The 144,179-nt window shown below is 39.5% G+C and overlaps 3 protein-coding genes across 3 annotated transcripts; all 3 read left to right on the top strand.

Moving 5' to 3' along the window:
• Nucleotides 1-58,344: 58,344 nt before the first annotated feature.
• Nucleotides 58,345-88,721, top strand: LOC135713743 (calcyphosin-like protein). The gene is made up of 4 exons (XM_065236973.1): nucleotides 58,345-58,516; nucleotides 87,603-87,880; nucleotides 87,943-88,095; nucleotides 88,160-88,721. The coding sequence occupies exons 2-4, from the start codon at nucleotides 87,603-87,605 to the stop codon at nucleotides 88,374-88,376; spliced, it is 648 nt and encodes a 215-aa protein (XP_065093045.1). The 5' UTR covers nucleotides 58,345-58,516; the 3' UTR covers nucleotides 88,377-88,721.
• Nucleotides 88,722-97,640: 8,919 nt separating this feature from the next.
• Nucleotides 97,641-119,575, top strand: LOC135713737 (27 kDa hemolymph protein-like). The gene is made up of 7 exons (XM_065236961.1): nucleotides 97,641-97,657; nucleotides 102,163-102,417; nucleotides 118,162-118,474; nucleotides 118,536-118,699; nucleotides 118,765-118,918; nucleotides 118,986-119,115; nucleotides 119,180-119,575. Exons 2-7 carry the CDS (start codon nucleotides 102,360-102,362, stop codon nucleotides 119,282-119,284), a joined length of 924 nt encoding a protein of 307 aa, XP_065093033.1. The 5' UTR covers nucleotides 97,641-97,657; nucleotides 102,163-102,359; the 3' UTR covers nucleotides 119,285-119,575.
• A 17,963-nt stretch (nucleotides 119,576-137,538) lies between these two features.
• LOC135713765 (27 kDa hemolymph protein-like) lies at nucleotides 137,539-138,688 on the top strand. The gene is made up of 5 exons (XM_065236997.1): nucleotides 137,539-137,590; nucleotides 137,651-138,103; nucleotides 138,165-138,315; nucleotides 138,381-138,504; nucleotides 138,576-138,688. The coding sequence occupies exons 1-5, from the start codon at nucleotides 137,554-137,556 to the stop codon at nucleotides 138,588-138,590; spliced, it is 780 nt and encodes a 259-aa protein (XP_065093069.1). The 5' UTR covers nucleotides 137,539-137,553; the 3' UTR covers nucleotides 138,591-138,688.
• The last annotated feature ends 5,491 nt before the right edge of the window (nucleotides 138,689-144,179 follow it).

Here is a 144,179-nt window from a genome sequence, read left to right as displayed (position 1 = left end):
ATAAACAAAATATGTTTCCGTAGCTACTAAATGGTGCGAGACTCAATCCCTGCTAAATAAGTCTGTTGATCTTTGATCTGGGGTATTTAGTTTATCGTAAATTTGTTTTGATTGGAAATATCGTGACCACTCGAAGATCTCTTGAAAACTTTCCACTAGAACTAAACAATATAATAAATAGCCATTATATCATCCACGGAAAAGTACCTCAGGGCTAAACAGTTACATCGTATTATTATTATCCCAGTCATCGTGATTGCTGCCGTACATTATCCAATGATACATATTTGCCAACGATTAGCGATGAGATATTTGCAGCTCCCTTTTCTTGACTTCACACCCATGCAGTTGAATTGATCGCCAAATTGATGGGGGAGCGACGACAACGACGAAGACAATTAAAGACGCTAGCCGAGCGATTGTATCATTCAATTATTCAATGGCAGCCGGCTCGTGCTGGAAGCGTGACCACAATGTTTTCACTTTCTAGATAGTTCTATCCGCCTGATGGCGGGTTTGAATGGTGTCAAATGTCTAGAACGACCTGTCTGGTTAGCGAGAGACGAACCCGCCATGATTGGTGTAATCTACCATGCGGGTCAATTTACAGGATGGTGCATAAATTTTGCTTAACTGGCTTATTACCAACGACTCCATTGACGACCGGTTTTTATTAAACATCCTTTAAAGCACTATTGGGAAGATCACCCAGAGAAACTGGTTTTCAAATTCTCAAAGTGGTGGGCACCTATTAATATTAATGAAGGACAGTCTGATGTGACAAATCTTTGAGATTAATTTTTGCGAACCGGTCCACGAGAGGTGTTCGTCGGAGGCACGTGAAGTCATTTTAGTTTTCGTATCAACAAGACGCTCATTTTCTGCCAGAGGTTGTTGGCATTCTAGCACACATCCCCTCCAAAAGTAAATCACATTATTGCTAATTTATTCATCGAGTATTTGTATGAATATCGCGATGATCAGTTCATGAGCTGCTGGATTGGGTCGAAGACACACCTCAAACACAAACGTCAGTGAGGCAATCGAGCTTCAACTTTAAGCCGTATGAATCTATTCGAACCAAGGCGATCGGTGATTTACTGTAGTAGTAGTAAGAACAATCGGCTTACTAATTGCCGCCGGATAAAATTGAGGCACAGTGGACTTGTGCTCGAACAAATCACACTAATTATTTCCTCATGATCATGGAAAATTACATTTGAGCCACTTTTAAAACCTACAACCTACAAGATAGGGCAGACATTTGATGTGATTGGTGAGAATGATAACCGGATTTTGGAAATCGGTGAATCACGATTTTACATGGAAATTTTCCACTTTCTTTAGGTATAAGTAGAAATACTCAGAGGGAGAGATGGACGGAGAAAACAAAATACAATTCGACAGCAGGGTTTTGTTTGTAAATTATCTTGCAACCCCTGCTAGAAGCTAACATTTCACATGACATTTCTTTTCGATTTGATGTACGTGCAAATTGATTGCATTGGGATATTTTGTACATTTCTTTGTGTCATTAATTAACCAACAAAAATGAATTAATCAATAGAGTTATTTTTGGTTCCAAAAACTAGTTGAAGTTGAGAAGCACCCAAAAAATATAGGTGATTGAATTTCTGTTCGATTACAATAATCTCAAATTGTATCTAGTTAGAATAAGAAATCCTCGGAAAAATTCTAATGGGAGTGTTTGATTGACTCAGATTTTCACAGTTCATTTGGCTCAAAATATTATCTCCGCTCATCTCTTCCTCTGTGGAGTTCTAGGTATAACCGATGGCTGTAGAACGGACCTCTTTTCTAATTTACTTTACATGAAATGACTACCAAATGAGAGATCTGTCTTGCAGCCATCGTCTGATTGATGTAGAACGATCTTCAATATAGGAGCTTAGAGCTTAGCATATCAATGATTGCTACTTCGTTAATCAAAATCAAAGAAATTACTGTCCATTATCATTGTACAAGTTTCAATGATTCCATATTTGAAATTTCAATAACGGCGCAGGCCATGTCCTTGTAATCAGGTGGAATATTAGAGTAACCTTTGTTGTTTTGGGGACCATGTTTACCTCTGCATCCTCACAAAGGTCCCACTAGGTTGGATCAGTATTCACCTTGATAATTTTGGTATAATTAACTGTGTTTAGAAATTCAAATGACTAATATTTGCGGTTATTTTTTGAGCGATTGATGTGACCCTATCAACTCAGTAATATCATAGAGGTAACTCTAAGGCCAGAAGGTCCTGAAGAAACGTGCTCAACTTTTTGGCTCAGCTCAGGTAACTCTCTTCGGCCCCAAGCTAATCGATGCACCTCTAGAAAAATAAGAAAATCCTAGAACCCCTCATTTTATCTGTCAAACTTTCATAGCGAATCAAACAACTAGAATTTTGACTAGAATGGGGTACGTTAATCGATTTGCTTAGGACCAATACGCTAGTCAAGTAGTGAGCCAATTTAGAATCGTTAGTTTCCACCGGTTGGTAATATCAAGGGACTTGCAATAAAACCCACGATCTTCTGCTCAGTAAGCAAAAACGGTTGGACTAGACAACCGAACCCCTTATACTACATTACATTACCAACGATAATTATTCATGTCCTGCCGATGTGCCGGATGTGTGGATGTGCCGCATCAAGCATACGTCACATTTTACTGAGAAATCCATTTTTTTTCGCACCGTTTCAACCGAGTTCTATCTCATTACTGATTGTCTGCGTACCGGTGACATTAAAAAACCTCAGCAACCCTAATAAAAAGTGTATGATTATTTAGCTTAATTCGTGTTCCAAACTATCATTTGAATCCAATAGAAACTAAGTGATCTGGTGGTGAAAAGGGGAACCCTCCAAAGAGTGATGAGGCCTAAAACTTTCGCCGTGAAGAATAGGAAGAGGAAAATGTTTTCACCTTTCCTGATTTAAAAAGCTTGAAGTCGTCATCCACGTGGAATATTTTGTTTTCTGCATTCTGCGGTGATCCAGCTGGTGCTCTTCAATCTCCCAAATTTTTAATGTGTGGTTATTTAAATCAGTTCAGATCTGTAGAAAATCGTAAAATATGACCACTCCGGATGAAAATTTTCTGATTGTTTTTTTTTTTATAGGGTATCAAGCTGGAGCTGCGTGACAGCTTAGTTTTCAAGACTTGACCCATTCGAATAAATTTTGCTTCTATCTTTGACAATACAGCAGAAGGACTAGCCTATGTTGGCCGCTTGAACACTGGATTCCGTATGTATTGTTTCAAGATAGTTATAGAAAAAATGTTGTGACGTGTGCGCGTAGATACATCCGCGTAGTAAACCGATTGAATAAGTAAGTCCGTTTCGAACGAAATATCTAAATTATGTAAGTTATGAAAACCGTGCGAATTCCGAAAGCCGTGCGAGACAATCGAAGCGAGAAAAAGGCTTATTATCATTTAAAGAGTGCCACCAAAATAAATGTGATAGCCTATGTTGGCAAGTTGATTAATTTTGGTTTCCTCCCTAGATATTCTACTTATTGACTACTGAGCTTTGTATCAAATTAGTTAATTTAAAGAACGTATCAATCATTTCAAGATTTCGCGACCGCACCCAACAAATTCTATACTACATAAGCTCAAAAGCGTTTGACAAGCTCTACCGAATTGCGTATCACTTCTGCGTAAGCTCCGTAGACGTAGGCGCGTTGAATCCGACAGTCGGCAAAAGTTTAACCTGTACCAACACCGCTTAAGGAACGACCTCGAGTTAGTAAAACCGTTTAGAGCTAAACATCTAAATTACATAAGATACGAAAATCGCGCAAATTGTGAACGCCACGCGAAACAACCGTATAGAAAAAAAACAGCTTATTATCACTTAAAGAGTGCCACCAAAATAAATGTGATAGCCTATGTTGGCAAGTTGATTAATTTTGGTTTCCTCCCTAAATATTCTACTTATTTTACTGTTGAGCTTTGTTTCAATTTAGTTATTTTACCGCACGTATCAATCATTTCAAGATTTCCCGACCGTACCGAACTAATTCTATACTACAGAAACTCAAAAAAAAAACTTTTGGTGAGCTCTACCGCATTGCGAATCACTTCTGCGTAAGCTCCGTAGACGTAGGCGCGTTGATTCCGACAGCCACGAAAAGTTAAACATGCATCAATACCACATAAGGAAAGATCGATTTTGCGTATGGTTTAGTTCATAGATCAACATTGACTGCTGTTTAAAAATGTAAGTACTTGAACACTAAGAAATAAGTTAACTCAAATGCTTTAACCGCATATATGAGAGATTTCGCGTATTGAGAGAATAATATAGTAATCGAGTACAACAAACTCAGGGGAATACAATACCTCCAAAAGTTTAAAAGTTATTAATTGTCACATACCTCTACTTTTACTTATTTCCTAAACTATTCCTCTCCTTGTTAATCTGCTTATTGCTTTATTCTACAACTTTAAAGGTTATTTGCCTCCCTAAGCGGACCCCCCTAATTCTTTTGTTATTCTACTTAATGTCATTAGACTTTCTGAAGTTTCTTATTTAAGTTCATTTGATGGCGGTCTCATAAGTCTCATTAGTCTAATTTAATAAATTATTAAAAGCTCTAATTCACCTAATCAATCATAACCCATGCTTTATTAAGTACCTGCACTTGTGCTTGTAATCTAAAATTAAACGTGTTTTAAGTACTTTTGATTTTTACCTATACCTATTTATTATATCTTAGTTCGACCCAGGTAACACCTTCATGTGACTAAAATGCTTCATTTTGAAGTTAGTTTCCTAGCTGATTTTTAAATTATATAGGGTATATGTTCCAATTACGCTCTCACGTTTCCACTATGTGGCACCACAAAAATACATATGGGTATGTCACAATAGAAGCACACCACAGTGGAAATTCCGAGCCATAGTTCAAACACTTATCCCAAATCAAAATTAAGCACATATAAGATTAGTTACAATACCATGTACAAAAATGATGTTTATGATGATGAAAATGAAAATGACATGAAAACAACAATGAAAGCTTGACACGCAAATAGAAGGAGCACCGTTGGGCACTTTCTGAAATATTTCAATAGTATAATTCCCTTGTCCAAATAAATCTATCTGCGTAAAAATAAATAAAATAAGAGTGATTCGCGGCAAAACCCGCCAGTATAACACCCAACGTCAGTGCCTATACGTAAGCGTACTACGACGCGGCTCTCAATTAAAGGAGTAACAAGTGTGATACTATCACTGCTAGACTAGATCTTTGGCTCTCTCATGCAGTGGTTTATCAGAGAGGGGATGCTTAGTAATCTCCATTGCCTGCCCATGACGCCATTCTATCGCGGCATGAGCCAGCAACGCCGACCATAAACCTACCGTCTCCAACACTCCACTATAAAGCATGAAATTAAGCCCACCCACCAACAGCAAGGTGCAAAAACTAGCCAAGGGGAGGGCGGATGAAAATTTTCTGATTGTGCACTAAAATATGCATTATTTTGAAATTTGAAAAAACGTCATTATGATGTAAAAAAACGGTTTGGATGACATTTCGTCTCAAAATCACCTGCATTGGTGGTACATCGAAAACAGACTATGGTATTTTTTTTATTGGGGAACTAAGGCATACACATACTTTCTTCTTCTTTTGCTTTATTATTAAGACTTCCCGCCTTGAGCTGGGCATACATATAGAATGACCTTCTCGGAAGGCTCAACCATGATTTACGAACATTTTTTCTCCTTCACAATTCACAGGACCGCCGCGACAATCAGCTTTCGCATCATAATCATACAACGTACACGACCTGACCAAGCTTCTAAAAAATCACACAATACCATATAAACCACAAACCTTTGCACAAATGCTATTGGGCTACACATCTTCACCAGCCACCTTTCGCAATTGACTCTGGCAGTTATGTCTTATAAACAGTTAAGTGAACTGCTGGTCGAAAACAAACCCAACCCGACCCACCGTGACAATCGTCAGTTCTCCACATCAGCCCTAACGATCGTGTTAGCAACAATCAATATGAAACTAACGATTTTAAATTGGCTCACTACTTGACTAGCCTATTGGTCCCAAGCAAATTGATTAACGGACCCCATTCTAGTCGAAATTCCAGTACTACACTATGTTTGTTTTGATTCGCTATGAAAGTTTGACAAATAAAATGAGGGGTTAGTGGATTTTCCTATGTTTCGAGGGGTACATCGATTAGCTTGGGACCGAAGATAGCACCAGACCTGGGCCAAAAAGTTGAGCACGTTTCTTCGGGACCTTCTAGTCTTAGAGTTACCTCTATGGTGTTAGGGAGAACGCGTACGCATATGACAACACATCAAAATCTAATCTAATCGTATTGACCGAAAAATACATCACACGCGATCGAGGTTGTCTCACTGAGTAGTAAATTGGTAATTAATAACAATTAAAATACATTTAATTTTTTGACGTAGAACTACGTCTGTGATTTCTATATGGGGGTAAACTTTGTGAATACTGAAAATGGACCATGTAACAAAATTATGAAAGATTTTGAACATTAATAAATCAGCTGCCCCTGGACCAACTTCAATTATTTTATCACCAATCGATCAGAAATATGTCCACGCATCAAAAGCAATTCTTCAGACCGATGATTTTTAACAATAAACTATTGAAAAAGTGGTAAAGTGGTCACTGTTTGCATGAAATAAATGTTCTTTCCGAACCCAGTCGTTATAATCGAGTACCACTTGGTTGCACATCATTCTGCTTTAACCAGAAAAGATATAAAAGAGCGCTGCTGTCTACACAACAAAACATTAATTTTAATATTACATCCACAATACATGCACTTCAACCATTTCGCAAATCTCATGTAATTTTTATGGTCACAAAAATAAACAAATGCAGTAAAAGCAGCGTAATGTCAGTTCATGTATAAATGATAATTTTGTCCTTTTTGGCAAGTAATACAGTATTACACCATATTTTTGACACGTATTATTTTGTTGCTGTAGTCCACTCTTCTACCTAACAAGCAATAATGACTTGGTCGTGACAAAGGAGGTAAAGGTCTTGGTAAAGAAGGCACCAAGCGTCATCGCAAGGTTCTTGGTGATAACCGCCATCCGTTGTCTGGTTCGCCGTGACGGTGTCAAACGTGTCTCCGGTCTGATCTACGAGAAAACACGAGGTGTGCTGAAGGTGTTCCTGGAAAATGTGATCCGTGATGCTGTCACCTACTCTGAACACGCCAAGCGTAAGCGGTTATGGATGTCGACCACACAAAATGTTCTCCAGAGTTGTAATCTTGTAACCAAACTTGGAAGCAGAAGTGCAAGTAATTTTGATCGATTCTCTTCATCTTTCGTTAATAACTCGGTTATTGCCCTTTGCTTTGAAGGATTGACATTGACAAACTACGCAAAGGGAGAGTGTCGCTACTTGATAGCAAACTACTCATGATGGGAGGAGTCTGTTTAGCTTACCGGCGTGTGAAAAGAGAAAGACTGATTGTTTCCCAAACACAGACATCATATTGAAGCACCATCGTGATTATGCATGGTAGCATTCGCTGTATGTTCCAATTGGTACAGTAAGTGCTTCAGTGTTTACACTCATTGGATACGAGTCAATATTCGAAGTGAAACAAGTGTTTATTGAGAAATTCTGTAAAAATCTTCAAAATGTCTCAAAACATGGCTGCAAAATAAGCAGCTTAAATTTCGCAACAACACCCAGTGGGAGCTGAATTTATAATAGACTTAAATCATCGAAATACCCTTTATTTGAGTAACTTTTATTCAACTTGCAAAAATGCAACATTAAGCATTGAACAACCACAAGCTCATACTTATTAATAAGTTTATTTATTATATAATATTATAAAGATAAAGAAATATTTATTTATAATTTATAAAGAAATAATTCCTTGAATTTGAATTAAATTCCCTGAGATTCCCGGATATTCCAGAACCAAACATGAATTCCTTAATATTCGCTGATTTTCGAGGTTTTTTCAGGTAGTCGACACCATGAAATACCGTTGCGCGAATCGCTAGGCCGAGATTTCATTTTCATTTTGATTATTTCGACTGGCTCAACTCCAAGTGATGTTGTTAATTCATCTTTGATGCAGGGATTCACCACTGGGCAGACCTTTCAAGACGACCTTGAACAGACATTAAGTTTTGGTGTCGTAAGTGAAAAATGTGTGTTGCTTCTCTGTAAGATACTTGAGACGACGTTTGTGTTAATCCAATACACGGCATTCACCCAGACGGCGAATTAGAAGTGAATACTTAAATTGAACGAAATTCAAAAGTTCCTTACGAAGAACATGGAAATCGGAAGTGGTTATCACAATAGGGGGACCTTTTTCTTCTTGGCATTAAGCCGGGAAAGTTTTGCTGAATTTTTCCTAGACCCTAGAATGCCCCTGGATCACCCTAATAAACAGGTAGCATATGCTAACGATATCATAAATGGCACGACCATACCACATCAAATTTGGGTGATATCCCGACATGGTGATAGGCGCTTCTTAAGGTTATTGTTTATGCGGGCAACCGTGAGCATATCAATTTGTTTGCTCAAACACATTTCGTCAGAAAGCGGACCATGAGATTGCCCTTTTCTTTTGCATTTAGACGCCATGACGACAGAAGAAAGTTTTTCCAAACCAACTTTAAACTGGCAGATTACTATATGCATCCGCAGGATCTAAGAGGAATTTTCCAAATCGATATTCAAGCAGGATTACTTCGGCTAGGGTCCAAACAAGGATCTAAGAAGAATATGAATCGAACAAGGTTGAAGATTTGCAGATAATATTTGGCTCTGAGAATGCAAATGCAAATCAAAATGCAAATCTGCGTGGAGACGCAGCTATAAACTCAGCTTTCAGAAGGAGAGAAAATGCACCGTAAACGCCTTCTTCTTTCCCAATCGAACAGCCCGACAAGTGCTGGATACTTTGAGGATGATAGCTCAAGCAACGGTTAAAACAAACGGTTAAATTGATTAAATAGCTTCCTTGATTCAAAACACGCCACTTGGTCAGCCAGTACGTCAGTACTCACAATGAAAAGATTGAAAATTTCAAAAAAACAAAAATTGAAAATTGATAAAAAAAGATAGCTGAACCGTTAGAGTAGCCAATCTTATGACCGACCAATTGTATCATTTATGACCAATTCAAATTTAAAATGTTCGATCAAATCAATCTTTGCTTCTTTTTTGTCTGAGCTAACTGCTGATGGACCCCACAAAAGAGTCTGCTCGATGCAAACGTACCTCGACGCACAAACAACCAATTGTATGGGGTGTTAAAATTGACAAAACAGAATACCGTAAATATTAACGATTCTGGCTTGGTGCGATAATTGATTGCCATCATATTGCTGTGCCGTGCCCTGGCAACAGCTTCGATTCTTTCGTATCGGTCATCTGCTTTATTGGCGATCATAAACATGTTGACTACCATATAGCGCATTTGACGGTGATGACGTTTCAATTGTTGAAAGATTGATAATTCGCAAAAAAATTGTATTACATCGCCAACGAGCTGCGACAACAAGGTAACAGGGATCTATATATTCTGTTGATCGGCACTTGGGTCTGGTGATCCATTTGTGGCTTGTGTATGTTATTGTTAGCAGCATCGCACAAAGATGGTCCGGGATGACGCATTTCGATCTGTCTATAAAAGTGTCTTATGGCGAAAATATTTGCTGATATACTACTTATATATCGGGACTGAATTGTGATTAGGGCGTAAACGCGTTTGCAAACAAACATAACCTTCATAACTTTACTTAGTACTTGAGGTAAGCTTCAAGCAGATTTTGTTGATTTTGTGTCCCTACTTGTCCCATTTTCCCCTATATGCTCATGGAGTTAATAAATTTAATATATGCTATAATTTTGCAAGGAATTGCTTTACAGACTTATACCAACAATCAATACGAAACTAACGATTTTAAATTGGCTCACCACTTTAGTAGCCTATTGGTCCCAAGCAAACGATTAACGTACCCTATTCTAGTTGAAATTCTATTACTACACTATGTTTGTTTTGATTCGCTATTAAAGTTTGACAGATAACATCAGGGGTGTGTGGATTCATGCAGAACATGCAGGGGTGAGTGAAATAGCTTGGGACTGCTTGGGACCGTTGTTCTGGTACTGAGTGAGCCAAAAATAATAATGATTTTCTTCGGGACCCAGTGGTCTTAGAGTTACCTCTATGCTTATACCCCGTTCACATTACAGCCTATATAACGTTATATAGGCTGTCTTGCAATGAGCACTCATACATAGGATTTCCAGTGAAAACTAGATGTATGAGTGCTCATTGCAAGGCAGCGTATATCACGTGATATAGGCTGTAATGTGAACGGGGTATTACCAACAATCAATACGAAACTAACGATTTTAAATTGGCTCACCACTTTAGTAGCCTATTGGTCCCAAGCAAACGATTAACGTACCCTGTTCTAGTCGAAATTCTAGTACTATGCAATGTTTGTTTTGATTCGCTATGAAAGTTTGACAGATAAAATGAGGGGTTATTGTTTTTTCCTATGTTTCGAGGGGTGATTCGACTAGCTTGGGACCGAAGATAGTACCAGAGCTGAGCCAAAAAGTTGAGCACGTTATTTCGGGACCTTCTAGTCTTAGAGTTACCTCTATGGTATTACGGTCATGTGTGAAGTTAAGGGAAAATAAAGCTAAATTTGCTGTAACTTCACAAGGAATGATTACATCGATTTATAATCTTGCACAAAAACGTGTGTTTTGACCGTTTTGATAATTCTTTAGAACAACATACTAAGAGGTTATGTATAAGAATCAAAAATATAAGGGAAGTACCATAAAAAATGCTCCATAACTCTGAAAATGCTGGACCTAGAATTTTGACTTGTTTTGTAATTTCCTACAACTTTGCAAAAGCAATACTTCTATATATCCTCAAAGAAAAAAAGTAAGTTTCCGACTAACTTGGCATTTTATTGCGCTGGTTTTCAGTGAACAACATTGCCGAGATTCAGCTGACAAACAGAAATTTTACTGTGATCTCAGTCAAAATAAATACCGATCAGCGGTGCCTATTTTTGCCGAGCTAGATTGAGTGTGCAAGACGTGACTAATTGGTGTTACTTTTCATTAGCGTAGTTCAAAATATCGATTCAAACTCAGATTTTGATAATTCTCTTAAAATTTCAGTTGATTTGGATGACATACTGCACTGGCTCTTTGAAGTTTATATGAGAATAACATATATGGGAAAAGTAAACTTTTTGTTCTCAACGTTCTAGCCCTTCACTGTAGTGATCTACGGGAAAGTTTGCTATCTGCTCTTATGGAAAATGTTATCAACCGTCAATGGATGGCAATCGATGTCCGTCGGTGACTGGCACTAGATTGCGGAACAGAGACCGACGTTAAATAAAGGAAAGAAGAAGAAGAAGAAAAAAAATTACATTGCTTAGACCGACTAATGGAAAAACGTGCTCGTTTTTCGGATGAAAAGAAGTTCAACCTTGATGGACTAGAGTGGTGGCAGTACATAAGTTAACTGTCCACGTTAAATTTCGGATACTTTTATTTCAGTGTAGTTTTTGAAATATTTCACGAACCGCTGAAACGTTTCACTTATATGACAGCTGAAGCTCTCCACTTTATTTCTTGGTACGACCATGGTGGGTATATAAATGGTGATACAGCTTTGTCACTATATAGGCGAGGAGGTCGCGGGGGGGAAAAATGCGGTTTTAGAGCAAATTGTAAACAAACTCGGTCGCTGTCCCATACAAAAATCCAACATGGCTGAATCACGAATTTGACACATTAGAACACCTATATGTAGCCACCTTGGGTACGACATGTTTACATTCTTGTTCAGTTTGGAAACATGGCGTCGAATCAAGTGGAAATACGCAAATGTATTTTGTACGAACGGCAGCAAAATCCAACGTTGCCTGTACGCGATCTCGCCAAAAAGCTTAAACTGCAGAAGAGTACCGTGTTTAGTGTGTGTAGATCGTTTGACCAGCGCTGAACTGTGGATCGAAAGGTTGGAAGCGGAACAAATCGAAAAGTAAGCTATCGAAAAATGGACCAGAAAGTTTTTTTTTTTTTCCTTTGGTTTGTTTTTTCCGTCGATCTTGTTTTCCGTGCTGAGCACCAATGCTACCGACGTGCCAGGAAGGCAGCTCCCACACCTGGACCCTACCTATCGACCCATCAACTCATGAACCGGGGACCAACGGCTTTACTTCCCATCCGAAGGAAGGCGTGATCAGAGATGTTATGCCTCAGAACATCCCGGCGGCGCCGACTGGGATTGAACCCAGGCCTGCTGGGGTGAGAGGTAATCACGGGACCAGAAAGTGGTAGCCATTATTGAGAAACATCCAAACCTTTCCGTTCGTCCTGTGGCTCGCAAAGTTGTAAAATCAAAATCATAAGTACAAAAGGTGAAGCAGAGGCGTACAAAGTGAAAAAGGTGCCAAATCGTAATGATAAGAAAAATTTCACTGGAAAAATGGAGGACGAAACATACGTGCTCAAAGACTTTCAACAGCTTCCGGGTTTGGCTTTTTACACTAAGGCCTGTACTCGAAAAAAATGCACCAGACAAAAGTGTTCGCCAAAAATTTATTTTAAGTCGGATTTGCTTGAAACTTTCAGGGAATGAACTTATACACATGGATTATGTTTCGGCATAATTACTTTATTCGCTTAAGACTTCTAATTACATTTTGTGCAATGGTGGAGCCGACCTTTTTGGTCACTTTCATCCATTCTTTCTTCCACTCCAGCTCGTTCTTAAACACCTTGGACGATTTTCGAACTTTGGCCTTCATTATGGCCCAAAATCTTACCACCGGACGAATCTCTGGTGAATTTTTGGGGGTTGGCGGTTTTTGGCACAAAAACAACGTTATTGTCTCTGTACCAATCCAACGTCGATCGCGCGTAATTGCATGATGCCAGGTCCGGCCAAAATAATGTCTCGCCTCCGTGGGACCGCAGGAAGGGCAACAGACGCTTCTGGAGGCACTCGGTGCGGTAAATTTTGCTGTTGATGGTACCCATTATGATGTACGGTTTACTCAGTTTACCGCATTGGTATATGGCCTGCCAGAGCAAGTATTTTTTGGCGAATTTGTCCACTTTCTTCTTCCTTATGTCTTCCGGAATTTGGAAACGTAGAACTCCAGCCCCGGTATCTGCTTTGCGTCTGCCATGATGTAGGTTTCGTCATCCATAACAACACACATCGGTTTCGTTAACCACTCTCAATACAGCTTCCTTGCGCGGGATTTGACCGCCGTGTTTTGTTGATCACGTCGGTTCGGTGCCTTCCGGACCTTGAATACACGAAGCCCAGCTCGTTTCATGGTTTGCTGAACGAACCAGGCGGAACACTTTTCCTTCAGAGCCACGTCGCGAATCGAAAAGTTCGGATTACGCTTGAAATAATCCAACACCTTCCGGGCCTTCACAGGGTCAGCTGTCTTCGATTTTCTTCCACTTCCAACCCGCCGCTCGATCGTCTGGGACTCCTTAAACGATTTTACCACCCGAGACACAGTTGTATGGGTGATTCCCAGTTGTCTTCCGATCCATCTCATGGTCGCAGTGGGATTTTCCATGACGGCGCGCAAAATTCTCCGGCGATTTTCTTTTTGTTTCGATGACATCTCAATAGCCACTGAACCGATTGTTATGAAATTTTGCACATGTAAACAATTCACTCCAAACTAGTTATACCCAGATTTTTATCAATTTTTACCCACGGATAAAAAAGTTACACACGGATAAAAATAGTGCTTTTGTTTTCGAGTACAAGCCTTACTGAAATGCAAAGGAATGCCATTGTCGAGTGTTTCAGGAAAAGTAAGCGTTCGAAATTGGCCAAAAAGTACTTGGTTTGGCAGGCGATATGTAGTTGCGGTTGAAAATCCAAATGTTTCATCTCTACCGGCACTATCAACAAAGATGTGTACGAGAAAGAATTTTTGCAAATGCGATTGCTACTATTCATCAGAAGCCACAACACTCCAGCTCTGTTTTGGCCTCTTGAAACTATGCTAAATCCATCCTGCACAAGAGGTCAAATACGTGCCAAAAACAACCAACCCGCCAAACTGTCCAGAACTTCACCCAATATAATGGTAGGGTAGAGAACTACTTCGGCCTAATCGCCCAGTTTGGGCCTATCGAGCAGAAAACTTCCAATAAATCCATGATTTCAGAATTAACAAGTCAATTATGCGTTCGGTACGATACTTTAGTTAATAAGCTACGAAGTCAATGAGAACGCGTGATATGAAGGTTTGCACCCATTATTCCCAAAAACGAAAGAAGCGCTCCGACCGAATCAATTTTTATCTTCATCCTATAGGCCGAAGTAAATTCACTGGCGTTTCAATGCGTTAGGCCGAGTTTAGAATCCGTAGGCCGAGTTTGGCGTCACGAAGCAGTGTTAGACTTTTGACAATATCTCAACGATTGGTTTATCTTTATCAAATCTTACGGTACGTACGGAAAAATAAATAAATCTGGAAGCCATCAGTAATAATAACATTCCTTTTGGTGCTAAACTGCGCTAGATTACGAAAGACTAAGTGCGGGTTGTACTTAATAGGGCGGAAATGGGGTAATTAACCCTACTGGACTCTGGTTAAGCGGAAACTATTCAAAACAAAGAGGAAAGCAAATGGCATCACTGATTTCAAGAGGAGATTGAGGCACGCCACCACTAAGGTATCTGAGGATACTGTATGGACCTTGATGGCGGATATCCCACAGAAAGTTCGAGAATTTTACAGACAACAGAATTAACATCCAAATAAGCTACTTTGGCTATCGATATAAGTCTAGTTTACTGAAATAAACAATCGGTTTTGTTGCATTATGTGTAGATTGTTTCCCCCCGACATTATCTTAGTGTCCGAAATTTAACGTGGACAGGCTTTAATCCTCGTTCAGAGCAAATTTGATTAAATCCGAGGATAACATAGAAATGCTGGAGATAAGTTTAATTGAACACAGTGAGTCATTAATGGGTCCAGACTTTGTTTTATAACAAGATAATACTGCCATCTACAACTCAAAACTGACTAAAGCGTGGTTTTCGGATAGAAACTTAAAGGTTCTCGAGTGGCCAGCTTGTTCTTCAGATCTTAATCTAAACCGTTGGTGTAAAACTGATTTTTTGGAATCTTGAAAAACTGATTTTTTCCATGAAATAGCAACTAATTGAAGTGATGTGATGTGAATGGAGCCCACCATCAGTGCAAGGATTACCAATGTCTGCAGATAATTTACCGGTTGTAAAGTTCTGCCTGATGGTTTGTTGCAGCAGGGTGAATCCACCGACAAACCGAAATGAATGATCATACAAATTACAAAGAAATTTCTGATCAAAGCACAAAACTGACATCTACCGCCGTGTTCGCGGAAAATATTTATCCTAACCACGAACACGCGTACAAAATTTATGAGTTGGTTCGTGTCTAATCTATTTCGGACAAATTATTTTTATCTAGATAAAACATTTCTATGGTTTTGACAGATGGAATCGCTGCTCATTTGAATCGGCCGTCATAGATTCTCGATCAAGAGTTAAATTTAAGTTTCATGTCGGTTTGCCGGTAATGAATCAGCTTCATTGAAGACCTTTGGAAGACAAAACGACCAGATGGCCATCTGTAATCACGTGACAAGGGACTGGCAAATCGACAAACCCTCGTCCAGTGAAAAAATCCTTTGATTCCCTTAGGCTGACCCCCCCCCCTCCCCCTCACACTGAATATTCATGGCTGATTTTCTCAGAATTGGGTCGGCCAAATTTTGAAATGAAAGTGGAAGTAGAACCCTTACTCCATTTCCATCGAGATACTTCACAAACATTTGGTTGAAAATTTTAGAATATGCTCTCAATCAATCAAATAGGTATTCAAGTCATCGATCAAAAGTTTGGGGTCAGGACACTTATGATTTGCCGCTGTTGTAAGTTTACTTGGAATTTTATTATAAATAAATGGGAAAATATGATTCGCAACAAGCTACGCTAAACAATCACTTAGGCAATTTTCACATAAAAGGTTTTGAATACTCGATAAACAACCAAAATTTCAAAAATTAACCACAACATTGTGCTTCCCATCAGTGACATGCTATTGCACAATGAATAAACATCCCACTTCTTGGTCGTACCCTTTTTTCTGTAGATAAGACAATATGAGTGTCGATTGTTGACGCATCTTGCATCCCTCATTATCAGTGCATGATAAATTATCAAAATTCTACATAAGCGAATCACTCATAGTGACACTTTACAACCCACCCGAGCTTGCGCTCTTCCGGACGCTAATCACTGGCCAAATTTATTTAAGAGAGTCATTGCTGCGGGTAGACGATGAAAGCGGTTTTATTTGCGGAGTGCAAACAACGTTTTCGCACATCGAAGAGATGGAAACTTACTCAAGAGAACTAATTTTAAAGCCTGGAAATTGATCTTAAAATAATCTGATTTGATAAACCGGAACGTAAACATTTTATCGATAGTGGTGATTACATAACATGTTAGAGAATAATTCATATGTGAAGGAAGAAGGGTACATCCGCAGTTGTAGATTAGTTCTGTTGGATTGTATTATCGTTTTGAAAATGGGACATAGGCATACCGGATTCCTACTGCCAAGGCGTATGAACATTTCTTAAACGCTTCGAGCACATGAAAAAGAACTCGACGCGTTTTTCAAAATGATGTAGGTATCTAGGATTTTGTTTATCCGTTTTCTAACTTTTTATTAATATGATGGTCAAGCTACATGTTTTTGTCATTGCACCGAAAAACCGATTCTTAATTTTTAATTGTTTTTCTGAGGTCAGTACTCTTTCAGTAGGGAAGTTAGAAAATTCAACTTTGCAGCATTCTACTAGATATTTTTATAAGCTTTCAAATAAAAATATGCAAGGATAAATCAATCAGTAACAACTTGCTAAACGGTTTGTCTACCGACTCGATAAAAATTTTAGATCCAAACATGTAATTAACAATCATGACCAATTAAACCATAAGAAAGGGGAACTAATATCCTCACAGATACAAAAATCACAAATCCGATTAAAATTACCGAATTACCGATTGTAATATCAAAAATAGTGAAAAATGTGATTGTGGTTTGGTGCTCAAAGAGCTAATTCCTCTTCCATAATGGAAACATTCCCAGTTCGCCTAGTGATTGAACATTTCGTTCAATGCATACAAATGGTGTGTAATCACTTTATCCAGCCACTCTAACCGAAGAGTGTTATTGTATGTCCAGTCTCAATCTGAATCCAGTCTGTTGTGATCGATCGTTATCGATACCAATGTATCAAACTGTTTTCCTTCTTTTCTATAATCACACATGCCAAGCCGTATAGGAAGGAAAAAGTAATCATCCACCAAAAACCGGTTCCGACTCGATTGTCTACAAAAGCCAAAACAATAACAACGAAAAGTCATCACCAACGAAAAGCTTTCAACCGAGCTGCCGCTTCTGGAGTGAGGTGCGGTGCGTGCAAGCAGTGATGACTCACAGCGAGAGCGCCCGCAACGCAGGCTACGGCAACCGGCTTGTTTATACTGGATATCCACGATCAAAGCCGGCTACGATGGTTCTACAACACTGGTATAAATGATATCTAACAACTGTTGGAGCGAAGAAAAATAGGTGACGAGCTTAGGGGCCAGGCATTAATTATGTCACGCTGAATTGTGGAAAAATCCATTTCGTCACGTTTTTCAGATACTTAATGTATTGCTTCAAATCTAACACCCCCCCCCCTCCTCCCCCTTAGAGAGTGACATAATATATGCATCACCCCTTAGAAACAAAGGCAAACATATATAAACGATATAAACTATAGCCTACAATGCACATCCGCGAGAATGGAGAAAGGTTGAAAAATACAACGTAAAAACTGACAACTTGTGATAAAATCTTTCAAAGACACATCGTTAAGTTCTTCTAGCTCACCCCCCCCCCCCCCAACCATATACCTAATCCCCCTCATTGGGTCACGCTAATGATATCTAGTGTGCCAGGTTTACTGCTCTATAAACGAAGCAAATGCACATGCAGCAAAAGACAAGCCCATTAAAGAGAAGCCGATCAGCTGTGGAGCACGTTGCCATCACGTGTTCCACCGCCAAGTATCCGCTGCACACAGGTCATACTTTAATTTATTTACCGTTTATAAATACATGTAAGCGCAGTCGAGTCGATAGTCCCTCAGTCTATACACTGGACTTGAAAATGATCTTCAGTAGAAGAAGAAGTAGAAACAATCGAGTTTTGCAGCAGCAGTTGGTGAATGTGCTTACAGGCGTCATATCGAACAGCTGACTAGGCGGTTCTCTAGGAGGCGAGAGTAATTTGCAGTATCTGATCTAGCAACCGGTGATTGTGAATCGTGGTGCACACATAAATCAATCAAGTTACTAATCACGAGACGGGTAATCGCTTATGTCAGATTTGCACACCGATACTTTGTTTTACTTAATGCATTACTATCTTTCCAGTTCAACGAACAACATGTGCTCACATTCATCGGTCTTGTAACTGTTGTTTAACACGTTAATTCAATTGAACTCGCGCGCGCGCGCGCCTGGTGCCTGCTAAAATACTGCTATTCGGTGATATTTGGTTCGATCGGTGCTGCTGCCACCTAGATGTGATTGTCGAGCAATACACTACACGGCCGTTGAATGCAACTCATATTTGAGTTCCATTTACTCAAATTCGATAAAACGCGAGACACTTCCTACCGCGGTGTAGACTGAGCACTGGGGGCTCCAAATGGGGCAAGAGGGGCACACCTGTGGTCGATGTCACCGATTTGAGCCAAACTTGGCCAAAACGCTTATTTTGGCATTCTGAACAAACGCCTTTTTTGATTTTACTCTGAAGTGCCTAGATTTTTTTTTAATATCTTTATTAAGGAGACGTGCCTAGATCTCTCTCGGCTACAACCCTGGATTTTCCAGATTTAAAAAAATGTAAACTTTCAGAAGAGATAACTCCACAACCAAATAAGCTATTCGTGATCTTAGAACGTCAATTTGAAGGTTTTTTTAATGTAGATTCTTATAGGTGTACCCATATACTTATTTTGACGTAGAACTACGTCTTTGTCGACTATACTGGGGTGCAAATCAAAAAATATGTGTGGTGAAGGAGTGTTAGGTTTTGAACGCTTGTAACTTTGTCGTTTATAGATGAAATTTAAATCCAAATACGCCAATCGATAGGATATTACATTACGAACCTGCTGAAATAAACATTTTTCCATTTTTTCTGTAATTAAATTTTTGAAAATGTACAAATGATAATTTTATCACTGTTTTCATTAAATAAGCCTTTTTCCCAAACCCAGTCATCATAAACGAACACCACTTGGTTGCACATCATTCTGCTTGAACCTGAAAAGATATAAATCAGCGCTGCTCTCCTACCTCTGCTCATCATTCGCTGCCAGACTGTTGAGCAGTTCAGTCGATTTGAATTCTCTCTAGTTTCGTTCGTTCGTTCGTTCGCAAGTCGAATTAGCTCCGCGTTGTGTAGTGACGCTCTCGCTGACCCAGCCATGGGTAAGAAATCGCGCGGTAACGCGAGTGCCGGTTTACCGGGAAAACAGACTCTCCCAGGAGACGGCGCGACCACCGAGCCAGCCCAGAAGAAGCAGAAGAAAACCCCATTGCCCATCCCGACAGGCGTTGCGGACCCGCAGCCGGGGCCTCCCGGAATTAAACGACCCAGACCTGAAGACAGCAGCGCCACCGTATCAGCAGCAAAAAAGCTGCTGAGCAACAATCCGTTCTCCGCCCTGCAGAACGGAGCCCAGCCGCAGTCGGACCCTGAGACGGTGCCGAAAAAAGTTAAGTTGCCACCCTTCTATGTGAAGGGCTTCCCTCCCGGGCTATGGGAGCAGCTGGATTTCTACATTAAGCAGGGCCTTCGCTGCACCATTCAACGGTGCACGGAAGGCTACAAACTGATGGTCTCGGCCGAAAATCACTACAACGCAGTCCAGGCCCTCTTGGACAGGATGAAGCTGGAGTACTTCTCCCACGACATCGAGGCCACCAAGCCGCTGAAAGTGGTGCTGCGCGGGCTCCACGACATGGACACCACCACCTTAATGGACGAGATTAAGGCGAACGGCCTCAAGCCGGTCGAAGTCCACAAGATGACCCGCAGCAAGGCCATCAAGTATCGTGACCAGCTCTACCTGGTCCATCTGGAGAAGAACTCCACAACCGTGAAGGATCTCCAGACGACACGCACACTGTTCCACATCGTAGTGAAGTGGGAGCGGTATAAACCCACCCACCGTGGCGTCACTCAGTGCTCGAACTGCCTATTGTTCGGGCACGGCACCAGGAATTGCCGCATGGCCAGCCGCTGCATCAAATGCGGCAAAAACCACAAGATCGACAACTGCGACAGCATCGAGGAAGCCACTCCCACATGCGCCAACTGCGGTGCCGCCCACAAGGCCACAAGTAAGGCCTGTCCGAAGCGGGCCGAATACGCCGAGATCCGGAAGAAGGCCTCGTCCAACAGCCAGCCCGGTCGCAAGAAGGTTCCAGAAAACAACGCGCAGAACTTTCCTCCGTTATCACCGGTCCAATCACGGCCAATTCCAGTGTTGCCGCCGCTCCCGCTCAACCAACAGTTGGCTGCCGCTGCAGTTCCCGGTCAAGCCTCCGGGCCATCGACGGATCCCCCTGCTCCGGGATTGGCCGGTACAACCGGTGAAGCTACAGACGATTCTCCGCTGTCAACGGATGAGATCGTCACACTGTTGGCCCAGGCCATCATCATCAAGCGCACCTGCGCAACAAGAACACAACAGCTCCAAGCTATCATCTCCTTTGTCGCTAATTATGGACCGTGAACCCATAAAGATCGCCAACTGGAACGCTCGCTCCGTAGGGGCGAAAAACATTGAGCTTGCAGACTTCCTCCGCAAGCACGACATCGACGTGGGCCTTCTCACCGAGACTCACCTCAAGACCGGTGACAGCTTCTGGCTGCCCGACCACAGCATTGTCCGGCTTGATCGCACCAGCTCCAGGGGGGGCGGTGTCGCGGTCATCATCAAGAAAGGCATCAAGTACTGCACCCTACCCCACTACCGCACTTCCATCATCGAGGCCGTCGGCGTTGAGGTGGAAACATCGACCGGAAACGTCCGGTTCATCGTTGTCTACTGCCCCCGGCAATGTACCGTTAGCAATGGTACAGCACAGCAGTTCAAGAACGACCTTGCCATCATAACCCACACCAATGCCCGCTTTGTAATCGGAGGGGACCTGAACGCCCGGCACGAGGCCTGGCGGAACTACCAGCAGAACCAGAACGGCCGCCTGCTATTCGACCATTCCCAGCATGGTCTCTATTCCGTCTGGTTTCCGGACGAACCAACCTTCACATCACCGACGGGCAACCCATCGACGCTGGACCTGTTCTTGGCAAACACCAGATTAGCCAAGCCGGTTGCCGTCAACGACCTGAGTTCGGACCACCAACCGGTGCTGACCGAGCTGGGCTACAACGTGGCCCCTGCACCGTGCCAGCGGAAGGACTACCATCGAGTCAACTGGGTCCAGTTTCGACGCGTGGTCGACCGCCACATCGACGACAACCCACCGCTCGACACAGTGGATGACATCGACCGGGCCCTGGAGGGTCTCCATCAAGCCATATCCGTGGCTGACGAAGAGTGCGTTCGACGAGTTCCTGTGAGGGGTAAGTTTCAAGCAATTGATTCCCACACCAAACTCTTGATTCGGCTCAGAAATGTTCGTAGACGCCAGTTTCAGCGGACTGGGGATCTGCAGCGTAAATACGAAATGGTCGATCTGAATCGGCAGATCGCTTCCAGAATGGTCTCAATCCGGAACGAGAGTTTCGGGCGGCTCGTTCAGAACCTGGACGACCGTTCCAGACCATTCTGGAAGGTTGCCAAGGTGCTGAAGTCTCACCCCAAGCCCATTCCACCACTTAGAGTCAATGACGAACGGCTTATCACCAACGAAGAGAAGGCCAATGCGATTGGGGAGCACATTGCCCAGTCGCATTTGCTTGGCTCTAAAATCCCAAGTCCACTCGAGAACCAGGTTGCGCAGTGCGTCCTGACGTTAGATGCCTCCCCTTGTGCCGTCCCTCCAGAAGAACGGATTACAGAGGAACAAATTTGCTCAGCGCTGAAATACAGTAAGAACATGAAGGCTCCCGGGTTTGACGGAATATTCAACCTAGCGTTGAAAAATCTCAGCCCGAGGGTGCACTCGCTGCTAGCTGCCACCTTCAACAGATGCTTGGAGCTGCACTACTTTCCAAGCATCTGGAAGGTGGCAAAAATCATCCCGATCCGCAAACCTGGGAAAGACCCTTCACTACCGTCAAGCTATAGACCGATTAGCCTGCTCTCAGCGCTGAGCAAGCTGTTCGAAAAATTGATCCTCAGCCGACTAAACAAGTTTGTGGAGGAACATGACATTCTTCTTCCGGAACAGTTCGGGTTCCGTAAGGGGCATTCCACCAATCATCAGCTAGTGCGGGTGATGAATAACATCCAGAGTAACAAAGCTGTATCCAAGTCCACAGCCATGGCCTTGTTAGACGTCGAAAAGGCGTTTGACAATGTCTGGCACGACGGACTTATATACAAGCTTTGTAACTCCAACTTTCCACCATACCTTGTGAAAATCACCCGTAACTATCTCCAGCAAAGGTCGTTCAGGGTGTCGTTGAATAGTTCCCTTTCGGGACAATTTCCGATCCCAGCAGGTGTTCCGCAAGGGAGTCTGCTGGGACCACTGCTTTACAGCATCTACACGTCGGACATCCCTCCTCTAGGAGACGGTTGCGTGTTCTTTCTGTTTGCAGATGACACCGCGATAGCCGTCAAGGGTAGGATGCCTCGTGAAATTACGAACAAGCTCCAACGATGCCTTGACACCTTTACTGATTATGCCACCACGTGGAAAATCAAAATCAACGCCTCGAAAACCCAAGCGATCATGTTCCTTCACAGACAATCATTAAAACTTAAACCGTCTCCCTCCTGTACCGTAATAATGGATGGTACAAGGGTCGAGTGGTCCACTGATGTTACTTATCTCGGGATGTTGTTCGATGAGAAGCTCCTGTTCCGCTCGCACATAGAGAAAACCCTAGTTAAGTGCTCCGCCTTGGTTAGGTGTTTGTATCCGCTCATTTGCCGCAGATCCCGCCTCTCAAGGCAAAACAAACTGGCTGTTTACAAACAGATCATAGCCCCCGCGATCTTCTATGCCGCCCCGGTGTGGGAATCGTGCGCTCAGACCCACAGGAACAAAATCCAGGTTGCACAGAATAGAGTGTTGAGGATGATCCTAGATCGTCCATTCGACACAAGAATAGCAGACCTCCATCAAGAGGCAGAAATTCCCAAAGTAGATTCCAAAATTGATGATATGACAACTAAATTTATTCAAAAATGCAATCTTTCTGAACATGCTTTAATAAGCAATTTGTACATAGTAGGTTAAGTGTATATAGTAGAGTAGGTTAGTTTTAAGCTGTAAATAGTAGTATTAAGTAGTTTCTCTTCAAATTCTAAAAACAAAACAAACCAATCCCACCAAGGTGGTCGACCGTGTACTAAGTCTAGGACTAATTCTGTAAAACAAATTTTGAATTTTGCCCATACCTAAAGATGAAGAAAGCAATTAAATCACTTAGTAAAAATTTATATGGTAATCGTCCAAGTTAAACTAAAATAAAGATCATTTAAACTAACTACCTCTGCTCATTACCGCTTCGGACGGCGTGGCACTAGGTCCTGCAGCAAGCAGGACCAAGTCAGCTGCCAAAGGTGGATCACGGCGTGTCCACCACAATGAGGAATGAGACTTGAAAAAACGTGCATGTAAAACCCCCTCCCCCTTAACAACCTCTCCCCCTCCCCCCTTAACATAACCCGAAAAAGACATGAACTTTGACGATCATGTTTTTTTTTCCGGGAAATAAATTTTAAGCAAACCACAATAATGTATAAACAATTAATGTTTTACATGCAGAGCCAACATTTTCAAAAAAAAATGCCTAACAGGATACATACACTCGATGAATTACCAACAACTGACTGTAAAGCATATCTGGTACCTCTATACATGAAATTATATTAACATCCAAAGTCCATCCTTTCTTCCATATTCTCCACAAAAGAAACGTTCTGCCCCGCCCCCATTCATAATAAAATGGAGGGAAATCCTGTCAGTTGCGGGGCTTAGAAAGTATGTTTTGTGCAGAATATGTAAAAAAGGAGGGACTTCGGATGTATTTTTTCGGCAAAATATGTAAAAAAGGAGGGACGCATATATCATACATCATAGATAGAGATAGATAGATAGGTTCTACGTCATACTGCGGTCGTGTCTAGGACACAACCTTTTAAATTTTTTTTAAGAACAACAGTAAAGAGGCTGATTACCGGCAGGTATGCAATTATGGCCAATGGCCTATTTTACCATGGGCGGGATTTTTTACTTCTTAATATTTTGGGCTCAAATTTTCACCACACTTTGAAAAACTCTTCTACTTGATGTGTGTTCCAAGGGCAAATGATTTGAACAAATAGTTTATGAAATATGACCAGATGAGTGACTGGTAGTTTTGAGCTTTTCTGGTGGAAAATCAATGAAATTTAATATTTTTTATTTTTTTCTATTCTTAGAAGAAGAACATGACAGTTACATACATTAATGGAAAGTGTGTTTTCAACAAAAAAAAAATAAAGGTTCATCGTTTATTTTTCTAAATTCCACCAGAAAAGCTTCAAAACGACCACTCACTCATCTGGTCATATTTCAAAAACTATTTGTCCAATCATTTGTCCTTGGAAAATCATAAAGTAGAAGAGTTTTCCAAAGTGTGGTGAAAATTTGAGCCCAAAATATTAAGAAGTAAAAAATCCCGCCTATGGTGAATTATATGCCAATAAAAAGTGGATACCTGCCGTTAATCAGCCAGTTTACTGTAGTTCCTAAAACAAAAACAAAATATGGGTACACCTATGTGAATCTAAACTAAAAAAAACCTTTAAATTGACGTTCTAAGATCACGAATAGCTTATTTGGTTGTGGAGTAATCTCTTCTAAAAGTTGGCATTTTTTTAAATCTCGAAAATCCAGCCGAGAGAGATTTAGGCACTTCAGAGTAAAATAAAAAGGCGTTTGTTCAAAATGCCAAAATAAGCGTTTTGGCCAAGTTTGGCTCAAATCGGTGACATCGACCACAACTTTTTTAAATTCTGTACCCAAGCGGTGCCGGTGGTGTAGTGGTAAGCGTGATTGCCTCTAACCCCAACAGGCCTGGGTTCAATCCCAGTCGGCGCCGCCGGGATGTTCTGAGGCATAACATCTCTGATCACGCCTTCCTTCGGAAGGGAAGTAAAGCCGTTGGTCCCCGGTTCATGAGTTGATGGGTCGATAGGTAGGGTCCAGGTGTGGGAGCTGCCTTCCTGGCGTCGGTAGCATTGGTGTGCTCAGCACGGAAAACAAGATCGACAGAAAACAAACTAAAGGAAAAAAAATCTGTACCCACTTGAGTTGAAATAACCCCTATTCGATTAAAAAATCGTATTCTTCTAGATCCCATCCCAGGATTAATTCACTAGGGATTCTCCTTAGAATTGCCTTGAAATCCTTCCTCAAAATTCCATTGAACTTTTTCCGTAAACTTTCTTAAGAAATTAATTTGGATTGTCCTCCATTGTATAGGACGTTATCCTCAAAAGATGATCTTTTTGATATTTTTTTCGGAATTCCGTTGAACTTCTTTTCTGAATCTCCTTTGATATTAACATCAGAGCACCCTTCAAATTATCTTTATAATTCTCTTTGAATTCTCCTTAAAGCCTATTATCCTCCTCAAGATTCAAATGCAAGTTGCTTCAGAATCACCTAGGAATTCAATTCAGAGCTCTCAGAACATTCTGCCTAGAAATACCTTGGAATTCATCTCAGAATCAGTGATGCAAAATATCATGACACTCACGTGACACTCGTCTTCGCATCAACCGACTATCGCTGACAGATCGTTTTGTCACGCAGTGAGAGTTAGAGCCATGGCAAACAACAATCACCAGTAATGGTCGCTGCTCACAAGCAAAACGTTACACTCGCTGCTGATGATGAAAAGCACAACGAAAACAATGAAGACTTCTGAAGTACGATCATGAGAAAAAGCGAAACGACAGAAGAAAATGAAAACAATGCCTACACATTCCAAGTTCGTCTCGGCAGGCGCGGCTGTGTGAGATACAAACAAAGCAGGCAACATGAAACGGAAGCTGTTGGGCTCACTCACCAACACACTCACATAAGCAAGCAAAGCAGCAACTGCTTCAAAACGAGCACAGATGAGTGTCGTGATTGTCGGGAATGACCAGATCGGTGATGGATCACAACAGAAGACGACATTCACCAGTTGCTTTTTACTTCTTTCGTCAACTTGATGGATGGTCATGGAGAGAGCTTCGACGAGCACATTGATAGGTATGTACAAAGCGTTACTATAATCAGCTGTTTGGCGATCGTGATTGTGATAAGTCGCAACTCTGCTCAGAATTTCTTAGGACTATATCTCAAAATTTGGAATTCTGGCCAGTGCTCAGTTAGATTTTTCGCAGGATTTTTGAGAAATCGTCCACAGCATTTCCTTTGAATCAACAGATTAATTCCAGTTAAATCTACCCCAAATTTCTACAGGTTTCCTTAACAACATTCTACATAAAATCTTTAGATTGTTAAATCTGAAAGTTCTTTCAAGTTTTAAAGCCCTGAAGAATTTTCAGGGTGAAGTTTAGGATCATGTTTTTTAAGATCCCACATTTTGAATACTATGCCGGCATCAGTGCTGCATTGGTAAGCGTGACTGCTTTATCACCCCAATTTGAACGAAATAAAGGAAAGGAATTTTGAATATTTGTTTTAATCCCAGATTAAAGAATAAAAAATTCGTCACGAAGATTTTTTTTAAATCTAGGGGGATACCCCTTATCATCCCTCTCCAACTGGGGAGTTTGGTAAAAAGAGATGATCAACCAGATTCGTACCTTCCTCAAAGTTGTCCTTGCTCGCTTTCTACTCTCTATATACAATTTTCACACTGCCGTACTCTAACGGAATTATCAACTCTATACTTTCTTCTCCTTCATCTATAGTATAAAATTACCACGTCTGTTATTTGACGCTTAGCATCTTCAACTGTCTACATAGTTTGAAAACAATCCCTATGGAGTATAATGCAGGAACGGACTGGGCGTCAAAATGATAAAATTGCCTATCACCCAATCGAGGAATGCAATAAGCCATTCACACTACAGCCTATATTACGTGATATAGCGTAACTTGATATCAGAATCCATACATCAAGTTTTCAATGGAAATAATGTGTATGCCGTTTGATATCAAGATACTCTATATCACGTGATATAGACTGTAGCGAGAACGGGGTATAACTGGCAAATTAGCATCTTCAACTATGTAAATCGTTGACTTCACGCAGAAGTAATACTAAACATATAGTCAAAGTACATAACTCTGGATGGGAGCATACTATCAATTACTGCCATTGGTCGAAAGGTACAGTAGCAGTACCTACCCCACCCGTGTCCCCTCGAGATCGTCAAGTCGACGATGACAGGAGCACATATTGTGGTAGGGGTAAACTAGAGTCGGTGTGTAATGAGTCACGCCAAGAGAAAAACAGTTGAACTCGCATCACGGTTTTCGAAGGATTCCCTTTCTTTTCACTTGGCAACAGAGGACTTCTACATTAACTTCAAATGACTTCTAGCTAGAACAAAAAATTGCGGCTGTAGTGAATCATTATATTAGTGATTTCGTCAAATTATCTTATCAAACAATAGTAGAAATTCTCATTACTGATCATTAGCAAACGTATCCCATGACAATTTAATGCTCACTGCGTGTTTATGATCATTTCTTCGATTTTATTTTATATTTTATTGCAATACCTTTCGTGGACCTTTCATAACATCGTAATGTTTGTTTACTTTGCACGATAGGTAGCCGGTTTGACAGTTCAATAGGTAGACTTGGCTTCACTCTTGGCGTGACTCATTATACACCGACTCTAGGGTAAACAATAGCTACAATTTCCAAACCTACGACTGGATGCCTTCCTTCAAATAACAATTGAAGTGCGGTAAAAATCGGTAGAACTGTTTCAAACACATCGTTGGTACTTGAGCGGGTCGGTGTTTATCTCTTTTTGCCAGTGGTGGCGGGGGTGGGACACCCCTCACCATCCCTATCCAAAGGGGGAGTTTGGTTAAGAGAGATGAAAAAACCGATTTGTACCTTCCTTAAAAAGTTGTCCTAGCTCGCTATCTACTATCTATATGCAATTTTCACACTGCCGTACTCTAACGGAACTATCAACTCTAGACTTTCATCTCCTCCATCTATCGTATAAAAATTACCACTTTAGTCTGTTATTTGAAATTAGCATCTTCAACTATGTAAATCGTTGACTTCACGCAGAAGTAATACTAGCCGTTATTCGCATAACAGTCCTACGTCAAAAAGCATGCAGCGGAGAAAAACGCGTTTGTTACCATCTATAAAAAATAAGCATATTGCTAATCGCGCGATAACTTTTACTGAACTTTTCTTTACAAATACACAAATGATAACAAGAATCAATGATTTTTCTTAAAAAAAAATCACAAATAATGATTTTTTTACTAAAAAAAATGCAATGGGACTGTTATGCGAAAATGTTATGCAAGGATCAACTAAATTTTCGGATATCAGTCCTACGTTCAAAAGCGGTATGTCTCATCAACTGGAATCTGTGTATAAGAGTCACGTCAAGAGAAAAACTGAGGAACTCGCATCACGGTTTTCAAAAGATTCCCTTCCCTTTTACTTGGCAACAGAGGATATCTGCATCAACTTCAATGACTTCTAGCGAGAAAATAAATTAGCGGCTGTGGTAAATCATTATATCAGTGATTTTGTCGAATTAAATTAACAACAAATATTCCAAATTCTCATTGCTGATCATCACCAAATGTTTATCACCTTTCGTGGAGCTATCATGGTATCGTAATGTTTGTTCATGTAGCCGGTTTGAAAGTTCAATGGGTAGACTTGGCTTCACTCTTAGCGTGACTCATTATAGACCGACTCTATCATCAAAATTTGACAGGTAATTTTCAGTGTGTTTACCTCTACAGTCGCTGTATTTATAGTCTGGCGGATAGAATCTCGGGAACCTATTGAACTGTCAAATAACGGAACCAATCGAGCATAACAACAACAGAAAAAAGCACATCAGCTTTTGCGAACAAAACTTTGGAAACCCTTTTATCGTGACTCAAGGCTCGCCTACGCATACCAACACCAGCATCGGGTTGAGGAAAGTTTCCTCTATGTAATGATACTGTTAATTTGCGATCGATTGGCGAGAAAAAAAACATTCACAGTTTTGCTTATAAAAGTTGATAGTACCTTTTCGATTGTTGGTCTACAATATAAGGATTTGGTTCCGCTTTTTGATAGCTAGAAATTCTATTCGCCAGACTATAAATATAGCGACTATATTAAATTTATTTCCTGTTGTGAAACATTTCTTTGTTGTAAACAAGTTACTCCCGTATTAAAACAATGTCTGCCCTGGAGTTGCTAAAAGTTTATTGCAGTGAAGAAGACATTTCCGATGAGGAATTCATCGGTTTTAATGAAGATCCAGCTACAGAACAGTTTCCGTTTCAACCTTGATGGCTTAAGAAAAGTACTGATAATCATCATTCACAGCTTCCGGAATCCACTTTGTCACCTCGCCTAGAACCGTGTGAGGAATCTGCTGCAGAATAGCAAAAAAATCCTGTTCCAGATTCTCCGTCGGAGTTGGAGTCTTTCACTGGTTTTGATCATGAATCACGTCCAGAATCTTTCCCGGAACCTTGTTTGGCATCTCAGCAAGATCGTGATGGTAGCTCCATAGTGCAGACAATGACGGAGTGTTCAAATCCAGAGCTTGATTCTGGAAGCGAGACGTTGGATTCGGATGGCAGCTTTTTCGGTGACGAAAAAACTTCACGTAAGCGGAAGAGAACCAAGAAAGAAACTAAGAAGGCGAATGTTGCAAAAGCTCGACGTTTGAGTCATAAGATAGTACTGGAAACATGCGGATGTAGTAAGGATTGCAATGGAGTGATATCGAAAGATCAAAGAGTATCTATTCATGAACAGTTCTGGAAGCTTAAAGCTGAAGAACAACGTGGCTTTATTCGTGAAAACGTCAAGCGTATGACAGTACTGAAACGGCGCAAGAACCGTTTTGCTGATCATGATCCGAGGAAATTCTACACGTACATTTTCAACGTACGTCGGGAAAACGGAGAAAGTCGACAAGTCTGTAAGAAATTCTTTCTGAAAAAGATTGGTTATACTGAAAATTGCGGGTAAGTATTTTGGGATTTTAAATGTTAATTAATTATTAATGAAATTTTTTTTTTTTGTTAGAAATGTTGTGTACAGATTCTTCAACGAAGATTTTGACGGAAATGTTAAACCATCTCGACGAGGAAAATACAAGAGGAGCAGTGCAAAACGGGAAGCTGTCAAAAATCATATCCTGTCATACAATCCGACTGTATCTCATTATCGCCGCCAACATGCACCAAACCGTCTTTACCTTCCATCTGACCTCACCGAAATGGCCATGCACAAGCATTACATGGATTCTGCAAGTTCAGATCTAAAAGTAAGCTACTCTTTTTACAGCAGCGTTATGTCACAAATGCACATATTGCTCGTAAAATTAGGACATGAGGAATGTGAAACTTGTGTCTCTGTATCACTTCATCAAAAACAAACAGGACACTCGGAATCTGGTTGCTCTACGACTCGTTGCTCTATCTGTGACTCACATGCTGAACATATGCGACTAGCCACGCTTTCACGGTCCGAGTACCGGAATGATGCTGATCAAGTTCGTCCAAATGACGTAATCCTGGCCGTTTATCTTCAAAAGGTAATTGTTTACTAGAAATAATATAACTCTAAATATTCATGATGGTTCCTTTTGTTGTTGTAGGTCATTCAACTATCACGGTTGGATGGTTTTAAATCGATTATTTTCAGTCAACGTATACTGGCGTTTAACGAGACCTTTGCACCAGTCGGTGCTTATTCGGCAGCGTTTCCTGTGACAGCTTGTGTCTGGGATGAGACAACGGCTGGGCGATCTTCGAGCGATATTACAAGCTGCTTTCACAAAGTCATCACTCGATACAAGGATATGGACAAAGTTACCTTCTGGCTGGATAATTGCGCCTCACAGAATAAGAACTGGAATTTTTTTCTGCACTTAATTCTTCTCATCAATTCAGAGGAGGTTAATGTAAAGGAACTGACCCTGAAATTTTTCGAAAGTGGTCATACTTTTATGGCTGCTGACAGCTTTCACGCTGCAGTCGAGAAAGCCATGCGTCACGGTCAGCCCACATCAACATTTCCTGACTACAAAAACGTCGTGCAAAGAGCAAAGAAGAATGTAGAAGTTATGGATATGGAAGCAGCCGATTTTTTTGACATGAAATTAACAGTTTCTACGTACACTCTCAATAACTGCAAACCACGTCCTTACATTGACAATATCAGGAAAGTTGTCTTCATGAAAGGTAACTACGAAATGCAGTACAGTAGCTCAGTAGACGAAACGGAAAAGTTGCTGTCATGCAATATCATCTAAAATAAGCATCGTAAGATCATCTTCTCCGACAACTTCACTGTTGAAAGTACCATGACTCATCACAAACGGCCAGTCGGAATAAACCCCGATCGCAAACGTGCCCTTCTGACTTCAATTCTTCCCGTTGTTCCTGATGATCAAAAAGAGTTCTGGAACAATCTTCCCGAACGTAAGGAAACCGCGGAATGATCGCAACTGCTTGTCGACTGGAGTTCCTGCATAGCGGATGGTACAGCAGAAGAGCATCGACGAAAGCTGTTGAAACTGTACTAACTATGGAATTCTTCGAATACAAATAAATGAATAATTCAAAATGGAAACACTGCTTTGTATCGTTTTCGAATCAAATGTTCAGCAAGTATTAGGTGATAAGACTGAAATTTTCATGAAAATCGTTAAACTATTTTTTAGATAGTGAATTTTTATTTAAAATTGAATTAAAAACATTCACCAAATGAAATTATTTGAGTTTGAGAACGTAGGACTGTTATGCAAATAATTTTGACGTAGGACGACAAGAGTGAATTTTTTTTTCGCCGTTTTCAGAAACAAACCCTACTTTTTTTTTTAGTGCTTCAGTGTTTGTTCGATGAACAACTTGCGAGTGTTATGTCTGTTTGTCTGTGGTGATACTCTAAGGAAGCCTTAGCGTGAACCTGCTAAAGCACAAATGTCAGCTTCCACAAAACATACAGCTCTGTAATTGCTACTCTCTGTTTGTTGTAGCGCAGCAACCAACGAGTAGCAATTTCAAGTTTGTATATTTTGTGGAAGCTTTTTTTTAATTATTAAAATTCTGGATCTTTTTCGCAAACTTGAAAGAGCATAAATAGCCAGGGCCTTGTCAATTTTTTTTTCGCCATTCAATCTCATTCTTTTACTTAAAAACAAGGATCCGAAACTTAAATCTTATTTCAAGATCACGGACATGGAAAACATTCTAAGATTCTGTTGGTTAGAATAATTTGAATATCTTGTGTGTAGAAAATTTATTAAGAACTAAAATATTATTAAGAAATTTTGCATGCAGGAACATTTCCAGCTGAAGAATTTTTAGCATATTTTTAATAACAAATCTTTCATCTTTGCACCATGAGCAGATAGTCAAGATCCACCAGGAAACCGAATACTGCCGTTGAAAAATTAACAAACCTAACAAAACTTTCATCTGAAGACATTTCTGGTTTAAGATTTTTCATAACAACTTTTATTTTTTCTTTGAAACATGAGCGAGCGATCTTTTGAAGCATACTGTAACAATAATATTTGACATCTTGGATAAACTGTATATCAACATGATTTGGCCATCATTTTTGTCGCTCATTATCTTCTTAAACCAGAACAATGTAGATGGCGAGTTATGGACAACTATATTTAAATGTTGGCCTAATGGTATTCGACCTAAAGGCATTCGGCCTAATGACCCATCTCCCGATAAGCCCTAACTTCTGATGACTACGACTGTCGATATAGTTTACTTTGCTTTGAGAAGGAAAGCCCATTGGAGTGAAGCTCCTTTCAAGTATCTTGTCTGATAGACTCTCAACCGAAATTTACAAAAGATGCGCTGCATTCCACTGAGCGGGATTACTCGACTAACCCTACAGTGTACATTGTCACGTGTTTTGTTTTGCATATAAAAATCCAATTCTTATCCAATATAAGATAAGATTGGTTCCAAATGATAGCAATATTTATCTACTTTGATTTATTCTTGCGTGTGGACCGGATTGAACCTGGGTAGCTTCATGGAGTTAGTTCCAACCAAATAGCAAGTTATATTAACGGTTCCCTGATGGGCGGTGGAGGGTTAAGAAAGTGTGACTAATTCATTATTTAAAATAATCTATAAGAGATTTCCGTTACTACCAGACCGAGTAGCCAATTGGGGAACTCAATAGCGTGGATTGCAAAACCATATGAAGCTACTGGTTGAAACCGTAGCATAACTTACCAATCAGGCCACGACCTCTGTTGTCTCCACTCTACTCGATCCATGGCGTTCTACTTGATCAACCCACCTTGTCCGCAGCACGGATCTTCTTCTTGTTGCAGCTGGGTCGCTTTCGTGAACCATTTTCACTGGGTCGTCGTCCGGCATTCTAACGACGTGCCCAGCCCATCGTATTCACCCAATTCTTGCAGTGTTGATGTTGGATGGTTGTCCCAGCAGCTGGTTCAATTTGCGGTGCATTCGTCTCCTCTATCATCCGTCTTCCATCTGCACTCAGCCGTAGACGGTCCGCAACGCGTTGAAACCGTAAATGAAGTAAATATATATAAATACTTCTACGGTCTCATTTCTGAAAAATAAATTATAATTTTAAGTCCTGGCCAACTGTCAAGTCTCTCGGACTAGGTTGAACATACAGGTATAATTTTCAAAATGAATTTGATGAGAGTTGAGTTTATTGTTACTCTTATGCAATCAATGAGAAAGAAATTTGAATGTCCTTTCCTAAGCAATTCTGACCGCAACTACAAGAAAATACTAACAAGAACGTCAAAAGAATTCTGACATACATTGCAAGATAATTGTGATAAGAATTCCAGTAGGATCTTAATCTGTAGATAGTTCCAAAGAAATTCAAAGATAGTTTAATTTTGATGTGGAATTTAGTACAAAAGGTTTGAATATTGATAACGAACACTAATTCTGACCAATTTCGTCAAATTACATGTCCTGTAGCAACTTGTCAAAAACCAGACCAAAAACCATCATGTAGTATTGTCAGTAATCAGAATATTCCCCTATAATAAAAATTAATGACGATAATTATTGGTCGTACTGAGCATATTGCTATACTCAGTACCAACCATTTATTTGAGGTGTGTCAAGCGTAAACACTAAAATACATATTGTTATTCCGTTGAGCCAACAGCACTTGAATTGTCTAAATACAACACCGACTCCAGATCACTCACAGAAAACACTTCAAAAGCATAGGGGAATTGGGGGTTAAATTAATAATCAACTTTTTAGCGATTGAATCCTTAGAATTCTGTATCGTAGAAGACACATCGATTAAAAGGCATTGAATGCATTTTTATAATGACACCCCCCCCCCCTCCCATTACATATAAACTTTGAAAACCTACTGTATCAAAAATGTACCCCCACGACCGGTTGGCGTTCTTGGTGCTAGGAACCATAACGAACGCCGTTCAGGCATGATGCTATAAATCAAAACTCACAAAATCACAGAGCCATGAATGCTTAATGCATTCCGGAACGACGGTGTGCCTGCGTGGTTGACATAATGGAACACGGAAGCACCACTTATCGGGCCTTTGATATGATGTTATTGACAGAATTCCGTGCTTGGTAGGTCCGTGAGCCACTGTGCGTCTCCATATTCTTCAAGAAATCATATGAAAATGTGGGTAAGTCAAAACCTAGTAATGTATACAATATCGACCGAAAATCTGTCTCGCCTAAATGCAGTCAACCGTGAACCGGCCGCCCGTAGCCAATCGGTGTTGACAACGGAAATTGACATAATACTGCAGCTGGGTGTGTATAGGCTTGCCTGCTTACTTCTTCTCGACAATACGAAGTTGTAGTAGAAGGCATAAAACGAGAAAACGAACGACCACAATACAACTACATGACGGTCTTTATCGAAAGTAAGGGAGATAGGATTCAGCGTGCCATCAGAAGTTAGGCGCCAGTCAGTCCCTTGGGCAACCGAGCATCATGCAACCCACAAAGTCCGTCCCAAATGAACTGAGAAATAACATGAAATTGTAATTAATCAGATAATGTTTTTCTACTTCATGTACCGGTGCAATTAAAAAATTCCTCCATCCTTGATCTACCCCCAAAACATATTTTGGGCAGATAGAAATTTCCGCTTTGTGGCTATTTATCCGCTTCCAAACTAGCGGCTCTATAGTTACCTATATCTATATGGGATCATTTCGCACAGCTCCAACCCATGAAGCATAAAACACGGTATGCCTATAGAGCAGGCCACACCCCGACTTGAAGCGTCGACAAATTCCATCGTTCCAAGATCCGGGGGATGGGTCGGATAGGCCACATAGAGGAAGAAGCAGAAATTCGTTTCCGAACTTGGTCCTTGCCGTCAGTTTAGTTCGAGCTCTCTGTCCGTGCGTGCCACAAGTTGTCCGGAATTTCGTTTTTGTCCGTCCATGGTTTTTCGGTGTTGAGATAAAAATCATCATCACGTGCTACTGTCTGCATATTTCCACGGAAAAAGGATTCGGAACAAGGTGCTTTAATCGTTCGGTGCATAGCCTGTAACCGTGGTGAACAAGAGCTTATCAGTAGTCTGAGGGAAAATAACATATGGTTCGAGATGGAGGTTAGAGTGATAAGGCACGAAATGGGTTACAGAAGGCCAAAAGTACCACGGGCCTCCATCCAAATTTGATTGTGACATGCGGCAATGCGGTGATATTAAATGGAAAATCGATAGCAATTTGTGCTAGGGACAGGTTATAGTTATATGATTCCGACCTGTTGATACTGAGAAGGTGGCAAGCTAATGTGACCTGATTTCGATAGCATAAATGAGTAGAAATGATATGGAACTGTTTGTTCATATGCGGAGGACAAAATTTTTCGCAGCGTTTGCATCATCAATGAATAATTGACCTCGGAAAAATAAGATTGAAATTTAGCAATTATTTACCGTCAGGAATGAAGAAGATTTTAGAAGATTTTAAATTATACCACAACTAATATTGAATATAAAGAGAGAGAGAGAGAAGGATTAGTAATTTCCATTTAATTCCACTACCTTATTTGCTTATCATTGACAGATATGCGTATTTCGTCTACTACTTGCATACTTCATCAGTGCCAAGTACTCAACACCAGTAGTTGGCACTGATGAAGTCTGCAAGTACTCTAGCAGCACACTTGTCACGGAATACGTTTATCGGTCGGTTCGACAAAATTGAAAGATTATTATTGAATGTTTCTCAATCCCGATAGCTTAATAATGATTAAAGACGAGCAGGTGGCGTGTTCGATTCTCGATTCGATCAAGTAATATTTCGAGTTAAAGCACACACTACATACACTCAACCGAGAAATGTAAGATTCTATTACAGTTTTGCATGAAAAGTATGCAGAATTTGCAATGTTTCGCGACATGAACAGATTCAATAATGTGGTTGCCGGAAAGTTTTTTGAATTGTTTTGTAATTTTTATGTTAGCTTAATTTTTGGTCAAAGTTTGATTCCCAAAATGCATTGCGTGTAAAAAAATCATCTCGTGAAGGTATTATACAAAAATATGGATTTTGGAAAATCAAACATGCTAGATTGTTTGTTGGAGACAACGAATCTGGAATATAATTCCTTGGAAATTTGTTGAAAATATTAAAAGGAGGATTACAGTTAAATCTGAGAATAACTCCAGGACATCTTCAAAGGAATTCGGATAATACATTCAGGAGAGTTTTCCAAACAAATTATGAGAAGAAATCTAAGGAAATTGTGAGGATAATGCCAATGAATTCTTAGGAGACTTTCAATGTGAGTAGAATTCCAAGGGAAGGAATGAGATTCAAAAGGAAATCTAAAATTAATTCAATGAATATTCGGAGATTCTTTAAAAAGGGTTTTTTTATTTTGGAGAATTTTAAGGTAATTCCGATCAAAACTAAAAGAAAATTGAATTCGGAGGATAGCTTCATCGAACTTTTGAGGTATATTTCAATGTAAATCTCCGTTGAATATGAAATGGACCATTATGAGGTCTTCAGAACTACTTGAAAGTTCCCATTTTTTTCCTAAAATTAATGAAACTTCCTTGAAGTTCTTTTGTAGTTTGGGAAACTAGCCTGATGCTCCCAATACTAATTCTTAAACTTCCCTGAACTATATAGGACTTCCTAAAATTTATTCAATTTTTCTAACGATCATCACATCCCCTCTAAAGGTTTAACAATTCGCTGAAAATCTCTAAACAGCTTTAAAATTTATGTGACTTCTCTAATGTTAACGGAACTGATCTGAGGTTCTTTGTTCTTTTCTGAAATTATCAAAACTTCTCTAAAGTTTTTGCAGTTCTCATGAAGCTTGTTGTACTGCGCTGAATTTAATTGAATCGTCCTAAAAAATATTTAAGCTTCCGTCAACTTCCGAACTTATGCGAAGACTTCAATTAACTTTTTAACGTCTCTGAAGTTATCTGAAAATCTGGGAACTGCTATACATTTCCCACTAATTTTCTGAAACAAATGGAACTAGCCTCCCCCTGAAATTCCTCAAATTTTCGGACTTTACTAAACTTCTTTCAAATGCTCCCACATTTTGCTAATATTCATGAAAATTCCTCAAGTTCGCGGATCTCCCCTTAAGCTCCATAGATTTTTATGAATTACTCGAAATGTTTCTGAAGACCACTGTCCTTCTGTGAAGTTTTCGAAATTTATTCTAAATTTGTGGAACTTTTGTGTTCCCGTAATTTTCATGGAAATAGAACGAAATAATTAATATAGGGGAAATGCAGGTAATGTCGGCCTAAGTGTCCCTAATTTGGGCCCATACATAAATTCAGCAATCGCTTAAATTTTCAATAGCAACCAAAAATATCCATTAGTAACGTCACAATAACGCGTTCATCTAGATAAAATTGATAAATAGCAGATTTTTAGCGATGGGCCCAAATTAGGGACATGTAGGCCGACATTACCTACATTTCCCCTAGTTCTATGATTTTCACTGAAGTTCAAGATGTTTCTAAAGTTCATGAAACTTCCCCTAAATTATCGACACTAATTTAAAACTTCTTTAATAGTGTAGAGTTTTCTGGTGGTATTAAAACTGCCTAAATGATTAATTAATTTGCCTTTAAGTTCTCTAGACTGCCCTGAATTTAAGAGTTTTTTTTTAAAGAACCCGCAACTTTACTGAAATTAATGACGTTTCGAGAATCTTCCTTAAGTATTATAACCATTATAAACGCTCACTACTTTTCCCTGAACTTATCTATGCAGCCATTCCATAGCAAAACGATATAGTGGTCAGGGCGTCACAATATCAGCTTCAATCGACCAAATCGATGCGACGAAGAGACTGCTGGCTTTCTTTTTCTGTTAAAGTCGAACAGCTTCGCAGCATTCTAGAACCTCAGTCGGCGTGCACAAACAAATGTTCAATCGCTTGTCTCTCTTTCTCCCGTCGCTCCATTGGTCTTCCTTTCAAGCTTCGTCGAAACGGATGAGCGAAAGAGCGCTCGACTTTGATAGTTTTCTCTTTCATGAAACACATCAACAGAGGTTTCATGACATATATGACGGAAAATGAAATAACACATTTAAAGCATTTCTCACGTCAAAACACTTGAAGATTACACGTCATATTTTTAATTCTTCTTTCATCCATATATTTATCTAAAAAAAATGATCGAAAACGGGACATAACGCATTTTAAACAAATTGAAAGAGCGGTGATAGAGTGTTCGTGAAAGGGGATTGAAAGCCATAATAAGGTTCGTTTAACTAGAAAATCGACGTTAGTTACATTGAAAGCGATGAGCAAAGCAACGACGAGAAGTTCCATACAGCCTTTCCTTCTAAACGTCCTGCTTTTTTATTTTCGTTTTTTTGCTGATAGTCTAGCTAGGCGTTATAGAAATGAAGTGTCGAACACGTATGTATGAGAGAAACAAAACACGAGTTCATTTTAGAGCTTCGAAATTGTAGAGCCCTGATAGTGTTTCTCAGAATTTCGTAACAATTGGCAGTTTTGTTCCTTATCGAAAAATATTATATCCGTATTTTTTTTTTATTTTCTCATTAGGGTGACCATTTTCCTGTTAGGGTGGTCCAAAAAAATAGATTTTTTTTCTATTTTTCCAAAAAAGCCAATTTTTAAAAATCATAACTTTTAAACCATTGAACCGATTTGAATGATCAAAATATGAAATGAAAGGTTATTAAAAATACTTTTCAGGAAAATATATAAACTTTTTTGAATATTGGAGTTTTGTATCGAAGAATTTTGATTGTATTTGTTTTTATGGTTTTCATGGTTTGTAGACAATGGGCGTAACACGTTTTTATATTTTTTTTTAAATTTAGGCTTTTCTACACAACATATCAAAAAATCAGCGATGTATTTGTCTTCGTTTTTGAGTTACGATTTTTTGAAATTATCATGTTTAGAAATTTCGCTCATTACTCCAATACGACTAGATTACCCTGCGTCTCCATTGATACATATCGAATGTAACATGGTTACATTACTTACTTGATAAGACAATCTTATGGTTTCCAACTATGCACATGGCTGGTTTGAAATAGAATTCATTAATTTTTTATTTTTTTTTTATTTGTTGACGAGAACGAGAATCGTTTCACAATAATATAATTTTCATTTTCTGGCCTAAAACTATGATATGACTGTTCCGGAAATTTGTTTGACACGATTATAACGGGTTTTAAGTTTTCTTTCCATCGCTTTATGATCTGCGTCTGAAAAAAAGCCATAGTGCATTTTTGAATCGATTTTAGAAATTGCCCATGTATAAAGCTCTTTAGCTTCTTGCAAATTTCACAAACTAATCTTCGTTGTATATTAACCTTACCATCAACATTTTTTGTCTTATTTCGTCACTGGTATAGAAATCACGCACGAGTGATAAAGTTTCTTCTGCTAGAGACGCCCTGCTCAGCTTTCTTCCTGGTGTCGTCATTATCCCCTTGTCCTCCTGTAGTGTTTTGGTCCGATCCGCCATATATTGAGAAACACCGAGTTTCTTCGTTATTTTATATGCTGACCAGCTTCTAGGTAAAGTCGTGAGAATGCGATACTTCTCATTATTATCATGAGTTTCTAGAATGTTTTCCTTGAGTTGTTGAATGATTTCATCATCGTTTGTAGTAGACACACTGTCAGTACTTCTGATCGATTGTAAACTGGGTGCTTCTAGTGACTCTGAAAATGAAGTTAAAAAACAATACTGTAAACACTACACTACATTCGAGCCTGACGTTACAATGTTTTCAGATTGCTATAATGTGACGTCATGCTCGTATGACTCATGCCTACCAATGTAAATACATTTTTTAAATACAATATTCACCTTGGCTGTTGACAGCAGGAACTCCGGATGGGCGGGCTCTTCGGGTGCGGGTTTATATAGTTTGAGGTAGCAATTTCTGCATATGAAGGAACTGCCATCTAATTTCACTTTTTTCTCCACCGCATGAACTTGAAGAGCTTGGGTAAGATTCCTCTTTAAAGCATTTGAAACCCACAAACAACAACAAGAACACTTAAAATTCATTTTTTATAAAACACTGGCTGTACAGAATATCTTTGGATTAACAGAGCTTTTGTTTCCTTACTGATTATTTCACTTCTAAGTTCATCCTTAAGGGGGTATTCCCAATATTTTGCCTTTTTTCGGCCTGTTTTTCAATTAATTTTTTTTTTCAAGGAAAATGAATAGTAATGTGCCTAACTCTTTGGGATTCTTGTTTATTGAACATTAAAGTTTACAAATAAATTTTTTTCGACATAAAAAAAGACATTATTGACGTCACAAAATGGCGGCAAACAGACCCCTGTTCGCCGCAAACGCCTGGACGGGCAAAGACTTTTCTCTGGAACGGCTTCATCTGAAACAGATTTCGTGATGAAATTAATAATCTGCATAAGATTCTCTGGAGCTTCTCCCGTTGGCAGCAAAAAATCTTGCAAATTAACAAAATGGCGGCCATATGAAAAAACAGGCGATTTTTAGCCCGCTTTTTTTGCAGCTTTAAGGTGCTTCAAACAATGTTAAATGTTAATATTTTTGGCTGAAAGTGGGAGAAGCTCCAAAAAATTTAATAAGGAACAAAATGCGAAAAGATTCAAGTCAATATCTCTTATAGTTTCTGAGAAAAATCTTCGCCCGATAAAAAAATGTGGTTTTGAGAAAAACGCGTTTAAAGTTTTGACTTTAGTTAAAACCATTTTGGGGGTTCTTACCATTAGTCAGCTATGCCTGGACACCGAATTCGCTGATCGGAAAACGGCTTGGGGGGATGAAAGTATATAGTCTAAAGCACACAAAAAACGTGAAAAAAAAATTTGATTTTTTGAAAAAAAAAGATCGGGAGGGGTATTCCCGATCTTTTTTTTTCAAAAAATCAAATTTTTTTTTCACGTTTTTTGTGTGCTTTAGACTATATACTTTCATCCCCCATTTGCATAAGGGGGTACTTAAATATACCACGAACACCTCGCCTACCAAGATTTCCGTATGATTTTAGCATGTGCTCTGCCTAGGTAGCTATTTACTTGGTGAAGTATTCACTTTGAGTAAACAAGCCTATAAATGCAGAAGCAGAAAATTGATATGGATTATGTTACTATGTCAGCTATGTACCAATGGAGACGCAGGGTAATCTAGTCATATTGGAGTAATGAGCGAAATTTCTAAACATGATAATTTCAAAAAATCGTAACTCAAAAACGAAGACAAAAACATCGCTGATTTTTTAATATGTTGTGTAGAAAAGCCTAAATTTTAAAAAAAAAAATATAAAAACGTGTTACGCCCAGTGTCTACAAACCATGAAAACCATAAAAAGCAAATACATCAAAATTCTTCGATACGCAGGCCTGGGTTCAATCCCAGTCGGCGCCGCCGGGATGTTCTGAGGCATAACATCTCTGATCACGCCTTCCTTCGGATGGGAAGTAAAGCCGTTGGTCCCCGGTTCATGAGTTGATGGATCGATAGGTAGGGTCCAGGTGTGGGAGCTGCCTTCCTGGCACGTCGGTAGCATTGGTGCTCAGCACGGAAAACAAGATCGACGGAAAAAAAACCAAAGGAAAAAAAAAAATTCTTCGATACAAAACTTCAATATTCAAAAAAAGTTTATTTTTTTTTTTGAAAAGTTTTTTAATAACCTTTCATTTGATATTTTGATCATTCAAATCAGTTCAATGGTTTAAAAGTTATAATTTAAAAAAATGCCATTTTTGGAAAAAATAGAAAAAAATCGATTTTTTGGACCATCCTAACCGGAAAATGGTCACCCTAATGAGAAAATAAAAAAATACGGGTCTAATATGTTTCGATAAGGAACAAACCTGCCAATTGTTACGAAATTCTGAGAACCACTATATCGTTTTGCTATGGAATGACTGTATGCTTACCTGAAGTACTCTATGTTTTTTTAATTATCCAACATTGATAATCCTCTGACGCTTCTGACATTCATAGAATTCAATCAATCATAAAATTCTTGAAATACCCTATAATTCCACGGAACTCCTTGTAAGTCGCTGAAAATTTGTGGAACTTCACTGAATATCATGAATCTATCTAAAAATATCTAAATCAGGGCTGGTAGTGGGTATGTGATGTAATAGTAGTGACTTTAGTGACTAGAATTACGAAAATAGTGACCAAATAATGACATTTGAACAATTAAAAAGTGACCAATAGTGACATTTATAGATCGAAAAGATACTGTTCCGTTATTTCGGTATTTTTCATGCTTTTTAAAAATAAAACAAAACACATAAATTTGTTATAAAAAAATAAGTACGAATTGAGTAAGCGAGAGCTCGGTCCAATTCTAACCTCCATTTCCTCACTCTGCAGATCATGAATGTGTTATTAGATCGCGAAATTGAGGCACAGAGAAAAATGTTCAAAGTACCAAATTTAGACAAATTACCGATTTTTACAATTTTAGGACAGCAATTTTTGAAGATCTAGGATATACATGAAGCGATGCATTGAACAACATGAAGAACTGCAGTCTAGAATTAAATGTAGAGAAGAGCGCTACTTCGTCGTAATCGCCCATTTCCATTCTACCAAGCAGAAATCAATAATATCAATGATTTCACCATGCACAAAACAATAATACGTCTGTTCCGATTGGTCAGACGTCAGATTGGTAAGCCACAACATGAAGCCTATTACAGCGCATTGTATGAATATTTACACTTATTGTTTTCAAAACAAAAAAAGCGCTCCTAGCGAATCCATTTTTTCTACCATCATCCGTACGACGAAGAAAATCTAATGGCGTTTCAATGCGTTAGGACGGAATTGAAACTCGTAGGACGAATTTAGAATCAACAAGCAGTGTTATATTTTGATAATATCTCAACATTTTTTGACTGTTTATCAAATCCAACGGTACGTATGGAAAGGTGAATAAATTTAGAAGTTATCTTTGATGAAAACATTCCACGTTTTGTTCAAACCCTTTCAAACAAGAGAGGTAAAGTGCGAGATGTGCTTAGTAAGACGGAAATTAGATCAAAAACCCTATATAGATCTAAGTTAGACATGAGTATATTAATGAAAGATCCTTCTTTTCTTTGTAGTTGCTATAACAAACCGGTCGTCTTTTTACTTTGCTCCATTCCTCCCAATAATAGAATCTTCTGTAACACCTCAAACATAGATAAAGAATCATAACTCTGGGATCTAGACAACTTTTCTAGATCGCAGTTTAAGAAAAAAATCTCATTATTATGGCCCAGATGGAATGATCACGGACATAAAACAAAATCGAATGCGTCTACGACTTAAAATCTCGATCGTGAAAAATTAGAGATTTAGGAATACATTTTAGAGTTCTTTAAATTTTTTTTCTACGATCTGAACCTGGATTTTTTGTTTTGTATTACCGGAATATTAGTATGGAAAAAATATAATATAATTTAATGGACTTAAAAAGGAACTCAAGAACCTGTGACATGATTTATTTTCTCAATGTTTGGACAAATACTAAAGCTACCGGGGGTTAAAGATTATTCAAATTTCTGGCTTTTGAACAAATGTCGAGAGCTTGAAAATTTTCCTAGACCATTTTTTTTACATGAACCAACGGAAAAGTATTTTTTTTACCTGAGCATTCAGGTAACCTCTTCAAAATAGAAATTCACACATGAAATGCAATGACATGGTCATGAATTCCACTGGATTCACTGGACCAGTCCACATGTCATGCTGGTGAAGGTTAAGTGAAATTCAAATAAGCTTATCGTGATTTCATGGTATGAACAATTCTAGATAGAGCTGGAATAAGGGCATGACTTCTCTCGATGATTTCTAGGAATTCAAGGCACGCCCACGCAAACCAACATCACCGTCGGGTAGGGGAAGTCTTACCCTTCCTGATGGTGATGTTGATTAGTGTGGGCGAGTCTTGACTTTCAAGACATCATCGAAAGAAGTCAATGTTTACAAAAGCTGTTACGCCCTAATTCCAGCTCTATCTTGAATTTCTTGTCGTATTCGTAATTCAAAAATGGCGATAGAAGAAAGTGCGCTTTCGTCGTAGTTGGAATTACCAGGATTCTTCATGTTTTCAAGCGTATGTTTTATAATTTTTATAAATTAACACTCATTTATAAATTAAAAATGAAATTGCAGAATACGGGAATGGATTGTTCGAGGTACTAAGAATCAACAATTGACAAACTATAAGGGTGCTACTATACGGTTAATGTACTTCAACTTCGAGATCATGTAAATTACTATTTTTTCCTAGAATGCAATCATTTAATGACTCAAATAAATCAAAATATATGTATAATATACCATAATATACCAATTAACTTTACCATTAATACAAAATCCAGTAACATTTAATTGTTAATTCCCGAAACTTTTAAGTGATGCCAACATCGGAAAGTCCGATAAAATTTTCGTGAATATCATTTGATTTCTATGTGAATCACTCAAATGTCATCTCTCCCCCAATACACGTATTATTCACCTTTTTTTGCCGTAGGCTTGGAAAACTTTCAAGATCTCAATGTAAAATTTATGATAGGTTTATGCCAATATCAAGATAAAAAAAAATCAAAACATTAGATTCCGTAAACAGTTAACGTTTCCATATGTTCGCAACTCTTCTTGTCAGACTTTACTCTAAGTTTTTAAAGTCAAATTTATTACTCCCAACATTGGTCGTAAAAAAGTGACTTTAATGACTAAATTTTAAGGAATAGTGACTTTAGTAACTTTTTGATGAAAAAAGTGACTTTTTAGTAACTGACTTGAAAATAGTGACCAAGTCACTAAAAAGTGACCTGCTACCAGCCCTGCTAAATTTATTAGAAGTTCTCTGGAATTTCTTGAAGATATCGCTGCCTGCTAAAAGTTCTAGCATTTTTTTATTAATGGAACTTCGTTGATGTTCTCTAATCAAATTAGTTAATTTTTAGATTTTTTTTTAAGTTCTTGAAATCTCCATGATATAGCACTCTTAAAATACTCTCACGTTTTCGGGGTGTTTATATAATTTTTATCCCGTTCCATAAATTCTCTCGGAGCTTTGCTGAAGTTTCCGGAAGTTCCCTGAGTTTCTCGAAACTTCTTTAAGGTTTCTAAAACTTCCTTGAAATTATTTGAACTGCCCTTTGATTCTCTGATCTGTCTTGATGTTGTCGAAGCTTCCCTAAAGATCTCGGTTCTGCTCGGAAATAAATGGAATTCCCGTAAACACTTCTAAATTTCCCTGAAATTCTCTGGACTTCTGTGAAGTTCCTGAAATATTTCTGAAGTTTTGATAAATTCTCTGAAGGTCTCTGTATTACCCTAAAATGCTCGGAACATGTTAAGGGTTCTAGATTTTTTTTTACAGCACATCGTGGATCGTGAATTTTTCTAAATTTACGATTATAAAGGGTGAACACGAAATTATTGCGACACCGAAAATGTCATGCCAATTTTTTTATAATGTTTAGAATCAAACCAAAGTTTTAGGGTAGTTTTATACATATATTTACTTCAAAAATCAAAAGAAAAGTTAATCGATGGAGCCTTGAGTGTAAAATTGAATGCATTTTCGCTTGATGCCCTCCATCAAAGTTTTTACAGTGTCATCCGGTACCAGTTTCTCAATTTTTTTTTTTTCCATTTTCTTAACATGTCCTTCTCGTCTTTGACTGTCTTCTTGCTCTTCCGAAGTTCCCGCTTCATTATTGCCCAGTACTGCTCCACCGGGCGCAGCTCCGGACAGTTTGGTGGATTCATGTCCTTTGGAACAAAATGGACAGAATTGGCCTCATACCACTCCAGGACACTTTTAGAATAGTGGCATGATGCCAAATCTGGCCAAAATAGCAGAGCTTCGTCGTGCTGCTGCAAGAACGGCAAAAGGCGCTTCTCGAGGCACTCAGATTTGTAGATCTCGCCATTTACTGTGCCCTTTGTCACGAAAGGCTCACTCCTCAGTCCGCAAGAGCAGATGGCCTGCCAAATGAGATATTTGGAGGCGAACTTCGACATTTTCTTCTTCTTAAATTTGTCGTCCACATCGAACTTGCTCTTGCCGGTGAAAAACTCCAACCCCGGAATTTGCTTAAAATCGGCTTTTATATACGTTTCGTCGTCCATCACACAGCAGCCATATTTTGTCAGCATCTTCTCGTAGAGCTTCCGTGCCCGAGTTTTAGCCATCGATTGTTGCCGCTCATCGCGGTTTGGGAAGTTCTGTACCTTGTATGTATGTAGTCCAGCTCTCTTCTTTGCATTCTCGACGTAGCTCTGCGACATGCCGATCTTTTTAGCCAAATCACGGCTTGAGACGTTGGGATTTGCTTTAATTATCCGCTTCACTTTTCCCTCCGTCTTTTTGTTCTCCGGTCCCGGTTTTCTTCCAGCTCCTTTGCCGTGGTCCAACGTCAACCGCTTCTGGAACCGCTTCAACACTCTGGAGACGGTTGAATGGTGAATGTTCAACATTTTTCCCAACTGCCGGTACGACAGGTCAGGAAATTCCAGGTGTTTGGAAAGAATTTGTTCTCTCAACTCGCGTTGGTTCACCTCCATTTTCGTTGAATCGAAAAACACGACTTCGAGTTTGACAGCATGTACACAATACACATCAATGAGAAAGTGTGCAAAATTTGGTTGATTTTTACCCAATGGCAAAAAAGTTATGCCCTGTTGAATGTGTCGCAATAATTTCGTGTTCGCCCTTTAGATGATCAAACTGCTCCAAAAGTCTGGACTAAAGTTACGGGAACTGCTCTCAAGATCTGAAATTCCCCAAAAAGTTTGCTTGATCCCTGTGAAGTTCTCTGAAATTCTAGGAAGTTCATAAAAGTTCCTGAAAATTTTCGGAAGCTAAAAGAACCGCTTTCAGGTTCTTAAAGATTCCAGCAAGTTTCCATATCAGCGTGTTAACTTCGCTTATGTTCCCGCAGTATGTTTCAGTTGTACTGAAATTCCAGCATTTCCTTTCATCCCTCAGAACTTCTCCAATCTTGCTACAATTACTGTGAAGTTAATGGGACTGCAATGAAGATCTCTAATCGTTCATAAAATTAATTACTTGAAATAATTTTTTTCCTAATTCTTGCACTTTGAAAATTTTCCATATCTTGAACTTGTACATGAAATACGAAACTTCAAGACATTGAATATTTTTAGATCTTGAACTTACTCAAATTAAGTAAGTTTTTTTTTAACTTTACTAAACAGCAGTTCCATTTCAAATGACGAATTTTTATAAATTTTTTGATCGACCTTTTACGATTATGTTGAAACTTTGCACAGTTGTTTGTTATTGTCCAACATGCCATTTTACATATTTGGTTCCCTAGTTTTGTATACGACTAAAACTTGAAAAGGGCTTATACAAAAATGATACGCATCAATAGAAAAACATATAACTTGCGAACGATTTGTTTGATTGAGATGGTGTCTTAGAAGAAGTTGTGGACAAGTATTGTGCCTTCCAAGAAAAATATAAACTGTTAAAAATTATATTTTTTTTGTACAAAAAAAAATCAAAATTATCAAAAAAAAATTAAAATTACTCAAATTGCATTTTTTTTTATTTTTTTTATATTTATTTGGTAGATTAGATTAAGTTATACATACTGACACTGTGCATTTGCTGGACAAATCATAAACAAAAAAATTATGAATTATTGAAAAAATAAGCATTTTCCAAAATACCACCTACAGTTATCGAATATCTTTAAAATAGTGTTAATATTGAAACACATCAAATTTACAACAAAAAAGCTCATAATGCTTAAATTGCCCAAAGTTGTTACTTTCGAGATACTCGTAGGTTAATTTGAGCAATTTTCGCTATTTTGAGATGTTATTCGTGAGTGTTCAATCTTGAAAATATTTTTAACAAAAAGCCCAATTAATTTCCTTAAACTTTGCTATTCACAGTTTTTCAATCATACGCATGAGTTAAGATATAATTAATTATGAGTAAGAGACGGTATGGGAAAAGTGTATTTTTCTGTTTGGCCCACACACTTAGAAATAACTCATTTTACACGTGACGGAATCCATCGTTGACATAAAGGATGAGACGTAAACAAACATAATATTAAGTGGTTGGTTGGAAATGCTAACATGAAGCTTTAGTGTGATGATTTATTAGCTAGAGAATGATCTTTAGAAGAGGGTAGGTGGATAGTTCCGTTAGAGTACGGCAGTATGAAAATTGAATAGAAGTTGAAAATGAGCGAAGGGCCATTAATGCGACAGTGTTTCGAGATAGACGCACACTTTTGCCTAACCCGTACGATGTACGCGGGGACTTGAAGTATGTCTCCAAGTCCACAGGCAAAAATGTGCGTCCCTCTTTTTGCTCATAAACTGACTGCGGCTGTGGAATAGTTCTAGCAACGTTTTCATCACTACCTAAAGCCCCACGTTGCGAGAGCATTTCCAGTCGATGGTGTGTTATAATGCAGTTCTTCTTTACCCAACTATTGTGTTGCTCCTCTCGTCATGACCAACGTGATCATCTCAGAGAGAAAGCAGTACACCCAGTACCCACCCTACTGCTTTCTCTCTGAGATGATCACGTTGGTCTCTCTGAGATGATCACGTTGGTCATCATACTGCCGTACTCTAACGGAACTATCCACCTACCCTCTTCTAAAGATCATTCTCTAGCTAATAAATCATCACACTAAAGCTTCATGTTAGCATTTCCAACCAACTCTGAAAATCGTTAACTTCGCGTATGAAGTAACATAAAAACACTTTGAATATAATATTAAGTGCTCCGAGACTGAAAAATTCGTTGCTCGACGAAAAGTACGTTTGATTGAGCTATATTTCACGTCTGTTATGGCTCAAATTTATGTAAAAATGGACGCTCGTATATGTCACTCTCAGAGCACCTAAATTTACATGAATTTTTCTAATTGTGCATATACGGCTAGCTAGTTTAGCTAATTAATTATATCTTAACTTAAAAAACTGTGAACAGCAAAGTTTAAGGAAATTAATTGGGCTTTTTGTTAAAAATACTTTCAATATTGAACACTCACGAATAACATCTCAAAAGAGCGAAAATTGCTCAAATTATGCGATAAGTGAATTTTAACCTACGAGTATCTCGAAAATAACAACTTTGGGCAATTTAAGCATTATGAGCTTTTTTGTTGTAAATTTAATGTGTTTTAATATTAACACTATTTCAAAGATATTCGATAACTGTAGGTGGTATTTTGGAAAATGCTTACTTTTTCAATAATTCATAACTTTTTTGTTTATGATTTGCCCAGCAAATGCACAGTGTCAGTAGGTATTACTTTATCTAAACTACAAAATAAATATAAAAAAATATTTTTAAAAATAAATATGCAATTTGAGTAATTTTTATTTTTTTTTTAATAATTTGGATTTTTTTTAACAAAAGCTATAATTTTTTACAGTGTATATTTTTTTTTTTTGAATGCTCAATACTTGTCCGCAACTTCTTTTAAGACACCACCTCGATCAAACAAATCGTTCACGAGATAAATATTTCTCTATTGATGCGTATCATTTTCGCATAAGCCCTTTTCAAGTGTTAGTCGTGTGCAAAATTAGGGAACCATATATGTAAAATGGCATGTTGGGCAATAACAATCAACTGTGCAAAGCTTCATCATAATCGTAAAAGGTCGATCCGAAACGATTTGCGAATCTGTGTGGAACTGCTGTAAAGTGAAAAATTAAGTAAGTGAAAAACTTTAACATTCAATGGATTTGATTGTAACGTTGTTTCTTTAAAACTGATTGCCATGTCTTAAAAACGTTTGGGTTAATTGCTGCAAACAAAGTGATTATTTTTACGCATTAAAAAATAGCTTGCCTGGAATATATCCGTTAAAGTTCTGGAAAAACCTAGAAAACTCAGGTAATTTAATTTAGAAAAATGAGTAGACACCCTGTAGATAGGGAAAGACGATAAAACATCACAAAGCAAAGAATGTTCAATCTTGAAATAAATTCACGCTAAAAAGAGAACTTCCAGATGTATTCGAAAAACAAATAGGGGAAATGACGGCTTCGGCATGACAGACTATTTTCGGCAACACAAATTGAAACACTATTTTCACTTGATTTTCTTACGAAAACACTTCGCTGAATGCATGCAAACGATTCTTTATGCTTTCAGCTTCACTTTGACTATATTTTTACCACTTAGAAAAAGCAATCTAGCAAGGTTTTCTTGAAATGCAACACACGCACTACAAATTGTAGCTGATTTCGAGTTGCCGATAATAGAACAGCAGATTTACATGCAGTTCAAATGAAACGGTTGCCGAAGAAAAACTGGTTGCCGACAATACTCGTTTCAAAACAGTTTTTGACAATTCTTTCGGCTGAAATTGTTAGAGCAGCTGGCAGCAAAAGATTGTAAACAAACCAATACTGCATATTTGTGCGTTCCTTAGAGAAAAAGGCTATAGAAAGAACGTCGCTGCTTAGGTTGCCGAGAATACGTAAATTCCCCTATGCGAGATTTCGAAAAAAAAGGCTTCCGTAAGTTGGAAAAGATTACTGAGGAAGAAGGAAGCTAGAAAAAAATTCCTGGGATAGATCAGAGAAAATTTCTGTAGAATGTCGGAAAACGTTGCAACGTACGCCAGAAGAGTTTCAAGATGCAGTTTGTAAAACAATAACTTTCTAATGAATGAAAACAGAATTCTGAGAGATTTCGGCAGAAATTAAGGAAACAATCGCTAGAATATTCTAGGGGAATTCAGTTGAAAATTTCGGACGAAGTTTTAAGAAACTAGCGAGAAATGATTTGTAATGATGTCGGAAATACTTTCCAGTAGAAACCAGAAGAACATCTGGAGAAATTACTGAGGGAAATAATCAGAAGTAAAAATACATCCGGAGTAAGATTCAGGGAGAAAAGGAGAAACTTCCGGGCACAAGAAACTTCTGAAAAAGGATTCAGATTCCTGGGAAGAGCCACCTAATGTTTCCTGATTCCCAGGTAACCACCAAAAAAAAAGGCCGGGAAATGGAAACACTACTCATAATTCAATACTCTCAAAATTGCCTTGGAAATTTCATTAGAAATTCTTCTCAGAGCTTATTTAGAATATTCATTCGAAATGGCCTTGAATCCTCATCGTTTCCCCCAGAACTACCTAAAATATCTACTTTGAACTCACACAATTGACTTGGAATTCTAATGATGATGATTTCAAGGTCCATAATCTTATTTTTCCGAAGAGAGGACGAAGTATATTTTTCCCGATTTGTCATCAAAATTCACGGGCTTTTCACGATTTTTTCCCGGTGATACCAAATTGCCGGCTTTTTCCCGGTTTTCCTTTTTTTTTTAACTCTTTATTTGTTCCAAATTCAAAATAAATTACATTTCATTTTTAACCTAGGTGCTCCAGTTACTGCAGTAACGTACCAGCCTTAATTGTTATGATATATATCTAAGTGTTTTTACATTGTTCATGTCTTGGCAATTAAGTATTTTAAACAGGTTTTTTAACCTGCATGTCAGTATAACAATTGATATCTTAAAACTAAAAACTAAAACTAAATCTTATCTAAGTATAAAGGGAATTAATCGTTGCAATTGAGGATTGCAACGACTTTTGCCTGAAATTATTAATTATTTTGTTGGGCATTTGTGCTAAAGTCTCAACATTCGAAATTCTATGTACCTCGGTAGTACTGTACCAGGGAGGCAACTTCAAAATCATTTTCAGAACTTTGTTCTGAATCCTTTGAAGTGCTTTTTTCCTGGTAGTGCAACAACAAGACCATATTGGCACAGCGTAAAGCATGGCCGGTCTAAAAACTTGTTTAAATATTAGAAGTTTATTCGTCAGGCAAAGTTTGGATTTCCTGTTTATAAGAGGATACAAACATTTAATATATTTGTTACATTTAGCTTGAATGCCCTCAATGTGATCTTTAAAAGTTAATTTTTGGTCAAGTATTAATCCAAGATATTTCACTTGGTTTAACCAGGAAATTGGAACTCCGTTCATAGTGACTATGTGACTACTACTAGGTTTCAAAAACGAAGCTCTAGGCTTGTGTGGAAATATTATAAGTTGAGTTTTGGAAGCGTTGGGAGAAATCTTCCATTTTTGTAAATAAGAAGAGAAAATATCTAAACTTTTCTGCAGTCTGCTGCAAATAATACGAAGACTTCTTCCTTTAGCGGAAATGCCTGTGTCATCAGCGAAAAAAGATTTGTGGCAACCCTGAGGCAAATCAGGGAGGTCCGAAGTGAAAATGTTATACAATATAGGCCCAAGAATGCTACCCTGAGGAACTCCTGCTCTAACAGGTAGTCGATTAGATTTGGAATTTTGGTAATTTACCTGCAGAGTTCTGTCAGTTAAATAATTCTGAACTAATTTCATAATATAAAGGAGAAAATTAAACTTTTTCAATTTAGCAATCAAACCTTCATGCCAAACACTATCGAATGCTTTTTCTATGTCTAGAAGAGCAACTCAAGTTGAGTGGCCTTCAGATTTGTTTGAACGAATTAAATTGGTAACTCTTAAGAGTTGATGAGTAGTTGAATGCCCATGGCGAAATCCACACTGCTCATCTGCAAAAATTGAGTTCGTATTGATGTGAAGCATCATTCTATTCAAAATTAACTTTTCAAAAAGTTTACTTATTGAAGAAAGCAAACTTATTGGGCGGTAGCTAGAAGCTTCAGCTGGATTTTTATCCGGCTTCAAAATTGGAACAACTTTTGCATTTTTCAATTTATCAGGAAAGTATGCCAAATGGAAACATCTGTTAAATAATTTTACCAAGAAAGACAAGGTACTCTCTGGGAGTTTTTTGATGAGGATATAGAAAATTCCATCATCACCTGGAGCTTTCATATTTTGAAACTTTTTAGTTATAGACCTTACTTCGTCCAAATCAGTCCCCCAGGAATCATCAAAAATATTTTCCCGCGAGAGAAAATATTCCGATAATCCCGAGCAACCTGATCCTCAATAGGACTAGTAAGACCCAAACTGAAATTATGGGAACTCTCGAATTGCTTAGCAAGTTTCTGAGCTTTTTCCAAATTTGTGATCAAAATTTTACCACCTTCTTTAAGCGCTGGAATAGGCTTTTGAGGTTTTTTCAAAATTTTTGTGAGTTTCCAGAAGGGTTTGGAACTCGGGTCTAATTTAGAAATATTATTTTCAAAAGTTTTGTTCCTCAGAATCGCTTTTTAATTTGTTTTTGCAAATCCCGCCAGATAACCTTCATGGCAGGATCGCGTGTTCTTGATATTGTCTCCTACGGACATTTTTAAGACGGATCAAGATCGTCGTCTATTATAATTGAATCGAATTTAACCTCGCATTTTGGTACCGAGGCAGCTCTTGCTGCAACTATAGAAGTAGTCAGAGATTCAAAAGCATAATTAATTTCATCTTTGGTTTGCAAAGGAATGTTTGGATCGAAGTTATATTCCATAAATGTTCAATACTGCTCCCAATCAGCTCTATGGTAATTGAAAGTAGAGCTGTTGGGATTACAAATTATTTCTTGGGATATTTCAAAAGTTACTGGAAGGTGATCAGAACCGAAGTCAGCATGGGTAACCAGTTGGCTACAAAGTTGACATGAATCAGTTAAGACCAAATCAATAGTGGAGGGATTTCTTGCAGAAGAAAAGCATGTTGGGCTGTTTGGATATTGAATAGTGTAATAACCTGCAGAACAATCATCAAACAGAATATTACCATTGGAATTGCTTTGAGCATTATTCCATGAGCGGTGTTTTGCATTAAAATCACCAATAATGAAGAATTTAGACCTATGACGGGTAAGTTTCTGGAGGTCACCCTTGAGAAAATTCTTTTGCTGGCCTACGCATTGGAATGGCAAATAGGCAGCTATAAACGTAAGTTGTCCAAATTTTGTTTCAACAGAAACTCCCAAAGTTTCAAAAACTTTGGTTTCAAATGAAGAAAGAATTTTATGTTTGATTCGTCTATGAATAATGATGGCAACGCCACCACAGGGTCCATCAAGACGATCATTTCTATAAATCAAGTAATTTGCGTCCTTCTTAACCTTATGGGCAGGTTTAAGGAACGTTTCAGTTATAACGGCAATATGCACGTTATGAACTCTCAAAAAGTTAAATAGCTCGTCTTCATTATCTTTAAGAGATCGAGCATTCCAATTAACAATATTTAATGCTTTAAAATCCATTACTGAATTTTAAAGTCATGACAATATTATTTGCAAATTTTACTCCAGTTTGAATAGCATCAAACATGGAGTTAGATTTAAGCATATCAGAAATCATGTCAATTAATGAATTCTGTAAAAATTCCATTTTGGGGGCAGTAATGCTTCCTAAGTCAAAATTGTCAAAATTTCCGTTAGAACGTTGGTTAGTATTTTGATTTCTACCCGCTGCAATAGCAGCATAGGTAGCTCCATTAACTCGCTGAACATTGTTAGCAGCGAGGGGAGTAGGTACAGATGAAACATTTGAAGCAGGGGTGATATTTGTACCTACGGGTACGAATGTAGAATTTGTTCCTTGCTGACCGTTGTTAACAGCAGAGGAATTTGTACCTGGTCGGAAACGTGGAGCGTTTCTTACCTGTCGGTTAGAACGAGATTGTAGGATCGCTTTGCGAGTCTTACATTCCCAAAAATTGGATTTGTGGTTTTCATCACAATTTGAACATTTAAATTTCTTAGGATCTTCCTTCACAGGACAGTCGTCCTTTGCGTGAGAGGAATCACCACAATTCATGCATTTAGCTGGCATGTAGCAATTTTTAGTTCCGTGACCCCATCCCTGGCACTTACGGCACTGAGTGAGGTTTTGGATATTTCCTCCAGTCTTCCTGAAGTGTTCCCACTTCACTCGGACATGGAGCATAAGGCTAGCTTTTTCTAAGGCCTTAAGGTTGTTTAGTTCACTAGACTTGAAGTGAACTAAATAAAAATCATTAGAAATACCGTTGCGCGAATCGCCAGGACGGGATTTCATTTTCATTTTGATTACTTGGAGTGGCACAACTCCAAGTAATTTTGCCAGTTCATCTTTGATCTGATCCAGGGATGACAACCTTGAACACACGTTCAGTTTTGGTGTCGTAAGTAAAAAAATTGTGATACTTGAGAAGACATTTAAATCCGTCCAAGGTTTCAGCCAATACACGGCATTCACCCCGACGTCCAATTTGTAGAGAAAACTTAACTTTCACGAAGTTCAAAAGTTCCATGCGAAGAGCATGGAAATCGGAAGTGGTTATCACAATAGGGGGAATCTTTTCCTTCTTGGCATTAAGCCGGTAAAGTTTACTAGAATTTTTCTTGGATGATGGATCATTCTCATCATCCGTGAGCAAATCAAATTGATTACTCAAATTAATTTTTTCAGAAGGGGGGTCAAGAGTTTGCCCCTTTCTTTTGCGTTTAGGCGCCATGGCGGCAGTAAATTTTTATCCAAATCGACTTCCAAGCAGATTACTATAAGAATCAGAACTAAGACTAAAATGTAAATGATCAATCTTGATATGCTACATTATGAGAAACTTGATCGAAAAAAAGCTACCTATCCAGCAACAATTCGTTCGCATCTTATATTATCGACCAACCCTAAACGAGGTTTATGTTTCCTGTCAAATGAAACGATTAAACTACTATCGTTCATTTTTTTTCCACTCCTCGCAAAGGTGATGATGACGAAACAAAATGCAGGACTTATTAGACTCACGTCACTTCCTTTCAGCTAACCAAATCGGTCACGCCATCTTAGTGCCAATCGCTTCTGCATGCCCACAGTAATAGGTATCAACAATTAATTTTCAACTCGTTAAAAGCACACCCAATGACAAAGGTAGCATATCAAGCTTGGATAACATTGTATCACATTTGATGAACATTATAATGCACTTAGCGATTGGAACCTTACAAATGCACTTCAAAGTCGATGGCAAAGATTAATGAAAATTTCAAACTTCGACTGACGTTGCATTTATCAAACAGAATGTTATCTATCTACCATGTCAGTTGGATAGGAAGCAAAAAATCGATGAAAGCGAAATGATGGTCTACGAACATGCATTACATTTCGTGGTAGACACGTAGGTCATCAATAATAGATTATTCTTGGAGAAAGCACTAATATTCTATGATTGCAGTAAACGGGGATAAGCTACGCACGGGACGGGACTCGATATACATATTGTGTCATTCGATTGCTATCATGGGTAATGTTTTGCAGGGCTATTATCCGGATTTGAAAGTTGTTGTGTTATTGTGAAAGCTCAGCATGCAATTATATCCACCTTTCTATGTGGCCAAGGACGAATCAATGTTCTGGTGACATACATACTTAGGAATATTCCGTCCGAGGTCGCCTTACGTTCAACCAACAAAGGGAAATTCAATAACTTTGTTGTCGGTGGGAACAAAGAGAAGTAAAGTTAATTTATTATTTGCCTCGTTATAGAGCGACACGCCATTGATTCGGTCAATTTCAAATACGACCAAAATGAGTCCCATAATCTGCTTAATCAATCTTGGATTTAGTCGAAAACAAAATCTTCAAACTAGTAGTACTGAAAGTTGTTCATCTGTTCACCATTGTGTCTGTGCCATCGGTTGCATTTGTGTATGAATCAGAAACAGCATCAGCCCCAAGCAGAGAGCGAGAGAGCCAAAAGGTGATATCCAAAGAATAATATCTACCGTGGTGTTGCTTGCATTGCCCATATGGACGTTTTGTTGTTGTTGCATTTGTTGCTACCACCATCGCATCTGCCGGTGGTGTGCTGTAGCGTGGAAGAGCAGTTCCACGCCAAATGACGAATCGGAAAAACTCGTCCTTCTCCGATCTGCATAAAACTTTGAATAATTGTGTGTTATGGGCAATCATTCACTTTTTTGCAAAAAAATCTGCCATTTTGGATCTTATAAATTTTCAATCAAAAACGACATTAGCGTGCATCAATTTTCATTAAAAAATGTCAAAGACGCCATTTTGAAAAAATAGAAGATCCAAAATGGCCGAATTATTCATAACAAACAATTACGCAAAATTGCATGCAAATCCGAGAAGATCGAGTAAAACATTTTTTTTTTTGCTATTAGGCCTGGAACTGCCCGGAAACGAAGCACACACTCACGTGACGCGCGCCCGGCTTTCTGAGTTGTTGTAACGGAGTGGTGGCTAAGAAAACTAGTTCTCATTCACGATCTACGCTTTCGGCGGTTCGGTCTAGTTTTTTTTTCTCATCAAGTGTTCACAGTTAAAGTATTTCGGAAGTAAACGGTGTTAATCGAGTGCATTAGTGCTGCTAACAGGTGTTCCCTCTGGAAAGCGACGGTGACGTGTAGTCGGTGAAAAACTTTGATAAAGAACAATCCGTTCGTTTTTTTCTTGATCACAAGCGAAAACAAGGAGCCATTTTTCATCTGTGGGGCGTACCATTGTGTAAATATCTTTATATTACTCATAAAACTAGTTTCCTTTAATTTGTGTTAAACAGTGGAATTTAACAGAGTTACAACAGCGCAAGCAAGTCACCGATTCATCTGAATAGCTCGCTAAGTGACCTTGATACGCGCGAAGTGATTCACGGCATGTCGTCAACTGCTTACTGAACTCCATGCATCATTCGCCGCAATGTACGGGCACGACAAGCAAATGGCAATTCCAAACAGAAAATTTTATTTTCCATTTTGGGTTTCTCTTCAAGCCAAATGAGCAACACAGCTGGGTTTTGCACGCTTCAATCTTGGTGCAAGATTGAAAGTCGCACATTTTCGTTCCAGAAGGGGTAGAATAAAAAGATAAATCGCATATCAAATACCTTGTGCTAAATTAGCTTTGATCGGATAATTAAACAAACAACGTGTCGAAGAACTTCCTATGCGTTGTCGACTCTACAAGGCTTCTTCTTGTTACCGATATCGGCATCGTAGAGGAAGATTGAAAACCCAGAGCGATTCGGTTCGGTTGATGGAACAAAATTTATTTCGCGCTTGGCCGGTTTTACCCTTTTGTACTGATTCATCCGGCAGCTATCAGACTGGTATACTTACGAAAAGTTCCAGTGGAAGATCGCGCTTAGAGTGCTTGCTGTGTGTTGAAATAAATAGATCTTAATCAACGTCGAAAAGCTTTTGAAAATTGTTCAACTCTTACGAAACGGATTGTACATCTGCGACAAGCATTCTGTGTAAAAATGGGCGACTGACATACTGCTGATGAAATTTAATTTTGCTCTAGATTTTACAGTTTGATCCTGGCTTTGAAAGCTTAGTTTATGATTTTTTGCTCCCTGAAACCTGTCACTTAGCTATCAATTTGACGAATTGGTTTCGAGTCCTATACTGAGGCAAAATAAAAACTTATGAGCTGGACAGTTTTAATTCTAATCTAATCCAACACCAGCACAGCCAGTTCTTGAAAGCATCCTCCATATACCTCCATCATTTGTCTTGTCTATTTGATACATGTTACACATTAGAAATAAGCAACACATATTAAAACGGCCAGACCCACTGAGCGGCATTTAAGGGGCAAGATGATTCAGAAACATCGGGCCTGTTTGAATCTAAGATTTGAACACGATGCTTCAGAATCCAATAAATGGATGAAATGTGGACATCTCGTACCGTACGTTTCGTTGTTATGTAATTTATAAATGGTTGGACGTTGGGAGCAGCTAGTCTAAAAAGGTTAAGTAATGCTCCACTTCTTCTGGTGGATGGGACATGAGTACTAACTCTTATCCTAGCCCTATATGGCATATAGCGCCAATACTCGCTTTCTGAAAGGAGAAGGAAAGACATAAATTAAGAAAGCTACGTTGTGGATTTGCATACACATTGTCTAGATCTCAACACACAGCTTGTTATCAAATATAAATTTAAATTGGCCACAAAATATGGAATGATCTCACCGATCTATCAAAAATGGCAAGCTGCAAATACAGAAGAGCAGCTCCTTCTTTCTCAGCTCGGAAACAGAAATACGCCTGCACTGCTGCTGGTTTTCGAATCTTCAGCTTACCGCTGTTCCGAACATCCAGAGGCAACCAAAATCATAAAAGCACCATTACATACCACAACCCGTCAATTTTCCTCTCGAACCGCGCACTGAACACTGAATCCTAATTTATATCCTTTCGCATTAAAACAAGACTATTTCAAAAAAGCTCAAAATCTATTTAAAATACGTCGAGTATCGGAAATGATCGACAAAATACGACCGGTCAAACAAACACATCCAGCCTTATAAGCTGGACAATTTTGATTTCATAAAACGCTTATGAATTCCATAAGTACGATTTATACACTGCCCTTTTCAGCATAGCAAGCTGAGAAACCGCTGTTTTAGTTTATTTGTCGCCTTGAGCACTTATGGATAGGTCAACATAGTGATGGTACTTGACAATCGATTCTACGGTATAACTAAAAACGCACAGAACAGTCATGACTTATACATTCCATGAGCGCGACCTATAGATGATTATTATACTACGAACTACTACGATTTGTTTATAGACCTGAGTACAGTTCCGTACGCTACAATCTGAACACTGAAAGTTAAATTCCAGATTATTGAATTTCATAGAACCGTAAACCGGAGGCAAATTTATCACTGTTTAATGTAAATAATGAATTAAATTTCTACAAAAAAAGAACATTTACTAACTAATGGTATTAAAAGCAGTAGCTATGAGGACCAGCGTTGCCAGATATACCGATTTATCGGTATTTATACCGATTTCCGAACCAGATACCGATATACATTGCCTGCCCGCACTTAAATTTCAGAGAAAATTTTTGTGAGAAACTTGTATCTTTTTCAATACCTCAAAATTCTAAACAATCATCTCTAAAGATGCCTTATTAGACTGATGCATAATTTGACTTTTTGGTTTCAAATCGGGTCACGATTAGCCTCCCAAAGTTACAACTCATTTGGTTAGAAACAGACATCGCACAAGCCATTTGAAGTTTACATGTAAATTACTATGAGAAATCTCAACTTTTTGTTCATTGCCTTCTAGTCTTTTTCCATATTGAGCTACGAAATAGTTCGATAGCCATTCTTATAGAAAATTTTCTCAGCTATAACTTTGCTGAAGATCGTTTCTATGGAAAACGAGACAGGAAAAAGTTATTAATTATTTAAGAGAATGGTAAACTTATGACATGATCAAGCAGCTGCTCTGTACGCAACACTGTATTTTTCAGTGTGACATAGTAGCCATGATTTTTGTGTCCTATTAAACGCCTCAGAGACACCAATGTTGCCTGCTGAGCAGTTGATTGAGCATGATCATAAGACATCAGCGCATTGAACCATTGATAACATTCGATCCTTGCATTTAATCAAAAAGTGGTCTTGAGTAAAGTTGTAGCTGGGAAAATTTCCTACAAGTACAGTTGAAAGCTTTTGAAGCAGACCGATATGGTGAATTATTAGATAGACATGAACAAAAATCTTGGTTTTACCATAGTAATTCCCGTACAAACTTTAAATGGTTTGTGCCATCTCAGTTTCTCACCAAATGGGTTCAAATTTTGAGAGGTTAGTCAGGATCCGATTTGGAATCGTTTAAGTATTGTGGAGCGAAAATTTCAAATTTTGCATCACTCTAATGCCTTATGCTTGATACTCTTTCGACTAATGTTAGCATTTCCTCACCGTTTTTGGCTACCCATCAATCGAGCAAATAGTCGATGGCTCGTTTCGGTAATTCCTAGGGAATCGCGAAATATTGTATAAACATTATTTAACTCACGGAAGTTTTTATTCATTTTTAAACTTCCTAAAATTTCATCCAACTTTCCCTGGAATTTTCTTCCACCTTACCTTGGAAGCTTCTTCAGCCTTCGCTCGAATGGTTCTTTCATCTTCTCCCGCCAGTTTTTTTCAATTTTCCTGGAACTTCAAGGATGCTATCAGATTTTTATTGCGGATCCACACTAGCTGCAGGAACATTTAAGAAGTTCTGAAACTTCAGAAAAGTCCAGGCTTTTGTGTAAGTTTTGATAAATTTAAGACAGTTTCCATTAACTTCTGTTAAAATTCGAAAACCCGGAAATTTCAGAAAAGTCCAGCGAACTCTAGTGAACTTAGGGAAACAACATAAATATTTTGGAAACTTCACAAGTCCAAAGAACTTCAGGGAAATTTAATGGTTTTCAGGAACTATAGTGAAGCTCAGAGAACATCATGACAGATCAATTAATTTCAATGAAATTGCTGAAATTATAAAGGAGTTCCGAGAAACTCAGACAATTTCCGAAAACTTCAGCAATGTCCTGAGGGGCTCATGCAAATTTAGGAAACGTAAGGGAAGTTACATGAACATTAGAACATTGTGATAACATTTTTTGGGAAGTTCTTTCCTTTTTTTAATGCCAAGGTCGATAACTTTTAAAAATTAAAAAATTGGGAAGTTCAGAAAACTTCAATGCTGATGTTACAATAAATTCAAGAAAATTGTGACAGCGCTTAAGAGATTTCGTAATCTTCAAGAAAGTCCAGAGACCTTCAAAGATGATATTTCATTTATCAAAGGCTCATTATAATCAGGGAAATTCCAAGCGCTTCGAGGTTGACCAGAGAACTCCAAAACAGCCACTAATTTTAGGAAAATTACAAGAACTTTTAAGGAATTTCTAGGAATTATGCAATTCAGGAATGTTCCGAAAACTTCAGGGAAATTGCGGAGCCTTCAGGGATGTTTTATGAATTATGACCTTGTTTCTTTCAACTGTTCCGTAAGCGCTCTGGCTTCCGACTTTCTTCAGATGTTTCTTCCAATCTACCTTAGGAAGTTTCTGCCAGCGTCTCCAGGAAGTTTCTTTCGTATTCTCCAGGAAGTTCAATTAATTCTCCCAGAAATTTCTTTCGTCTTCTTCTGGAAGTTTGACCATAAGCCAAAGGTTTTTTTGTTCGACTTCTATTGGAAGGTTTTCCGAGCTTCTTCTGACTTTCCCTGGAAATGGCTACTTCAGAAAATTTTCGTCCGATTTCCAAAACTTTCTGGCTTCCTTTGTATGTGACATCCGTTGTTTTTTCCGATGGTTTATTTAAATGTTCGCCACAAGTTTCTCAATTCGTGCCTTGGAAGTTTCCCGGATGTTTTTCCAACTTTTCTTAGAACATTCCTCGAACTTCATCCAGGAGAGCTTCTTTCGTCTTTCCCTGGAAATTTTTTTCAGCTTCGTTCAGAAGCTAATTCAAACATTCCCCGGAATTTTCCGATCAAAGTTCAAAAGCTAAAATTTTGCTTTGATTAACGGCTTTCTCAGTCTTAAAACACTGCAGCAACTACGATGTAATCTGCAAGACATTTTGGTCATGGGTTGTCGCCTTTTTCAAAAGAAAATACTGTTTCGTCGTTGTTGTGGCTGATTTTCCATATTTTTGTTCATTTAATCATATTAAATTTAAAAAAAAAACTACTTCATCACAATTTTGATCACCACTTGAGGACAACGGTAATTTAAAAAAATAATAAACAAATAGTGTTTTAAGATTGAGAAAGCCATTAAATAAAGTAATTCCTCTCAAGTCCCAGTCGTCACCATCGTTAAAAGTTTCGCTTTCAAAAACGCCTAAAATATAAAATTAATTAAATAGTAAATACCGATAAATACCGATTTTTTAATATCTTCGATACCGATAAGCATTCACACAATCTGGCAACGCTGATGAGGACTCTATCGTTCTACATGATTACTTATCTCACTACTATTGGTTGATTTGGTTAATTATAGAAAAAAAAGTAACGGGTTGTATCCAGCACAATACCGTAGATTCGGCTTAGGATTCCGTGCTCGGTATCAATATTCGGCGACTGTGTTAGGGAAACCATTTTTTCCCATCCCGGAAACGCCTAATTTTCTGATGACAAAATTACGCATTTTCGTGCACAAAACCCACGGAATTTTTGGTTTATTCAATAGATAATATCAAAAGCGAAAATTGATTAAAGGCATTTCTTGCTAAAATTTTCCAGTCGCGAGATATTCGTGATCAATCATGTAAATGAGATTATTTTGCTTTTTTCTGGCGTCCTGGAGAAAACCTTACTTTATTTCGAAGAGTTTTTGGTTAATTGACAAGGTCATGTGGTATTCGGTCATTGCCAGAATTTGTATGTACCACTTCAATACTGTTACGCATTTGACCACAAACGTTTTTGTTGCTGTGTACATGATCAAACAGCTTTGGGGGTGATGTGTGGCTGACAGCCAGGCGAGCGAACGTTCAATGAAAATTAACTCTTAAACAACAACAGTTTATGGTGGTCCTGAAAAGGACCGTTTTGTCGTGATGATTAAGTAATGCTTGAGACGCACTTGGCATAGATGGCCCACGACGAGCTACTGAATCCGATCAGTAGCGGTGTGGCTTCTTCCTCCTTCTTCAGTAAATCGAGGGCTCTTGATGGCAGCCTTGATAGTTAGCTGCTTGAGGGGAGCCTTTCGTTGTGTTCTGGAGAAAAATGTTCAACGCCACGCGCCGAAAGCACTGCTGCTACTGCTGCTGGTGATGACGACCTACCGGACACCAGCACACAACACACGGTGATTGAATAAGGACCTTTCGTCGGGACCGGATGGAATTCGATTTTGAAATCTGTGTTAGGGAAAGCGCTTTTTGCAGGCAATCGGTGATAATTTTGATCAGCATTACAACAGTTGACATTTGTGTTATTTTCAATAGTAACCTATTGAAAATTGATAAAGTGATTCGTAGAAAAATTTCCAATCGATTGGCTTGTTTAGAATTAAAATCCATCCGCTATTGACAGTCAGGGTCAAAATTGAAATTGCACCCCCAATTTGTTGCCGAAAGTCGTAATCCTACGTCAAAAATTAAATCTCAAATTTGGAATCGTCAATATGGGGTGAAATTGATCAACCCTTCAAATAGCTTCCCAGTGCATTTATCGCAAAAATGCATAAATTGATTACTTCAAACATACAGCTGCGCCCAGGCATGAAAAATCATTTACAGTCTTATGAAGAGCTGTGAGTGTGCTGGTTTATTTCCTTTTAATTCCGTTATCTTTTGACAGATACGCGTATTTCGTCTACTACTTGCAGACTTCATCAGTGCCAAGTACTCAACACCACTTTACATTCATTTCAACTTTGCGAAATTGTTTGTTACGGGCAATGATTCACAGTTTTGCTAAAATTTGGCCATTTTGGATCATTGCCCATAACAAACAATTATGCAAAGTTTCATGCATGTTTCGTGCGTGTCCGACCATTTGGCCGAATGCCGTTTGGCCGAATACTTGAAAAGAGGTTTACAATTTTTGAAAACTACTAGATTCCTAAATGACAGCCCTGTGGACTTTTCTTTTTACTTTCCACGATTCTGGTTTTTCGACATTATGAATATGGGATTTTTTGTTAAATTGTTTATTGAATAAAACTGATATTGTCGATGGATTAATTATTCGTTTAAAGATAAGCTTTTAGTTATGTAATTGGTATTTTTAGTCACCCTTTTTTACATGAGCAGTTCTTTGGAGTTTTGATGATCTTATTATTTTTTTGCATAGTAAACGCAGATTGTCATAAATTTAAAACAAATCAGAATTTTAAAAAAATAGAAGATTTTTCCTTTTTTCAAACATGAGCAGTTCTTTGCATTTTTGTTGTTCGGCATTCGGCCAAATGACTCGGAACCGTTTCGTGAGCGAGCTATAAGTTTCGATAAATTGGCGATAAATGGCAAAGCCATTGTTTGCAAAAGTGCCTACGTCGATATGAATATTTGCACGAGAATTAGTTTACTGCAAGTACTATCATTAACATTATAAATACTTACAAAATTATTAAAAAAAATTAGATGAACACGACAACGTTGTATATTTTTGGGTATAGATTTCAAAGAATTTCAACTTTGAAACTTATCTAAGTTGTCGAACTTTTAAGGATTACATGATCCTATTTTTGAAAACAGAAATCAAAGGTTGGGCCCTGAAAGCACAAACGAAGTGACAGACGGAGCGGCTCGAAAACTTTGGTGACTAACCTGCTATTTCAATTTTTCAGTGTACCACATGGCAACACCACTACTACTGGATTGTACCACATGGCAACACTACTACTGAATTGAACTAGCATTTTCACCAAATGTACTAGAATGTTTTTGTTCTATCTCTTTCACTCTACTCAAAACTGAAATGCATAAAAAAAATGACAAAATGATACGCACTCTTTGCACACTGTCAAAGAATCATTGTACACTAAATCAACTTTGTGCAAAACCAAAACAAAAATACTATCCCATCTGGTGGATGATGGCAAAAGCTTCTAAGAAAATTCTATTACAGCGAACCACATTATTTTAATTGATTTCTTCGCCAGTTAGTCGTCTGTCACTTCGTTTGTGCGGAAAGGCTCTTGGACTTGGATTGGAGTAATTTCAAGAGTACTCTGAAGAGAATTCTGGAATGCAATATTTAGGAATTTTGGGGAAAGCTCCATGTCTCATGGACGAAAGAGTTTCATTTGCGAGGAGAAATTAAGCTGAATCCTCTGGAGAATTACAAAAGAGAATAAGGCATAATGACGTGATAATTCTGAGGGAAATCAATGTGGAAAAAATCTCCAAAAGAATGAAGTAATGAAATTGGGTTGTTAGTGGATAGCTCAAAAACAGTTAAGAACACAATTTCATTACTTTATTTGATGGCTACTAAGTAGTTGGGAATTTTCCGTATTGAAGGGTTTTTCTTCTTCACTTTACTTAATTCTTTGGTTATTAGTTAGGTAGGTTCCGATTCTGCACGTTGTAGCTTCATTTTTATACCTGTTGTCAAGATCTCCTAGGCGATGAGTAATTAAGTGAGTTAGAAGTCTTTATTGGGAATGACACTGATGAAGACTGCATATTGTAGTCGAAATACGTATCTGTCATGGATAACAAAATTAAGTAAGGAAGGAATTCAATGTAAGATAACCTTTTAATGTAACATAACCATAACATAACATTTTAATGTAAAATCAGACAAGAATTTCAAGGGGATCGGAAGATAGTTCCAAAGGAATCCTAAGGTGAACTACCCAAGTAACAAAATGAATTTTATGGTACACTTGAAGAAGTTTTCAAGACAAGTTCTATAAAACTGAACATAAAACTAATTATTCTACAAAGCTACTCTAAAACAGCCATAAAACCTTCATAAGACGAAGGAGGCCCATACTAAAGAAGGTTCTCAAGACTAGTTTTTAAGGTTCGCTTGAAACTTGACATTTCTATCGATACATGCTTATAATGGCATTCAAGATCTCTTTAAACCTCTTATAAAACTACGACAAGTACCCACTGTGTTATGTTTTTTCTCTTCAAGAGTGCTTCCAGTACGTGATAAGTTTGTTTCACAGGTTCCAGTTTTTGCTAGATAGGCAGCTTGTTTCTAGATGGAAAATCTGTTCGAGTTATAAATTCTTCGATTATTTGGTATTCCTTTACCTATAACGATGTGAATAAAAATTGGTCATGGACATATTAACAAAGACGATCATTTCGAGATTGTAGTTCAGCGATTTTCCATGCTATATTTATTTTGCCGTCGTTAGGCAATACAAAAGTTCGAAAAATCTAACGCACCTCGACGATATTTCTTAAATATTGATTTATTTAAAAATAAAAATCTTATTGGCAAAGTGGTAAATTTGAAACAGGCAGATTTTTTATGATTTTGAAAGGGATTTTACAGATTCCTTTGTCAAATCCAGAACCTTATTAGGAACGGTAATAATCAGTTGGGATAACTGAAATCGAATGATTACTATTGTCATTTATGTGTTAATGGCTACATTCCGAGAATGTCAAAAGCAATCGCCATTATTTTCAATGGTTTGAAATAAACCTCTGACAAGATTCTGTTAAGACTAATCTTTCTTGCACAGAACTATGGAGGAGCGTGATAAGTTCAATTAACCTTGTTGTTTTCTTGAATAAGATCAGTTGGGCTTGAATAAAATTAGTGATTGATATTCAAGACAGATAAGTTTTATGTAAGATCGCCAGAAGTTCAGTGCTTCATTCACAAAAACATTGCAAATGTTAACGTTCAAATGAAAAGATCTTATAATCAATTGTTGTTGCTAATTCATATTCCATCTTGATTTTATTAATTATTCTAAACAACACAACTTAGTAGAACTGTACAATGAAAACATCGCGGTGTAATTAAATGTAAGTATTGAGAAGCAAAGTGATTTGCAATGAATAATTTAATTTGGAATATTTCTTATACCGCTTAGAACCTTTTGGTATGTAAATCGCAGTAGACTAGAAAAAAGCTCGTCATCGAGTTTGTCATTTGAGCATTGGAAGGAATGTTCTCCGGCTTTGTTTCCTTGTGTCTTTGTATACCTATTCGTACCTGTTCGTCTTGTTTTGAAGTCGATGCTTGCTGAGATGAAGGCATGTTAATATATTGGATAGGTTTTTACTCAATTTCCGTTTGTAAGATCCACTATTTTTCATTTTTTTTCACCTGTTGGCATCCATTAGTTGGGACAGTTTGTTTATGTATTTTAGGAAAGTCTTTCTCAAGAGTTTTTACTCTCGGTTAAAACATTTTTGTTTTAAGAAAGTTTTATGACACATTAAATTTATAGAAGAATGCCATAAACCTTTTTCAAAACCGTTCTCATGTTTTATGAAAGCTTAAAAAGAAGGCTTGAAAGGGAGTTGAAGTGTCTCTTAAAACTGTTCATAAGATCAATCACACTTACAAAAGATGGAGTTTTATGTAGGCTTCTACAAGTGTTCTTGAAGCACTCTTCAGAAATATCAATGATATGAGACTAAGTTTACTTGAAAAAAGCAATGATAAAACCACATAGACTCAGTCATGCTTTGATAAAACCACCATAAACATGAATAAAAGCAAATAAACATTTGGATTGTTACTTGGGTAAGGATAGCTTCAGGCGAATTACGTGGGGATTCCAAGGGAATTAGAAATAGAATATCAATAAACATCTGAGAGCATTCAAAGGGAGTTATAACTTTTCCGTCACTGGGAGGAGAGATTATTTAAGGAATGCTGAGAATTCATGGGGAATAACAGAAATATTTATGAGTAGATTTCCATGGTGATTATGAGGAAAATTTAAATGAGAATGCCAACATAATTTTCAGACAAATTTCAACGGAATTTTGAGTAAATCGAACTGAGTTCTTTAGATATTTTAGTTGAGCTAAAATCAAAGAAATTTTGGAAATAATTTTACGGAAATGTTTTTTGAGTATTTCATTGGAACTCTGTCAATAAACCCTCAAAACTCAAAGGGAATTTGGAGGATAGCTCCAAGGGAATTCTAATTTACTGCAATGTCCGAAAATGTTGTTCGTCTCCTTGATTTGTTATCCGTCAATCTTGGTTTTCCGTGCTAAGCACCAATGCTACCGACGCCAGAGAGGCAGCTCCCAAACCTGGGATTGAACCCAGACCCGCTGGCGTGAGAGGTAATCACGCTTACCACTACACCACCGGCGCCGCTGACTATGCTCGTCAAATGTTAAATAATGTTTGTGACTGAAGATTTAGCTGCGCATGCAGTTGCACTACTTTATTTGTTAATGAAAAGAATTCCATGTTTCGAATAGCACCGCCACCTATCATCTAATAGCACCATTTCTACAACATTCAACAAACCCGCTTTCCGCAGCTCCCTTCTTTCGATCGCCATTAGTCACGGAAAGCCGAAACGAATCCAATCTAATCAGCTATTTCCGTTCTCTCTCACGCTCATTTGCACGGCCGTAGAATCTAACTCAAATTCGAGTTCTGTTTACTCAGCTTCACAAAAATCACGCTTACTCATAGACAGAGAAAAATATTGCTCAAATTTGAGTAATATTCGAGAAAAATTTGATCAAATTCGAACCGATTATTACTTACTCAGTCTTCACGGTCAATGAGAACTCGACTCAAAATTCAAAAAATAGGGTTACTCAATGAGTGAATACATTTATCCTCAAATTTCCAGGAAAAACTTCTTGAATGTGAGGGAAATCGAGAAATATTTCACTGAGTCTATTAATATACTCCTAGACTGAGTAAAATGTAGGTCGATTTTCAGCATATTCAAGCAGGAAAAAAATTAGCCGTGTACACGGCCGATGAAAGTAATTGAGTATCTGAGTCGAATTAAACTCAAAATAGCAAAAAATGGGGTTACTCAGTGAGTGAGTAAAATGTTCCACACTGTTTCGCTTGAATGTGAGGAAAATCGACCAAAATTTACTCAGTCTAGAAGTATACTAATACGCGGCCAATCAGAACATTTTCTTACCATATGAAATTTACTGATATTTGGGAAAACCTGTAGGAACTCATAGCTAATGAGTAACTACAGGTTTTCCCAAATAAATGCTCTGAGTCAATTGAATTCAGTCACTGAGTCTAGTCTGATTTGCCGTGTAGACTGAGTGAAACATCTCTAGATTTTCCGCGTATTTAAGAAGTTTCGCTCTTGGGGTTAATTTTGGGTTACGCTCATCAGCCGTGTATGAGTAACCGTGGTTTTAGCGGCATCGGAACGGAGTAAAAGAAAGTCCAATTTGAGCCAGATTCAACGGTCGCGCACTGACTCGGCCAACCTTTGAAAGAGAAAGTTCTGTGCTGCATGCTTTTATTATTTCATTTCCATTTCTAGGACTCTCATTCGCCTGCTGTGTTGCTTCGTGTGTTGTCGTGTGAAAAATAATAGAAAAGCAGACAATGGCAAAATGTTTACACCGTCACGAAAACACGCTCGCACGCAGAAACCGTTTCCTTGGTGTTAACCGGTATAAACAAACCGCCTACTGCCCAGTCAGAAAGGGGGTCGTCGATTGGTTCCCACCCACACCCGCAAAATCACTTTTCGCACAAACGAAACTGGAATATGTGCGAGCGAGCGTGGGTGGGTGTCGAAATTCCATTATTAATTCAAAACTGACTGCTTGCACTAATTTGACAATCCATTTTTTTCTGATCAAGCTAGTACCGGTTGCTTCAATTATTCAATTTACCCATAACGCCACTGAAGACGAGGAATTGGGGACGATCGATCGATTCTGGCTCCGATTTGGGAATGATGCTTCTGATGAGTGATTCAAGCTCATGACCACAGTTGAAAATGGGGTGTTTTCCAGCACAATGCAGTCACGTTAGTTGATGGAATGGGAATGTAGGTTATGGTGTGTCGGGGAAATTACAGCACATGATTGTTGACAAACGTTGTCCATGATGGACGTATCGATTTTTGCATGTTTACTCTGCTGAAATTAGCAGTACATGCTATTTCAAAACTACCCAAATTTGAGTAGCATCCACCCAGATTCTTCAAAACGGAACCTACACAAAAGTCGGTAAACTAAGTTTGGGGGTGACAAGTCGACACATGGACAACATCGACCGAAATAAGACCGATGATGTTAATTTATCTACTTGTCACTCCCAACTTAGTTTACCCATCTTTCTACTCAAATTTGGGGAGCTTTGAAATAACGTGCAGTCAATCATGTTTAATCATTTACCTAATATTATGACAAGCAGTTTACCCATGTGAAAAAGTGAATGTTCTAAGGATAAGCTCAACACCACATGAATGCAAATAGGAGCTGATTAAATCCGCTTGTCACAACGTCACAAGTCCTGTCGAACACCTTGCGTCGTATAGCGTTGTTCGCACAATAGCATTCCTTCATTATTAATCAGTTGATTTTTTTTTCTTCTACCTACTCTTTCGTTCGTCCTTTGCTCCCATCTTACTCATTTCGTCGGGTGCTGATTCGCCTACTTTTCATCTACTAACAACCCCCGGTTAACAGTTCTATAGAGGTATACTATCGACACTAGTCGTTTTCCCCGTTTTCGAGCCTTTCGCCTACTACGACTCTCGGCTTGTGACCAGAACCAGTCTGTGCCGTGCCTTAACCGAGAAAGCATTTCCATTCAATCGCGGACGAGTGCTTCAACCGTTTAAGAATATATCTCTGCTAAAACTCTAGTGATTATCAATCGGATTTAAACATAATCCCCCACCAAAACCGGAATATGAGAGAAAACGAAACGTGTTTCGAGCATTCTTCAACGGGAGACTTCAAGTGAAGCTACGTCATTGCGAACAAAGTGGACACACAAATTACCGCAGTGCTCCTAAATCTACCTCAATCCATCGAAAGGATTCTTTACCGTATTTTACACCCGCTTTTTGGGTTCGTCTCCTAGAGGATATTTTTTACGGATACCACCTCCTACTGAAAAAGTGTCCACCATGAGAGCAATCAATAGGTTCACTCACAGAATCACACTGAAGGTAAATCGACCTATTTTTCATCACTCAACCGTACGCTCCTTGCTGACCAATCGATGAAACTCAGATCCTTCGACACAAACACACAGAAAGTCATCGAAGGAGGCAGTCCATCCGAAACATTCTTGATACTGATTCTGTTCAAGGTTCCGTCGGCATCTTGGATCCCGCCCCTCTCCCACAAAGAAACACCTTGAAGCCGCCCTCGTTTAACACTTCTGCTCGTAGCAGTGAAGTCGAGCCCAACCCGGGGGGGATAGGAAATTGAGGTCACCGCTGTAATAATTATTATCGCAACGGCTGCTTGAATTCCCTCTCCTGTAAAGGAGACGCATGGTCGTGGTCGAACGCGGTTCACACGAACCGGGCCATGACTCTGGGGAATTGGAAAATTACATGCGAAATCGTCCTTTCCACGCTCGTGCGGAACCAATTGAAAGTTCAATTACCCCACTGATGTCGATGACGATGATGGGAAATTTTATTAGAAAAGCGTTTTCCCTTTGTGATGGACAAAATGACGAATTAGGTGCCGCCGATTAATAGATTTATATGATATGGAAGCGAACCGGCCGCTGCGTGGGTCAACAGTCTTTGGTAAATGTTTGTCACTGAAAGCACTTGTGTAGAACTTGATGAAGGCGGAAAGTAAATTTATACTAACACTAGGCTGAATGATGGCTACTCAATAATTCATCTGATCCGAGTTTTTTTTTTATTTATTGGAAATGGTTGGAAATGGAGAGAGCCTTGACCTGACCAGATAAGGCAATCGAAAACATGTGGCTCGGGAACACTGAAGCTTATTCTGTAAATAGTAGCAGTAAACGAGCGTACTTAAAATAATCACGGTTACATTTAGCACCTTGCTTTAGGAGCGGCATCCCCTGTCGTTAATTCGATACTCATTAAACCGACATCTTACAACCCTTTCGGGACGAATGAGTTAAATATGTCCACCAGGGGACTTTATTCTGTGAAAAGTATTTGCAATCATTAAGTTTTCATTTTCAAATTCCCGGTTTTTCCAGGTTGTACCGTTTATAATCTCGAAAAAATTTCGGTTGGTAATTTTCAGCAAGAAACGAATTTTTTTTTACGTAATCAAATACAAGTTTTGCCAAAAGGATTTGTGGGAAAACTATCAGTAGCAAAAATATAAACATTTTTTAAAGCAGAAAGTTTTATTCAACTAAATGGGTCGCTTGATTTATTAAAAACCAAACCATAAAACTGTATGATAATGTTTTGATTCATTCTATAGTTAAGTCAACTGGAAGAGATCATTAACTTTAGAGTGATTTAATTAAAAGATACAAAAAGTAAATGTTATTTTCAAAATACAGTCAACTCTCCTTTACTCGACATTCAAGAGACCATCGACTAAAGAGGTATCGAGTTACAGAACATCAAAAATAAAAATCAAAATTATTAAATTCAAAAATAATTTTTATGTGAAATTGGAAATTATATTTGAAATGTGAATTATTTATTAAGATTTATTACTAAAGGGTGTCCACGATGAAATTGCCACACTATGAAATTGCTCTAACTTTTTAACCGTTGGGTAGAATTTAATGAAAATTTGGGTGGATTTAGTTCATAGTGCATTATTTACATCCTGCAAGTTTTAAAGTCCTGTGATCAAAACTCGCGGAAATGGAGTCTAAAGAACAGCTCGTGCGTGATAAAATCTTGCGCATTCATCACGAGAACAAGGATCTCTCGCATCGTTCCATCGCTAAAACGTTGGGAATCGCGAATTCCACGGTGTCGCGAGTGATTAAGCGGTTCGAGGAACGGTTGACCACCGATCGGAAGCCCAGAAGTGAAGGAAAAAGTATTCCGTACAACACCAAAAATCACAACCGCGTAGTTGGGGCCTTCAACCGAAATCCGAACGCCTCCGTTAGGGATGTGGCTAAGAAGCTGCACCTAAGCCGAAGTTTTGTCCAGAAGGCCAAAACTAAGGCTGGGCTTCGAACGTTCAAGGTACAAAAGGCCCCTAATCGCGACGAGAAGCAGAACAAGTCCGCTAAAACCCGTGCCAGGAAGTTGTACCTCAACATGCTGACGAAAGTTGAATGCTGCATCATGGACGACGAAACATATGTGAAGGCCGACTTCAAACAGATCCCCGGCAACCTGTTTTTCACGGCCAAGGATAAGTTCAGCGTTCCGGAGCATGTCCGCACTCAGAAGATGTCCAAATTTGCGAAGAAATTCCTGGTTTGGCAAGCCATCTGCACGTGCGGGAAGCGGAGTGCACCTTTCGTGACCCAGGACACGATGAACGGACAGGTGTACATAAAAGAGTGCCTCCAGAAGCGGCTGCTTCCTCTCCTGAAGGCCCACAACGTCCCAACAATCTTCTGGCCGGATTTGGCCTCATGCCACTACTCCAAGGACGTGCTGAAGTGGTATGCGGACAATAAGGTCAATTTCGTGCCGAAAATGTTCAACCCTCCCAACACTCCGGAGCTCCGCCCCATCGAGAAGTACTGGGCGATTATGAAGCAGCACCTTCTTAAACGACCTAAGGTAGTGAAGACAGTCGAGGAACTGAAGAAAGTATGGGTTTACATGCAAAAAACGGTTGATTCACAGGTTGTGCAGAATCTTATGGCCGGGGTTAAGGCCAAGGTGCGGGCATTTGTGTATGGACTGTAAATAAAATACGAGTAAAATGGTAAAATGAAGTTTAATAGTTATTTCTCAATCCCTGAAAATTTGATGGCAATCGGATAAAAACTCGAATTTTGCGAATCAATTTTGTGTGTGGCAATTTCATCGTGGACACCCTTTAAAAAGTTTACATTTTTTTAATATTTCTTCTAGATCACAATTAAACCCTATTTTGAATCTCAATGATCAATTTCACTGCAACGGCTTTATCTAAAAAAATATATCGGAGCTACAGAATGTCAAGTAAGGGAGAGTTAACTGTACTCAGAAAAATTAATCGCTCGACACCTCTTATGTTTTCAAAGCCCCAGAATATACGGATGGATTTTTGTAATGTCACTATCGGGCTGAACAAGTCATTAGACTGAATTGTGAAAAATGAGAGATTGAATACAGAAATTGTTTTAGAAATCTTGTGCATGATTTAAATGAGATTTAGGGAAAAAAGTTGAATAGGAGCAAGAAAACGTTTTAACATTCAGTAGTCTGTACTAACTAAATTTAAAAAAAAATGGGCATTAAGAAACATTCTTTGATTCTGATGCATTGACATTTGTTTAGTGTCTAAGACGATGATTTTTTTTTTCGAGATTTGTGACTTATAAAACATTTCGTGATCCTACATTTTGAAAAAAGGGAGTAGGGGAAATGGTTCTAATGTTGGCCTATGGATCTAAGATTGGGCCCATCGTTAAAAATCTGCTATTTATAAATTTTATCTAGATGAACGCGTCATTGGGACGGTACTAATGGATATTTTTATCGCTATTGAAAATTTAGTCGGTTGCTGAATTTATGTATGGGCCCAAATTAGGGGCAATTAGACCGACATTACATTCATTTCCCCTAGTACATTTTTTCATCATTTTTGGAATGACAAAAATACTCAAAATGAGGGATTAAAAAAAAAAACCATGATCCTTGATTTGAACAAAACAAAAACGATTGAACTTAACCCTCCGTTACTCGCACCAACTTTTGTAACACGAGTACCCGCGCGTTGTACTTTGTACAACAGTGTGAGTTTTCCATTGCCATTTTGCAGCCGAGCTACCAATCGATATGAAACCAACGGGTATTCATTAGAAAACTTGTTTTTAACTAAACAAGCTAAACTTTTATCGCAGTTAACCCCCAAAAAATGCGGATAATAGTGAAAATGTGAATGGAAACCGCGTAAACGGTTGGTTACAACATGGAATATATCGATATCCTGACCAGATAGAAAGTTACTGTCTTGGGCAAAGTTGTTCTACAGATCATAATATTTTCGCTGGTGGAGAGTAGTTCAGAATTTTCTCACTACGTAGCGCTAGAATACATGTGAAATTATCGCATGTGATATATCTCGAGATCATGACCAGATAGAAAGTTACTGTCGTCGACAAAGTTGGTCAGAAGATCAAGGCCTTTTCGTTGGTGGACAGTAGTTCATAGATTTTTCAATTCTCGCATATATATAAAATACCTCTAGATCCTTACCATATAAAAAGTTACTGTCTGCGGCAAAGTTTTTCAGGAAGGCAAGATCTTTTCGTTCGTGGAGCAGTTCAGAAAATTCTCACTACGTGGCGCTAGTATATACGTGCAATTTTTGCATATGCAATAGCTCGAGATCCTGAGCAGATAGAAGTTACTGTATTCGGCAAACTTCGGTGTCAAGTATTTTTGGCTGGTGGGCAGTAGTTCAGAATTTTCTCACTACACGGCGCTAGTATAAATGTGAAATTCTCATGTAAAATATCTCTAGATCCTGACCAGATAGAAAGTTACTGTCTTAGGCAAAGCTGTTCAGGAGATCATAGCCTTTATGCTGATTAACAGCAGTTCAGAATCTTCTCACTATTGGAGGCGATCCATCCCCAGGCTGAAAGCCTCCCTAATAAAGATAAATTAATTAATTAATCTTCTCACTAGGTAGTGCTCGTATACATGTTAAGTTCTCGCATGTGATACATCAGTAGATCCTGACCAGATAAAGAGTAAATGTCTTTGGCAAAGTTTTTCAGGAAGTCAAGATCTTTTCGTTGGTGGACAGCTGTTCAAAATTTTCTCCCTACTCGGTGCTAGTATGCACATGCAATTCTCGCACATACATCGCATCTCGAGATCCTGAACAGATAGAAAGTTACTGTTTTCGGCAAACTTGTTCAGGGGGTCAAGACTTTTTGGCTGGTGGACAGTAGCCTAGGAATTTTTCACCACATGGCGCTAGTAAACGTGTACAATTCTCGCGTATGCTAAGCTCGAGATTCTGAACTGGTAGAAAATTACTGTCTTCGAAAAAGTTGTTCATGAGGTCAATACCTATTGCTTGGTGCACAATAGTGCACAATTTTCACACTACGTGGCGTTAGTATACACGTAAAATATCGCGAGATTCTGATCAGATAGATTTCGCTAGTGGACAGTAGTTCAAAATTTTCGCACTACGTAGCGCTGGAATACACGTGAAATTCTCGCATGTGGTTAGTTTCGAGATCCTGACCAGATAGAAAATTACTGTCTTCGACAAAGTTGTTTAGGAGGTCAAAGCCTTTCTGGCTTGTAAACAGTAGTTAAGAATTTTCTCACCTCGTGGCGTTAGTATAGATGTACACTTCTCGCATATGCTATATCTCGAGATCCTAATCAGATAGAAAGTTACTGTCAACTTGAAAGTTACTGTTACAACAAAGTTGTTCAGGAGGTCAAGGTCTTTTGGCTGGTGAATAATAGTTTAGAATTTTCTCATAAGCTCTAGGCTTTAACCTCCGGAACAACTTTGTTCAAGAGAGTAACTTTCTATCTGGTCAGGATCTCGAGATATATCACAGGCGAGAATTTCACATTTCACGTGCACTACTAGTGAGAAAATTTTGAACAACTGTCCACGAGCAAAAATTTTGTGATATCCTGAACAACTTTGCCGGCGACAGTAATTTTCTACCTGGTCAAGAACGTGAGATATTTTATATGCGAGAATTTCACATGTATACTAGCACCATGAAGTGAGAAAATTCTGAACTACTGTCCACCAGCCAAAAGACCTTGACCTCCTGAACAACTTTGTCGTACACAGTAACTTTTTATCTGATCAGGATCTCGAGATATAGCATATGTGAGAAGTGTACATGTATACTAACGCCACGTGGTGAGAAAATGATTAACTACTGTTTACCAGCCAAAAATTCTTGACCCCCTAAACTACTTTGCCGAAGGCAGCAACTTTCTAGCTGATCAAGATCTCGAGCTATTGAATATGCGAGAAAGGCACGTATATACTAGCACCGCATAGTGAAAAAATTCTGAACTATTGTCATCCTACAAAAAGATCTTGACTTCTTGAAAAACTTTGCCGAATACATTTACTTTCTATCCGGTCAGGATCTAGAGATATTTTATATGCAAAAGTTTCACATCTATAGTAGCGCCGCAAAGTGAGAAAATACTGAACTACTGTCCACCTGCGAAAAAGCCTTGACCTCCTGAACAACTATGCCGAAGACAGTACCTTTGTATCTGGTTGAGAACTCGAGATATTTTATATGAGAATTTCACATGTATGCTAGCGTCGCGTAGTGAGCAAATTCTGAACTATTGAGCACCAAGCAATAGGCTTTGACCTCCTGAAAAACTTTGTGAAAAACAGTAACTTTCTATCTGGTCAGGATCTCGAGATATATCACATGCGAGAATTTCACATGTATACTAGCGCTACGTAGTGAGAAAATTCTGATCTACTGTCCACCAGCGACAAGGCTATGATCTCCTGAACAACTTTGTCAGAGACAGTAACTTTCTATCTGGTCAGGATTTTCGATATATTCCATAAGACTGATGCAAATTTTGACTTTTTCGCTCCACAGTGCTTAAATGGTTTCAAATTGGGTCCTGATTTGCCTCCCAAAGTTACAACTCATTTGGTTAGAAACAGACTTCGCACAAGTCATTTGCAGTTTGCATGTAAATTACTATGGGAAATCTCAACTTTTTGTTCATTGCCTTCTAGTCTTTTTCCATATTGAGCTGCGAAACAGTTCGATAGCCATTCTTATAGAAAATTTTTTCAGCTATAACTTTGCTGAAAATTGTTTCTATGTAAAACGAGACAGGAAAAAGTTATTAATTATTTAAGAGATTGGTAAACTTATGACATGATCAAGCAGCTGCTCTGTAGGCAACACTGTATTTTGCAGTGTGACATAGTAGCCATGATTTTTGTGTCCTATTCAACGCCCCAGAAACACCAATGTTGCCTGCTGAGCAGTTGATTGAGCATGATCATAAGACATCAGCGCATTGAACCATTGATAACTTTCGATCCTTGCATTTAATCAAAAAGTGATCTTCAGCAAAGTTGTAGCTGGGAAAATTTCCTACAAGTATAGTTGAAAGCTTTTGAAGCAGACCGATACGGTGAATTATTAGATAGACATGAACAAAAATCTTGGTTTTACCATAGTAATTCCCATACAAACTTCAAATGGTTTGTGCGATCTCAGTTTCTCACCAAATGGGTTCAAATTTTGAGAGGTTAGTCAGGATCCGATTTGGAATCGTTTAAATATTGTGGAGCGAAAATTTCAAATTTTGCATCACTCTAATATTCCATGTTGTAATCAATTAACTCAAATCCCACGTAGTATGAGGTCACAGTTTTCATTTACATTTTCCCTATTATCCGCATTTTTTAGTTGTTTACTGTAATCAAAGTTTAGCTTGTTTAGATCAAAACAAGTTTTTTTTTGAGGAATACTCGTTGGTTTCAGATCGATTGGTAACACAGCAACAAAATGGCAATGGAAAACTCATGTGAGGCATTCCACGAAGGTTCGCAAATCGATCCTGACCGATCATTTCCAATTACGCTGAACAGTTGTTCCTTTTTAGTAAAGGCGCCATTTTGTGCTCTCAGTTTTTCATATTGAATTACGACTACTTTTTGAAAAGGGCCTGTGTAAAAATAGTACTAATGAGTTTAAAAATATATATTGCCGAAACGCTTTGTTCGATTGATTTGGTGTCTAGAGCAAAGTTGTAGATATTATTTTGGCAATTGTGTAAAAAATATACACTGTAAAAAATTTCGTTTGTATCAATGAAAAAAAATTATATTTATTATTAAAAAAAGTTAATTTCTCAAAAAAGTACATTTTTGAAAATTTTCGTTTTAAGCCTCATTGAAGCTCATAATGTTTGCTACTAACTGGCAAGGCAAAAAGTTATGGTTTTTTGAATATTTCACGATTTTTACATTTTCATTAAAAACACATTTTTTTAACCGTGTATATTTTTTCAAGAATTGCATTTTAATTTTGCACAACTTTTCCGAAGACACCATAGCAATCAAGCAATCCGTTTTTGCAATGTATTAAAATGTTTATTTTATAAGCGCTTTTCTACACAGGCCCTATCGGAAAAGTAGTCGGGGTTCGCTATTACAATTATTGCCCAATTATAAAGCTCTCTTGCATTTTTTATTGGATGTTCACGTTCTTTGGCCAAACTTGCTCTAGTAGCCATACGTTTTATTGTACCTCCAATAGCGTCACAAGGATCTTTCCCATGTGATGTTGCAAAGAAATGCCATTCGGCTTCAATTCCATACTTTGATTTAAATTTACAAAGGCTAGCAAAATTTTTCCGGTTCTTGTACTGTGACGCGGCTTCATCGGACATAAAATAAATCTTGTTGATATTTTTACTTTGGTTAATGCGTAAAAAACTTATCATTTTAGAAATAAATAAGTTAACAGCCACTGAGTCATGCCTTAACTCTTCAGAAATTATAATAAAACTTAAATGTTTAACTTGCATATTTTCTCTAAAATATATAACAAATGGATGAATGGTAGCTTGTTGGACATTCCAGTGATGAGACTGAACTTCATCCTGTAACACAAAGCTGTAGTTTTCGGAAAAATCGCAAGTAACTAAAAATTCACCTTCTTGCAAATTATTTCGTGTAGTTTTCAAAAAATTAGATTGCTGTGTTTTTATGAAATCATGTGGTATCAAACTTGTCAATTTCAAGCAGAAAAATGAAACAAACTCGTCTGCAGGCTTTACAATAGTTTCTAAATCACATCTATCCGTGGTCACCCACTGTTCAAATGAAAGCTGATCAATGCATTTTTCCTCTAATTGTTTTAATAAAATGTTTTCTAATGCGGAAGAGTCTGGACAATCTTCACAACACCGTAGATAGCAATATGTTGTCTTGTTTTCACAAAGTAGGCTGTCAGTGAACGTTTTTACATCATTTAAATGGTAAAGTTTTTTCTAACTGTGTAAAATTAGATTGATGTTTTCATGCGTTGTGCACACGCAAACATTGTGGGTTCCAGAGCTGGTTAAAAGTTTACATTGCTTAGGGCGGAGTTTTGCAAATGAAGAGAATCCAATTTTTACATTGCAGTGAATTTCATTGAATCGTTTATAAGCTTCTCTCAAAGTCATCATTAGTAATCTTTTTTGAATGGCTTGTCGTTTTCCTTCTTTCTGCACAGACACATAATCTTTTTGACCAAGCATTGCCCGACTTATATCATCATCTTCAAAAAAATTATGACTGCCAATTTTGTTTCATCACTTAAGGCTGTGCCATATTTTGCGGTTTTTGACGAATGACCTTCCTTTATCAACTTAGCCTCTGTTGCAATATATCTACTAGTATTAAATTGATCCATAACTTTTTGTGTTGACCATGAATAAGACAATAACGATAAAATTAATAATTTTTCACTTCTTGCAGTGGATGCATTGGAAAACTTTTCCTTCATGTTTTCTAAAACTTCTTTGAGTTCATTCACTTCGTCAGCCTCAGGCTCGAAGTTGAAAAGATTCTTTCTAATACCTTCGTTGATTTCACGGTGCTTCTTCTCGGGGTAGTGGATGTAGTTGAGTTTTCCCACGTCTATCGGTGATACCTGGATTCCTGCAATGCCTCGGTTGAATATCTCGATGTTGACTGGTTGAGTAAATTCTTGGTACGATTGAACTGAAGTAACTGATGTCATTGATGGTACAGTTGTAAGGCTTTCACAGCTCGGTACGACAGGTACTATCACTGTAGTTGGCATCTTTGAGCTTCCGGCAACATGCTGTTCCTCGTTTGAGATGAAAAGAGCTTGTTTATCAACACGAAGACGACAGGAGGTGCAAATGCGAAAACCAGTATTCAATCCTGATGCTTCAGAATATCCAATCGATTGTAATTTCTGGATGGTAATATTCGAAATATTCCTCAGCTCTTTCGAGCACTTGACTTCCTCGAACGGCCGAATGCACCTGATAAAACATGCTCGTTCACTCATGTTGCTTCCTGTATTAAAAAATTTAAAAATAATAATCTTTAAAAATGATTTCATTGAAATACAACTGAACGTTATGCTTACCTTTTAACCAAATGGTGTTACACTTATTTCCTATGATAACTTTTTAAGATGTATGCGGTAAAAAGCAATCTTTGTGATCAACTGCTTGTTTTCACCATTCAAACTCATTTAAGTATCAGATCGATAGGTATAATTTCTACATTAGGTACAGACAGATGTTTTTGGTGTTCACTACTACAGTGTTGAGTATTTGACTTATTACCGTTAAGATCACTGATACAACTATGCAAAATTGAAGACAATGAATAAAAAAGAAAATTAATCGCTAGTTTGAGCATCATTTCACTTTTATTTAGTTCTAGCTCAATATTCATCAAATGAATTTTTTAGTTTTGTTAGTAACGATACCTTTTCATGGTATCAAAAATTATGAGAAATTAATTTTTTTAAAAAGAAATATATTTTTTTTTTCATTGAAACAAACGAATTTTTTTACAGTGTATATTTTTAACATTATTGCCAAAATAATATCTACAACTTTGCTCAAGACACCAAATTAATCGAACAAAGCGTTTCAGCAATATAAATTTTTTAACTCATTAGTACTATTTTTACACAGGCCCTGTTAGAAAAGTAGTCGTGATTCAATGTGATGAACTGATAACACAAATTGGCATCTTTACTAAAAAAGAACAACTGTCCAAATTTTCATCAAAATCGGAGACGACAAATTAAAAAAAAAAATTAAAAAATTCGTCAATCTGTAGAGAATTGCTCATGTGTGTTGTACAAAGTACAACAGCGCGAGTAACGGAGGGTTAAAGGAAAATTCCAAGGAAAAACTGATGAGAATTTTATGGAGATCTTGAGAAGAACAGCAGGTTTATTTTAATAAGATTTCTGAAGAGAATGAGGTGAGTTCATAAAAAGTTTTGAGGAGAAATTCAAAGGGATCGAATACTCAGGATCGTTTGAAAGGAATTCTAAGGAGGATTCCGTGGAAGTCCTTAGGATAAGGGAATTCCAATTTTTCTGTTTAAAATTTTAACAAGAATTTCATGGAAATTCTGGACAGAATTCTGGTATTAAAAGCATGGGAAATCTAACAAGAATTGTATGGGGATTATTTATTTGAAACCGAAAAAAATGAATCCCGAATTTTTGTTTAGTGAGTTTAGGTTTTCACACGTATATTTTTTATCAAAGTCCGGCATCTTCAATATTTTACTAGCGACGAACAATTTGCAATATTGTTGAGTAAATAAAATAAGACGAATAACTTATGATAATTATGCAGCAAATGAGCAAATTGGTAAAGACTACCCAAGTAACAATTTTGGTTTCATGAGGGTTCTGTAGATCATGATTTAGACTTGTAGAATGCTATAAAACCTCGATAAAACCTGCAATGTTACTTGAGTAGAGAGGGTCTAGTATAAGAGAGGAGCTGACTGGCTGATTTTGAGCCAAACGAACTGTCAAAGCCAGTCCTAAGTAAATGTTGGACTAACATACCTTTCCTATCCCTACCAGTTGTAAGGACGTGGCCAGGACAATCCTTAACTGTTGGAGCGGGATATGCCTTTATCTGGGAGATAGTAATTATTTCCTACTTACTATCTGTCCAGTAATAGATATCCGTCTGGCTCTTAACAGTTTTGAATTCGTACCACCTACGAAATTGTGCAACTTGTTCGATGCTAATGCTAACGAACTGTCAAAGCCAGAGCCAATCGAGCAGTGCCTATCTTGATTGCATTAGCAGTGTTGCTAGAAATCGCCTAGGCATAGGTTGCCATGGCAGTTTGTTTTGAATCCGCTTCTCTCTTATACTAGACCCTCTCTAGTAAAGACTGGCTCTTGCTCTCTAACTGATTCTGGCCGTAAGCAAGGTTGCAAAGACTCATTTCAGCTAAAATAATGTTTTTTCGGAATAATAAAACCAAAAGATGGTATGATGGCATGTTTTACTTGTAACTTACAAGAAGAGGTTACAAAGTATGCGCTGGAAACATAAAACCTGTAAATTTTGCTTTCTATGAGTCACAATCAGCGATTTGCTGATCGCTGAGTGAGTGAGTGAGTGAGTGAGTGAGTGAGTTTGTGAAAAATCGCTGATTGTGACTCTCATGAAGTGAAATTAACAGGTTTAATATGTCAAACACATTCTTTGCAACCTCTTCTTGTATCTTACCTATTCAAAATATGATCATTGCATCTAATTATTTCATAATTTAAAAAACACATTGTTTTAGCTGAAATAAGTATTTGCAACCTTTGCCGTAAGTTCAAAATTATAGATATTTCCCGGTTTTCCGGTCGAGTCTCCGGCTACTTTTCAAATCCCCGATTACTTCCCAGTTTTCCGAGTTTTCCCAGTTCGCTGGCCATCCTGTTTCATAACCCCAAAACATGAGTCTTTGCAAAAATGGTAAACATGGATTATAGTTTAGAGGTCTCGCAAACGGTTTGAACTTTGTGTGGGATTAGTTCTTGATGACCAAAATGGTCAAAGTAGAATATGTGGTTGCTATGACAATGACCAACAACCCTGTTTTTGTTGTGAAAAAAAACGGAAACATAGGGTAGAGGAACGAGGGCTAATACGCGCCCCCTAATGAAATAATGGACTACCAGTTCTTATTGATTAAACATATACGTTCTATTTTAGTGAAATTATTAGTCTGATGAATTTTCGTGATGATACTGTAAACGTCATATTCAGCCCAATCGGACATGATTAAGGGGTAGCGCAAAACCGTCACAGTTGGGTTTTTTTTAAACCAAAAAATCACCCAATACAAGCAGGAATGAATATCTCGATACTTTAAATTGAAATGGATTAGCCTAAAGCCTGTTTTGATATGTCGGAAAAAGCATATATCAATACCTGAGCAGGAGAAAAGCACTTTTAAAACATTAACTAGGGGAAATGGATGTAATGTCGGCCTAAATGCCCCTAATTTGGGCCCATACATAAATTCAGCAATCGAATAAATTTTCAATAGCGACCAGGAATACCCATCAGTACCGTCCCAATGACGTGTACACATACAATTGATAAATAGCAGATTTTTAGCGATGGGCCTAATCTTAGATCCATAGGCCAACATTAGAGCCATATCCCCTATTTTGTTTGTATTACTTCTGGGTGAAGTTAACGATTTACTTAGGAGAAATGTCGGCTTCGGCAATACCTTAACCTATTATCGTCAGGGGGTAAACAAAGTCCTAGAGTACTCAAACTTGGCCAATAGATGCTCTGAAACACAATGTATCCATATGCCAAAATTGAGCTCTCAAGGACGTTGTTTACCCCCTGACGATAATAGGTTAAGGTATTACCGAAGCGGACATTTTCCCTACTTGAAGATGCTAATTTCAAATAACAGATTAAAGTGGTAATTTTTATACGATAGTTCAGGAGATGAAAGTAGGGAAAATGTCTCTAATGTTGGCCTATGGATCTAAGATTGAAACTTTAGTCGATTGCTGAATTTATGTATGGGCCCAAATTAGGGACACTTAGGCCGACATTACCTGCATTTCCCCTATATAGGGGAAATGTTGGCTTCGGCAATACCTCAACCTATTATCGTCAGGGGGTAAACAACGTCCTTGAGAGCTCAATTTTGGCATGTGGATACATTATGTTTCAGAGCATCTATTGGCCAAATTTGAGAGCTCTAGGACTTTGCTTACCCCCTAACGATAATAGGTTAAGGTATTGCCGAAGTCAACATTTCCCCTAGTTGATAGTTCCGTTTGGGAGTTTGGTAAAGAGAGATGATCAACCCGATTCGTACCTACCTCAAAGCTGTCCTTGTTCGTTTTCTACTCTCTATATGCAATTTTCACACTGCCGTACTATAACGGAACTATCAATTCTATACTATACTATAATATATTATTGTATAAAAATTACCACTTTAGTCTGTTATTTGAAATTTGCATCTTCAACTATGTAAATCCTTCACGCAGAAGTAATATAAACAAAATAGTTAAAGTACATAACTCTAGATGGGAGATTACCATCATTTACTGTCATAGGTCGAAAGGAACAGTAGCAACACCTCCCCTACCCATGGCTCCTCGATATCGTCAAGTCGACGATGACAGGAGCACATACCGTGGTAGAGGTAACAATAGCTGCAATTTCCAAACCTACGACTAGATGCCTACGACCAGATAACAACATGAGTACGGTACAATCGGTTTTAAACACATCCCAACAAACAATTAGAGTTGATTAAATGCTGAACAAGCTAGTTTTTAGCTAAATAAGCTATTTTTTGTCTGAATTAGGCCTTATTCAGCTTTCAATGTTCATTGGGATCGACGGTACATGAGCAAATCGGTGATCATCTCTTTTTGCCAGTGGTGGCGGGGGAGGGGGGGTTGGGCAACCCCTCACCATCCCTCTTCAACTGGGGAGTTTGGTAAAGAGAGATGATCAACCCGATTCGTACCTTCCTCAAAGTTGTGCACGTTTGATTAGGTATTATCGCATTAATGACCCTTCGCTCAATTTCAACTTCTATGCAATTTTCTCACTGCTGTACTCTAAAACCACAGACAAACAGACATAACACATTGAATATTTCTCACTGTAAAACATCGTCGCTAAAACATTACCGCCATCTGTTGAGTACACTGTGGTGGGTAGTACGCTGAACAGATGACGGTAGTGTGTAAACGTCAAACGCTAGGGAACTGTCTATGCGCGCCACAGGTGGAGGTACTACCAACTACGATACTTTTAAATTGACCGTTAAATGCCTTTTCGATGAACAACTCGCGAGTTTTATGTCTGTTTGTCTGTGCTAAAACCATTGTTTTATACGAAATCTTTAATTTTTACGAAATTTGGATTCAACGACTCAAAATTAAGTAAAATAAGTAATTACACGGAACACAGCACCAGCATTAATGCTGATTTTGATAAGATTTATGGGAACAGTTTAAAGTTGCATATTTTATCACTTCAACCAAATTGTGCGTTTAGAGTGGTAGAATGCGTCGTTTGTTAGCGAAAACGTTTCAAAAGTACTACTTAATGAAATGCTATACAAATTATCTTATAACAATATCATAAAAAAGGATTGTTGAAAAACGAAAATTGATCTCAACTTCACCCCGTTTTACGGTACCCACTACTCCTTACTGAATTTATCATCCGTTTCTTCTTCTTTTGTTTCCCAGATGGCACATCGTCCCGTCAGTGCAATGTCGCGTCAAGAATCGGAAATGATCAACCGCAGCCGTCGGGCTCTGTCGTCGGGCACGCTTACGGACTCGATCGAGAAGCTTCGTCACATGTGCCTTGCTCGGGGTGCGTCGGGGATCCTGGGCTTGGGTCGGTGCTTCCGCCGCATGGACGACGACGGCAGCAAGGCGCTCTCGCTGGAAGAGTTCATCAAGGGTTTGCTCGACACCGGACTGGACGTCACCAACGAGGAAGCAACTGAGATGTTCAACAAGTAAGAACCGTCTGAAGATTGCCGTTAAGATCGATCACCCAAAAGGTTAATCTTTTTTTAAGGTTCGACACCGACGGAAGCGGTTCGATCAACATGACCGAGTTTCTGATTGCTATTCGGCCAAATATGTCCGAATCCAGGAAGAACATCGTCAGTCAAGCGTTCGTTAAATTGGACAAGACCGGAGATGGAACCATTACCGTTGATGATTTAAAGTAATGTTACCCTTCAGTGGAAATATGTACAATTAATACTAACTGATTCGCACATTACTTGCAGGAACGTTTACTCGGTCAAGAACCACCCGCTGTACATTAGCGGTGAGGAGACGGAGGACGTCATCCTGCGGAAGTTTTTGGCCAATTTCGAAGAGAACGGCAACGTCGATGGGACCGTCACCAAGGAGGAGTTCCTGAACTACTATGCAGGCCTTAGCGCTTCGATCGATTCGGATGCCTATTTTGATCTGATGGTTCGCCAGGCTTACAAGCTGTAAGCGGTGAATATTATCATGAACAACCCGCAGCGCTGGTTACCAGCCGCGATTCTCTAAAGTATTTTAAGTCGTTACAAAATGCAACAATATTATTATTTATTGTTTTATTACTAAATATGTTGTGCAGCATACTACCAAAAAAAGCAAACAATGATAAAGGTCGCTTGACAAGCGAGAGTGCAAGTTTATTTGATTATTCTGCAAACTGCCTTTGTCGATTTGAACAAGTAGTGTTTTTAAAATGTCGTTTAAACATTCCCTAAGTTAACTGAGAAAAAAAAATGTTTTTTAAATTTTGACAATTGATCCACACGATCTGTGACAATGCAAGAGTAAAATTAATGTTCTGGAAAATGGTTGATGAGTTTTACTTCGGAAAGAAAGTTCTCCACGTCTGGACATTTATATCTGCTGAAATACCATCATTAAAAAAATAGATTAACTAACAAGGCTCACCGTCAACAGCGTACTTTGAGAGAGCAGCCCATTAGATTAAAGGCAAAATTATCAGGATAATTAACATGAAGCGTTCTTGATAGCTTCTTAATGTTTCGCCTCGACTTCTTTAAACCTGATTTTTTGTGAACTACAATAAAACAAACTAATCATAAAATGTGTTTTTTTTTTTCCCTTGATGTGTTTTCCGTTGATCTTGTTTTCCATGCTGAGCACCAATGCTACCGACGCGAGGGAGACAGCTCTCACACCTGGACCCTACCTATCGACCCATCAACTCATGAACCGGGGACCAACGGCTTTAATTCCCTCTGGCGTGATCAGAGATGTTATGCCTCAGAACATCCCGGCGGCGCCGACTGGGATTGAACCCAGGCCTGCTGGGGTGAAAGGTCGCTAGTATCCAATCTACGAAGTATAATAACAACGCTAACGCTAACAAATGAGCAAAAGTTATACCAGTTTGTTTAATTGTGTTCAAGAATAATCGCTATTCACACACAATTTTTTCCGCCCCAAAAAAGTTGGAACCCCCTTGTTTATGTTAATACCGTGAGGTACTGTAAGAAGTTTGCTCGCTCTGAAAAAAGTTAATTTTTTGATTTATTTTTATTATTATTAGGGTGGGTCAAGTTTGTATAGTGGATTATAAGCCCCTGTTCCCCACTGCTCTGTATGTGTATTGAGGTCCCCAAAACGGTGCCAAATTTGAACGAATTTGGTTATGATCTGGATTTGCGACAGAATTTTATCTTTTGTATGGGAAACGAAACGAACTTATTTATTTGCTTGCCAATACAATACAATTATTGTTCAAATTTCACCAAATCTCGGGTATACTATGCAGAACAACTTTGTTGAAGACTGACTTCTGAGAAAAAGTTATTTTTATATTCATTTAGACCTATTGCTCCGCGCATACCTTCAGGCGTATATATGATTTTGTAAGACGTGAAATAAGTTTAGTTTAGTTTTCTTTATTAACGAGTCTTTCAGCCTTGGTGTGGGGTGTGGTTCGTCTCGTAGTGAAATAAGTGTCTAAAGTGAAATATTTGTAACTTTTTGTACAAATATCAAATCGATGTGCAGTCTTCAACAAAGTTGCTTAGTACAGTATTCTTAATCTAAATCCGATATTTGGTAAAATTTGAGTAATATTTGGAATAGGATCGTTCCGTTTCCCATACATTTTCACATACAAAATTAAAAATTCTCAACCAAATCGAGATTAAAACCAACTACGATCAAATTTTGCACAGTTTTTGGAGACCTCGATACGCATTGAAAGAGCAGTGGGGGACAGGAGGTTGTAAAGTTGATCCACCCCAACCTGCATGCTTTCGGACTTGTTTCGTGTGACCTTCGCCGAGTCAGTAGAGTACTACCGGACTACTTCGCGATTGGGATGATCCGACTACCTGTGCGCTTGCTTGTACAAAGGGTAAGGAACTGCAAGCAACCAAGGCACATTGCAGCCTTCTACTGCAACAAGCCATGCTGCGATCTACACAGAAAAAAAATCTGAATTTTAACTATCGTGTAAAATCTCCCCTCGTTTAATTTTGAGCTACAATTGGCATAAACAACGAAATCGTTTACAAGCTTGCATACAATATTTCTAATTTATGCGATATTGCGCTTAAATTTACACGAAATATCGTGTAAATTTATGCCAATTCTAGCGTTGATGTGATGTGAATTTTTCAAACAGTGTATGTGGGGGAGAAGCATACGCAGGGTTCATGCACCGTTCGAAAAATTCATGTAAATTTATGCGAGATATAGCGCACATAAAATTAACGCTAGATTTGGCATAAATTTACGCGATATTTCGTGTAAATTTAAGCGCAATATCGCATAAATTAGAAATATTGTATGCAAGCTTGTAAGCGATTTCGCTGTTTATGTCAAGTATAGCTCAAAATTAAACGAAGGGAGATTTTACACGATAGTTAAAATTCAGAATTTTTTCTGTGTGTAGTAGGGTGTCCCAAAATTGCACTATGTCTGGAAATCTGGGGGCTCAACCTCCAAATGATAGCTAAGGGTGTTACAAACATACTTTTGTATGGCGGCAACTCTGGGAAATGTTGTTTAGAGGTCGCCTCGACGAGATTTTTGAATAAAGTCAATTTTTCATAGCTATTATCCAATAAATATTTTTAGTTCTTTAAATTTCAGTGAAATCTCACCCTTTAAATGTTTTGCAGATTCCCAAGGGTCAAAACTATAAGAGAAAAAATTGCTACGGCATGTTCTGTGTCCAATTTGTTACTTACAATTTTTCAAATTCTCTAAAATGATGTTTTTTGTTGTACATCACTGCATTCAATCATCAAAAGTGGGTATCAAATATAGCGCTATTATCAATCAAATGCAGCAGAAATAATGAGAAATTTTATAAGCAAAAACTTTGCCCAGACACTTTAACCTCATTTTTAACCGTTAAAAAGTTATTCGTGATTTACTGTGGAAAGAAAAGTTCAGAATTTCAATACTTGCAGTATGTCCACCAGCAAATCAAACTTTCATTGAAATCGATAAATACAAATCACCTACTTTGTTGCAAATCACTTGATAAAATTTGTTTCGAAGGTTCTAGAATTCAATAAAAGGATATATGAGTGGAGAGGGATCACACAATTTATTAGTTTCCATTTGATTGCCGTAGCAAGCAGAACCAAAAAAGAAAATCATGTCACCAAAAACCAAGCTCAACTCGGATCTCATCACCGGTATTGCGAGGAAGCATTTGCCCAGAAACCGTTTGCCGTCGGAAGTGGCCGTCATCAGGTACTTTCGACAAGGGGCCTCATAGCCTAGTCAGTAAAGGCACGGTATTACCAAGCCGGAGGCGGCGGGTTCGATTCCCGGTCCGGTCGAGGGAATCTTTCGGGTTGCAAATTTTCTCGACTTCCCTGGGCATAGAGTATCATTGTGCTTGCCACACAATATACAAATTCATGCATTGGTATTGGCATCGAAACCTCTCAATTAATAACTGTGGACGTGCATTTAGAACACTAAGTTGAGAGCACGCAAAAAGCTAATATGCACTAAGCAATAAGCTTGAAATGCGAATAAGAAGAAGAAGAAGGTACTTTCGATTCAAGCATAAAACCCACCAACTTTCAATCGGAAGAAGCATTCAAGTTGTGGCTACCGAAACTGCTTGCATATCAATGGTACACTGCTTGAGAAGTTTTTCGGAAACTCAACCGGAACTTTGTTTGTCACCTGCTGGCTCCATAATTCTGCACGGACAGTATCGTTTCGTAGCTTTTCATCGATGTGGTTCACGCTTATGCTGAAGAAGTAACTCAACCGCATCCTACACATCTTCAAAGCTGGCAATAGCTCTGATTTTTCTTCTTGAAGGAGGGGGCGACCCCAGCGTAGTGGTTAACATCTATACCTCTCACGCCAAAGTCACGAGTTCAAATCTCACCTCCGGACAAGTCACGAATGACCCAAGAGTGTTAAAGTGACTATAATAAAAAAAAAGAAAAAAAAAAAAGTCTTCTTGAAGGCCTTACTTTGGCGTTGCCATGTCACAACGAGCTTGGCAACCCTCCTATCAACGTTCCGCTTGAGCTGGTGCGAAAGTCCGGCTTGATTCCAAATCTTCACAGCTTCGGTAGCCACAACTTGAATGCTATTCCCATTGAATGTTGTTGGGTTTCATGCTTGAATCGAAAGTACCTGATGATGTCCAACTCCGACGACAAACGGTTTCTGGGCAAATGCTTCCTCGCAATACCGGTGATGAGATCCGACTTGAGCTTGGTTTTTGATGACATGATTTTGTTTTTTGATTCTGCTTGCTACGGCAATCAAATGGAAACTAGTAAATTGTGTGATCCCTCTCCGCTCATATATCCTCCTATTGAATTCTAGAACCTTCGAAACAAATTTTATCAAGTGATTTGCAACAAAGTAGATGATTTGTATTTATAGATTTCAATGAAAGTTTGATTTGCTGGTGGACATACTGCAAGTATTGAAATTCTGAACTTTTCTTTCCACAGTAAATCACGAATAACTTTTTAACGGTTAAAAATGAGGTTAAGTGTCTGGGGCAAAGTTTTTACTTATAAAATGTCCCATATTTCTGCTGCATTTGATTGATAATGACGCTATGTTTGATACCCACTTTTGATGATTGAATGCAGTGATGCACAACAAAAAACATCATTTTAGAGAATTTGAAAAATTGTAAGTAACAAATTGGACACAGAACATGCCGTAGCAATTTTTTCTCTTATAGTTTTGACCCTTGGGAATCTGCGAAAAATATAAAAGGGTGAGATTTCACCGAAATTTAAAGATATAAAAATATTTATTGAATAATAGCTATGAAAAATGGATTTTTTACAAAAATCTCGTCGGGGCGACCTCTAAACAACATTTCCCAGAGTTGCTGCCATACAAAAGTTTGTTTGTAACACCCTTAGCTATCATTTGGAGGTTGAGCCCCCGGATTTCCAGACATAGTGCAATTTTTGGACACTCTAGTGTGTAGTGCTCTTCCAAAACGTGTTTATTGTTTGGGAAATCCGCATGCTCTCGCTTATGGGTCATGGGTTTGCTGTCAGTTTTTATCTCACCACTACTGACAACATGGCGCCACCATCCTATGGACAAAAAGTTAACCGGAAAAGTAATGTATGGTGATTTGAACATTTTTCCAAAACTATCGATTTTGGAAGCGAAAACAGAAAAACAAATTTGATAGGGGTGTGCGTAAAAAAATTACTCAGCACTAAAAAAAAATCCCTAAAAAGGTCAAAATTTCGTTAAAATCAAAATGTCCAGGTTTTCTACATATTTAATTAATTGCCGTATTTTTTTTTACTAGCGACATCTGTTGCAAAAATAAACCATGCTTTTAATCCATTGTCCAACTACAAACAGCAGAGAGCCAGTGTTGCCAGATTGTTTTCCAGCTTACCGTCGCAGACTTCAAGCTTTTGTCTCAGATATTTTATTTATTTTAAGTTAGAAATTAAAAAGTCCGGCATTTCGATTATTGGAATCCCAGAGTCTTGATGACACTTTCTGTTGCTATGATCTTGATAGCGGCGCCGGTGGTGTAGTGGTAAATGTGATTGCCTCTCACCCCAAAAGGCCTGGGTTCAATCCCAGTCGGAGCCACCGGGATTTTCTGAGGCATAAAATCTCTGATCACGGAAGGGAAGGAAAGCCGTTGATGCTTCACATCAATACGAACTCGATTTTTGTACACTGAGGCAAATAGACCTAAGAATTTCATAAGGCTCGACTTATGAACAACATATATGAATTTCATAAGCGTGACTTATGAATGATTTTCGGGTAACATGAGGTAGCTCTTATATGCCTTTAACCATTTCATTTTCCCAAGCGTTGAAAGACGAGTGGTCACCCCCTAACCTCAACCTCCATTTTCCGGTTCCAGTCTACTCCGATTTATTATTTTTTTGTCAACATTATTTTTCATAAGGCAAATCAATGAAATTCACACTCATTTCTTAAGGCTAAAATTCATAAGGGTTTCTTATGGAATTTTTACGTTCTTTTGGCAGCGTGTAAATGAGCAGTATGGATTTCGCCATGGGCATTCAACTACTCATTAACTCCTAAGAGTTAACAATTTAATTCGTCCAAACAAATCTGAAGGCTGCCAACTGGAGTTGCTCTTCAAGACATAGAAAAAAGCATTCGACAGTGTTTGGCATGAAGGTTTGGTTGCTAAATTAAAAAGGTTAATTTTCCACTCTATATTATGAAATTATTTAACTGGCAGAACTCTACAGGTAAATATCAAAATTTCAAATCTAAACTACTACCTGTTAAAGCTGGAGTTCTCAAGGGTAGCATTTTTGGGCCTATATTGTATAACACTTTCCCTTCAGACCTCCCTGATTTGCCTCAGGGTTGTCACAAATCTTTGTTCGCTGATATGCAGTTGTGTGTGTGTGTGTGTGTGTGTGTGTGTGTGTGTGTGTGTGTGTGTGTGTGTGTGTGTGCGCGTATGTGTGTGTTTGTGTGTGTGTGTGTGTGTGTGTGTGTGTGTGTGTGTGTGTGTGTGTGTGTGTGTCTGTGTGTGTGTGTGTGTGTGTGTGTGTGTGTGTGTGTGTGTGTGTGTGTGTGTGTGTGTGTGTGTGTGTGTGTGTGTGTGTGTGTGTGTGTGTGTGTGTGTGTGTGTGTGTGTGTGTGTGTGTGTGTGTGTGTGTGTGTTTGTGTGTGGGTGTGTGTGTGGGTGTGTGTGTGTGTGTGTGTGTGTGTTCCCTCTAAGTCACTCTGGCCGGGAGTGTTATTGTGGCAGAACTCTCTCTACAATGCCGCATTTACTCTGGGAGTTAGAAGGTGATAGCTCTATTGCAGATCCAGCAGCCCATTTCAGAATGTCTGTAGAGTCACGCCCATTCCAAGGTTATTTTCACTTACAATAAGCCCCTCATGTATGCATCAATTGGATATTAGTATTACACACTTCCAGTTTCAAAATGTTCTTTTGAATCCTGGCACGTATTTAATTTATGCTTTTTTTAAGTATTTGGACTGGTCTCACCATGTTAATTTGATCCTTCAAACAAATGTTCTTGCATTGCCATTAGACTGATGCAAAATTTGAAATTTTTGCTCCACAGTGTTCAAACGGTTTAAAATCAGGTCCTGATTAGCCTCCGAATGTTTAAACTCATTTGATAAGAAACTGACTTGGCACAACCATTTGAAGTTTATATGGAAATTACTATGGGAAAACAAAACTTTTTGTTCATTGTCTTTTAGTCTTTTTACATATTGCACTGTTAACAAATTCTATTGCTATTATTATGGGAATTTTTATCAGCTACATCTTTGCAGAAAATCGTTTTGCAGTCAAACGTCAAATTAAATAGTTATTAATTGTTTAAGAGATTGATAATCTTATGGCATGATTAAGCAACTGTATTGTGTTCAACACTGCATTCTGCAGTGTGACATAGTAGCCATGATTTTTGTCCTCTATTATACGCGCCATAAACACCAATGTTGCCTGCTGAACAGTTGATTGAGCATAATCATTAGACATCAGTGACTTGAATCATTAATAATTTTTGTTCCTTACATTTGATCGAAAAGTGGTCTTCAACAAAGTTGTAACTGAGAAAATTTTCAACAAGCTCAGCATTTTTTAAAGTAGAGTGAACTGGTGAATTTTGAGATAGATATGAACCGAAATTATGGTTTCTCCATAGTAATTCCCATATAAACTTCAAATGGTTTGTGCCAAGTCAGTTTCTCACTAAATGAGTTCAAATTTTGAGAGGCTAATCAGGGCCCAATTTGGAACCGTTTGAGCACTGTGGAGCGAAAACTTCAAATTTTGCATCAGTCCAATTGCCATGGTCATCTGGGAGGAGGTTCGCGTCCAGTGATTTTCCCAGGAACTGTTCGCGGCCACCAGCTACCACCCGTCCTGTCTTGAGCGTTTCCAGCGAGACATCTTTCAGATTGCTCGTAATCTCCGACACCAACGAGAGACCAGCAGACGAGATCTTTTGCAAGCGGAAAACTTGCTGGTTCACGGCAACGTCGGCTACCAAATCACCACCAAAACTAGCGACAGACACATTATCAGTACGTTCCCGGGCTAATACACCAAACGGACCGGGATTTATCTCGCCCACGGTGACGAATCTCTCAACAGAACTACACGCCAAAAGTGCGGCATCCGAACTCAGAGAATCGGGCTCCCGGGAGGCAATGAAAACTGACATCGAACAATGGAACTGAAGCAACGTCGTAGATTTTGGAGGTTAAAACTAGATATATAACTAAATGATAACTTTATGAACACTTGAAACTAAATTTCAGCACACAAATTAACAAATTTAAAGTAAAAAATGTTTAATTCGCTAACGAAAAATGCGCAGCAAAAGAAAAACACATCAGCTTTCAAGCCCGGCCTACTGCGATCAGTCAATTCCGCAAAGGCGATTTTCGCAGTTTTTCGTAAACCATGACTTTTGTTGGAAATTAAACACCAGATCAATCTTCAGCGGACACAAATCAAATATACATGCTAACTTCTGAATATTGCGTTGCATAAAAAACCTGCATGATCAACTTCAACCCGGAATTCGTAATTTGCATTTTTAATCTAATTTTAGTTCTAGAAAATAATCCAAGCAGATATTGATTGAATAATACATAAAGATTCATTCATTTTTCTCATTCATTTCAGCATTGGTTGCATTCCTACAAGAATAATTAATCGCAGTTATGAGTAGGCACTTGAGTCACGCGATCGATTTATATAGAATAGCGGATACAAAATTCAATTCATATCTCACTATCAAACTGATATAACATCTTATCTAATCTACTTCCTTATAGAATTTCAACGTAAACGTAAACAATCTGCGTACTTCCTAAAGGCAATCTGAACACAAATTCACCAACACATGCATTTTGCACCGAAACTCAGGTAAACACAACTTCCATTCCAGTCCGTTCATCCATGTTGCTTTCGCATCCATTTCATTCTGCATTATTCATTCTTCTACCACACACTTCTTCGTCTGACCTTCACGTCTTCATTTCAAGGCAGCACACCCTGCCTCTCCGCAGCCAACTAACAACCATACACCACACCGCATCCACCATCGAAACTAAGCTTCTGCATCGGTTCAGTTCAGTCCGTGTTCATCGCTCGAACTAATCGGATCGGTTGGTGTATTTTTTTAGCTTACTAATTATCATTACGTTTTTTTTTTTGGCAAATTACTTTTCCAAAGTAAGTAATTAAGTGTATAACTGTGAGCTGGACTGTGATATAATGGGCCAAGTGTTCTAAGGTCAGTTTGCAAAGTATGCTAGGCTAATCGACGGGGCTATTGCTCGTTACCTACTTCCAAGCGGTGTGATATAAGCGATTCGAACGCGAAATCTGGTACGGAAGGTGCGGGAACGTAATAATCGCAAAATTACACAAAAAGTGTTTACCCCCAAGTTCTCGGTCCAGGGTCGCCATATTACACTTTTATTGCGCTTTTTGTTTGACCATGGTATTTCGTACCGGTGCGCCGAGTAGGATGAGTGGCAATTTTCTGCCGAACTGGTATGGGTTTTTGTGCATGTTTTTTTTTCGGTTATGTCTGCTTCTGTCCAATGTTTATCAGTGTTCTATGTATGGCGACTGTGGAGGATACAGAACATCGGAACATTCCAAGACACAAGCGTACAAATTGGTCGTCAAGAGTTCAAAGTGGCAAGACGTTTACGATAATGAATTGATTGAATTACGGAACACATGTTTCGAGTGCAGCAGAGTCGGTGCTTACTCGCATACAACAAAAAAAACTGTATACCACGGTGTTCCTAGACCGGAGTGTAGAACCCAAACTGCATGGCTGCAATTTTGAATAACATAGTGTCGCCTGCCTAAAAGCGATTACGCGCACACATTCCCAAACATCATATCGACAGATGCACGATTTTCGCTGAAGCCGGGACCACTAGTTGCACGAGGTGAGATATTGTCTGTTAAAACAAAAACCGTAATGCTTCGTTAGTAAAATGCTGTAAATAAGTCAATACTAGCAAACTGCGATTTTGTGCTTCAGCGAATATATCTGTCCTTCTGCCCGGAGTCTCGAGAGTCAAGTGTCAGATACCTACCACTTGAACCAAGCTTGAACTTTTTTCCTCCTCATTTCTGGTTTTTTACGGGAGCACTTTGCCTGCTTTCAGCGTGGTGTTCTTTGGAACAATCATACTTTATGGTAGTCTTTGGAAAATCCCACTCCAAGAGCTGCTAAGATTCAAAACGATTGTGATTGATGTCAATCACTCGTTTTGTTTGGATAGAGGCATGCAATTAATCATGACGTATGAATAAAACACTAAAATTCACCGTTCCAACGATGGGAAACGTAAACAAATCCGCTGCAGAGAGAGTGAATCAAATCTAACTTCCTACTGTTTTTTTATGTATTGACCACAGTGGCAGCATATCCTTGCTAAAACTCTACACTGAACCCCTTTTATTTGTAAATATTGCTTCTATGAGCACACAGACGTTCCTAGGCTATGGTGCCCGTTTTGTCACTGTTGGTTTTATGTTGATCCGAATAGTTTTGATAATATAGTTGTGCATTCCCGCTGTTATGATAAAAATAGTAATATCAATGATAGGGTAATATCGAACATAACAAATCAAGAAGACTGGCAACTCTTCCATTTCCTCATACGAACGCTATGAGACAGGTACTATCGCGTCATCTGCCGCTCAAAGGTAAATGCTTCGAACGAATTTGATAGCAAAGATTACATCCTCAGAAGAAAGGTTTGTGTATTTGCTCATTTTTCTATGCATTGCTTCCACCTTCACTCAAGCGCAGCGCTATTGTATCTGTCGCTATCAGTAGTACGCTTTTTTGAATGTGTATAAGGTTCCCAATTGTGCGAAGTTTTCCTGATTTTTCACAATGCATCGTGAATTTCTTCTAAATTCTCCACACGCAGTTTTCCTTAATATTAAATTTCCTGAATTTTTACGATGTTCCCTGAACATTTACGAAGTCCTTGAACTTTTAAAAAGTCTAAATAAATTTTTAAAAAATCCCAGAACTTCAAAAAAATTCCCCGAATTTCTACGAAATTCGTTACATGTATAGAAAGTTCGCCAATTTTCAACAAAGTTCTACAAAGTTCTCCGAACTTCCACAAAAATTGCTGTTTTTTGCTAAAATACTCTGATGTTTTATGCAACTCATTGAGCTTCTACAAAGTTTGATTATTTTCGAGATTTACTGAACCAGATTAAAAGTTACTACACTTCTTGAATGTTTCCACACACTTAGAAATAATTACCAATGTCGGTAATTTTTAACCGAACTTTCAACAGCTGAACAGTTCGGTAAAACTTTGCACCTCAGTTCAAAAGCTGATCCACTAAATTTTAATTTCAAAACACTGTCAACCTTGTTTAAATAATCGAGTCTTGCAATTGAGCAAGGCGAATGAGAACGACCCAAATTTGAGTTTAGTTCACTCATAATCGCCGAAAGTGCAGGAACTCAGCGATGAGTAAAATTTGTCTCATGGTTTCCTGTGGAAAACCTAAAAAATCTGCCGGAAAATGAGGAAATTTACGAAAATTTTATTCAGTCCTGAGTCAATCCTGAGTGAATCCAATCTTTACTTTTCTCAAATTCGGGAATTTTTCCCTGGAAAATTCTGGAAAAACTTGGGTTCTGCACTTTTGGCGATTATGAGTGAACTAAACTCTAATTTGGGTCGTTCTCATTCGCCGTGTGGTAATGAATTAAAATGCCTGATATTTACCGAACAGTTCAGCTATTGAAAATTCGGTAAAAATCACTGAAGTCGGTAGTCATTTCTACACACTTAATCTAGCTCGGTAAAATCTCCAATAGCCGATTACCTCGGCATTTACTTTTGCTGATATCTCTGCAAAATATCTGTTTGTTAGCTGATATCTCAGCAAAATGTTATTTGTTAGCTGAGTCTCGGCAATTGTTTTACTGAATCTCAGCAAAATAAATTGCAGAATTACTCGGCTGTTGGAATCTCGGTGAAAAAATTTAAGTGTGTTAGTGTGCAGATCTTCTACCCGGTTCAATGAATGTTAACGAAGTTTTCGAAAGTTCTTCGATGTTTCTAGAAAAAGTTCCTTGAAATTCTTCAACGTTTCCTTTACTTTTTAGAAATTCTCCAAGCTTCTACGAAATTCCCTGTAGTCTAATGATGTTCTCTTAACTTCTAGAAATTGCCCTTGATTTCTAAAAAGGTCCCTGAGCTTCTAGGAAGACTTAGTTTTTTTTTTCCTTGATTTGTTTTCCGTTGATCTTGTTTTCCGTGCTGAGCACCAATGCTACCGACGTGCCAGGAAGGCAGCTCCCACACCTGGACCGTACCTATCGACCCATCATCTCATGAACCGGCGACCAACGGCTCGTGATCAGAGATATTATGCCTCAGAACATCCCGGCGGCGCCGACTGGGATTGAACCCAGGCCTGCTGGGGTGAGAGGTAATCACTACACCACCGGCGCCGCTACTTAGTTTTAGAAATCTGAAATATTGGACACCTTCCCCCGCTTTTACCATTAAAGGGTAGATCAACTATTATTGAAAATGGGAGAAATTTTACCCATAAATGGGTATTTGATTTTAACCGTGTGAGAGTTATTTATGTTTTGGTTATTAGATGTTTTCGAAACATACACTTCAAAAATCAAATATAACTTTAGTTTTCTTTGGCCACCTTTCCACAGCTTTTATAGGTGACTATTAGTTTTAGTTTAGTTAGTTATTAGATTTCGTACCTTAGGGTTCATGAATATATATGAGGGAGGAGGGGGGTCTAAGATTTTGTGACAAGCAATGCATTAGGTATAGGAAAAACGTCACGATAGGGGAGGGGAGGGGGTAATTTAGCGTGACATAATTAATGCATGCGAAGATAAAAAAGTAATCATGCTGTGTAAAACAAAAAAGTCATCCAAAGACTTAAGCATTTTTGCGGGGTGCCAAAGTCTTATTGAAAAAATCAAAGTTGACAGTTCGCAGGGTTTTGTATCCGCCAGACTACAAATAAAGTGACTATAGTGACAATTTGTTGCGATATCTCTTTCTCGCTACCCTTATCGAATTTGAGGAGAGCATCGTAAAAGTGAACACGGAGAAAAAATACTACCCAAAATTAGAGTTCTTTTTACTTAATATTGAGTTCATCCTCTCACTTGCACTCTTTATTGATGTCAAAAAAGGAACGAGAGATTCGAACTAACGATATAGTTCAGCCCAATAAGTTACTTTTGAGTAAATTGCATCTTCTCAAATCTACGTGAATTAAACTTAATTTTGGGTAGAATATACCTAAAAGTAAGTATTTTTTTAACTGGTGTTAAATAGAAACTACTATAAGCGATTTACTCAAATTTGGGTTATTGGGCTGAACCCCAGAATTGAGGGAAAAGTACTTAATTTTGGGTAGTTTTTCTTCTCCGTGAAAAAGTTACGGAGAGGGGCGCAAAAATGAGAGTCTGTCACCTAAACAAGAATCCTGAGTACGGCTCTGGTCTGAGAACCCTGATGAGGCACACTAGTTACTAGATGTAATTTTGATAACATTGGTAACTTGTGTTAAGTACATAGCCAAATCATAACGAACTTGCTTCAAACAAATGCAAAGACCTCGTCCAATTGGTGGCCCGGCTTTAGCGAGAATGTCTCAACCAGTGCATCAGGCAGCCGATGTAGACAATTCTATCAAACTCAAAGCGTTTCATTATCATTTTCTGTTGTTTAAATCTATATATGTGTGTACTTTCAGCAGGTGCTTAGATTGAGACAAAAGAGCTCAATGAAGAAATGAGGGTTTGATTGATAACGGCAGTACGAAGCCATTGTGCACGGCGGCAGTGATTAGTCCCAGTTGAGGCGTGAGAAGTTTCGGTTCGTTCGGTGGCTGAAAGAAGAGAGACGTTTCCAGAGGATTACAACGTTTCGTAACAAGGAGAAAGAATTACCATGCATCGGATACGGAATCATGTCACCGCAGGGCTGCTGCTCGTAACGTTCCTATTAGGTAAGCATATGATAAGTTTAATAAGTGATGTCCTGAACATAAAGAACCATCGGTGAACAGTGAAAAGAAAGGGATTTACTAGTCTAGTAGGCGAATAACCTTTTAGGTGAGGGCGACAGAACTAAATCGAATGGCATCATAAATCATAATGTTTACTCAATGATTAACGTGCACCGAAAACATCCAAAAGTTCAACCCTTGAATTGCCTAGGGCGTTACTACTGAAAAGACTTCAGCAGCGCAAAGTGCCTACTCTTATCGCGTTCGATGTCGTTGAGTAGATAAGGCTAGGGAAGGAGTAAAGTTCAAAACCGTAGCTACGTCAGAATTTGACGATTCTAATCCATCACCACTATGTTTCTGATTTGCCGGCTGGGAACGATATGCTGTTATCGGATTTTTTGGGAAGGCCATAACACGTATCCGATGAACGCACATAAAGAATTAGTAATGAGTAATGGTAAAGACAATTCATTAGCTCGTGGAATTCTCTTGGTTTAATATCGGGTTTGTTTGGTGCTGATAGCCAAACATCAAGAATGCGCAATTTAGGCATTCATTGTTTGCAGAACAGTGAAGTATTGTCAGGTGAATATGTGACAATATCTAGTGAATCAAGGAAATCTAGCTACACTGGCACTGCCCAAACTGTATACCAACTTCAACTCATCAGATCAGCAAAATAACGAATCGGCAATAATCTGGTTTACAAGTCATACGGCAGAATGACTATCCAAATACCCGATAAGCATTAAAACGTTGCCCTGATTAAATATATGAAAGAGAAGCCAACTAGGAACCTATGCCATTCGAATAGATTCAAGGGCTTGTTCGTGTTGAAAAATTGTTGAACAATAACTGTCTCACTATTGACTACTTTCCCTTAGACAATGCTGCTTGCCATCAGCACCAAGACCAAAAGTAAATGGGAAAAATGATAAGTGAGCAATTCTTTATCACGTGCAAGTGCCTTTTCTATCCAATTTCATACCTTGTTTATGGATTATATTCTGTGATGGGAATTATTCAAATTACCTTTGACCTTTGAGACTCGATCCGAGACATTCAGAAACAACAAAGCCAGTGATTCTCAACCTAAGGTACGCGTACCCCCCCTGAATGAAAAGTACATCAAAAGAAGCGATGTTGAGCGAGCTTGGCCTCACGGTGGGTGAACGTTGAGAATCGATGCCCTAGGCAATAGATGATAGGATAATTGTTTTGAAAATTGGCTATTTAAGCACACGATTGGCGCAAGCAGTGCCGGATTTAGGATCCGGGGGCCGGGGCTACTATCCCATATTATCTGCATTTGAAGTTTGAATTTCAAATGCGCGATAGTATTTTTCTTCCTACCATCTTGATATGAAAACTAGATAAATTTATTTTAAAAATTCAGAAGAAAATCGAATAAAGAAATGGAATCTACATTTCACCAATCTGGCCATCTGGATCACCAGGGTAAACTTGGTTGGTTGGGAATATCAAGAGAAATAATGATAGCATTTCATTATGGGACTCCAAAGATAGCTTTGACGTTTAGATTTTTCAACATAATTTTCAATTTTATTTAATTGACGTTCAACAGCATTCAACATCAGTTTTCAAACTTACGAATCATAGAGTTGGAACAATTGTTGTCCTTTAATAATCAATGATATAAAAAATGCATACATTTACACTCAATATGATAAGTAATCATGTTGAACGATAGCATCATCATAGCCTATTCATTTTAATACCATAAATTTGTCAACTTTATTTAATGTAAGGATTGATTCCCGTAGCTACGATTTATGTGATCAATTTCCCCCTGAATTACGGTATTCAATTTAGAGTTGCGTTTATTTTATTTGTTTCAATGCTACATAAAAACAATACAAATCAGTAAAAATAATTTAAACATCCATGGAGCTGATGATGTCTACATTTAGCTTCAATGTAGACGACAACCTTCTTAAGGTGAAAATGGATCGATTTAGAATGACTCACTTCATCGATTTTTTACAAAATAGCGCAACGCTCAATCGTAAAAACTCTTCCGTGCAAAACTAAAGATCTAAAATTGCTAGCTCTAGCAATTTTATCAAGACTGATTTATAGTTTAAATTTTCAGAAAACCATGTTCTAAGTTCAGCAGCAAAACATATCTGGATATTTTTAAAGATAATTATATGAATTGAAATATTTTAGAAATCACCCACCTTTGCCATTACTAAATGAAATATTTTTTTAATTCAAAGGTTCAACAGTTTTCAAAAGTATTTCAGAATATTCTGTGAATATTTCAGCCTACTTGATGGATGTGCTCTGATATATCTGGATATTTTTAAAGATAATTAGATGAATTGAACTATTTTAGAAATCATCCACCGTTGCCATTGATAAATAAAATATTTTTTTTAAACCAAACTGATCTCCAATTTTCACAAGTTGTTTCACTAGCATTCGAAGGTATTCTGTGAAAGTTTCAGCCTATTTGATGGAGATAATCTGATATATCTGGATCAGGGCGTCACAACATCAGCTTTAATCGACCAAATCGATGCGACGAAGAGACTGCTGACTTTCTTTTAAAGCTTTAAAGTCGAACAGCTTCGCAACATTCTAGAACCTCAGTCGGCGTCCACAAACAAAATGTCCAATCGCTTGTTTCTCTTTCTCCCGTCGCTGCATTGCTCTTTCTTTCAAGCATCGGTGAAACGGACGGGCGAAAGAGCGCTCGACTTCCATAGTTTCGTCTTTCATGAAACACATTAACTGAGGTTTCATGACGTATATAACGGAAAATGAAAATATATATTGAAAGCATTTCTAACGTGAAAACACTTGTGTGTGTGTGTGTGTGTGTGTGTGTGTGTGTGTGTGTGTGTGTGTGTGTGTGTGTGTGTGTGTGTGTGTGTGTGTGTGTGTGTGTGTGTGTGTGTTTTTTTTTTTTTTTTTTTATAGTAAGGTTTAGGAAAGCTTCAAGAAGCCTGGCCTGTAGTGAAGGTGGCACGGTGTGGTATCCACTAGTTGCCTAGTGCAGCTCCACTAAAACCCATTCCTTACTCTCTCCTCTGCCTGGATCCCCCCGGGACCACTGTGAAGCGACTACTTCGGGGGGTGGCTGTGCTCATGCACTTGTCGTACTCTCAGCGCTAGCTGGCGTTGCTAGATCGCTGCTCTTCTCTCCATTTACGCTGCAGCTCTGACATAATCTGTGTGACTGCCCTGCTGACGGCATTCCAAGAGTCCTCCTCTCGACACATTTCATCGACGACATTCTCCACGTTAAGGACGGGCATCTCCGTTCGCACTGCCTCGAACCTTGGACAGTCAAAGACCACATGCTCCGGCGTTTCATCGACGTTGCCACACTCCGGACAGAGGGGTGACGCTGCGTGTCCGAACCGATGCAGGTATTTCCTGAAGCAGCCGTGGCCAGACAGGAACTGCGTTAGGTGGAAATTGACTTCTCCGTGTTTTCTGTTCACCCAGGTCGAAAGAATCGGTATTAGTCTATGTGTCCATCTACCGTTCTCCGTCGTGTTCCACTCCTGTTGCCACTTAGCCAATGACTCCACTCTCACAACTTTCCGTACTCTTCCGGCTTCTCTCTGCCTGTAGCACTCACTGTCCTCCGCCAGGGTGATGCCGATAGGGATCATACCGGCGATAACGCATACTGCTTCCGACGAGATGGTTCTGTACGCACTCACGACTCGCATGGCCATAAGCCGGAACGTACTGCTCAGTTTCCTTTGGTTCTGCTTCGTTTCCAGCGCTGGAACCCAGGCTGGACCTCCATATCTCAGTATCGATGATGACACGCTGGCCAGAAGACGCCTCTTGCTACTGCTGGGACCAGCGTTGTTCGGCATGATTCTAGCTATCGCGTTGATGGCCTTCGAAGCCTTCTCACAGGCATATTCGACGTGGCTGTTGAAGTTTAGCCGGTCATCGATCATCACTCCCAGGTATTTTAACACACGCTTCGAGGCTATGGTGTGCTCCCCGACGGTGATTTCCGCCCGCTGTACCGCTTTACAGTTACTGACCAATAACACTTCCGTTTTGTGGTGGGCTATTTGCAGCTTCGCTCCTTTCATCCAGTTACCAATCATGTCGATTGCCTCGGTTGACAACACTTCCACCTCTTCCAGCGTCTCGCCTGTTACCGTCAAGACGACGTCGTCCGCAAAGCCAACGATCTCAACTCCTTTGGGCAGTTTCAGCGTTAGCACGCCGTTGTACATCCCGTTCCAGAGCGTTGGACCAAGGATGGAGCCTTGTGGAACTCCCGCTGTGATCCTAATCGATCTCTGTCCCATGTCTGTCTCGTAGACCAGAACCCGGTTCTGGAAATAACTCCTCAGGATCCTGCACAGGTAGTCAGGGACCCTCATTCTATGCAGTGCATCGGCGATGGCCTCCCAGCTGGCGCTGTTGAACGCATTCTTGACGTCGATCGTTATGACGGCGCAATATCGATCCCCTCTCCGCTTCTGTTTGGACGCCTTTTCAGCTCTCTCGACCACTGTCCGAATTGCATCCACCGTCGATCTCCCTTTCCGGAATCCGAACTGCCTCTCCGACAATCCGTGCTCACTCTCCGTGTATTTCGTCAGCCTGTTTAGGATGATCCTCTCCAAGAGTTTTCCGAGTGTATCCAGCAGGCATATAGGCCTGTATGATGCTGGATCCCCCGGCGGTTTTCCTGGTTTCGGCAGCAACACTAGCTTCTGTATCTTCCACCTGTCAGGGAAGTGACCCTCGTTCAGGCATTTCTGCAGCACTATCCTGAACATGTCCGGGGATGACTGGATCGCCGCTTTCAACGCTACGTTGGGGATTCCATCCAGACCGGGAGCTTTCTTCACCTTCAATCCTTTCGCCACTACTACGAGCTCCTCGTTGGTGATTTCGACGTTATCTCCCTCTCCTTCTCCGTACGGTGTAGGTGGCCAGGTTGTTGGGTCGTGCTTCGGGAAAAGTCCTTCCACGATGACTTTCAGCTTCTCTGGGCACATTTCAGCGGGCATCGTTGGACCTCTGATCTTCGCCATCACGACTCGGTATGCGTCGCCCCAGGGGTTGGCATCAGCGTCTCGACACAGCTCCTTAAAACAGTTCGACTTGCTCTGCTTAATCACTCGTTTAAAAGCGGCCCTGGCCGCTCGAAACACTTCTCTTCGTTCCTCTCTGTCTGCTTCCGTTCTTGCTCTCTGAACACGTCTTCTGGCTCTGAGACAACTAGCGCGGAGAGTACTAAGTGCCTCGTTCCACCAGTAGACTGGACGCCGTCTGTTATTTGGCTCCAGTTTCCTCGGCATGGTCGTGTCACATGCTCTCACTAACGTTTCTGTCAGCTCGTCCGCATTTAGATCTACGGGACTCCCGTCCACACGAAGTGCCTCAACGAACAAATCCTTGTCGAAAGCTTTCGTCTTCCACTTTCGGTCACAAGTTCTCGTCCTCCGTACTGCCACAGTATTCCGTTGACCGATGCCATATCGTATCGCCTGATGGTCGCTATGGGTATATCCTTCGCACACTCTCCAATCCATGTTTGCCATCAGCGACGGACTGCAGAAAGTAACGTCGATAATGGATTCTCGGCCATCTCTGCGAAAAGTGCTGCTGGTGCCTTTATTGGCCAGCATAACTTCCAGTTTTGCCAGAGCTTCCAGCAGACTGTGCCCTCTTGCATTGGAACACCTGCTTCCCCACTCCACTGCCCAAGCATTGAAGTCTCCTCCGATGACTACCGGTCGTCGTCCGACCAGCTCTTCGGTAAGTCCATCAAGCATCTCGTGGAACTTCTCCATCGTCCATCTGGGGGGTGCGTAACAACTACACATGAAGATTCCGTTGATTTTGGCGATCACAAAGCCTTCGTATGAGCTCGCAACCACTTCTTGAATGGGGTATCTGCCCATAACTTGTATAGCTGCCATCCCAGCTCTATCCGCAACCCAGTTACCGTTATCGGGAGGGACTCGATACGGTTCCGCAATGATTGCAACGTCGCACTTTGTTTCTGTTGTCGACTGCCACAACAGTTGCTGAGCAATGTCGCAATGATTGAGGTTTATTTGGGTTACCTCCATTACTGTTGGCCTGCCATCGCCTTTTTGTATGCTAGGCATTTGAAGCCTCCCGTCGTATGATCGTTACCGTCCTCTTTTTTGCAGAGCATACACCTCGGATGCTTCGTGCAGCCTCTTGCAATATGGCCTTTCTCTCCGCATTTCCTGCACAGATCAGATCTGTCAGGGCCATTGCAGTTCCTCGCCTGGTGACCGAATCCCATGCACTTGAAGCATCGCTCCAATTGCTTGGTAACCCGAGGAGTGGCTTTCAGCGAGCACAATGACCAGCCAACCTTGACCTTGCCCGTCTCCAACAGCTTATTCGCTGCAGCTGTCGAAAGCCGTATAACCGCCGTTTGCATGCCGCCGTACGCCTTCCTCATACGGATTGACATCGGGACATCTCCCAGATCGCAGTGCACTCTCAACGCACTTCTTAGCTCCTCTTCTGTGGTGATCTCGTCCAGGTTCCTGCACTCGACCACTGTCTCCTGGGATAGAGCTCTTACGCTCGCCCCTTCGCCAAGAGACTTTTCGACGAGCTCCTTGAAGGCTGAGCTCTTGATAGCAGGATCCTTCTTCAGCTCAAAGAGGATCTCGCCTTTCTGGGTTCGCCTGGTTTTCACCACGTTCTCTCCTAGTTGCTTCAACTCCGGATCCTCTCGTACCTTCCGGAGGAGTGCTGCATACGACGTTTTGTCCTTAGCTTCGACGATCAGAGCATCGCCCTTACTTCGCTCCCGACGAGTCCTGGGTATCACCTTCTTCTGTTCAGCTTTCTTCTTCATGTCTTTTTCCTTCCGTTTTTTCCACTTCTCCTTTGGCTTCTCGACGGTACGCCAGCCTTCCTCCTTGTTGTCTTCTTTGTCGTTCTTGACTTTTTTCAACTCCTCTTCCTCTCCTGGAGTTTCCCTTTTCCTCTTCTCCGAGCGTGGATTTCGAGGTCCCTTTGGCGTCTCCTGTATTTCAGCTGCTGCTTTCTCCTTGGCCTCGATCAGTGCCCTTTCGGCAGTTACGGACCTCGTCCTCAGCGCATCCTGTTCACGTTTGTGTGTGTGTGTGTGTGTGTGTGTGTGTGTGTGTGTGTGTGTGTGTTCCATCTAACCCCCACTGGCCAGCAGTGGTATTATGGAAGAACTCTCCCTACAATGTCGCATTTATGGTCATTGTAGACAGCTTTAGTCCGGGAGTTAGAAGGTGATAGCTCTATTGCAGATCCAGCAACCCATTTCAGAATGTCTGGAGAGTCACGCCCATTCCGAGGTTACTTTCACTTACAATAAGCCCCGCATGTATGCATCACCGTTATCAAATGGATATTGGTATTACATACACGCTTCCAGGTTCGAAAACATATTTTTTCAAACCTGGCATGTATTTAGTTTAATTTTGATGTATATTTTTTTTAATAATTGGAAAGCTCTTCACCAGCAATTTCCTTCCGTAGATCGTCCTTGGTTGGTTCTAATATGATTACGCCTTTTTTGGTCGGTTTCATTGAATTGAAATGAATTGCCATGGTGATCTGGGACGAGGCTCACATCCAAACTCGCTGTTCTACCGAGCGCTCCGTGTGCGAAAAGAAAATCACTTGAAGATCACACGTAATATGTTTATTCATCTAAAGAAAAATAACGGAAACGGGACATAACGCATATTAAACAAATTGAAAGAGCGGCGATATAGGTTCGTGAAAAGTATTGAAAGCCATACTGAGGTCTCGTTCAACTAGAAAATCGACGTTACTTACATTGAAAGCGATGAGCAAAGCAAGGACAAGAAGATACACAGCCAGCCTTTCCTTATAAGCGTGCTTCTTTTTCATTTTTGTTTCTTGCTGATGGTCTAGCTAGGCGTTATAGAAATGAGGGATTGAACTATTTTAGAAATCACTCATCTTTGCCATTGCTTAATGAAATTATTTGAAATCAAAAGGATCCGCAATTTTCACCAGTTGTTTCACAAGTATTTGAGGATATTCTGTGAAAACTTAAAATATTACACTTAGGATGATCGACTTTTGCATAAAAGTCCCGACATCTTGAAACCACTATTTTGAAATTCATCCGCCTTCTTGGATCCACCATTATTTAAATTAACCGTCATTTTGAATCCACCATTTTGAAATTCATCCTCTATCTTGCAATTGTAATTGTTATATCATTATTGGAATATTGGAAGATCGACTATTTTCTCGAAGACCCACCATCGTTAATCAAAGATTTTGCAAATCATCCAACATTTTGGAATTGAAATTTCCAATTTTAATAGCATGCAACCGTATTATGTTTAGAATGATCGAACATTTTATCAAAGACTTACCATTTTTATTCCACCATTTTGAAAATTATTCGCCATCTTCGATCCACCATTGTTAAAATAAACCAACATTTAAGAATTGAAATGGTAGGACTTCCCTGAACTTCAGCAGAACTTCCCTGAACTTCGGCAGGACTTCCCTGAACTACGGCAGGACTTCCCTGAACTACGGCAGGACTCCTCTGAACTTCGGCAGGCCTTCCCTGAACTTCTGCAGGACTTCCCTGAACTACGGCAGGGCTTCCCTGAACTTTGGCAGGACTTTCCCGAAGTTCGGCAGGCCTTCCCTGAACATTGGCAGGACTTCTTTGAAGTTCGGAAATACTTCCCTGAATTTTGACAGGACTTCCCTGAACTTCGGCAGGCCTTCCCTGAACTTTGGAAGGACTTCCCTGAACTTTGGCACTACATTCCTGAAATTCGGCAGAACTTTCGGCAGGACTTCCCTGAAGTTCGGCAGGCCTTCCCTGAACTACGACAAGGCTCCCCTGAACTTCAGGAGGATTTCCTTGTCTTTCGGCAGGCCTTCCCTGAACTTGGAATTGAAGTTGTTATTTCAGTAGTAGAATTATTATAATTCTACAAAATTGTAATATTGCATTTACGAATGTGGTCAAAATTTCAATACTTCCCATTTTACTTTCTACTTAAGAACATTACTTACTTACTATTAAGAACATTAATTTCAAAGTTCAGCAAACAAAAAGAACTCAGTCATTCATCAGTTATCGAACACCTCAATGACCATAATTTTCAATTAATGGAAGTAAATATGATGAAAGATCTTTTACCTCGACTCAACAATTGGTGACTAACAAACTCAGATATATTGGCAGACCAACGTATAAAAAAATCAGAAATTCAGAATTAAACTTTATGATTAAACGTTAAATGAAAATTATTTGCCTTAGCAGAAAAAAAAAGATAAATTAAAAAAACACAACATATATTTGCTCATCCGCCATGGCCGGGTGGCCCCTGTATCCAGCCCTGGACAACTGCCCTAAAATCTAGCCCTGCTACTAGTACTATACAAATTAGACCATCCTCAAATATTTCAATTTCGACTAACGCTCCGTAAACCCGGAATATCTTTGGTATCCGATGACATGAATATTTTAAACTATAATAATTTTACAGTCGATGGTTTTAGCCGCATCCAAATCGGACAATATTCGACGATGTTAAGAAACTCCAAAATTGGTCGAAAATTTACCAAAACAGTTTCCAGTTATTTTTTTTTTTTTTTTTTTTTGTAATTACTTTATTTGTACAGGCTCAATCGAATAAACTTTACAGAGCCGAGTTATCCTTTGCGTTATACATTGTTACTGTCTTATATTTAAAGTTAAAGGAACTGGACCGAGTACTCGCGGTCGTCTCGAGGTTAGTGGAGATTTACAATTTTTTGGATGGGAAAAGGGAAGAAGGAGGTTTTAAATGTGGTTTACGATATAACTATTTAATTAATCCTAAAGCATGAAATTATTTCTATTCATCTTGAAAACAAACATTGAGAAAAAAAAAACCCCCAGACGTACAAAACACAAACTAAACACAAGGTTAATCAAACTTACAATCTAAGGTTAATATCCTTAAAGTAAACATATATGAGTTTCATAAACTCCAGATCGCGTCTAGCCAAAATATCCCGAACTGGAACATTAGGTTGTCTACCTCGAGCCCGAAGGGAATCATAAAAATGTGATCTGACTCCACGATACTCCACACAAGACCAAAGGATGTGATCAGCGTCCTGGTAACCTTGTCCACATTCACAGAGATTGCTGTCTCCCAACCCCACACGGAACAAGTGAGCGTTTAGACAATAGTGATTGGACATGAGACGAGACATCACGCGTATGAAGTCTCGACTCAAGTCCAACCCTTTGAACCATGCAAACTTCGACACCTTAGGGATAATTGAATGTAGCCATCGTCCCAAGCTCCCTTCACTCCATTGATGTTGCCAGCTAACGAGCGACTGCTGACGATAAATAGAGAAAAATTCACTATAGGCGATCTGTCGATCATAAATGTCGCCTTCCATAGCGCCCACCTTCGCAAGTGAATCCGCCTTCTCATTGCCCAAAATTGAGCAATGCGAAGGGACCCACGCGAAGGTGATGATGAAAGAGCGCACGGATAAAGCACTAAGCAGTTCTCGTATTTTCAAGAGAAAATACGAGAAGTGCTTTACCGGCGTAATGGAACGGATAGCCTCGACAGAACTGAGACTATCCGTAAAAATAAAGTAGTGGTCTGGAAGAAGTGAAGCAATAGTTTCCAAAGTGTAGTGAATTGCTGCCAGTTCAGCCACATACACAGAACAAGGAGCTTCAAGTTTTCGAGAGGCGCTATGAAATTCATTAAATACACCAAGACCAGCGGACTCCTCTATTAGAGATCCATCTGTGAAAAACGTTCTTGCAGAATCAACATGGCCAAACTTTGCAGCGTATAATGACGGAGCAATCATAGGACGATGATGCTCTGGAATTCCGCGGATTTCCTGCGTCATAGATAAATCAAAATTCACTGAATTGCCGAAATCGCAGAAGACTACACGATTGGGAATATTTCTTGAAGGGCTGACATCCTGTGTTAAATATAGGTAGTACAAAGTCATAAAACATGTTTGAGGATTTAGCTCCAGAAGCTTCTCAAAATTTGCAATCACCAGTGGGTTCATTACTTCGCAACGGGTGAGGAGCCTCAGAGATAACTCTGAAAAACGGACGGATAGTGGCAACATGCCCGCCAGCACTTCGAGACTCATCGTATGAGTCGAGTGCATGCATCCTAACGCGATACGAAGACAACGATACTGGATCCGTTCCAGCTTGATGATGTGCGTTTTAGCTGCCGACTGGAAGCAAAAACTGCCGTACTCTAAAACCGATAAAATCGTTGTCCGGTACAACGTCAGAAGATCTTGTGGATGGGCTCCCCACCACGTTCCGGTAATTGATCGAAGGAAATTGATCCTTAGTTGGCATTTTCTTCTCAGATACTCAATGTGGGATCTCCAGGTGCATTTGGAATCGAACCAGACCCCGAGATATTTAAAAGACATGGAATGAGTGATCGGTTTACCCAAAAGTTGAAGCTTCGGTTGTGCTGGGTGGGCTATGCTTCCTAGAAAAAACGACCAACTCAGTTTTCTCCGTGGAGAATTCGATACCTAGCTGAATAGCCCAAGTAGACAAATTGTCCAAGGTATCCTGTAAGGGTCCTTGCAGGTCAACCTCTTTTGGCCCTGTGATAGACACTACGCCATCATCTGCAAGTTGTCTCAACGTGCAATTGTCACTAAGACAATTGTCAATTTCTCTAACGTAGAAATTGTACAAAAGGGGGCTTAAACATGAGCCTTGGGGGAGACCCATGTAGCTAAATCGAAAAGCTGTAGAGTTTCCATGAGAAAAGCTCATATGTTTTTCTGACAGCAAATTGTACAAAAAATTATTCATTAATGGAGACAATCCACAAGCGTGGAGTTTCTCTGAAAGAACTTCAACGGATACTGAATCAAAAGCCCCCTTGATATCCAAGAACACAGAAGCCATTTGCTCTTTCTTAGCAAAAGCTAACTGGATTTCTGTGGAAAACAACGCGAGACAGTCGTTCGTTCCCTTACCCCTACGGAAACCAAATTGAGTATCTGAAAGAAGGTGGTTCGTCTCAACCCATTTGTCGAGGCGAAAAAGGATCATTTTCTCCATCAATTTCCGAATACACGACAGCATCGCGATGGGCCGATACGAATTGTGATCCGACGCGGGTTTATCAGGCTTTTTAATGGCTATCACCCTCACTCGTCTCCAATCGTCGGGAACAATATTGAGCTCCAAGAACTGATTGTACAAGTTCAACATGCGCCTCTTAGCGACGTCTGGGAGGTTTTTCAGCAAGTTGAACTTGATTCTATCAGATCCCGGGGCAGAATTACCACACGAAAGGAGAGCGAGTGAAAGTTCGACCATTGAAAAAGGCTGACTGATTTCGTGTACCGAATTCGCGGTTTCGCGAGGAATCAACTGCGACGGCACGGAATCCGGACACACTTTTCGCGCGAATTTAAGAATCCATTGATCCGAGCATTCCTCGCTTTCGTTGTTAGTGGACCGGTTACGCATTCTTCGCGCCGTACTCCAAAGCGTATTCATAGACGTTTCGCGCGACAATCCGTCTACAAACTGCCGCCAGTAACCCCGTTTTTTGGCCTTGATGAGGCTCTTGAGTTCGCGTTCAAGAGATGTGTATGCGTCGAAATGCTCGCGTGTTCCGCGTTTCCGAAAAAGTTTAAACGCGTCGGACTTTTTACGGTAAACCTCCGTGCATTGTTGATCCCACCAGAGCGACGGTGTTTTCTTACGAATTGACGATCGCGGCACCGGTCGTGTTTGAGCTTGAAGTGCGCTGTCGACGATGAGATTAGAGAGGAAATTATATTCCTCCAACGGCGGAAGCTCTTCCACTGACGATACTGTATCGTCTATCGCGGATTGGAACTTAGTCCAATCGATGTTACGGGTTAGATCATACGCGACGTTAACGGATTCTGACGAGTTGAACCCACTGGCAATCGAAATTTTGATCGGCAAATGATCACTACCGTGCGGATCCTGGATTACATGCCAAGTGCAATCCAACGATAGTGAATTGGAGCAAAAGGTGAGGTCTAATCTGCTACCATTCGAGGATGGACCAGCCAAACGTGTTACTTCTCCATTGTTAAGGATTGTCATGTTGAAGTTGTCGCAGAGATCATAAATCAAAGTAGAACGGTTATCATCGTACAGCTCCCCCCAGCCTGTACCGTGGGAGTTAAAATCTCCCATGATCAACCATGGAGCGGGAAGTACCGCACATATGTCGAAAAGTTGTTTGCGATTAACAGAGACTCTAGGAGCAATATATACAGAAGCAATACAAAGGCTCTTACCTTTAATGGTAGCCTGACATGCGACAACTTCAATACCGGGGAATTCGGGAAGATTCACTCTATAGAAGGAATGGCACTTTTTGATCCCCAAAAGTACCCCTCCTCCACGTGAATCCTCACGATCCAATCGAATAATGTTAAAATCGTAAAAAGGGAGATCAATTTCTGAAGAGAGCCATGTTTCACAGAGGGCAAATGCATCGCAATTATTGTTATGGACTAAATACTTGAACGAATCTAATTTCGGAATAAGACTTCGACAATTCCACTGTAGAACAGTGATCAAATCCCCGACCTCGTTTGGAAAATTATCCATCGAAGGAGATGATAGCTGCAAGAAGGGGCCATTTTGAAGTCAATTGCTTCAAGAAGGATTTCACAGTGGGAAGCAATGTGAGGACAATGCTTTTCAGAGGATCAGAAATGTTGAGGTATTTGAGAATACCGTCCACAATGTCATCAAATGAGAACAACCCAGATGAAGAAGGGGTTTCTGTTCTTAAAATTGGGGCATCAGGGGTTTTGGATGTCCCCGGAAGTGGTGGAAAATCCTGGGTATAGTCAGTTCTGCGGAATCCAGGAGGAGTAGAAGTCTCCTTTTTTCCACCACTCCTTGATTTAGGCAAGCTGATTTGGGGTTCTTTATTTGCAACAATCCGCGAACGGATGCGCTTTCGTTTCCGTGCAGAACCTTCCGGAAAACTGAAAGAAGTTCCCTCCTCAGCCAAGTCAGAGTCAGTCTCGTCATCTGACAAAAGAGAAAAGGGATTTTTGTCATTGGTCGATGGCGTGGCTGTCTTAAGCATTTCTGCAAAAGACCGCCTGGAACGCTCCTTAAGGGAGCGTTTCATTTTGTCCCCGAGCTGTTTGTACGCCGGGCACGACGAGAGAGCATGAGGAGGAGTTCCGTTGCAGTACACGCATTTTGGTGCAGTAGCTGCGCAGGCGCCATCCTCATGCTTCTCCCCGCATTTGGAGCAGCGTGCCTTGTTGCCGCAGTGGGAGGCCGTATGTCCCAACCGCTTACAATGCTGGCAGTTCATGACCCGAGGTACAAACAACCGCACAGGAAGACGAAGTTTTCCCAGCTCGATGTATTGAGGAAGGGCAGATCCAGAAAAGGTCACCCGAAACGAGTCTGTGGGGGTAAAACTCTTTTTACCCTCGCTGAGCGATACTGACTTCATTCTATGAACGGCCAGTATCTTTACCGGAGGAAGCAAGGGGTTCTTGAATCGGCCAACCGCTTGCTTCTCCAGTATCTCGGGGTTCAGGCTCGCCTCAGTGACCACGCCTTCGATCTCCACATCAGAGGCTGGAATGTACACCCTATATTCCAGTGTGAAAAACTGGGAAACAGCAATTTCATTAGCCTGTTTCAAGTTAGCGACGGTCACACGAAGTTTGTTGTGCCTAACCTTCGTTATTTCGATCACGGCAGAGAATCGCTTTGTCAGATCATCAGATATCTGAACAACATTCAAGGGTTTGTTTTTGGGCTGAAAATAGACAACCCATGGGCCAGTCGAGTCATTCGGGTAGGCCCGCAATCTGGAGCTTTTCTCAGCCTGCCCATTGTCAGACTGAGACGACGAACCAGGGATGACATCATCATTCTTCTGAGATGAATGGTCATCCATGTCGTCTTCTGACAAAACATCCATTTTGTTCAACTAGTGGGAGCGCAAAACGCTCTCCCACTGAACGCACAGACACAATACACAGAAAACACTACAAACACAGAAATACAAAATGAAAATTTAACTAATGGGGGAGTAAAAGAAACAAGAAAAAAACAAAAACTTATCTGATAATCCTATACTACTACCACCGAGCGTTATATGTGTAGGCGTTTACACAGATGGCTGGGAAGCGACGCGCAGCGTGGATGACCTTCGCTGTGGTGCACTTGATCGAGGCGCGGCACTCAGCGCACACAGGCGCACGATGAATGATGAACGATATAGATGTAGAAACGGGTGCTCACACTCGATGATGATGATACGTGAGCGGGTATGCGTAAGCGCGTATGCGTGACCACGCAACGATGATGCCCAAATTTGTTTGCGAATTTTCAATAGCACGGATTAATCTTTCCGAAAATGGCACTTTCTACTAAAAAAACTCACTTTTCGATCAATTTACCGGGAACTATACCAGGAGTCACTTAGTGAGAAAAAAACTGATAAATTATATCAAGCGAATACCGAAAAAACTTCCAAAACAACGGAGCGCGAAACAAGTCGACCGTACTTCTTGCTAGGACGCAGTGGGATGAGTTTCCAGTTATGTTGTCCATAAATCTTGTTCGAGTCCTAAAAACATAAAAATAACACTCGCTGGGCTAGACTAATGAAGTCACAACCGAAGGCATGAAATTCACCTCTATCAAACTCGTTTCAGTTCCTTCCATTCGTGCCGACGAGCTTCCAAAGGACATCAAAGAACTGGACATCGACAAACTCCGAGAGCAGCTCCCAGAGGGTCTCATCCCGCCAGAGTTCCAAAACGTCTCCCTACCCAGTCTGGAGGACATCCAACGGATCGTGAAGGACAAATGCTCACGGGTTGCCGGTAGCGATGCCGCCTACGAGCAAGCCCAACAGTCCGGCCAAAAGCTGAACGAATGCCTCCAAGGACTGATCGACTTTAGCGACTTGCAGAGTGAAATCAAGGAAGCGAAGCCAACGGGCGATCTGGATACCGTATTTAATAAGTACGATTCAGGAGTACATTTTCTGTTTGCAGAATCCTAACGGATGGGATATTACTTTTAGGTACTGCCGAAGACGATCCATCGCTATCGAGTGCATCAACACGTTCTCCAATGATGTGGATGTTTGCCTGGAAAGCGACGAAAAGGAAAGTAAACGGATCCTGGTCAACATTGTCCATGGTCTGCTGAACTTTGTCTGTCACAAGGATGGTGATCAGATTGCACGTAAGACGACCGGTTGTTGAAATACCCCTGCAATATTTACTTTATTTTTTTTCCCATGGTTGCAGTATTCATCGCCGAAGAAGGTCCCGAGTGCTTCGAGGAACAGAAGCAACCACTGATCGACTGCTTCAACAGTACTATGCGAGGATATTTGGACGAACCGAGCCCACAGGCTTCCGAGGGCATTCCAAAGCTGGTCATGGGAAAGAAGCAGTGCGAGTAAGTTGCCTTTCGCATTATTTGTGATGATCGAACTTTCTTCTAAATATTACCTTTAATCCATCAGCGACATGGACAACCTACGGGACTGCTTCGTCCGAGTGCTGGAAGATTGCAAGGAATCCACTCCGGCCAACTTGGTGGAATCACTGTTCAAGTTTGTCCGACGGGAAACCCCATGTGCCAATTTTACAACGGTAAAATCATAGACAGTGAAATTCATTTAAAGAGTATTTTTGCCAAAATTTTAACTTCTTACAGCCCGAAACTAGTCGACGGAATTCCGGTGATGTCAACCGAGCATCGTTCCATGTGATTCTAGCGACCTGGTTGCTGGCGCTGATAGCCAAATTTATCGTCCAATAATTTCCAGTTGTGATACGACTTTTATGGTGACATCTTCAGGGACTAGGTGTATTTATGAGCTAACTCATATTGATGATATTGATGAATTCGATGGGTCGGAAGGAAACAAATTGGAATCGACCTAAACTCGCTCTTTTGCTAGTAAATTTTCTGTATTTAGTTAAATATCGTTATGTGTCAAACTAGTTATGAAAGAACATAAAACGGATTCAGGTAATAGTTTTCAAATTATTTGAAAAAGATGACAATTGTATGATATTTTTAAAGAATGTGAATAAATTTAACTCAAAACAAAGCAACGTGAATTCGATTTATTTAGTGCTCTTTTTAACATTCTTGAGCGTCCTACATTTAAGGTGAAAGTGACCTAGATATGAAATGAAAATGTCAAAATCGCTTCCACTTAAAGCATAATAAAAATAAAACATCGACAAGAACTTTTAGCAATCTGAAGTGATGTCTCTGAGAAAAAATTTTTTTAAATTTTTATATAGGAGAAACGGCTCTAATGTTGGCCTATGGATCTAAGATTGGACCCATCGCTAAAAATCTGCTATTTTTCAATGTTATCTAGATGAACACGTTATAAGGACGGAACTAATACATATTTGTGGTCGCTATTGAAAATTTAGTCCATTGCTGAATTCATGTATGGGTCCAAATTAGGGGCATTTAGGCCGACATTACATCCATTTCCCCTACTCACTAGGTCATTTTCACCTTGATAGATCTTGCTCCACTTGGTCTAACCACCTAGCTCGCCGCGCTCCTCTTTGTCTTGTACTGGCCGGACCCGAGACAAACACCATTTTTTGCGGAATTGTTGTCCGGTATTTTTACAATGTGCACCGCCTAGACCTGTGCGCCGCCGCCGGTGTTCGATGTCCAGGACCGGGAATTTGAATTGAATCATACAATAACATTAACATGTGATAACAAAATTCGATATTTTGAATATTTCTTCAAACACGAAATTCATAATGAGAGAGAGAGAGAAGGATTAGTAAGTTCCATTTAATTCCACTACCTTATTTGCTTATCCTTGACAGATACGCGTATTTCGTCTACAATGTGCAGACTTCTTCAGTGTCTTGTACTAATACTCGACTTAGTATTCTTAGTCTTAGTCGAGTATTAGTACAATACACTGAAGAAGTCTGCACATTGTAGACGAAATACGCGTATCTGTCAAGGATAAAGGGTGTCCACGATGAAATTGCCACACACAAAATTGATTCGCAAAATTCGAGTTTTCATCCGATTGCCAGCAAATTTTCAGGGATTGAGAAATAACTATTAAACTTCATTTTACCATTTTAAGCGTATTTTATTTACAGTCCATACGCAAATGCCCGCACCTTGGCCTTAACCCCGGCCGTAAGATTCTGCACAACCTGTGAATCAACCGTTTTTTGCATGTAAACCCATACTTTCTTCAGTTCCTCGACTGTCTTCACTACCTTAGGTCGTTTAAGAAGGTGCTGCTTCATAATCGCCCAGTACTTCTCGATGGGGCGGAGCTCCGGAGTGTTGGGAGGGTTGAACATTTTCGGCACGAAATTGACCTTATTGTCCGCATACCACTTCAGCACGTCCTTGGAGTAGTGGCATGAGGCCAAATCCGGCCAGAAGATTGTTGGGACGTTGTGGGCCTTCAGGAGAGGAAGCAGCCGCTTCTGGAGGCACTCTTTTATGTACACCTGTCCGTTCATCGTGTCCTGGGTCACGAAAGGTGCACTCCGCTTCCCGCACGTGCAGATGGCTTGCCAAACCAGGAATTTCTTCGCAAATTTGGACATCTTCTGAGTGCGGACATGCTCCGGAACGCTGAACTTATCCTTGGCCGTGAAAAACAGGTTGCCGGAGATCTGTTTGAAGTCGGCCTTCACATATGTTTCGTCGTCCATGATGCAGCATTCAACTTTCGTCAGCATGTTGAGGTACAACTTCCTGGCACGGGTTTTGGCGGACTTGTTCTGCTTCTCGTCGTGATTAGGGGCCTTTTGTACCTTGAACGTTCGAAGCCCAGTCTTAGTTTTGGCCTACTGGACAAAACTTCGGCTTAGGTGCAGCTTCTTAGCCACATCCCTAACGGAGGCGTTCGGATTTCGGTTGAAGGCCCCAACTACGCGGTTGTGATTTTTGGTGTTGTACGGAATACTTTTTCCTTCACTTCTGGGCTTCCGATCGGTGGTCAACCGTTCCTCGAACCGCTTAATCACTCGCGACACCGTGGAATTCGCGATTCCCAACGTTTTAGCGATGGAACGATGCGAGAGATCCTTGTTCTCGTGATGAATGCGCAAGATTTTATCACGCACGAGCTGTTCTTTCGACTCCATTTCCGCGAGTTTTGATCACAGGACTTTAAAACTTGCAGTAAATAATGCACTATGAACTAAATCCACCCAAATTTTCATTAAATTCTACCCAACGGTTAAAAAGTTAGAGCAATTTCATAGTGTGGCAATTTCATCGTGGACACCCTTTAAGCAAATAAGGTAGTGGAATTAAATGGAAATTACTAATCCTTCTCTCTCTCATTATACAGGTATTCCACTAAGACGCCCACATTCATCAGGACGAAATTCATAACTTTCCCTTAGCACGAAACACTAATCGTGAAATCTACACAAAATAGGAATGTCCCAGAGTTTCATAAAATTGTCAACCAAAGACCTTGTCAATTTTTCTAAAAGATTGCAGTGAGAATTCTTCCAACCCTCGGACATTTGAGTTTTGGTTAACTTCGATATCTCAAATGCGTTTTGATGATGTCCTATGGCATAAATTTGACTGTTTTAGAACCTTGAGAACTATAGCATGTCACAGAATCTAGAAAATGTATCTATTCTTTAACTTTGAATTCTCCTCAGAATTCCATAAAAGTTTACCTCAGAATTTTATTGAAATTCTTGTCATAATGATCTAGGAAATATTCTCAGGATTCTCCTGCTCTTGGAATTCACTCGAGATTGTAGTATTGTGCTAAAATTATCTTGGAATGCATATCAGAATTCTCTTGAAATTCTTCTTAAAATGCCTTGAGAGAATCTCTTAGAATTTTCTTGGAACTATTCTGCGAATCCAATTCCTTTAGAATTCTCCTCGAAATTCTCTTGGAACATTCTTCTGATTCTTCCTGGAATGCTACTGGGAATTCTTTGGAAATTTGCCCAAAAACCCCTTTGATTTTCCTGAAATTCTCCTCACAATCCCCGTAACAGTCTCTTCAGAACTACCTGGGAATTTATCTTGCAATTTTCTTGAAATGTTTCTTAAAATTACCCGGAACTTCTCCTCAGAATTTATTTAAAATTATCTCTGGAATATCTTATAATTTTGTCCAATCGTTGATTTATTTTAAATCTGAAATCTTGAAAATTGGTTTGGCTATACGTCTGTTTAAACTGTTCCCCTGGTAGAGGAGAATTAAGTTCATTCGAGACGTCCTCCTATGGTGGTACCAATTATAGCGTATGGGAATTCCACGGGCTATAATTGGAATTCACACATAATAGGAACGCATAGATGGTCCTGTGCGGGACCATTAGACTGATGCAAAATTTTAAATTTTTGCTTCGAATGGTTTCAAATCGGATCCTGATTAGCATCCCAAAATTTAAACTCATTTTTTAAGAAACTTACTTTACACAAACCATTTGAAATTTATGTGGAAATTACTATAGGAAAAACAAACATTTTATTCATTGTCTTCTAGCCTTTTTCCATATTGCACTGTCAAAATGTTCTATTACTATTTTATGGGAAATTTTCTCAGCTACAACTTTGTGGAAGATCGTTTTTCAGGCAAACGTCAAATTAAATAATTATTAATTGTTTAAGAGATTAATAGTATTATGGCCTGACCAAGCACCTGTTTTGTGGAAAACATTGTATTCTGCAGTGCCACGATTTTTGTGCTCTATTCTACGCGCCAGAAACACTAATGTTGCCTACTGAAAAGTTGATTGAGCATAATCATAAGACACCACCGACTTGAATCATTACTAACTTTAGTTGATGCAATACTTACTTAAAGAGAGGCCAACGACTTAGCGACACCCTCATAAGTGCTACGGGTTGGGGTTCGGGAAGGGTATTCGGTTAGGATTCGCCTCAAGTTGACGATGCAACCAAAAGTATCCTTTGGTTTGTTTTTCCGTCGATCTTGTTCACCAATGCTACCGACGCCAGGGAGGCAGCTCCCACACCTGGACCCTGCCTATCGACCCATCAACTCATGAACCAAGGACTAACGGCTTTACTTCCCTTCCCAACCAAGGCGTGATTAGAGATGTTATGCCTCAGAACATCCAGTTGGAGGCGAACCAGCCTCAGACTGAAAGCCTCCTTAATAAAGATAAATCAATCAATCAATCAGAACATCTCGGCGGCGCCGACTGGGATTAAACCCAGGCCTGCTGGGGTGAGAGGTAATCACGCTTACCACTACACCACCGGCTCCGCTACAATAAAAAGTATATATTGTTTATGTGTTGCTCATATAATCTCTCGATAGCCGACTATCGAATAAAAAATATTAATTTTGTTTAGTGATCATGCATTTTAAGATTCATGATGGAGAGCTTGGGATTAAACCCATGCTTTTCTGCTCTGTAAGCAAAAACGATCCCTCCCATCAGGCATCACACAATCCACAGCGCTTCGCGTCAAAGTACGATTAAGTACTCTTTAAGGTATTTAAAGAACGATTAAGGTACGCGATCATTCATGTATTTTCTACGGTCGATGATTAATTTAAAATATACGAATAGTACTGCCAACGACGACGATAAACGCGCTTTTCGAACTTGCCTTTTAACTAGGATAAAACACCTTGGCACCTCCTCTGGATCCTCATGTGCATCTAGTTTCAATTCTTGTTCTTTGTTTTGCGCTAAAACCAGATTGTTCTAATCAATCGTTCTAAAACTCCTAGTCTGTACAGGTTCTGCCTAGGTCGTATCGACAATGAATTGTCAAGGCTAGTTTGATGCAATTTCCTGACGGATACTTGTTGTTTATTGATCGAACTCACTTCGGAAAGTATGAAATTAACCGAGGGGTGTTCAACTCTGTGCCGAATACTTTATCTGTGCCAAAAGCTGTGTCAAGCGTTGTGCCGAACGTGCCGAAGTGTAGCAATCAAGTCTTCAATCTCAGTATCCCATGAGTTTGGCAACCCTGCAGTTTTGACTTTTAAGATCGTTTGTTTACAATTTCAAGCTTTCATGGACGGTTTATTGAAAAAAGTTGTAAACATAAATTCCAATATTAAACGACCTATTTGAGTACCTATGGAATACGAGTGCCTGTCCTGTTGAAAGTAAAATGGGCATAAAATAACACGCATGAGTCATTCCTTTCTCTTGGTTCAGATGCCAAACGAGTGTTTCATGAAGGAACGAGAAATTCGATCACAGCAGAAAATACAGCAAAGATTACGAGGTCAAGTACCATCATCACAAGCATAGATTCTGATTTTTGATTCATCTCGGAAAAGGTAGAAGTAGAAAAATTGTCATTCTGCTCCGGTAAAAAACACGAAAGAAGATGCCACTTATTTCAAGATTTTTAGGCTATTAGTACGGCCTCCAGAACTGAACTAAGCCAGACTAGAAAGTGCGAACCCAAATCAAGCCATGGAAGAAAAAATCAAGACAGGGAGAACACCTAATTATACACACCAAATTTTTATCGCTAAAAATCAGCAATTTTTTGCTGAATTTTGCTGAGCTGAAATTTCAGTAATCATTTCAGCAAAACAAAATTACTAAAATTTTCAGCAATGTGAAATGTCATTATGCTTGACAGAGGTTTACTGAATTATCAGCATATTTAATAGATTTGTTGAAAATTCAGCTAATTCGGCAATCGCATAATTTTACAGTACTTTGCTGATCGAATTCAGCAATATTTATCATTGCTGATCGAATTCAGCAATATTTATACTGGTTTATTCAAACAAAATTTATTTCGGTTTATTTGAATCATTTTGATTTAAATAAACAAATTCAATTTAATTTCCATGCAAACTTTCGATTGAAGTGTCACTTAGTACCTCATCAACTAGATTTCCGGTTCGAGCTCCCATAATGAGTGCGATGTTCTCCTTAGTGAAACTGGAATTGTCTGGCTGCAACTGATCGAATTGTTAGTGGTATTGTTTATGCTGCTGTTGGTGGTGGAAATCTGGTGCCCTTATCGGATGCTTTTTGATGATATGAAGCTTCAGTCTACTGAACTTCCGGTAGCTTATCCTGCAACCTTTTTTAGTGCATGTGAAGTGCACAAGCTCATTATCAAAATGATGTTTATTCTCGTGCTCTTTTAAGGTGTCGTCGAAGTCCATCAATATATCTCTCAACCAACTGATGGCAGTAGAAACACTTCAGGGTGTCTGCCATTGCTCTCGAGGCTGAAGAAAACACAAGATTGTATTTAACTATTTTACTTACCAAACAACTCCTCCACGTCACAACGGTCAGCTTTCAGATTCAACAGAGCTTCCTGAACTTACGTATCCATTACGAAATTAATTTGTTGCAGAATAATTAATCAAAAACCACACGCGCACTGCACTCAGCGTAGTCAAAAAACAAAAACATAGGCGATTTTTTTTGACGTTGGATAACGTCTTTCGGCAACATACGGGGGTACAAAATTGAAAACAGTCATTTTGGATGCGTTACGAAAAATTAAAAGATTTTGAACGATAATAACTCAACCGTCTCTCGATAGATTTACGAGATAATGGCATCAATCGATTGGAAATATTTCTAGCAATTTGCTGAATGTTTCAATATTATTGATTTCATTCTGTAAACTATTGAAAAATGGTTAAACGCAAACCATTGTCTAAAGATGGTGAAAATCGATTGATTTTTTTTATATTCTTATACTTTCTCCAACCGAGACATCAGATGCCAATATCTGACACCTCTGATATTTTCTGTTCTACTATATAAGCGTCCAACAAGGTCGCCCGTTCCATCATTGTTAACAACATCAGCCCAACAAAACGGCCCTTTTCAGGGCCACCAAACTTTCGCAAAAGAGTTATTAAGGAATATTCCTAAAATATAATATACACAATTAAGTACAACACATAACAGACGTTATCCAACGCCAACTCTGCGGTCGTATCTAGTATACAACCCTTCCAACTTTTTCTTCTTATTTTGACAGAGTGAAAACGATACGTTGAAATATACTGAATTTTCAGCAATCTTGTCAAGTTGCTGGTTTTCAGTTAAAACGATCCAAATTGCTGATTTTCAGTAAAATCGTAGATTGCTGATTGCTTTTCAGTAAACCATTTTGCTGAAATCTTTGCTCAATTTTTGGTGTGTAATGACATTTCACATTGCTGAAAATTTTAGTAATTTTGTATTGCTGAAATGATTACTGAAATTTCAGCTCAGCAAAATTCAGCAAAAAATTGCTGATTTTCAGCGATAAAAATTTGGTGTGTACTATTAATATGCTAAAAAATATAAGTATTAAAAACATAACAATACTTGTGGGATGCATGCGTTATATAGTACACTGTAAATCGAGCAGGCTTTACACTTTCCCTTACAGGAACTCGAGCTCGGGGCTGCTTAGCATTCAAAGTTCCATACAGTTCATGGAGCGGATCTCCACCTTCAGCTGCTGCTCGATGTAAATAGTGGTCAGCCATACGTCGCATATCCTCAGCAATTTTACCTATTAAGTCTCCTCGTTAGGTTTTTCAGGGACTGCAGGTAAAATTTCATACTCTAACTCCGACTCGTTTCCAAAAATGCGCAATAAAATTATAGTTTGTATATTATTTTTCGTTTTTTCTTTAATTTAGTAGCACTTTTGACATCATTATTTTAAATTCTAATAAAAATCACTGTGTCTTATTGACTAGAGATGGGCAAAATGGATCCCTTAGGTAAACGGCTCAGAACCGGTTCATCCATATAGACGATCCGGATCTTTTCAATGGTTCATCGGATCACGCAACGCTTGTTAATTTTGGACTTCTGTAAAGGATCTTTCTTTACAATATTTTTCACATCCACATAACATTTGCATGTTGCAATGCATATGTTGTTGCTGATGTAGATATTCATGCAAATGGAAATATTATTTACAGATTCGGTATTCCTCATCTGACTGCGTACAATTAATTGAATAATGATTTATTCTAAATCCTTACTATTTCCTTACAGAGCGAAAGACCGATGATGCGATTCCTATAAACATATAGCTGTACATTATTCACTCTCCATCTCTAGTATTAACCTTTATTGAAGGATTTTTTTTCAGTTGGGAGCAAACAACAAACGATTAGAAAAAACTTCATCTCTCAACAGTGTTGCCGTTTTATATAATATTATTCGTGACATACTTGTCAACGTGTTCCGAAACGTGCCGAACAGTGTACCATGCTTAATTTGGCACAGTTTGCAGAGTTAATTACCCCTTGGAATTAACTCACTTCGAAATCTATTGAATTACTTCAAAGGTGTTTGAACTAAATGCTGAATCACTTTAGAAACGTATGGATTAGCTTACAAAATATTTAATCAGCTCGAATTCTAAATTTAAGTGGTACGTTGCTTGAAACTCGTTAGATATACAGGGCGAGTGGTAATTCCTGTCAGTGTTTTTTTAAACGAGGCCTCCCTAAGCTCAGTCGGTAAAGGTACAGCTACAAAGCAAGACCATGCTGGAGGTGGCTGGGTTCGATTCCCGGTCTGGCCTAGGATTTTTACGGGTTGCAAAACTCTCTCGACTTACCTGGGCATAGAGTATGATTGTACTTGCCACACAATTATACTAATGCAAAAATGGTACAGCCATCGAAAGCTCTCAATTAATAATTGTGGAAGTGCATCTAGAACACTAAGTTGAGAGCACGCAATACGCTAATATGCGATAAGCAATAAGCTTGGAATGGGAAGAAGAAGAAGAAGTTTTTTTTAAACGTTTGTAGTTTCGGTTGGGTTAATCAAATACATGTCTGCATATGTTTCTCTTAGAGTGTATTCAAATGTCAACACGGCTTGCAAGTTCGTTTTTAATTTTCATTCGTTTGAGAAACGTAGTAATCTTGGATGCGAGAAGGGAACTCGTGATAAGCCTGTTTTCGGGACGGTGACTGTGAAATTCTGTTTTTGGACGAGAAAATTATCCTGCTACTGGATCGCTACAACCAGCCAAATGATCGGGAATATGTAGCATATCATTCTGATATTCCTCGTGACAAACCGGTTGTTCAAAGGTTCCAGAATGTTTCCAGGGTGAAGGTTTGGGGATGTTTCTCCAAAACTTGTGTTAAAATCAACAGTAAATATTACACCGATAATGTTCTGAAGAACCATTTACTTCCCTTTGTCTTGAAACACTACAAGAATGCACCATATACTGCTTCCATCCAGACTCTGCACCGTCCCACCAAGCAAAAGCTACGCAGGCTTTGTGAGAGGTAAATTTTCCGGGTTTTATTTCGTCTAAAAAGTAGCGATTTTAATCCTCTCGACCAGTACAGCAAAATCTCGACAATACACGGCGATATTCAAATTCTGCTTTTGTCACTCATTTGAGCTAACAGTCGTGGTTAAGGCAAACCATGTTAATTGCCATTGACAATGCTGTCAGTGACGAACATGTACCAAATTTGTATTAGCTCAATTTGAAACAACATTAAATGACTTGAGCAAAACAATTACATGGAGCCGTTAAAGTGAACAAGCATCTTCGTCCTGAACTGCGTGGATAACAACAATGTGAATCAGAATGCACGAAGTTACACGTTGTGTTACCAGGTGAATCTTTGTCATTGAATGAGACTTTGACATAAGTTTTTTTTTTGGGATTAACTCTACCAGTGACTATGTGAAAACAATGTTGTGAATATCGCGCAAAAGTCTTTCAATGACATTGACAAATCTCAGAACTGCACTGGACTACTATGCATGGAGCTACAAGCTAGTCGTGCGTGTCAGCTGTACCAACAATCAATACGAAACTAACGATTTTAAATTGGCTCACCACTTTAGTAGCCTATTGGTCCCAAGCAAACGATTAACGTACCCTATTCTAGTCGAAATTCTAGTACTACGCAATGTTTGTTTTGATTCGCTTTGAAAGTTTGACAGATAAAATGAGGGGTTATTGGTTTTTCCTATGTTTCGAGGGGTGAATCGATTAGCTTGGGACCGAAGAGAGTACCAGAGCTGAGCCAAAAAGTTGAGCACGTTATTTCGGGACCTTCTAGTCTTAGAGTTACCTCTATGGCTGTACCGCGTTTTAAAGACGAATGCAGCTGGTAATTAAGGCAAAGGGCGAAAGATTTGAAATGGACTAAGTCAAGACAGTTTATATTAATAGATATACCAAACAGTTCCCACTGAAAATTAAAATGTATACCAGCTTTTCATTAGTATGGCCATATACTTTAATAACTCACCCTGTACACTAAATTCTGTTTTTGCGTGATTTTTTTTTTCGTCATTAGCACTAACAAAAATTGCACTAGAGACTAGATAAAAAATGTTTTGATAAAATTGTTCATGTAACTATATTACAAGGACTAGAAATAGTTTGAAGAATTCGTTTACAGTATCCAATAAAAAAAATAGCTAGTGCAAATGACGTGTTGGCGTTTGAAATACTTGTTCACGTCTTTTTCGAGGATTTGTTAAGGAACATTGCTAATTCACTGTCTAAACTAGCATTTCTGCAGCATGATGAATCCACGAAAATATATTGAAATGTATTCATCTTACCCTATATGTATCTCTGGTCTAATAGAATCATTACAGCGTAACTTGCTAGTACAAAGACATTGGCATATAGCAATTATTGAACTGCGCACAATTACTGTGCGTTATCCTAGTTTGCTCCAAATGCCATGTCGGAAAAGTTCACAGCATCAAATTGATGTCATAATCCGCGTTCAATGAATTCCAAGTCGCTATCTAGTCGCTTCAGATCTCTAGGCAGCAAATACACCACACCGACTAATATCGGTTAGTGCTCGTGAACTTTTACAGAACGATCATCCAATTCAATTCCTTTTCATGGGTGCAGCGCTCTACAGGCAACAACAACAACAACAACAACAACAACAGCACCGCATGATCAAAACTTCCGCTTCACTTTAACCGTCCTCGGTCGCGTTCAGTAGCAGAATCATATCTCGTTTGATGAGTGTCTTGTAGATGCGCGACCCGACTTGAAACGGCAACGACAAAACGACGAGATCACGCTACAGGGATCGATGGACGTTTGTTTCAGAGTCGGGTCAACTAGAAATCGTATTACGTTAAAACTGATGATGATGATGATGATGAGTGATGTTTATTCGAATTAAAGGGTGTATTCGATAAAAATGACACACACACACACATTTGCTCACCAAAATTAAACCGACTGTCGGATTTTCTTGAAATTTTCAGGGAATGAAAAACTACTAATGAGTTATGATTTATAACATTTGTTTCATTCAATTTCGTATTAAATCCAAAATGCCCGCACCTTCCTGTTCACTTCACACATCAAACTTTGTACAACCAATTTTCCAGGTGTTTTTGTTGTTTTCACAAAAAAATATCAACTCCAACTCTGTTTTCAAATGTTTGGGATGTTTGCAAAGTTCCGTCTTCATAGTTGCCCAGAATTTTTCAATTGGGCGATGTTCCGATGAATTTGGTGGGTTCATGTCTTTTGGCACAAAATTGACTCCGTTGGCTCGGTACCACTCCAACACGTTTCGAGCGTAGTGGCAGGATGCTAGATCAGGCCAAAACAGAGTTGATCCTTTGTGCTTCCTTATGAATGACAAGAGACGCTTCTTAAGGTAAATCGCACCGTTGATTGTTCCGGAAGTGATGAAGGGAGCGCTTATTTCACCACATCCGCAAATCGCCTGCCAGATCAGCCAGGAATTCTTTTCGAATTTCGATAATTTCTTCTTTCGAACATCCTCCGGAACATCGAACTTGGCAATGCAATATTCTTGCTCAGGAAGTTGACGCAAGTTGACCTTGACGTAAGTTGCGTCATCCATCACGATGTAACACGATTTGGTTAGCAACTTTATGTAAAGTTTCCGGACGCAGTGATGTTTTGCTTTTCATTCCGATTTGGGGCTTTTTGCACCTTGTAAAAATGTAACTCAGCACGCTTCATGGTTTTCTGCACAAAACCGACTGACACCTTGGACTTTTTAGCGACATCCCTAATTGACATTTTTGGACGATTCTTTAACTGTTGCACCACTTTCCTGGCACTCAGATGCTCCTCGTAGGTTCTTATCATACGAGACACAGTTGAATTTGCAATTCCAAGCTTTTCAGCGATCCAGCGGTGGAACGCCTCTGGATTTTGATTGTAAGTGCACACAATTTGTTCACGGACAATTTCTTGTCTCGACGACATGACTGGAACTACTGGATGAATAACTATGAAACTTGACAGATGTAAACAATACACTATGAATAAGATTTACAAATTTTCAGGTTTCTTTACTCATACGGTTCAAAAGTTACAGACGATTTTTGGTGTGCCATTTTTATCGAATACACCCTTTAATATTTTGGGCTGAAAATTTTCGAAAATAAAGCTGAAATGTTGCTTAATAAACATACTGAAAACCCGAAGTGATTGAATTTATTCTAATGTTCTAAAAAATAACAAAAAACACCCTTTTTTAGATATCTTACCCTTAAAATTACTATAAGAAAAAAAATAAAAAATAAGAAATAAAAATTTAAACAACTAAAAAACATAGGGGCCTCCCTTAGCTCAGTCGGTAAAGGCGCAGCTACAAAGCAAGACCATGCTGGAGGTGGCTGGGTTCAATTCCCGGTCCAGTCTAGGAATTTTTCGGGTTGGAAAATTTCTCGACTTCCCTGGGCATAGAAGTATGATTGGACTTACCACACAATTATACCAATGCAAAAATGGTACAGGCATCGAAAGCTCTCAATTAATAACTGTGGAAGTGCATCTAGAACACTAAGTCAGAGAGAGCACGCAATAAGCTAATATGCGATATGCAATAAGCAGAGCACGCAATAAGCTAATATGCGATATGCTATAAGCTTGAAATTCGAAGAAGAAGAAGAAGAAGAAGAAGAAGAAGCATTTATTTACTTTAAAACGCCAAAATGGCCTTCAAAACTTTTAAGCTGCTTTAAATTCTTCAAAATTCTTTAAACAATACCAAAAGGGCCAGATTAGATTAAACCCATGATGTTCTGCTCAGTAACCAAAAACGGTCGCTCCAAAGACACCGAGTCCCTTAAATCACATCCAGGATGACGAATGAATTTAAATTTGGAAATTCCCGGTTTTCCGGTACTAATCTAATAAAAAATCCCGGTTTACAATATTCAATAAAAAACGAAAGCAGTCAATGATTTTTTCTAAATGTGACCAGTTCAAAACATCGATTTTGCTCCACCAAGCCTAATCGATTTTAAACTAGGTCCAGGAGATACTCCCAAAATTTGAGCAAAATTGCGAACTCATACTGCACTGGCCCTATGAAGTTTATATCGGAATTACTATCGGAAAAATGAACTTTATGCTCTCAACGCCCTAGAACTTCGCCATAATAATTTACGTAAAAGCTTGCGTCAATCCGAATGAGTAAGGCGTACGGCGGCATGCAAACGGCGGTGATACGGCTTTCGACAGTAGCAGCGAACAAGCTGTTGGAGACGGGCATGGTCAAGGTTGGGTGGTCAGTATGCCAATCCTCGGGTTACCAAGCAACTGGAGCGATGCTTCAAGTGCATGGGTTTCGGTCACCAGGCGAGGAACTGCAATGGCCCTGACAGATCTGATCTGCGCAACAAAGTACGGCGTTGTAATCTTTGCGGAACCGTATCGAGTCCCTCCCGATAACGGTAACTGGGTGGCGGATAGAGCTGGGATGGCTGCTATACAAGTTATGGGAAGATACCCCATTCAAGAAGTGACTGCGAACTGATACGAAGGTTTCGTGATCGCCAATATTAACGGAATTTGCATATGCAGTTGTTACGCACCTCCGAGATGGACGATGGAGCAGTTCCACGAGATGCTGGATGGACTTACCGAACAGCTGATCGGACGAAGACCGGTAGTCATCGGAGGAGACATCAATACTTGGGGGAAGGAGATGTATCAATGCAAGAGGGCACAGTCTGCTGAAAGCTCTGGCAAAGCTTGAAGTTATGTTGTCTAACGAAGGCATCAGCAGCACTTTTCGCAGAGATGGTCGGGAATCCATTATTGCCGTAACTTTCTGCAGTCCGTCACTAGTGGCAAACATGAATTGGAGTGTGCGACTATCAGGCGATCCGATATGGCATCAGCCAACCGAATACTGTGGTAGTACAAGAACTTGCGACCGAAAGTGGAAGAAGAAGGCTTTCGACAAGGATATTTTCATTGAAGCACTCCGTGTAGACAGGGGCCCAGCGGATCTGAACGCGGACGAGCTGACAGAAACGTTAGTGAGACCATGTGACACGACCATGCCGAGGAAACTGGAGCCAAATAACAGACGGCGTCCAGCTTACTGGTAGAACGAGTCACTTAGCACACTCCGCGCTAGTTGTTTCAGAGCCAGAAGACAAGTTCTGAGAGCAAGAACAGAAGCAGACAGAGAGAGGAACGAAGAAGAGTGTTTCGAACGGTCAGAGACGTACTTAAACGAGAGATAAAGCAGAGCAAGTCAAACTGTTTTAAGGAGCTGTGTCGAGACGCTGATGCCAACCCCTGGGGCGACGCATACTGAGTCGTGGTGGCGAAGACCAGAGGACCAACGATGTCCAGAGAAGCTGAAAGTCATCGAAGCATGACCCAATGATCTGGCCACCTACACCGTACGGAGAGGGAAAGGGAGATAACGTCGAAGTCAGCAACGCGGAACTCGTAGCAGTGGCGAAAGGATTGAAGATGATGAAAACTCCCGGTCCGGATGAAATCCCCGATGTGACGTTGAAAGCGGCGATCCAGGCGTACCCGGACATGTTCAGGATGGTGCCGCAGAAATGCCTGGACGAGGGCCACTTACCTGACAGGTGGAAGATACAGAAGCTAGTGTTGATGCCGAAACCGCCGGGGGATCCAGCATCGTATAGGCCTCGCTGGATACGCTTGGAAAACTCTTGGATAGGATCATCCTAAACAGGCTGATGAAATGCACGGAGAGTGAGCACGGATTGTCAGAGAGGCAGTTCGGATTCCGGAAAAGGAGATCAACGCCGGATGCTATTTGGACAGTGATCGAGAGAGCCGAGAAAGCTTCCAAACAGAAGCGGAGAGGAGTTCAACAGCGCTGCATGGAATGAGGGTCCCTGCTACCTCTGCAAGATCCTGAGAAGTTATTTCCAGAGCCGGTTTCTGGTCTACGAGACAGACATGGGACAGAGATCGATTAAGATCACAGCAGGAGTTCCACAAGGCTCCATCCTTGGTCCAAAGCTTTGGAACGGGTTGTACAACGTCGTGCTACCGCTGAAGCTGCCCAAAGGAGTGGAGATCGTTGGCTTTAGGGACGACGTCGCCTTGACGGTAACAGGCGATACGCTGGAAGAGGTGGAAGTTTTAGCAACCGAAGCGATCGACATGATTGGTAACTGGATACAAGGAGCGAAACTGCAAATAGCCCACCACAAAACGGAAGTGCTATTGGTCAGTAACTGTAAAGCGGTGTAGCGTGCAGAAATCACCGTAGGGGAGCACACCATAGCCTCAAAGCGTGCGTTGAAATACCTGGGAGTGATGATCGATGACCAGCTAAACCTCAGCAGCCACGTCAAATGTGTCTGCAAGAAGACGGCGAAGGCCATTAACGCGATAGCTAGAATGATGCCGAACAATTTCCACCCAACGCAGTTCCTGTCTGGCCACGGCTGCTTCAGGAAATACCTCCCAAGTAACATTTCAAGTTTTATGGAGGTTTTAAAGCATGCAACTAGTCTAAATCATGGTCTACAGAACCCTTATAAAACCGAAATTGTTACTTGGGCTGCATAAGGACTGAGTCAAGTTGACTGGCACTCTTTTTTTCCCATACACATTTTACCCCATACACATTTTTCATAAAAACTAGAGTTACTCAGTGCTATGAGCAACTCCACTTTTTACGAAACTGAGTGAAATTGATGTGGGAAAAAAGTCAACTAAACTGAGTCTTTGAGTTACTCTCGACGGGCGTGTGTTTGTAAGAAGGGTAAAAATGCATTAATGTTCTGTATAGATCAGTGCACGGTCCCTAACCTCACTTTTTGCTCCCTATCATTTTGCTTCTGAGTAAAAGAGATAGCAACGAATGGGAGCCAAAACAAACCACCCAAAACTGTCAAAACTTACGGGTGAGAGAAGAGTGTGGCAAATCTTCGTGAACTGATCAATGGGGCCTTACAAATTTGTTCCGTTATTTTATTTAAAAATGTTTCGTAGTTTATAAAGAAAGTGTTCTAGTTCATTTATTTAGAAGGCTTACGGAGCTGATAATTCATTGTTCATTCTATGTAACAAAATTTACTTAATTCTATGTCTAGTAGGAGTTGGGCCTAATACTCGCGGCTTACCCGAGGTAAGAAATTGTATGCACATTTTGAAAAATCTATCGATGTTCATGAAGTTCACACCTTATTCACTAAAACGGCGCATTGGCGTGAAAAGATCAAACTTATCGTAATCGTTTAAAAAAAAAATGGCTGCATTTAGAAGCTTCGATTGTAATTTCAATATTATTGCGCATGTTGCATCACTTTAGACTCCTGTTCAAAAAATAATTTCAGTAATATTTTCGCACAAGCCAGAACATTGAAAAATGTTGAATTATTTGAAAACAATATCAGCTTTATAACAGTATTGGCGAACTACACTAATAAAGTCGAGTTCAATATTTAAATGAGTGTACTTATTATTACAGCAGGAGTCAAACGAGGTGCGAAATCTTCAATATATTAACGAGAGTTTACTCTGTATTTAATAAAAATAAAAAAAAAAACCTCAAATGATCAATCCGTTCCATTGATTGCAATACTTCTCCGAGAGCTTATCAATGACCAACATTTCTTTTTTTACGGTAAACCAGATCGAATGTAGACAGCTCTCACATTATCAATCGAAATGAGTTTAATTGCCCAGCAAACAAAGAAAAAACTTATCAATTATTCACATTCGTTCGTTTGAAATTCTTGAATTCTATGCTCAATTGACAATTGTGTCCATGTGCGCGAGATGGCGATACGTACGGTTCTATATAAACCGATTTGAAGAGAGTACGGTTGCAATTTCTTCTCCACAGGCACCACGATCAACGCGGTTGTACGACGGCAGTGTGGAAAGAAACTTCAAACCGTACGGAAGCACAACGGCGCGTGTGACGAATCGTTCGATTAGTGATCTTTTTTTTTTCTAAAGTAAGTTTAAGGTACAAGTGCCGCCGGAAGAAAGTTTAAAGTGAGAATTTAAATGATAGAACTATCGATATTTGTAACCACTCGATTTAATCAAAATTGTTAGGCAATATTTTTGGAGAACACTCCGAGAAGAAAACGCTTGAGTTGCAAGTTATAATGTCGTGTGATGGGAATATGCGAACAGTAGCTCAGAAATATGAGTTGCTTCAAATATACTGTATCTGTTAAAAACTATTGAATCAGTGATAAGCAAAATATTTTGCGAAATCAAAATCGCAACCAGTGCATAGGAAAATCCTGGAATTTGTTTTAGAAGTTGTGAAGTGATGACACAAATCGACTTGGAAAAACAAAACAACTGTTTAATATATTAACACAGTTTGACAGAGGGAAACAATTCAAAATGCGTAACCTTTGCGTACCCACGCTTGTTCACTTAAAACAATTGATGTTGCTTCCATGTCGATAGTCCATAACCGGCTTTGATAAAACAGATTCCAATCGATGAGGAACTGCTTCTAGTTCTAGATTTTATAATATTTATTTTATATTCTATGCCTTTATGAAAGACATGTTCAGCCTTGATTTGTCATATTTTTATAAGATTCTGGAGACGGACGGTAGTGGTTAGCATATGGGGCCTCTAAAACCAAAGGTTACAAGTTCAAACTCCATCCCCGGATAGGGAGCAAAGTGCGAGATAATGATTATCAGCTTGGTGAATCTGAAAATTTACAACAAAATACAACTGCAACAACATTAATGAAAAGCCGACTTGGGCTGCAAACCGTTTGCAGAGTTTTTAATTGTTATAATTTCTCATCCTATCTAGCGTTCAACAGCTTCCGATTCATCATGGCTATCAAGTTCGTGTTCCTTTTTGCTTTCATGGGTAAGTCCTTCTCAAACGTAGGCGGCACGTAGTTAATTTATTTTTTTCCCCCAACGACAGCATTGGCATCCGTATCGGCCGAAGATACCAACGCGATCGACGTGGACAGCTTTCGGCAGCATCTACCCGCCAATCTGCAGAACCTTTCGATGCCAACATTAGACGAAATCGAAAATATCGTCAAGGATAAGTGCATCCAGGCCGGTGGATCGGAAGAGGCCTACGAACAAGCCAAGCAGGGTGCCCAGGATCTGGTCAACTGCATCCAGGGACTGATTGATATCGACGAGTTCAAGAAGGAAGTGGAAGAAGCCAAACCCACCGGGGACTTGGACACCGTGTTCAACAAGTACTGCCGCAAACGAAACACCCTACTGGAGTGCGTCAACACCTTCTCCAATATCATCGATCCTTGCCTGGAGGAAGACGAGAGGCGTCACAAGGGTCACGGAGTGGATGTATTCAGGAACCTGTTGAATTTTGTGTGCCACAAAGATGGAGACCAAATTGCACGTGAGTGTTTCGATACACCTTTTCTTTGTACAATTTGAGGCTAACGGGAGTTGATTTTCAGTTTTCATCGCCGAGAAGGGACCCGAGTGTTTCTTGGAGCAGAAGGATGACCTGATCAATTGCGCGAACAATACCTTCTCTGGATACTTTAAGGATATTGACACCTCTAGCCAAACCATTCCCAAGTTGGTAATCGGACCGAAGCAGTGCGAGTAAGTCGCCCGAAGGGGGGATTTCAATGACTAGGCAATAAATAATGTTTTCAACAAATTTGCAGCGATTTCACCCGGCTACAAAACTGTCTGGTGCAAGAGTTGGAACAGTGCGAGGAATCTACCCCTGCCAACCTTGTCGAATCGTTGTTCAGATTCATGCGAAAGGGCTCGCCATGTGATCCGAAGGTAAACAATTTGCTCACAACTACTCAGTGAACTAATAAGCAATCGTTCGATTTGTTGTTTTCTACTTTTAGGGAAAACAGGGATGAGGGCACAGTCAAGTCTAACAGCAACAACGTTTCGAGAACTAACATTTCTCAATTGTAAATCATCATGCAATAAATGTCAGCTTTAGAATAAACTTGGAATGGGTCGGTTTTGATTGGAAAGAAAGGTTATCTCGATAAGGAATACAAAAACCTGTAATTGAGATAGAAACAAAAACAAATGCGATCCATTGGAGGTGTTTTAATTTGTACTCAAAGTCGTTTGGAATCGATCTCATACAGAAATTCTCATACACAGTGATGAAAAAAAACCAAAAATCCACAATCAGGAACGGTCGAAAAGCACTGATGTACCTGAGATCAGCAAAAATCAAAAACAGAAAATCACGGCTAATTTTATCTTAGCTGATCTTGAGAGTAGCAAAATCACCAAGTAAAGTAAGAAACCGACATCCGCCTCTATTTTGGAATCCAATATGGCGGCCTCCGGACAGTGAATATGCATCCAAACCTGGGTATAGGCTCGATGAATAGAAGCGTAAAATCGACAGTACCATCGCCAGACGGTATATTTCTGGCCATCGAAGCTTTTCACCTTCACATCATATCGCTCGGATAGAGAGGTTCTACTTGGAATCGGCACCGATGACGTGGTACACAATTGAAGCTTGGATGCTTGAACGTTTCTAAGGTGGTGATTGGAATTTTTTGACGGAATTCTAGCTCTTTGATTAACTGATAAATTTTGTCGTTTTCTGATTTCAGTTGGGTGAAGTTCGACATTAGATGATTCCTTTTGAAAAAAAAAAATCATTAAGGTATGTCTCCAGAAAATCGTTTTAACAACTAGACTTTTCTGTGATTATTGTAACATCCTTTAATTCATTTAAGTTTTCAAGTCTTTCCCAGACTTCAAGCAGGTAGTGCTGAAATATATATAGAGGATACGTAATGAAATTAAGCATATTAAAAAATATATATTGCTTACTTGCGCTTCCACTTTCTCCCTTGCTGGAATGCGATTGGATCCCATATAATTATATCTGGGATCCATATAAAGAGATGCTTTAAACTGCAGTATGCCAGTCAGCTTGTTAAGGTGGGTATTCATAGTTTGCAGTTACTTTACTGCGAGAATGTTGGTCATCAGGGCAATTAGTTGGGTCTGGCTGATAATCCATTCGATGAAAAACTCTCATAATGTAACATGTTCCCGTTGAAGACTGATAGTCAAATAAAAAATTGGTTCCAGAGCATCGCAGAACTTTCAACAAAGGCCCAGTGTTGGGAAAATGCTATAAGAAGAGAAAACTTGTAATTTTGTTAATATATTTAAAAAAAAAACACATTTCGGGAATCAGGTAGAACAATTTTTGATCTTGAAGCGATTTAAGCATAAGGAACACGGCATTCCATCTGGTCGCATTCGACAGTCGATAATAATGAGCTTTGTGTTTATTTATTTTGTTTTTCTTCATCGGACTTAACGTGTCTAAATGAAGCCTGATGGGGAAAAACCTAGAAAAAGCGTATAAGCCCCATATCTTTTTGAAATACATGAATCACAATAATACAATACAATTACAACGAACATTAATCAAGTCTATAGCATAAAAAAAGTTATCCTCCTATGGCATAGAGTTGTCCGTGAATCAGGTAGAAGTCCTCGTCATGCACTTGAACCGGAAACAAAAAATAAACAGGTAGCACAATCCTTCACGTGTACATTAAATGGACAGCTACTCACCTTCTCAGAAGTCTGCGTTGAATACGGTGACGAAAGGTTTCCGCTGCACAGTTAAAGTCGAAAAACTCGTAAAACTCGTTGAAACGCCCAGACATGAACCGTATTGGGTCATGCAAGCTGTAGTTCGCAGCACGAGGTCCAAGATGCAGGAAACTCCTCGACCGAAGAACTCGTTCGGGTGCGTAGATTTCTAATTCAGCCAAGATTCCTGGAGAGTCGATATCACCAATAAGTACTTTCGCTGCAAACACGGCCTGACTAATCGTCCGCCTATGTTCTAGTGTTTCAAGACCAACGAGTTGACAACGATCTTCGTACGGCGGAAGGTTCACAGGGACATTCCAAGGAAGGTGACGAAAGGCATACCGAACAAATTTCCTTTGAACAGATTCAACCCTCGCTATCCAAACTGCTTGATACGGGCACCATACTACCGAGCTGAATTCCAAGATCGATCGCACTAGAGAGCAGTATACTGTATACTATATATAGAGCTTTTAGACAGGCAGGATCGCGAAACTCGTCAGCGATCTTGAAAATAAACCCGAGTTGCCTGTTAGCTTTCGCAACGATGCCCGAGTAATGAAGCTTGAAAGTTAAGGCGCAGTCCAGCGTGATTTCTAGGTCACGAACATTGTCCACACGTTGCAGAAGTTGGTGATTTATCGTATAGTTGAATGCCACTGGTTTCAGCTTGCGATGAAATGAGATAATATTACATTTTTGTACATTCAACGTGAGATAGTTTCTTGAGCACCACTCTTCGAAAGTATCGATTAGGTGCTGAAGCCTCAAGCAATCGGCGATGCTACGAACAATCACATAGATCTTCACATCATCCGCGCAGAACGATCGGCAACCAGTTGGGAGGATCAGTCCGGCCTCATTCACAAAAATCGAGAATAGCAATGGTCCCAAGTTGCTACCTTGAGGAACACCGGAGCTGTTTGTAAAATAGTCCGATTGCTCTGATCCGATTCTAACACAAAGTTCCCGATTGGTCAGATAGGACTTGAACCAACGAGTTAAACCCGAGGATACACCGAGTTTTTCAAGTTTAGCTAGCAGTATGGAGTGGTCAACCCGGTCGAATGCAGCCTTGAGATCTGTATATACAACGTCCACCTGCGCTCCAGCTTCCATACTCCGAAGACATAAATAAATGAGCGGAGCTAGATTTGTTGAAACTGGTTTCTTGGGATAAAAACCGTGTTGGTCAGGAGAAATGTAATTTCTGCAGCTAGAGAATAATGCGTCGTTGATGATGATTTCGAAAACTTTAGAGCAGGCACTGAGTGATGTGATCCCTCGGTAATTTTCAACGTTTCTCTTGTCTCCTTTCTTGTAGATCGGGAACATGAATGACGATTTCCAACGCGTAGGGAACTCCCCCTGCTGTAATGAAATATTGAACAGCTTCGAAAGCGGTGTTGTAAGCTCTGAACAGCATCGCTTCAGGATGCTTGAGGGGATCCCGTCAGGGCCAGCAGCATTAGAAAATTTCAGCTTCTTTTGGCAGATTCGACGAGGTCTACTGTAACCAAGGTAATCGAAAAATTGAAAGCATCACTGGGAGTGTCCCTCACCGCTTCAGCAACTTGGGACAACGAAGCCGTAGTGTCATTGAAAATGCTTTTGAAATGTTCTGCCAGAAGATTGCATTTCTCAAGGGAATTGCTGGCGATTCTATCACCCAGGTGAATTTCGACTGGTAGCCCCTCCTCGTTTCGTTTGGTATTCACGAATGACCAGAACTGCTTTAGATTAAGCCGTAAATTTAGCCTGCACACGCCTTGTGTAGCTCTTGTAAAGAATGCGGTTATATGTGCGATATTCGTTGCTCGCTGTTGAAAATAATCGTTTGGTGAATGGGTTACGAGTACGACAGTATTTACGGAGGGCCTTCGATCTCAGACGCTTCAAATTTCGTAGTCGAGCATTGGACCATACGGGTTTGGGAGAGGGTCTCCTCAATGGGACAGAATCAGTTATTGCCCGGCCAACGACCTCAGCGAAGTAGTTGACGGCTTCATCAATAGATGAACACTAGGGTGTTTCATTTTGAAAAAAGTGATGAATTTTTGATAGGCCACCCTCCAGTTCGATTCATAGCCCCAAAATATGAACCTGTGCAAAAAATGGTAAAGATTGATGAAGGTTTAGAGGTCGCGCCAATGATTTGGATTTTGTATGGAGATTTTGGTGAATTAGTATGGGAAATTATTGATTTTCGTTTACATTGCTCTAACTTTGGTTGTAGTTGTCCAAACGTTGAAAAAAAAAAAATATGTGGTTGTCATGACAATGATCAACAAGCCTGTTGTTGTTGCGATGAAATTGGCGTTGTTGCCTTGTACATATTCATCTGTCAATTTACCCTATTTTGCCATTTTTTCACATTTTTATAATTCTTGATACGCTGCAAAACTGAGCGTAGCAACTGTAGGCTTTTTGTTTATTGCCATAGCAATAACATACTAAATTTTTTCGACATTTGGACAAGTAGAAGCAAAGTTATAGCGATATAAGCGATTTTTTAAATTCTTCCATAGTAATTCCCATACAAATTTCAAATCATTGGCGCGACCTCTAAACCTTCATCAATCTTTACCAATTTTTGCACAGGTTCATATTTTGGGGCTATGAATCGAACTGGAGGGTGGCCCATCAGAAATTCATCACTTTTTTCAGAATGAAGCACCCTAATGAACACGTGTCAAGGAACTGCCAATCTGCCTGGGCAAGCGAGTGACTCAGCGCGACGAAATCTGCTCTACGAAAGTCGAGCTCATGTACATCAACAGGGGGTTATCGTAGCGAACAGGAACAGATAGGTTGATGGAAACTTCCAACGCAGGATGATTGGTGTCGATGCCAATCAAAGGCTCTGGGGCTCCTAGGATAGAACATTCCAGGCCTGCAGCTTCGTTCGCCAGAACGAGATCAAGCAGCCGAGAGTTGCTATTCAGTATCGAGTTGATTTGCCGAGAGTTGCTATTCAGTATCGAGTTGATTTGATATTCAGTATCGAGTTGTAGCAGGTTGAAACCATCAAGGAGAGCACAGCATGATGCGGGCATGTTCGAGCGAAGAACATCAATGCTAGGAAGATCGTTTGCAGGAACGTTCCATGAGAGCCCAGACTGATTGTAGTCACCAAATATCAGAGCTAAGTCGTTTAGTTCTAGTCGAGAGAACACGGTACCAATCGAACTGATGTGGTTTGCAATGCAGCCCGAATCAGATTTCCGGTCTGGAGGTAGATACATAGCGCCAATACTTATTGATCTACGAGGCGTCGTTATTTTGACCTACAGCTGCTCTAGAGAAGTGCAAACTGGAGCAGGATCGATGCAGGAGCTTAGGCGTTTGGATACCGCAATCAAGACGCCTCCCCAAGCGATTTGGTACTATTCTGGTGGTTGCGATCGTTTCGAAATACCGTGAATAGACTGCCAAATAATTGAGATGAATTAATGCGGCCATCGAGCCAAGTTTCCAGGAACGATTCTTTATACCTTGGTGTGAATTCTTGACGTGTTTTTGTATTTGGTTGATACGCGTGTACTTCTTCAAGACATCCTATGCCCAGGGCGAAAAATTCGGTGCAAATCCGTTTCCTCCGCCAGCTCCCAGAAGGGCTGGTTGACTAATGATTGACGTTCGTTGTGCGGGGTCAGCCTTCCGCCGAAGATGGAAGAATCCTGTAGCAACGGAGCCCGTCCGTTGCAGGCATCCTTGGAGACGAATGCATCCAGTGTGTAGTCTGGAGTGCGTGTCGTTTTGGAAAAAAAAAATGAAAAATAAAACAAAAACAAGAGCTGTTAAAACACCGGGTTGTCAAACAGGGTATTATTCACAAGCAAACAAAAGTCAGTTCAATG

The sequence above is a fragment of the Ochlerotatus camptorhynchus genome, unplaced genomic scaffold, assembly GCF_037179485.1.
Source record: "Ochlerotatus camptorhynchus isolate MF236.1 unplaced genomic scaffold, CSIRO-AGI_Acam_v1.1 ptg000577l, whole genome shotgun sequence".
Lineage (NCBI taxonomy): Eukaryota > Metazoa > Arthropoda > Insecta > Diptera > Culicidae > Ochlerotatus > Ochlerotatus camptorhynchus.
Note: the sequence above shows the minus strand (reverse complement) of the source record. Positions and strands in the feature narration are given on the sequence as shown.

Coding starts and splice junctions, on each gene's coding strand:
- LOC135713737 (XM_065236961.1), top strand. CDS start 102,360: ATGCATCGGATACGGAATCATGTCACCGCAGGGCTGCTGCTCGTAACG. Junction 118,700..118,764: donor GGATGGTGATCAGATTGCAC/GTAAGACGACCG, acceptor CCATGGTTGCAG/TATTCATCGCCGAAGAAGGT. Junction 119,116..119,179: donor CATGTGCCAATTTTACAACG/GTAAAATCATAG, acceptor AACTTCTTACAG/CCCGAAACTAGTCGACGGAA.
- LOC135713743 (XM_065236973.1), top strand. CDS start 87,603: ATGGCACATCGTCCCGTCAGTGCAATGTCGCGTCAAGAATCGGAAATG. Junction 87,881..87,942: donor GCAACTGAGATGTTCAACAA/GTAAGAACCGTC, acceptor TCTTTTTTTAAG/GTTCGACACCGACGGAAGCG. Junction 88,096..88,159: donor ATTACCGTTGATGATTTAAA/GTAATGTTACCC, acceptor CATTACTTGCAG/GAACGTTTACTCGGTCAAGA.
- LOC135713765 (XM_065236997.1), top strand. CDS start 137,554: ATGGCTATCAAGTTCGTGTTCCTTTTTGCTTTCATGG. Junction 137,591..137,650: donor GTTCCTTTTTGCTTTCATGG/GTAAGTCCTTCT, acceptor CCCCAACGACAG/CATTGGCATCCGTATCGGCC. Junction 138,104..138,164: donor AGATGGAGACCAAATTGCAC/GTGAGTGTTTCG, acceptor GTTGATTTTCAG/TTTTCATCGCCGAGAAGGGA.